At 38.6% G+C, this 144,179-nt stretch overlaps 1 protein-coding gene across 1 annotated transcript; it reads right to left on the reverse strand.

Annotated features, from left to right (window-relative positions):
• Positions 1–38,243: 38,243 nt before the first annotated feature.
• On the reverse strand, positions 38,244–108,788 carry SLC27A6 (solute carrier family 27 member 6). The gene is made up of 10 exons (XM_068980012.1): positions 108,163–108,788; positions 94,397–94,600; positions 80,603–80,761; positions 79,199–79,323; positions 57,500–57,694; positions 50,219–50,309; positions 46,581–46,779; positions 45,483–45,580; positions 44,179–44,309; positions 38,244–38,807 (listed from the first exon to the last, which is right to left on the reverse strand). Exons 1-10 carry the CDS (start codon positions 108,686–108,688, stop codon positions 38,631–38,633), a joined length of 1,905 nt encoding a protein of 634 aa, XP_068836113.1. The 5' UTR covers positions 108,689–108,788; the 3' UTR covers positions 38,244–38,630.
• Positions 108,789–144,179: the final 35,391 nt, after the last annotated feature.

Raw genomic sequence — 144,179 nt, forward strand, 5'->3', positions numbered from 1 at the left:
GTTTGGTTCAGTTTTCAATAAAGGGGTTCCTAGAGTGGAAATGAGAAAGCAAAATTATAAACTCTTTCCCAAACCCAGAACTCCTGTTGTGTCTAAAATTATCTTCAGTTCTTGAAATCATCAACCTAAGAGAGTTTAACAACCTCTCACTAGTCCCAATTAATTTTATCACAATTTACACTTAGGCTTTAATTTCCCTAAGCTCAGTTATGGCTGGTGTGAAGTCCTTCATCACATTTTTGCTTGTCACCACTGCTCTGCTGCAGATGGCCATGTCATGCGTGGCAAATGCAATTTTGTGATTCACCATTCTTTGACAAAACTTGGCACATTTGTCCCATGGTTTCCTTGGGGGATTAGTTCCCAGACACTACCCATCCCAGATACCAAAATCTGTGAATGCTCAGTTCAGTTCAGTTCAGTTCAGTTGCTCAGTCATGTCCGACTCTTTGCGACCCCATGGACTGCAGCACACCAGGCTTCCCTGTCCATCGCCAACTCCCCGAGTTTACTCAAACTCATGTCCATTGAGTCAGTGATGCCATCCAGCCATCTCATCCTCTGTTGTCCCCTTCTCCTTCTGCCTTCAATCTTTCCCAGCTTCAGGATCTTTTCAAATGAGTCAACTCTTCGCATCAGGTGGCCAAAGTATTGGAGTTTCAGCTTCAACATCAGTCCTTCCAGTGAATATTCGGGACTGATTTCCTTTAGAATGGACTGGTTGGATCTCCTTGAAGTCTAAGGGACTTTCAAGAGTCTTCTCCAACACTACAGTTCAAAAGCATCAGTTCTTCGGTGCTCAGCTTTCTTTATGGTCCAACTCTCACATCCATACATGACTACCAGAAAAACTACAGCCTTGACTAGACAAACCTTTGTTGGCAAAGTAACGTCTCTACTTTTTAATATGCTGTCTAGGTTGGTCACAACTATTCTTCCAAGGAGCAAGTGTCTTTTAATTTCATGGCTGCAGTGAATACACAAGTCCCTTATATAAGATGCCCTTGTATAGAGAACTTTTCGGGTCAGCACAGCATTTACCACCTACATCTTCCCTCCTCACAAGCTGAAGGAAGCATCCTTGCTCCTCTCAAGGGCTCCTCCAGCTCTTAGAGATTTCTGTTCCCAGTCATCTCCATGGCCGTCCTACATAAACACTTTCTCCCTCTCTACTGATCTCTCAGTGAGAGATTAGACACGAAGTGAGATAATGAATTAACTCTTTTCCTCTTCTCCTATAAATATGAACCCATTTCTCTGCTCTCCCCAGAAAAACTTCTTGGGAAAGGTGCCTCCAATTCTCTTTCCATTTATTCCTTAACTCACCCCGCTGTGGCTTTCTGCCTTCCTCAGTCCGCTGCTTTTGTCAAGGTCACCAGTGATCTTATTGGCGAATCCTGTGACCATGTCTATTGCCAAAGACCTGCCTATGCCCTGAACTTACCGGACTTTTCAAATATATTCGACACATCTCTGATCACTCTCTGCGTTTTGAAACCTTTTTAGGTTGTACCTGCCATTGCTTTATATTCCCCTGACTTTCCTTCTCACTGATTGTACTCACCAGCCTTTATTTTAAAAATGTTCTTTCATTATCCGACTTTTAAATGTCAGCACACAGCAGGCCTCAGTCCTGAATCCTATTTTCTCTGCACAGTTTTCTCAAATGATTATGATCTATTCCCATCAGTTTTATACCATCTAGATGTTACAACTTGTTAAACTTGATATAATCAAGTTTATATCTCCAGTGCTGACTCCTTCCTTGACCTTCATATTCATGTGAATATGTCTCCACCAATGTCTCCAGGACTTCTCAAACATACCATGGTCAAAGCAGAACTTTTCATTTTTCATCCTATGAATTGTTTTTTTCAGTCTTCCCCCATCCTAGAAAGTGGCACTATTTTAGAAAATGAGAGCGCCTCGATATGATCAAGCTAGAGACCTGTGAGTCCATCTTGACTTATCCCCCTTCAGTAACACGACATTCATTTTATGAGCAAAGTCCACTGCTCCTGCCAACCAATGACTCTCAGGTTGAAGTCCTCTTAGTTGAAGTATACCAGCTCTAATTGGATTACTGCCAAGTGGTTTCCCTGATTCGACTCTTGCCCCTAGACCATGCTCCAAACAGAGTGAACTGCTGAAAATGTAAATGAGAACATCCTGCTTCTCTGCTTGAAAACCCTCACTGAAAATGCAAAAAAGTAGATTCCAATTTAAAGTGAGATGAAATCCACTTTCCTACCTTAGTTTGCTAGGGCTCACAAAGCCTGCCTTAGGCACTAGCTCTCTGTGCTCACCTTACTTCTGTCTTTATATCACATTGCTTCAGCAACATGGAATCCTCTAGAAATGTTCCTGCCTCAAAGCTTTGCACTTACTCTGCTTGCAACACTGTTTTCCAAGATTTTCCCTGCTGGGCTCCTTCTTCATCCTTTAATTCTATCTAGAGATTCTATCATTGGAATTCCCATTTGCTCACCATATTACTGTCTTTGTTTTTTTCTTAGCACTTGCCATCCAGTATGTATGTTTTCCATAAACCTATTGATGACGTGAACACACCACACAAAGGCAGATACTTTGTTCACCTCTTTCATCAAAATATTCCCAGTAGCTCAGTACCTGTCAAAAACAACCCAGTAAATATTTGAACAAAAAAGTGAATAATTAAATCTAATAGGTTCATGTTTCTCCTTATCATTTTTTTAATTCTCTGGTTGAATAATTCAAAGTTATTTCCCATTCTCTTCCCAAAGATGTTGTAATACACTTATATCATTCTGTGCTCCAAGGTCCCTGAACCTAAATCATTGACAATCTGAATTTATTTATATGTATTGTATCTATTAGAAACACTTTTCTTGCAGGAAATCGAATTCCTGGCAAAGGATTTATATTTGCATATAACTACAAAATTAGAGATACCAGGGGAACATTTCATGCAAAGATGGGCACAATAAAGGACAGAAATGGTATGGACCTAACAGAAGCAGAAGATATTAAGAAGAGGTGGCAAGAATACACAGAAGAACTGTACAAAAAGGATATTCATGACCCAGATAATCACGATGGTGTGATCACTCATCTAGAGCCAGACATCCTGGAATGTGAAGTCAAGTGGGCCTTAGAAAACATTACTACGAACAAAGCTAGTGGAGGCGATGGAATTCCAGTGGAGCTGTTTCAAATCCTGAAAGATGATGCTGTGAAAGTGGTGCGCTCAATATGCCAGCAAGTTTGGAAAACTCAGCAGTGGCCACAGGACTGGACAAGGTCAGTTTACATTCCAATCCCAAAGAAAGGCAATGCCAAAGAATGCTCAAACTACCGCACACTTGCACTCATCTCACATGCTAGTAAAGTAATGCTCAAAATTCTCCAAGCCAGGCTTCAGCAGTACATGAACCATGAAATTACAGATGTTCAAGCCGGTTTTAGAAAAGGCAGAGGAACCAGAGATCAAATTGCCAACATCTGCTGGATCATGGGAAAAGCAAGAGAGTGTCAGAAAAATATCTATTTCTGCTTTATTGACTATGCCAAAACCTTTGACTGTGTGGATCACAATAAACTGTGGAAAATTCTGAAAGAGATGGGAATATCAGACCACCTGATTTGCCTCTTGAGAAACCTGTATGCAGGTCAGGAAGGAACAGTTAGAACAGGACGTGGAACAACAGACTGTTTCCAAATAGGAAAAGGAGTCCATAAAGGCTGTATATTGTCACCCTGCTTATTTAACTTCTATGCAGAGTACATCATGAGAAACGCTGGGCTGGAAGAAGCACAAGCTGGAATCAAGATTTCCGGGAGAAATATCAATCACCTCAGATATGCAGATGACACCACCCTTATGGCAGAAAGGGAAGAGGAACTAAAAAGCCTCTTGATGAAAGTGAAAGTGGAGAGTGAAAAAATTGGCCTAAAGTTCAACATTCAGAAAACTAAGATCATGGTATCTGGTCCCATCAGTTCATGGGAAATAGTTGGAGAAACAGTGGAAACAGTGTCGGACTTAATTTTGGGGGGCTCCAAAATTACTGCAGATGGTGATTGCAGCCATGAAATTAAAAGACACTTACTCCTTGGAAGAAAAGTTATGATCAACCTAGATCGAATATTCAAAAGCAGAGACATTACTTTGCCAACTAAGGTCCGTCTAGTCAAGGCTGTGGTTTTTCCTGTGGTCATGTATGGATGTGAGAGTTGGACTGTGAAGAAGGCAGAGTGGCAAAGAATTGATGCTTTTGAACTGTGGTGTTGGAGAAGAGTCTTGAGAGCCCCTTGGACTGCAAGGAGATCCAACCAGTCTATTCTAAAGGAGATCAGCCCTGGGTGTTCATTGGAAGGACTAATGCTGAAGCTGAAACTCTAATACTTTGGCTACCTCATGTGAAGAGTTGCGTCCTTGGAAAAGACCCTGATGCTGGATGGGATCGGGGGCAGAAGGAGAAGGGGACGACAGAGGATGAGATGGCTGGATGGCATCACCGACTCAATGGACATGAGTTTGAGTAAACTCCAGGAGTTGGTGATGGACAGGGAGACCTGGCGTGCTGTGATTCATGAGGTCACAAAGAGTCGGACACAACTGAGCAATTGAACTCATAACTACAAGTCCAGAGGAGGGTGATGGCTGCAGTGACGTCTGGTTTTAGGTTGGCATCTAATTCTCTCACCTTGCCTCTTCTGGTCCCATGATAGGCACTGTAGTTCCAAGCATCACACAATTATGTTCAGTGCCTGACAGCAAGGGCAGCACAAGGGAAAGAAAGTTTATCCACTTCCTTGGCCATTATTGAAAGGAAAAAATCCTTTCCAGAAATCCTGGACAAACTCCTGCTGGCATGTCATTGGCCAGAAGCGGCTCACACAGCCACCTGTAGAAATATTAGTAGAAGCAGGTATTTTAGTACTAAGGAAGAAGGAGGGAATGGCTTCTGAGGCACAAGGAAGAATAAGGGCTATAACTACCCCAAGGTTAGGCTAGTCCAGTCTTCCTTTTCTGGCTTTGCTTAGTGAAGGCAGCAGATGGCAATTGCCCCAGTTTCCATTCCATTACTCTACTAGCAAACTTGCCATGTTTTCAACACATGAGCATTGCAATGGAAGAAGCCGGGGAAGACTTGTACCTTCTCCACTCTCATAACACATATTGTCTCTGTGAAGTGAAATTCGCTCAGTCATATCCGACTCTTTATGAACCCATGGACTATACTGTCCATGGACTTCTCCAGGCCAGAACGCTGGAGTGGGTAGCCATTCCCTTCTCCAGGGGATCTCCCCAACCTAGGGATTGGACCCAGGTCTCCCTCATTGCAGGTGGCTTCTTTACCAGCTGAGCCACCAGCCATGCCCTAAATTTTTGATTCTGTCATTTCCATTAAGTTTGGGGCTGAAATTAAAATGTCATCAAGGCCATGCTCTCTCTGGAGAGACTCTAGGGGAGAATCTGCTTCTTGCTTCTTCCAGCTTCCGGTGGCTATTGGCTTTCCTTGGCTTGTGGTCATGTCATTCCCATCTCTACCTCCATCTTCCCATCACCTTTTCCTATGTCTCTCTGTAGTCACATCTTCCTCCCTCTAATATTTCCATGTGATGCATGCATATACATGTGGTCACTTCTAGGGCCATCTGGATAATCTCCACATCTCAAGATCCTTAACTTAATCACACCTACAAAGTCACTTTCTGCCATGTAAGAAGACATTTGCAGGTTCCAGAGATCAGGACCAGATATCTGTGGGAGCTAGGCTTCCTTGGTAGCGCAGATGGTAAAGAATCTGCCTGCACTGCAGCAGACCTGGGTTCTATCTCCTGGAAAAGGGAATGGCAACCCAATCCAGTGTTATTGCCTGGAGAATCCCATGGATAGAGGAACCTGGTGGATTACAGCCCATGGAGTCACAAAGTATCGGACACAACTGAGTGAATAACACACACATATCTGTGAAAGTCATGATTCAGACATGCACAGTACATTATACTTCATATAATTCACACAGCCATAATACAGTTATTTCCATTTACTGATGAGGAAATGGAGACAGGGAGAATGTGCAATTTTTCCAAGAAGAAATAGTCATTAAATGGTAGTATCTGGATTTGAACCCAAGTTCTATCATTCCTATAGAAGTACTTTCCCAGCTGAAGGTGCCAAGACAGAGATCAAATGAAAAGAGTTTTCTCCTTTGAAGTTTTCTCCTAGATTATGGAATTTCCCTCACTTTCTCTTATTTGGCAGGACTCCTTGTTCTAGTGTGTGCTTTATCCTTTCATACGTATGTAATCAATTTAAGTGCAGGGCTTTTAGAGTAATGTGAGAAAAGTATGCTGTACAAACTGTATTCTGTTGAGATATTTACTGAATGAATGGACATTCAACCAATCCATCAAAGGAACACCACTGTCAACAATAAGCAGTAAGTAAGCCAGGTACTCCTTATCATTTTTAACATTGAAGACAGACCCTTCTAGAAAAGCTTTCTAGATTCTGTACTCTCAATATTTCAGCCAGTTAAGCCTTCTTCAGCCATTCATAGATCCCAGGAGAAGGTTTTCTAGATTAAACATCCTATGGCATCAGCTTTGTCACACTTCTGGCAGACAATCCTGGAACCCTTGGGCTATGGAGACCAGAAGATTTTTGCCCCTTGAAATGTTTGACCCATCCATCTCTGCATCTTGCTCAGGGCAGGCTGTTTAAACTCATCTGTATGCATGTTCTAGGGGTCCTTCCAGAAAGCTATCTATACCCTTCTCAAAGTCTACATTCTTTATAGCACCTTTTTAGTGAAATCATTTTCTATTCCTCTCCCCCATAAACCTAAACAAATTTCATAGTTCTTCACATCACCACACTCTGAGGGTCAGGTCACTTGGCCCAAAGGCTACATCTTCCTTCCACAAAATCTCATTCTCCCTTGGCCAGACTAGCATGAGAGCTCACATGCACTTCAGTTTATAGCCTTAAGCTGTCCTACCAGTTCTTAGACACCACAGGTATTGCTATTCTACAAAATACTGGAAGGATGTATTCAAAGAATAATAATCATAGAATTAAAATATTTTTTAAAATATATGTGGGTAGGTGCAATATGACAGTTCTTCATATATTTCTGGTCAGCCTGTAAATTAATGTAACCCTTTAAGAAAGCAACTTGACATCATGTATCACAAATCTTAAAACATATTAATGATCTCTGATTTAAGAATTCTATTGCATAAGTTGCTGTAGGCTGAGGTGCTGTAACTGATTCCAAACATGTAAATGGTTTAAACACAAAAGTTAAGTTCTCACTTATGTAAGTACTCAGGAAGCCTGGTTAGGGTGACCTTCCTAGACAACCTGACTTAGAGATGACTTAGAAATGAGGAGACTTCTTTCTAAATGCATTTCTAAAGCATTTCTAATCCATTTCTAAAGCATTGTCATCCCTTATGCCACCATCATCTGCATCTGGCAAACAGAAGAGGAAAGAGAGCACAGGGAAGCTACATTCACTTAAAGCTTTAACCCAGAGGTGACAGAAATAACTCCCCCCACCTTCCACTGGTGAAAACTCATCATTCACCTAACTGAAAGAGAGCTTGGGAATGTAATCAAGCTATGTACTCAGATACAAAAGGATCTAATCTTTTGTTGATTAATGAACAGCCTCTGCCACATTAATTTTTCAAAAGAAATAAAACTGAATATATTAAAAAAAAAACAATGTAGTGGGGATATAGACCCAGAACTCAGACTACATAAGTGTCAAGGACAGATAGATAAAACCAGATTTGAATGTTAGCTTCTGGTCTTCATAGACTTCCCTGGTGGCTTAGACAGTAAAGCGTCTGTATACAATGTGAGAGACCTGGGTTCAATCCCTGAGTCAGGAAGATCCCCTCACGAAGGAAATAGCAACCCACTCCAGTACTCTTGCCTGGAAAATCCCATGGATGGAGGATCTTGTTAGGCTACAGCCCATGGGGTCGCAAAGAGTTGGACATGACTGAGCAACTTCACTTCACTCACTTTTTCTGGTCCTCATAAGTTGGAGCTCTTAGCCAAGTTACACATTGTCTAATTTTTAGTTGAGATAATCATCTCTCAAGGGGATTTGAAAATTAATTGGAATTTACTCTATTTAAAACACTTACTAAAGGAATTGTTACACAGTTATTGCTTGATGGGCTTCCCAGGCGACTCTAGTGGTAAAGAACCTGCCTGCCAATGCAGGAGATACAAGAGACACAGGTTTGATCCCTGGGTTGGGAAGATCCGCTGGAGGAGGTCATGGCAACCCACTCCAGTATTCTTGCCTGGAAAATCACATGGACAGAGGAGCCTGGCAGGCTATGGTCCATAGAGTGGCACAGAGTCAGACATGACAGAAGTGACTTAGCACACACGTATGCAATTGCACTGAATCTCTTGTTGTTCATCTTCCCTGCAGGTAAACACAACAGAATCTAAACATGTTGCCAATTGTCAAAGATTTTCGTACTTCTCATCCAGGCTTCAGTTCAGTTCAGTCGCTCAGTCATGTCTGACTCTTTGCGACCCCATGAATCGCAGCACGCCAGGCCTCCCTGTCCATCACCAACTCCCGGAGTTCACTCAGACTCACGTCCATCGAGTCAGTGATGCCATCCAGCCATCTCATCCTCTGTCATCCGCTTCTCCTCCTGCCCCCAATCCCTCCCAGCATCAGAGTCTTTTCCAATGTATCCAGGCTTAAATATCTGCTAATTTAGATAATGACTACAGTCCATCAGTTAATAGTATTTACAACAAAACCATGTGATCAGCACTTAGAAGGTCAGTCATTAGCTAATGTGAGTCATTTCCAGATGATAGAGAGATCATTTATATTGTCTGTATGAATTTCACTTGAATAATATGGCGTCTCCCAGGGTTGACCCTAACAGTAGATACTGGTGGCTTCTTATATGTCGACTTACTGAAAGACTCTGAAAAAGCCTACTCATTCTTCACAGCTGATGAGGTATGGACTGAAAGAACTGTAAGCTTGAGGGAGGCATGAGAGAGATGTAAGAAAGAGAAGAGTCAGAAAAGATTAGGAGAACAGAAATTGACCAAATTAAAGTCTACTTGAGTCAGAATAGGTGAGAGTTTATGCTGCAGTAACAGACAACCCCTAGTATAATACTTAACCCAACAAATAATTTTTCCTTATGTACATTACATATTCAGTATGAATTAGAGAAGGTTCTGACCAATGCAGTTATTTGGGAGGTGAAAGCTTCTGTGATCAGAGCCTTCTCCCTAAGTTGGTATACATCATTTCTGACCACACTTGGTTGTCCCCAGCAAATTTCATGGCCACCTATAATGGACAGACTTTCCATGATATGCCTGGAAAGAAATTGGAGATCTTTGGCAAAGAGCATAGTGACTACCTAAAACCGTCACTCTGTTTCTAAAAATGTTGGTTCAATGGTTCACTCTTTGCCCCACAAAGAGATTACATTTACCCCTACTCCAAGAAAGACAATCCAAAAATCCTACTCATGGGACTTCCCTGGAGGGCCAGTGGTTCAGACTCCAGGTTTCCAAAGCAGGGAGCATGAGTTTGATCCCAGGTTGGGGAACTAAATAAACTGAATATTGTGTGGTAGAACCAAAAAAAAAAAAAAAATCCCACTCAGTCATGGCATTAAGCTCAATATCTTGGATCTCTGCATTATAGTCATCAGTTTCTACTTCAAATTTGGATGTAGCTACTCTACAAGTTAACTTTAGTAGCTTTGGATGTAGCTACTCTACAAGTTAACTTTAAGTCAACAAGTTAAAGTCCAGCACACACATACACATATGCACACACATACCGTACATTAGGGTATGCATGGGCTAATGCCGGCCGCACTAGGAGGCTAGTTCAGGAAGTTAAGATCTGCTGGAAAATACTAGTTTAGTGGTAATTCTTCTGTGACTTTTACCAATGAGCATGATCAGTCAGGCATTTTATTCATGCTAAACTAAGGCAACACCTGGAAAAGATAGACACCAGGGCCTTCCAATACTCAATACCTTGCCAAATTAATCTGATGAAGTTAAAACTCCTATGTAGTCTGTGTAAAGATAATGGCACAGTTTACTTTTATCCCAGGCATGTTTATAGCTTTCTAGATCTGCAAAATTAAATTCCCTTGTGGGGCTGACTAAATTTAAACTCCAGACTCCTTTAGCAAATGTATTTCTCATCTATTTCCACCTCATCTTCTTCTCCCCTTGTCCTGCCTGTGTGGTCTATAAGCCCCTGAGCTCATTTGGACTGAATTCTAGTGTCTGTGCTTCTGGCATCTAGTTTGTTTGGTCCCAACTGATTTTTCCCCCACTGAAGATAGATCTATGAACAGAAAGGGAATATTTTTTTTACAAGGATGGGGAATTTTCACAGAGCAACTCTTTTCATTAACTGATGGCACCATTGGCTGAAAAATAAATAATAGATGAGAAAGTATGGGGATATTTTTTAATATGTGTATTAAACTTCAAGAGGAGGGACACTAGGAAATAATGAAATAACCCTGAAAGAAGTGCAGACTGCCAAACACCAAGGGGAATAAGCAATTGAAAAGAAAATCACATGGGGAGCCTTTAAACAGAAGTCAGTGAAGGAGACTCGCTCCTGCTGTCAAAGCATGATCTTTGCGCTAGCAGCATGGGGCTCATCTGGGAATTTGTTAGAGATGCAGAATCTTGAGTCTTGAAACTTACAAAATCAGAGTCTGCGTCTTAAATACATCACCTGGTGATTCATGTCTGTTGGTGCTGGCACTCATCTAAATGACAGTTATGAAAAGTTCTTAAAACGAAACAATATAATTGTTCACATATTCTTACAGTCAGAAAACATCGAACACAGTGCCTGACAACTAGTTGGTTTTCGTGACTATTTATCATGAAGATCAAACTCTCCCTTTGGGACTAGAAGTATTTCTTTTGCTGTGTAGAATAAAACTGCTGAGATACAGTTCATGTGGATGGCTAACAATGAACATGAAATATGAAAAAACAATTTTACGTAGAGGAGTGTCTTACCATTGTGTTCTTACATATTCCTGTAAATGTACCCATGCAAATATGTAAAATGTATTATAAATTAAAAAGTATAACCTTTGCCACATAAGCATCTTTATATAATAAACAGCACTTGGACACAGGGAAATTAAGTGTATCCAAGGTCACATATCATATAAGTGGCAGAATATGGAACAGAATCTAGTTCCTGTGATCATAATCTTACATTATATCTAATAACTTTGAGGCTTAAATATTTTAATTAAGATTAATTACAGTAGTAGTCCATGATGAATTTCAAACAACAATCAAATTACAATTTCAATGGTATGGTTTCAAGGTCATGTTCTTCTGGAATTTTAAACTAACACATGAAAATTTCATCTTCAGTTTAGAAATATTTTTCCATTATTTATAATCATATATTGTTAATGTTTGTTATGACTATGGGCTTACTCTTCTACTTTCTAAATAATTTGGTGTAATTTTAATTTAAACATTAAGGCTTTACCTCAGGGAAATTTTAATTTCACAAAATGTTATCAAAATTTTAAATCTGAAAGCTTTTCTTGTACTTAAGTTGCTTTAATTTATTCAATTTTTGTAATGGAAACCATAAAATATAAAATGGTAAAACTAATTTAGTATTTCCCAAGTGTTATCACTATGCCAAACTTTTTGTGTACCAGTAAATTTCCTTTTCTTTAAAATGTTAATATATATTAGCTTCAAATTTTATTAGGCATAATAGCTTATTATTTATATCCATTGCATCTATGTGAGTTATGATTGCAATATAAAAATATCCATGCTCATGCAAGGTAAAATTCAAAGATAAGTTTAATACAGGGTTAGCGAGTTTTGCTATTCCAGCCATATGCCTGCATGCTAACTCACTTCAGTTGTGTCTGACTCTATGAGACCCTATGGACTGCAACCTACTAGGCTCCTCTCTCCGTGGAATTCTCTAGGCAAGAATACTGGAGTGAGCTTCTGCGCTCTCGTCCAGGGGATCTTCCCGACCCAGGGATCAAGCTTGCTTCTGCCTGCATTGGCAGGTGGGCTTTTTACCACCCGCACCCCGTGGGAAGCCCTTTCTAGCCATATACTCAGTGTTAAATATTCTTTCTCAATAAAAAGTGAGTTTTCTGCACGTGTACATGTTCTCTCATAATCTGTGGCTTGAATTTTCATCTTCTTAACGATAAATTTAGAGAAACATATGGTCTCAATTTGAACTGAATTAGAGATATTAGCCATCTTCATCGTTAGTGTTTTGGTTCTGTTCAACTGTTTCACATCCTGAGTTCATAATCTCTCCTTATCTAAAAATTTTATTGTTTTTCATTCCACACCGAGATTTGCAATCAACTTATATTGATTTTTGGTTGTGGCATGATGCCAAAACAAGTTTCATTTTCTTCCCACATGGATAATCCAATTTTCTTAACATAATATTTTGAAATCAATATAATTTTCCCACCACTCTTTAGTGCTACTTTTCTCATAAATCAGAAATTTACATGCATACAGGTATGTTTATGACTTCCCTATTTTCTTTTTTATTTTATTTTTGTTTGTGATGCTATGATAATATCATATGTAATTTAACTGTATAATAAACCTTTAATTAAAAATTGAATTTACTTAATAGAAGGGTATTCAGATTTACCATTTTCTTTGGCATCAGCTTAAGTAAGTTGTATTTTTCTGAAGATGTGACATAGATTTAACTAACGTCCTAGAAAGGAAAAAGGAGAGAGAGAGAAAGAATGGGACAAAGGAATATTTAAAGAGAGAACAGCTAAGCATTTCCTAAAACTGATGAAGAGCTTCAATTGCTAGATTCAAGAAACTCAGATATTAATCAAGATAAATTTAAGCTAGTGGAGATAAATAGGAAGATGTTTAAAGAAGTAATAACAGTTGAGAAAGGAAAAGCAAAGAGGTACACTATGTAGAAAGTAGCAAGATGGTAAATTTTAATTCAAATACTATTGATAATGGTTATAATTTCAAATACTAATTACATTAAATGTAAATTACTAAGTGCTAGGGTTGGGATTTTTCAGAACATCTCAGATGTCTTAAAGATATTCTATAGTCTCTGCAGAAGCTCATTCATTCCGTTTACCCTAACTTCTAGAATGTAATTTTGGCGCCTTAATTTTTAGCATTGGGGGTATATAAGGTTCCCCATCATTGGTGGGCTCTGGAGGATAACATTTGCCCCATATCCTCCCAATTTCTTCCATAGTGTCGCTCAGCTTCCCTACCACAACTTCAGGGCTGATCAAAGACCCCTGGACCAAAATCCCAAAGAGATGCTGCATGTCTCTGCATTTGTGTCAAGACTTTGCTTGTATATTATGGACACCTTATCTTTGACAAAGGAGGCAAGAATATACAATGGAGTAAAGACAATCTCTTTAACAAGTGGTGCAGGGAAAACTGGTCAACCACTTGTAAAAGAATGAAACTAGATCACTTTCTAACACCGCACACAAAAATAAACTCAAAATGGATTAAAGATCTAAATGTAAGACCAGAAACTATAAAACTCCTAGAGGAGAACATAGGCAAAACACTCTCAGACAGAAATCACAACAGGATCCTCTATGATCCACCTCCCAGAATTCTGGAAATAAAAGCAAAAATAAACAAATGGGATCTAATTAAAATTAAAAGCTTCTGCACAACAAAGGAAAATATAAGCAAGGTGAAAAGACAGCCTTCTGAATGGGAGAAAATAATAGCAAATGAAGCAACTGACAAACAACTAATCTCAAAAATATACAAGCAACTTATGCAGCTCAATTCCAGAAAAATAAACGACCCAATCAAAAAATGGGCCAAAGAACTAAATAGACATTTCTCCAAAGAAGACATACGGATGGCTAACAAACACATGAAAAGATGCTCAACATCACTCATTATTAGAGAAATGCAAATCAAAACCACAATGAGGTACCACTTCACACCAGTCAGAATGGCTGCGATCCAAAAATCTGCAAGCAATAAATGCTGGAGAGGGTGTGGAGAAAAGGGAACCCTCCTACACTGTTGGTGGGAATGCAAACTAGTACAGCCACTATGGAGAACAGTGTGGAGATTCCTTAAAAAATTGCAAATAGAACTACCGTATGACCCAGCAATCCCACTGCTGGGCATACACACCGAGGAAACCAGAATTGAAAGAGACACATGTACCCCAATGTTCATCGCAGCACAGTTTATAATAGCCAGGACATGGAAACAACCTGGATGTCCATCAGCAGATGAATGGATAAGAAAGCTGTGGTACATATACACAATGGAGTATTACTCAGCCATTAAAAAGAATTCATTTGAATCAGTTCTGATGAGATGGATGAAACTGGAGCCGATTATACAGAGTGAAGTAAGCCAGAAAGAAAAACACCAATACAGTATACTAACACATATATATGGAATTTAGAAAGATGGCAATGACGACCCTGTATGCAAGACAGAAAAAAAGACACAGATGTGTATAACGGACAGAGGGAGAGGGTGGGATGATTTGGGAGAAAGGCATTCTAACATGTATACTATCATGTAAGAATTGAATCGCCAGTCTATGTCTGACGCAGGATACAGCATGCTTGGGGCTGGTGCATGGGGATGACCCACAGAGATGTTATGGGGAGGGAGGTGGGAGGGGGGTTCATGTTTGGGAACGCATGTAAGAATTAAAGATTTTAAAATTAAAAAAAAATAAATTAAAAAAAAAAAGACAATTCTCAGCATTTCTGTCTTCTCAGCCACTAATTGTTTTACTGTCTTGTTAGGATAGTGATCTTTTCAAATAAATGTTTTATAACAAATTTTATGCAAGTTTTCTAGCTGGTTTCAGTGAGAAGAGTGGTCTTAATTACCTAATTTGCTTTTACCAGCAAAGATAATTCCCCTCTTGCTTTTCACGTGCATAAGGGCTATCATTTCATCTCTTTGTAATCTAGTTTAAATGGCTTATTTATTTCTTAAACTTATTAAAACTAAGAGTTTTAATAGAATAGCATAAGATCTCATGGAAAGTCAGAATCTCTGAATTCAATCAATAATATTTTATTTAATATTTATAAGTCAAGCATTTAACAGGTTCATGGTATGAAATGCCTTATACCCAATTCTATCAATATTAAAACAGGCATAAGTTTTATGCAAACATGTTTAACATAAACTTCCTTTACCTTAGCTAGCACTAAGGAAAAACTTAGGGAGCACAAATAAAATATTGGGGATATGGGGAAAGTGGACTCCAAATATTTATAGCTTAGAAGAAACAAGATAGGAATACTATGAAGCTAAAAGGAAGGATAGAAATCAAGGTAGATATGTGTAGAAGACAGATTCCACTATCTCTCAGTATTCCTAGGATCTGCTATGGCTCTTTGCAGCTGTTCTAGAATAGCTGGCAGTTTTCCTAGTATGCAAATAATGTTGAACTGGGGGCTCATGTGAGTATTTCTCCTATCTCAGTTTCACAACTTTATGCTTAGCTATTCTTGATAATGAAAACAAAGCCAGATGGTATAGCCAGTTAACAGGCTGGATGAGACAGCTACCAGAACTTAAATAAATAGAAGTTAGTCTTAAATAACTCAAAGGCTTTCAGTTGCTTTTCTTAGTGTGAATGAGCAATGTGCAGTCAATTGGCAAGAGATGGACTCAGTTACTTTAATACTTCAAGTTTTGCTTAATTCAGTTTTGTTCAGAAACTGTTTATGAATTAAGGAAGATTTCCTGATAAAGAAAAAACTTTGACTATTGAATAATGAGAATGAATTAGCAATGTTGAGAAGGGCATAGGGGGTGGATAACTGATGCAAGGAGACATCTAAGAGATATATTTTAAGATATTTTTATGTGACCACCAAAGGAGCAATTTCTGACTAAAAAGACACAAGGTTCTGACTTGAGTAATTGTGTGGATGGATAATGGTGCCATTTACTGTTACCAGAAATGCAGTAGGTTGAAATCCTGTGATGCATCAATATTTAAGAACTAAGTTGAGAAAGAGGGGCAAAGCACTTTGAGATAACGCAGAAATGCCAGAGAAAGTAGTGTCTTAGAAGTGGAGAGATTTGAGAGTTTCAAGAAGAAATAAGCACTCAAAGATGTCAAATAAAGTCTGTATATTTAAACAGAAAATATTGCAAAGTCATTGGATTTAATAATATGTTGATCAGTAAGGACTTTTAGAGAGCAATTTTGGCATCAAAAATAAGATATCACTGAGTTAAGATGCAAAGGAAGGAAGTAACTGGAAATAAGGTCGGAGTAGACTTTCAAGACTTTCACTGTCTCAGTCACAGTGAGATGGGATGGCAGCTGTAAAGAAATGCAAGATTGAGGGAGGGTTTCTTTTTCTTCCTCCAGAAGAATAAACTTAGAGACTGAGGAAGGCTCAGGAGACTGATAGGATACATACAGAAGGAAATGTTCATAACTGCTGGAGAAAATACCAAGTGAGAAAGGGGGTCTTAACAGAAAGTAACAGAAAGTGGTTGGCCATAATGTAGAAGGACATGTTTAACAACTGAGGATAGGTGAAATTGCTTAAGGAAGATATAGCTGTGAATATGTTTATAGAAGATGAGTTGTGTAGATGATGCATGACCCAGACCCTGAGCAGAGCAAGATAACATTGATTAAGCTGCACTCTGAAAACTCAGTAGAAGTTGATTTTAATGTAAATGTTATAATTACGAGGAATGACAATCTATAATAGTCATCCACATAATAAAGTATCTAAATAAGATAAATTATACTGTGAACAAATCCAAGAATTAGATTTTAATAAAAATCTTGCACACAAGATTGAGGTTGAATGACAATTATGGCATATAAGGAAGTTGCTCATGTTCCACAAAGGTTATATTCTCATCAGTTAGGCTACCCTGAGACTTTAAGTACATACAGTCCCTCAGGATAGGGTGAGTATTTGAGACAGCAGAGGTCAAAGCAGAGGACATGACTAAAGATATGATACAACGTAAGAGCTCAGAAAAGGACTTTTGAAGCTTTCACTACAACTTGCTGCACCTAGGAATCTTCCATTCATATTAACTTTTGCAATTTAGTCAGAGATCACATATCCCTGTTTGCCTGGTCTACAAGTGTTATCCCAGCCTCCTTTTCTATTTAGCCTTTGTCATATGGTGAGCTTAGATTTAGGCACAGCTAGTTGAATGTGAAGGGCTTCCCAGGTGGCACCAGTGGTAAAGAACCTGCCTGTCGATGCAGGAGACATCAGAGATGCGGGTTAGATCCCTGGGTCGGGAAAATCTCCTGGAGGAGGGCATGGCAACCCACTCCAATATTTTTGCCTGGAGAATCCCATGGATAGAGGAGCCTGGCAGGCTACAGTCCATGGGGTTGCAAAGAGCTGGACAGGCCTGAAGCAACTTAGCAGCAGCAGTGGAATGTTAACACTAAGAAAGGTCACACTGGAGTTGAGTCAATATGTCAAGTTAGGATAGTCAAGAATTTTAAATCAGATGGTGATGTCTATTGAAATTTGTCCTAAGCTACTCCCAATGTAATTTGCTTTAATCTAATTTGACCGTGTTATTCTTGGTAATATAAGTTTAGTTGTTCAGACTATGGGAAATTAGCTAAGACTGAACTATTGACCTGATGATAAAAATCTATCCCAGGAAAAATGTCTAAGAGGCTTATAAGGCCCTGGAAGCTTTCTCACAGTCTGCTAGCTCCTAGGTTAAAACCCAGTGCCCTAGAAAGAAGCATTTATTTGCAGCCACAGGTGATTAGGAAAGGATTGTATTAACATTTTTTTAAGGAGAGAAAAGAGGCTTTCCAGGTGGCACCAGTGGTGGTAAAGAACCTGCCTGTTAATTCAGGAGACATAAGGAATGTGGGTTCAATTCCTGGGTGGGGAAGATCCCCTGCAGGCAGGCACGTCAACCCACTCCAGTATTCTTGCCTGGAGAATCCCATGGACAGAGGAGCCTAGTGGGCTATAGGGTTGCAAAGTCCACAGGGTTGCAAAGAGTCGGACACGACTGAAGCAACTTAGCACGCACACACACAAGGAGAGAAAAGCAGTGATAAAAAGGAAATCAAATTAATTTCTCCATCTTCTGTTAACTTATGTTTCCTTCCTTCTTTCCCTTCCCTATCTCTCTTCCCATCTTAAAAACCCAATAATTTGAATATTGTTTCTTGAATACAAAAATCAATGAAAAATATTCAACAGATAGGTTAGGGATATTATGCTTTAGCTCAATGATTCACCAACTTTCACCTTATGAACACCTGGAGGGTTGTTAAAACACACTGCTGGGCCTGCCTCCAGAGTTTGAGTCAGTAGGTTTGGAGAAGAACCAGGTAACTGCATTTTTAACAACTTCTCATGTGCTGCTGCCACAGCTCCAGAACCACTCCTGAAAACCAAGGCCCAGCTCAACCTAGCTGCTCAAAATTTCTTCTTCCTTGTGACTTACTTGAGAAACCCCCATTCATTCCCCAGCCACCCACCCAATGCCATAACCATTTAACTTCCTAGAGTCAGTGAAAATTCTGGTGTGCATTGAAATCCCAGATCACTTCTGATTAGTCATGTGCTTCAGGAGAGACTCTTTGTGACTCCCCCCCCCCGCCCAGGAAGCTCCAAGAATTAAACTAGAACATGTTGAGTTAAATGGCTACCAAGATGTCTGATCACAAATCCCAGAGTCCATTAGTTACCAACACTACGCTGATAGGAGGGTTTCCCTGGTGGCTCAGATGATAAAGCATTTGCCTGCGATGCAGGAGACCCAAGTTCAATCCCTGGGTCAAAAGATCCCCTGGAGAAGGAAATGGCAACCCACTCCGTACTCTTGCCTGGAAAATTCCATGGACAGAGGAGCCTAGTAGACTACAGTCCATGGGGTTGCAAAGAGTCGGACACTACTGAGCTTTCTCACTCACTATGCTGATAGGAGATCCAGAGCATCCGTGAGAGCATCCTTGTGTGGTGAGCATGCACAACTCAGACATCTCAGCAGGTCAGAAAGAACTCACGAGCAGTCACTGAAGCTTCAGTTATTTCACATCTTCATACAGATTCAGTTTTAATGATAACTGGAGATTTCAAGAAATTGTTAAAAACAATTTAAATTAAATTGTTCATTTATTAAATTGAACAACAAACCATGGTTCTAATGTAGTGCTTCTTTCTTAAAGTTTTTTAGGTTCTAGACTTACTTTGAGAAACTGAGAAAAGCTGTGGCCCCCTTTTCCAGGTCAGTGCAACCAACTTATTGTGGAAACAGCAATCAACTGAGGGATCTATGTTTTCCAAATGCAGAACCTTTTGTATTGAAGGTAGTATATTCACTGGTTCTGGAAATTAGGACATAGACACCTTAGGGTGTATGTAGGGGAGACGTTATTCTGTCCACCACAGCCTTAATTTTATTTACATCCTTCTAACATGGACAGGGAGACCTGGTGTGCTGTGATTCATGGGGTCTCAAAGAGTCGGACACGAGTGAGCAACTGAACTGAACTGAACTGAACATGTACTAGCTCTTGGTAGATTACCTTTACTTTCAAGATCAGTAAAATACAATGAGTAATAACTCTGAATGTCAGTTAATATTTAAACTCTTTTTTAACATTTGGTAGAAGTTAGAAGTTAACATTTTTCTTAAAATAAGTTAAATGTTAAGTTGTTTTTTTTTTAATGCTATGAGGAATGGAAAGTGTTGGGGCAAAAATCCACTCATTTTTATAACCTATCAAATATTATGGACTGGAGTTCTCTTTCTCTCTCTTTATCTCAAACTTATATTTTTATATTGTCACTAAGCGCCTTCCCTGGTGGCTCAGAGGCAAAGTACTCACCTGCCAATTCAGAAAACCTGGCTTTGATCGGGAAGATTCCCCTGGAGTAGGAAACAGCAACCCACTCCAGTATTCTTGCCTGGGAAATCCCAAGGACAGAGGAGCCTAGCAAGCTATAGTCCATGGGGTCGCAAAGAGTCAGATATAACTTAGCAACTAAACAACAAACAAACGGTTGTTAAAGTAATACTTGTGTTCTTGCTAGAGAATTGTATTTTTCAAAGCACAACGTAAGTTTCATTCTACATAGTAACAGGAAAAGGATCCAGGCACCAGTACATAAAAGCCTTATAGTCTCCTGGTATAAGCACACAATCTTCTTATCCCTATGATTAATGTAATGCTATGGTTCTGTAAAGCGAACAGTCTGAAGCTGGCAACTTGGGCATGGTTGTCTGGGCCACACAGGCCAACCCCAGCTATTCTGGGCACTCAGGAACTAGCGTGCCAGCTACTAACACCAGCGAGCAGCAAAGAAGTACACCAGTATCTTCACTCGTGTAGTTTACTTTCCCATTTGAAAGCATATTTAATCCATCTTTAAAGTACAATTTATATAAGGTAATATGTAGCAAAATGTGTTCTTATAAGTGATTTTTTCCCATAATAATGGCCACTTCTAATTTTACTCTCCTTTTTTTCCTTCTGCTTATGGTTTACTACTGCTGCTAATACTATCAGACTCTGTGCTTGACTTCCGCATGAACCTGACTTAGCTGCTTTCCTGGAAGTCCCTGATGTGATTCCTAGTAGACAGTGATCACTTCAGGATACTTTCAATGATAGGTAACAGGAACTCTGCTCAAACTAACAGGAATTTATTGCCTCCTATAACTAATAATCCAGAAGAACAAATTATAGAGTGGTCCAATTAGGGCTTTAGCTCCACTTATCTGCAGTTGTCAAACTCTGTTCTTCCATGTGAAAGTCCCTCAGTGACACTTTGTGACCCCATGGACTGTAGTCTGCCAGGCTCCTCTGTCCATGGAATTCTCCAGGCCAGATTACTGGAGTGGGTAGCCATTACCTTCTCCCAGGGATCTTTCCAACCCAGGGTTTGAACCAAGGTCTCTGGCACTGCAGGCAGATTCTTTACCATCTGAACCACCAGGAAACCCCAAGAACACCAAAGTCAGTAGCCTATCCCTTCTCCAGCAGATCTTCTCCACTCAGGAATCGAACCGGAGTCTTGTGCATTGCAGGTGGATTATTTACCAGCTGATCTACCAGGGAAGCCCTGTTCTTCCATAGGTATCCGGTTCTTTTGCTTGTTTGTTTTAGCTTGATTCCCCTCATCATTGTAACAGAATGTCATCAACAATGTTGTCATCAACAGTAATGGCATCCTGCATCTTCATTCATTCATGTCTGGCTGGAGAGTCTGGCTTTCCATTGTTCTTCCAAATAAGGAAGGACTTTCTCAGAAAACCCGCCCCGGTTTCTCATTAATTAGAATATGAAGCTCATTTCTGTTCTTAACAAGTCACTAGTAAAGACAACTGGAAGATCCCATGGACGGAGGAGCCTGGTGGGCTGCAGTCCATGGGGTCGCTGAGAGTCGGATATGACTGAGAGGCGTCTCTTTCACTTTTCACTTTCATGCACTGGAGAAGGAAATGGCAGCCCACTCCAGTGTTCTTGCCTGGAGAATCCCAGGGACGGGGGAGCCTGGTTGGCTGCTGTCTATGGGGTCGCACAGAGTCAGACACGACTGAAGCGACTTAGCAGCAGCAGCAGCAGCAGTAAAGACAACAGCAAGACCAACCACTTCTACCCCATGAGATTAATCACACAGATCTTATAACTAGAAGGAGAAAATCATTATCATCATCACTATCACCAGCATTTCAGACAGATTTAGGAAATTAAACAGATTGCTCGTTTATGAACTTCTTTTTTCTAGTAGAGACCCCCATTTCTGCCTCTTGCCAGTTATACCCTGGGGGCTTATTCCCTCAGCATGGAGCTTCAAGCAGGGTTTTTCTAAATTTCTTATATCTGATTCTTTCCTTCCCATGCCCCTCCTGCAAACCTCCCCAATCAAGCAATTTCTCTCTCTTTAGGGGTCTGTTAAATAAAAGTAAATAAATATACCATATATTATCCATTCATTTAATTGCTATTTAATTAAACTCCTTGTTTTTACTGACTGTGGTAGTTTTAAGGAGTACAAGACAGGTAGTTTGTAAAAAGTTCTTAATTTCTTTTTCATGATAAGACTAGGTTTATCTATAAGTTATTGTCTACATGTTGTCTCTTTTTTTTTTTAGTTCTGTGTCAGTAACTAATGTCTAAGGAAAGCATATAAGAAGTCTTTATTATTGCTTTGCTCTCCTTACATACAGAACTTTCCTACATAGCCTATGAAAATTTCATTCATTTTACTACAAAACTCAGTTTGAGCTAAATGTCTTTCATGCTTTCATATAGCACACAATTAGATCTTAAAAGAGTCAAATAATTTTTTTTTTATTTAAATAGGTTTTGAAGGCAACTAAATAGTAAAATCGGGTATTTTGATGAAGATTAAAAACAGTTGACCATTCATAGATTTCCCTTTTGAGCTTAATAGTTTGGCTTGCTTATCAATCACCAAAATATTTGACACAGAATTTATAGGCATAGGTTTGATCATTAGCTTTGATATAAACCAATTAGTTCATATCGCTCCCTTACTGACTTTCTTGGCAATGTCAAAAAAGAATTTCCTTTTTGTTTACTAAACTCAGTCTGATAGCAATTTTTCATTATGTTATTGCCTCTTTGGCATAAGCTTTCATGTATCATCTTCCATAATTTTAAGATGTCTGCGTGAGAATATAATATCTGGTCTCCATGCTGCAATTCTTAATATATGAAGAATTGCTTTAACTTTCCATTAAGTTATTGACAATTTATATATAAAACATGTATCTACAGAAAACGTCATTTTTTGGCTCAGATGTTCACTTACAGATAATCGTACATTCAAGAAGTAGCACAAAGAGCTATGATAATAAAGATAGCAAATGTCTTACCTATTTCCATTTCCACACTTGGCAGCTCGGTGTCAGCACAAGTCTTTCTTTGACACACCGTTACTGATAATGGCTTCCTTGTTCATTCATCATGCACAATGAGGCCATAGTAATCCCTTGGCTGTTCTTCCTATTCCAGACCTAATTCACAGACAAATGGAGAGAAGTAAAATAGCTGTCAATCCTAAGAGATCTGCTCCATGAATCATTCTAGAAGACCCCAAGAAGCACAGTCAGTAAACAGTCCTCTGAATGTCTTTCTATAGAGAGGCTTCTTTATAATTCTATGTCAAGAATTAAAAGTTAGGGAATTTAAATTTCAGTTCACACCAGAATTAGTTTCCATTTTAAAAGGCAAGATTGCAGCACTTAATTTCAGGCAATTTTGACTTTTCTTACATCTATAATTTCTCTTAACATTGGGTCTAAGTTTTTGACAGTGTGCTAAGGACACTTGGGGAGGAGGGGGACATTGGGCTACTTAAATAATCAATGATATTTGCATCAAAAACTACTATAAAAAATGAGAAAGCTCCTTGCATACTAATTTGCAAAGATCTCCCATATACATTATTAAATGGAAAACAGAATAGCATTTTATGTTTGAAATGGGCACAGAAATAAGGATATATATTTATATTTATTATATTGTCATAAAGACATACTGAAAGTTATCACAAGAAATAAATAAAAATAATTCCCTACCATGGGTGAGAGACAAATGAGGATGAAACCAAGACTTACCGTGTAATTTTTTCATCTTGCTTTATGTTTTGCTTTATTTAAAACAATATGGTCTATTTAAAAGAAAATACAAATATTTAAGTTCTCTCTTGATATCACATACTCTTCAAGTTCTTCATCTCTGTCCCCATTTAATGCAAAGTTCATAAAATTATCTCTACTTTCTCACCTACCATTCACTCTTCAACCTATTTGAATCTGTCTTATTGCATCCCCACCAGTTATAAACTACTCTTGTTGAAGTCATTCAGTTCAGTTCAGTTCAGTCGCTCAGTCGTGTCCGACTCTTTGCGACCCCATGAACCACAGCAAGCCAGGCCTCCCTGTCCATCACCAACTCCTGGAGTTCACTCAAACTCATGTCCATCAAGTTGGTGATGCCATCCAGCCATCTCATCCTCTGTCTCCCCTTCTCTTCCTGCCCCCAATCCCTCCCAGCATCAGAGTCTTTTCCAATGGGTCAACTCTTCACATGAGGTGGCCAAAGTACTGGAGTTTCAGCTTTAGCATCATTCCTTCCAAAAAACACCCAGGACTGATCTCCTTTAGGATGGACTGGTTAATTCTCCTTGTAGTCCAAGGGACTCTCAAGAGTCTTCTCCAACACCACAATTCAAAGCATCAATTCTTCGGCACTCAGCTTTCTTCACAGTCCAACTCTCACATCCAGGTCAGGAAGCAACAGTTAGAACTGGACATGGAACCACAGACTGGTTCCAAATAGGAAAAGGAGTACGTCAAGGCTTGTATACTGTCACCCTGCTTATTTAACTTATATGCAGAGTACATCTTGAGAAACGCTGGGCTGGAAGAAGCGCAAGCTGGAATCAAGGTTGCCGGGAGAAATATCAATAACCTCAGATATGCAGATGACACCAGCCTTATGGCAGAAAGTGAAGAGGAACTAAAAAGCCTCTTGATGAAAGTGAAAGAGGAGAGTGAAAAGTTGGCCTAAAGCTCAACATTCAGAAAACGAAGATCATGGCATCTGGTCCCATCACTTCATGGCAAATAGATGGGGAAACAGTGGAAAGAGTGGCAGACTTTACTTTCCTGGGCTCCAAAATCACTGCAGATGGTGATTAATGATACTTATTTTGCCAAACCCATGGAACAGTTTTCTTTCTAGCCTTGTCTTTCTAGGTCAATCAGAATCATTCTACCCTGTTGAACTTTGCCTTCCTAGGTCTGTGACAGTGTAGCACTCACTCGCCCCTTACTTCTTGGATCACTCCCATATTTCCACCTCCACCTGAGCTCTGTTGGTTCTCTTTATACTTTGGTCCTAGGCTTTCTGAGCTTGGCCTTGTATCACCTTTCAGCCTGCTACTTGAGCTCCTTGAGTGTCCTGAGCTCCTTAATTTTAAATATCTTATTTATGTGGCAATTCCAATATTTTTCTCTAACTCAGACCATCCACTGAGATCTAAACTGGTGGAGACGAGTACACTTGGATTGTTCCCAGTATTGTACTACTACAGACAATGCCCAAGTCAGTGACCTTGTAAATATTTTTCTGTATATGTCCAGGTGCAACTCTTAGAATAAATTCCCAGAAATGAAATCACTAGACCAAAGATACCTGCTTTGTCAAGTTATAGATATTGCTAAAGTGATTTCTATGGAATTAGATATTGCTAAAGTGATTTCTATGGAATTAGATATTACTAAAGTGATTTCTATTTGATTATATAATTTTAGACTTCCATTAGAAATATATGAAGGCCTGTTTTCTTATTCCCTTGCCAACTGTTGGGATATTTTTGAATTTTGACAACATAAGTGCAAAATAGAAGCAAAGTGTACTTTCAGTATGTATGTGTTTCTCTTATTATGAATAAGCAAGGACATTTTTAATACACTTGAGAAAATTATTTTCTCCAAACTATTTATGTTTATAACCTTCATCTATTTTTTGTTGTTGTTTGTGTTAACTGTACTACTTGCCTTTTCTTTTTTTAAAAAAATTTTATTTATTTTAATTGGAGGCTAATTACTTTACAATACTGTGGTGGTTTCTGCCATACATTGACATGAATCAGCCCCCGGGGTACACGTGACCCCCATCCGGAAGCCCGCTCCCACCTCCCTCCCCACCCCATCCCTCTGGGTTGTGCCAGTGCGCAGGCTGTGAGTGCCCTGTTTCATGCATCGGACTTGGACTGGCAGTCTGTTTCACATCTGGTGATGTACCTGTTTCAGTGCTGTTCTCTCAAATCTTCCCACCCTCGCCTTCTCCCACAGAGTCCGAAAGTCTGTTCTTTACACCTGTGTCTCTTTTGCTGCCTTGCATATAAGATCATCATTACCATCTTTCTAAATTCCGTATATATGTGTTAATATATCAGTGTTTTTCTTTCTGACTTACTTCACTCTGTATAATAGGCTCCAGTTTCATCCACCTCATTAGAACTGACTTAGATGTGTTCTTTTAATAGCTGAGTAATATTCCATTGTGTATATGTACCACACTACTTACCTTTTCTAAGCGATCTTTAAGAGATTATCCCTTATCTGTGATGTGACTTGCAGATATTCCCCTAGCTTTTCATTTGTCATTTGATTTTGTGGTATTTTTTTCCCCAAAACTGGAAGTTCTCTTTTCTTTCTTCCTCCTCCAACTTTTCTTCTTCTTTCTCTCTCATATTTCCTCCCCATCATCTCCCTCTGCTGTCTCCTCATTTTTCCTTCTTTCCTTTTATGTCATCAAATATTTTTATCTTTCCATTTTGGTTTGTGAATTTTGAGTTATATCTGAAAGGCCTTTGCCTCTCCGGTGTTATAGATATATTGGCCCATATTTTCTTTCAGTGTTTCACTTTTAAATATTTCATGTGTTTAGAGGTTATCCTCATATACAGTATGTGGAATGAATTTATCTTTTCCAGATGGTAATCTTTTTGTCTCAAGGCCATTTATTTAAAAATGTATCTTTGTTCTACTGTTGTCATTTGTTGTTCAGTCCTCAGTCACGTCCAGCTCTTTGTGACCCCATGAACTGCAGCAAGCCAGGCCTCCCAGTCCTTCACTATCTCCCTAAGTTTGCTCAAACTCATCTCAGTTGAGTCAATGATGCCATCCAATCATCTCATCCTCTGTCGTGCCCTTCTCCTTCTGTCTTCAACCTTTCACAGCATCAGGGTCTTTTCCAATCAGTCAACTCTTCGCATCAGGTGGTGAAAGTATTAGAGCTTAAGCTTCAGCATCAGTCCTTCTAATGAACATTCAGGATTGATTTCCTTTACGATTGACTGGTTTGATCACCTTGCTGTCCAAGGGACTCTCAAGAGTCTTCTCCAACACCACAGTTCAAAAGCATCAGTTCTTCAGCACTCAATGTTCTTTATGGTTTAACTCTTACACCCATGCATGACTACTTAAAAAAGCCATATTTTGACTATATGGATGTTTATTGGCAAAGTGATATTTCTGCTTTTTAATATGCTATTTAGGTTGGTCATAGCTTTTCTTCTAAGGAGCGAGCATCATGGCTGAAGTCACTGTCTGCAGTGATTCTGAAGCCCAAGAAAATGAAATCTGTTACTATTTCCACTTTTTCCTCATCTGTTTGTTGTGAAGTGATGGGACCGTATGCCATGATCTTCATTTTCTGAATGCTGAGTTTTACACCAGCTTTTGCATTTTCCTCTTTCACCTTCATCAAGAGGCTCTTTAGTTCCTCTTCACTTTCTGCCATTAAAATGGTATCATCTGCATGTCTGAGGTTGTTGATATTTCTCCCAGCAATCTTGATTCCAGCTTGTGCTTCATCCAGCCTAGCATTTTGCATGATGTCCTCTGCATATAAGTTAAATAAGCAGGGTGACAATATACAGCCTTGATGTACTCCTTTCCCAATTTGGAACCAGTCTGTGTTTACGTGTCCAGTTCTAACTGTTGCTTCTTTTCCTGCATACAGGTTTCTCAGGAGGGAGGTAAGGTGAATTGGTATTCCCATCTCTTTAATAATTTTCCATAGTTTGTTGTGATCCACACAGTTGAAGGCTTTAGTGTAGTCAATGAAGCAGAAGTAGATATTTTTCTGGAATTCCCTTGCTTTTTCTATGATCCAATGGATGTTAGCAATTTGATCTCAGATTCCTCTGCCTTTTCTAAATCCAGCTTGTACATCTCAACGTTCTCAGTTAACGTACTGCTAAAGTCTAGCTTTAATTTTAGCATATTTTTTTTTGAATATTGAGCACTTGAAGAATTTTGAGCATAATTTTTCTAGCATGTGAAATGATTGCAATTCTATGGTAATTTGCGAATATACAAATCACCATCTGGGAACAAAGTCATTTTCATAGTACTTGAAAAATGTAAGTCTACATTGCCTTTCTTTGGGATTGGAATGAACACTGATGTTCCAGTCTTATGGCCACTGCTGAGTGTTCCAAATTTGCTGGCATTTTGAGTGCAGCACTTTAACAGAATCATCTTTTAGGATTTGAAATAGCTCAGCTGGAATTCCATCACCTCCACTAGATTTGTTCATAAGGCCTTCTTCACTTCACACTCCGGGATTGCTGGCTGTAGGTGAGTGACCACACCATCATGGTTATCCACATCATTAAAATTCTTGTCTTTGTTTCAACCTTTTGATCATTTTCCATTAGCCAACTGTCTGTCCATGAACCAGGAACACACTGCTTTAACTCCTGAGTGTTTATGAAATGTTTTAATATGAGATATGACTCATTAGCCCTCATGGCTCATCCTTTCGCAAAATTATCTTAGATACTTTTGCCTGTTTATTTTTCCACACATACTTTAAAATCACCTAGTTCAAGTTTAGTTTAGTTCTAGAAACAGGAAGTCTTTTTAAATGTTGGAAATAACAAGTCATATTTATATTCTGAGGAAAATAACTGAATAGAGAGGAGAGATTAAATTCAGAGAGAAAGGAAGATAACCAGGAAGAATTCTTCAGTTGGGGGAGAGACGATGACTTCCAGAACATAGAAGGTAAGAGTTTTTGATAGTAAAAGGAACGTTCATTCCACAGCAAGAAAAATGAATGTAAGTGGCATGTGGACTTACAATTTTTTAAGTGCTATGAAAATGACGGTGTTCCCAGATGGTGATTTGTATATTCTCAATAAGCGTGAGGCAGGCTATCAAACTGAATGCAGTGGGGTGGATGTGGCCTGGAAGATTGGGAAAACATGGAGAAGTATGATTAGTAAAGAAAACATGAGCAACCAGTTGGTTTAATGAAGATTGGGACTGAATCTTAGAGGAGATATTTAAAATGCAAGTTCCCAGGACCTATATCCAACAGAGTTCCTGATTCAGTAGAGTTGGGGGAGCACCTGAGAATCTACATATTAAAAGATGCACAGATGATTGTTGCTCACTCTGACCCTGAGAATCATGGCCTCTTGGAGGCTGAGGACTGTGGCAATAAGGGCTTCCTGTAGTAATCAGATGAAGAGGAGAAATCATCTCTCTTCACAAGGTCAGGCTGCGCTGACTGGGAAATGCAATCACACTTTCACCCTTTTATCTCATTGTTGAAATATGACAGAGTACACAGATGGTAATCGTACAGCTATGCCCCTTTCTCCAGAAGGAAGTGAGTCAAATAGTTACATGGGTGAAATGTCCATTTAAATCAGGAAACCAAAATTCTGACTAAGCAAAAGACAATGAGAGCACTGCAAGAGGTCAATAAACTCCACAGGCATTTTTAATATTGCATATTAACTTTGACTTTTAATTTGGTGAAGATGTTACCCAGAGCTTTCCGGTCTGAAAACTTCAGCCCCAATGATAAATCCTTTCACCAGTAAAAAAAAACAGGTGTAACAAATCATGAAAGATCATCAAGAATGTGGTTCAAACTTGGTTCTGTTATATATTTTAAAATTTACTTGCAAAGTAACTGAAATGTAGGCAGAATTAATAGCCAGAGTGTGCTTCCTCAAGAAGATAACACTCGTGTATGAAATTTATAAAAAATATCAATTTTTAAAAATTCTTCTCTTGAACTGTCTTAATTCATCTTATTTAATGTCAAGAAGTGATATAATCTACAGGGAAATAAAATATATTGAAAGAGAAGATGACAACTTAAAAATTATTTGTACTGAGAAAGGTTGAGTATATTACATTTTCTCCTGTAATAACTAATTCAATTCTCTGCTATCTATCTTATGGTTTCCTTAGAGATGTCAAGATAGTTAACTTTTAAGCTGTCTTAAAAGTATACACAAGCAGAGTTTTTCAATTCAAATGACACAGAGTGTATAGAGTAAAAAGTAAAAACCCACCCATTGCCCATCCAATTCTATACTTCTTAATCAATTAAGACTATTTGAAAATGCCCTTGCAAATATCTGTATTTCTCAATGTATTTTTAACAAATGATACTCTCTGGAAACTCTGTACTTACTCATATAACTTAGAGATGATTCCATGTTAGCACATACTGACATTTTAGTCACATCTTTGCAATCATTGCAGAGCATCACAAAATATAGATTCTACCCATATTTATTTAGTTTTCTCTATTTTTAGGTTGTCTTCAATTAATAACATTGCCCTGAATTGAACGTAATCTAACATAAATGCTGGCTCACTATCAATAACTTTTTATTCCTAGGAGTAGAATAGCTGGGTCAAAGTTATATGCATTTTATATTCTGACAGGTACTATTCTCCAGAAAGTTGCACTCATTTATAGGCCTACCAATAATACCTATAAGAGTTCTATTTTTAGTATGTTGCCAGCTCTAGACACATCCAATCTTCATAATTGTTCAACTCTCATTGGTAAAAAGTATCTCATCCTTATTTTAAGTTGTAGTTTCCGAATGTGTAAAGAACTTTAAGATTTCCTTCCCCTGTTCAGTTCAGTTGCTGAGTTGTGTCTGACTCTTTGCGACCCCATGAATGCAGCACGCCAGGCCTCCCTGTCCATCACTAACTCCCAGAGTTCACTCAGACTCATGTCCATCGAGTCGGTGATGCCATCCAGCCATCTCATTCTCTGTCGTTCCCTTCTCCTCCTGACCCCAATCCCTCCCAGCATCAGAGTCTTTTCCAATGACTCAACTCTTTGCATGAGGTGGCCAAAGTACTGGAGTTTCAGCTTTAGCATCATTCCTTCCAAAGAAACCCCAGAGCTGATCTCCTTCAGAATGGACTGGTTGGATCTCCTTGCAGGCCAAGGGACCCTCAAGAGTCTTCTCCAATACCACATCCAGTGCTTCATAAATATCTGTAATTTTTCCATTGAATTTCACATTGTCTCTGCTATAATTATTATTTGCATTTTGCTTTTGTTTAGTCACTAAGTTGTGTCCAGCTGTTTCTGACCCATGGATTGCAGCAGCCCACCAGACTCCTCTGTCCACTTCCCAGGCAAGAATACTGGAGTGAGTTGCCTTTTCCTTCTCCATGGGATCTTCCCAATCCAAGAATCAAACCTGCATCTACTGTGTTTCCTGCGTTGGCAGGTGGATTCTTGACCACTGTGCCACTTGAGGAGTTGCTTTGATCCTTTGTATTTCCATGGTGTCCATTGCAATTTCTTTTTAGTTTCTAATTTTATTGATATGAGCTCTTTACCTCTTTTTCTTGATGAGTCTGGCTAAACATTTATCAATTTTTATTCATCTTTTCAAAGAGCCAGTCTTCAATTTCATTGTTATTTTGTTGTTTTCTTCATCTCTATTCAATCATTTCTGCTCTAATCTTTACAATTCCTTTCCTTCTACTACTGTTGGGTTTTGTTTGTTATTTTTCTCCAGTCACTTTAGGTGTAAGGTTAAGGTTATTGATTTGAGATTTTTATTTACTGAGATTTAAGTAAATAATTCAAGTAAATTATTAAGTAAATAATTTAAGATTGTGTTGCTATAAACTTCCTCTTAGAACAGGTTTTGCTTTTGTCCCACAGGTTTTATATCATGTGTTTTCATTTTCATCTGTCTCTAGGTATTTTTTTATTTCCTCTTTGGTTTCTTCAGTAATCCATTGGTTGTTTAGTTCAGCTCAGTTCAGTCGTTCAGTCATGTCTGACCCTTTGTGACCCCATGGACTGCAGCACACCAAGCTTCCCTGTCCATCACTAACTCCCAGAGCTTGCTCAAAGTCATGTCTAACTAGTTGGTGATGCCATCCAACCATCTGGTTGTCATCTGCTTCTCCTCCTGCCTTTAATCTTTCCTAGCATCAGGGTCTTTTCCAATGAGTTAGTTCTTTGCATCAGGTGGTCAACGTACTGGAGCTTCAGCATCAGTTCTTCCATACTATTTAGCTGCCACGTGTTTGTGTATTTTAGTTGTTGTTTTCTTCTTGTAGTTGATTTCTAATCTCATAGAGTTGTGGTAGGAAAGGATGTCTCATATGATTTCAATTTTCTTAATCTTACCAAGGCTCACTTTGTTGTGCAGCATGTGATCAGGCCTGGAGAATGTTTCATGTGCACTTGAGAAGAATGTGTATTCTGATGCTTTGGGATGGAATGCTCTTTAAATTTCAATTACTTCCATCTGGCCTAATATGTCATTTAAAGCCAGTGTGTCCTTATTGATTTTCTGTCCAGATGATCTGCCCACGGATGAAAGTGTTAAAGTCCCCCACACTTACTGTGTTACTGTTGATTTGTCCTTTTATGGCTGTTTATATCTGCCTTAAATATTGAAATACAATGTGCACATTTATTAATTGTTAAATCACCTTCTTGGGTTGATCCCTTGATCATTATTCAGTTTCTTTCTTTGTCTCTCGTAACAGTCTTTATTTCCAAATATATTTTGTTAGATGTGAGTATTACTAGTTCAGTTTTCTTTTGATTTTCGTATTCATGGAATACTTTTTTCCATCTCCTCACTTTCAGTCTGTAAGTCTTCCTAGATCTAAACTGGGTCTCTTGTCGGTAGCATACATACAGGTCTTATGTTTGTATCCATTAAGTCAGTCTCTCTCTCTTGGTTGGAGCGCTTAATCTCTTTAAGACAATTATTGGCATGCATTTTCTTATTGCCATTTTGTTCATTGTTTTGGATGCGTTTTTTATAGGTCTTTTTTCTTCCCTTCCTCCTTTGTTCTCTTCTCTTGTGATCTCATGACTAACTTTAGTGTTATGTTTGGATTCTTTGTTATTTCCTGTGTGTATCCATTGTAGATTTTCAGTTTGTTGTTACCATGGGATTTTGATAAAGCAGTCTATATATAGCCAAGATTGTTTTAAGGGGCTGGTCTTTCCATTTCAAATGCATTTCCAATATTCTGCATTTGTGCTCTCCTCACAGCTGCTGGTTTTGATATCATACTTGTGTATGAATTATTTCCTACCTTTACTATATGACTGTCTTCACCAGTGAGCTTTCCCATTCATTATTTTCTTGTTTCCAGTTGTGCATTTTCTTTTTCACCTGGAGAACTTCCTTTAGTATGGTTGCAAAACTGGTCTGGTGGTGCTGAATTCTCTTACCTTTTGCTTGTCTATAACCTTTTGATTTCTTTGTCAAGTCTGAATGAAAGCCTTGCTTGGTAGATTATTCTTGGTTTTTCTATCTTTTCATCACTTTAAATATATTGTGCCCTTCCCTTTCAGCCTACAAAGCTTCTGCTAAGAAATCAGCTGGTAACCTTATGGGAATTCTTTTATACATTATACATTGCTTTTAATGTTTTTCTTCATCTTTTATTTTTGACAACTTGATTACTATGTGTCTTGTATGCTCCTCCTTGAGTTTATCCTTCCTGGGACTCTCTGTGCTTTGTGGACGTGAGTGACTGTTTAATTTCCCATGTTGGGGAAGTAATTGGCTATTATCTCTTCAAACACCTTCTCAGTCCCTTTCTCTCTCTTTTCCTTCTCAGTTCAGTTTAGCACAGTTCAGTCGCTCAGTCCAGTCACTCAGTCGTGTCCGACTCTTTGCTACCCCATGAATCGCAGCCCACCAGGCCTCCCTGTCCATCACCAACTCCCGGAGTTCACTCAGACTCATGTCCATCGAGTTGGTGATGCCATCCAGCCATCTCATCCTCTGTCGTCCCATTCTCTTCCTGTCTCCAATCCCTCCCAGGTTCAGGGTCTTTTCCAGTGAGTCAACTCTTCGCATGAGGTGGCCAAAGTACTGGAGCTTCAGCTTCAGTTATCACTCCTTCCAAAGAAACCCCAGAGCTGATCTCCTTCAGAATAGACTGGTTGGATCTCCTTGCAGTCCAAGGGACTCTCAAGAGTCTTCTCCAACACCACAGTTCAAAAGCATCAATTCTTTGGCACTCAGCCTTCTTTACAGTGCAACTCTCACATCCTTACATGACTACTGGAAAAACCATAGCCTTGACTAGATGGACCTTTGTTGGCAAAGTAATGTCTCTGCTTTTGAATATGCTATCTAGGTTGGTCTACTTTCCTTCCAAGGAGTAAGCGTCTTTTAATTTCATGGCTGCAGTCACCATCTGCAGTGATTTTGGAGCCCCCCAAATTAAAGTCTGACACTGTTTCCACTGTTTCCCCATCTATTTTCCATGAAGTGATGGGACCAGATGCCATGATCTTCGTTTTCTGAATGTTGAGCTTTAAGCCAACTTTTTCACTCTCTTTCATTTTCATCAAGAGGCTTTTTAGTTCCTCTTCACTTTCTGCCATAAGGCTGGTGTCATCTGCATATCTGAGATTATTGATATTTCTCCCAGCAATCTTGATTCCAGCTTGTGTTTCTTCCAGTCCAGCGTTTCTCATGATGTACTCTGCATATAAGTTAAATAAGCAGGGTACTCCTTTTCCTATTTGGAACCAGTCTGTTGTTCCATGTCCAGTTCTAACTGTTGCTTCCTGACCTACATACAGGTTTCTCAAGAGGCAGGTCAGGTTGTCTGGTATTCCCATCTCTTTCAGAATTTTCCACAGTTTATTGTGATCCACACAGTCAAAAGCTTTGGCATAGTCAAGAAAGCAGAAATAGATGTTTTTCTGGAACTGTCTTGCTTTTCCCATGATCCAGCGGATGTTGGCAATTGGATCTCTGGTTCCTCTGCCTTTTCTAAAACCGGCTTGAACATCAGGGAGTTCACGGTTCATGTACTGCTGAAGCCTGGCTTGGAGAAATTTGAGCCTTACCTTACTAGCATGCAAGATGAGTGCAATTGTTCGGTAGTTTGAGCGTTCTTTGGCATTGCCTTTCTTGGGGATTGGAATGAAACTGACCTTGTCCCGTCCTGTGGCCGCTGCTGAGTTTTCCAAATTTGCTGGTATATTGAGTGCAGCACTTTCACAGCATCATCTTTCAGGATTTGAAACAGCTCAACTGGAATTCCATCACCTCCACTAGCTTTGTTCGTAGTGATGCTTTCTAAGGCCCACTTGACTTCACATTCCAGGATGTCTGGCTCTAGGTGAGTGATCACACCATCATGATTATCCGGGTCATGAAGCTCTTTTTTGTATAGTTCTTCTGTGTATTCTTGCCACCTTTTCTTAAGATCTTCTGCTTCTGTTAGGTCCATACCTTTTCTGTCCTTTATTGTGCCCATCTTCGCATGAAATGTTCCCTTGGTATCTCTCATTTTCTTGAAGAGATCTCTAGTCTTTCCCATTCTGTTGTTTTCCTCTATTTCTTTGCACTAATCACTGAGGAAGGCTTTCTTATCTCTCCTTGTTATTCCTTCTGGGACCCCTTTAATGCAAAGTTAGGTGCATTTAATGTTGTTCTAAAGGTCTCTTAGACTTTCTTTGCTTCTAATCATTCTTTTTGCTTTATTCTGTTCCACAGCAGCAAATTCCACCATTGTCTTACACAGCATCCTTCTCCGTTCTCCTGTCTCTGTTACTTTCCTATTGATTTGTTCTAGTGTATTTTTCATTGCAGTTATTGTATTCTTCTTCTCTGTTTGTTCTTTAGGTCTTTGTTAAATATTTCTTGTATCTTCTCAATCTGCTCCTCCATTCTTCTTCTGAAATTGTGGGTCATCGTCTTCATTATCATTATGCTGAATTCTTTTTCCAGTAGATTGCTTACCTCTGCCTCATTGAGTTGCTCTGGGATTTTACCTTGTTCCTTCATCTAGGACATCTTCCTCTGCTGCTCATTTTATGTGACATTCTATGACTGAGGCTTTTGTTCTGCAGGCTGCAGAGTTGTAGTTTTCCTTGCTTCAGGTGTCTGCCCTCTGCTGGATGAGGCTAAGAGGTCTGTGCAGGTTTCCTTGGTGGGAGGGACTGGTTACTGCCAAGTGGTGGGTGAAGTTGGGTCTTGTCCCACTTGTGGGCAGGGCTGTGTCGGGGAGCTCATTTATTGAGTAGCTGAGTGCTGATGAAGACTTTAACCAGCCTGTTTGCTGATGGGTAGGGCTGTGTTCTCTCCCTATTGGTTATTTAACCTGACAAGTCCCAGCACTGGAGTCTACAGACTGTCGTGTGGCATTACATCTGGATAAGAAAATGGTGACCTTCAAAAGGATTCACACCAATGAGTACTCTCCAGAATTATTGCTGCCACTGTCTTTGTCCCAGCAGTGAATGGCACCCTCCCCTCATGCCACCCTCCAACCTGCACCTTCTCAGAAGACCCTCCAATACTAGCAGATAGGTCTGGTCTAGTTTCTTACGAGGTAGCTGCTTTTCCCCTGGGCTTTGGTGTGCATGAGGCTTTGAGTGCATCTTCCAAGAGTGTTCTGTTTCCCCCAGTCCTGTGGAATTCCTGAGCTCCAACTCCATTGACCACCAGAGCCAGATCCTTTGGGGGTTCCTCCTCCCATTGACAGACTGCTCCCTGCCCCCCGCCACCCCCAGTATAGGAAGCCTGATGTGGGGATCAGAGCTTTTAATCTTGTGGGAAAACTTCTGTGTTATAATTATTTTCCAGTTTGTAGGTTGCTCACATGGCATGTATGGGATTTGATTTTATCATGATTGCACCCCTCCTACCATCTTGTTGTGGCTTATTCTTTGTCTTTGGATGAAGGGCATCTTTTTGGTAGATCCTACTGTTTTTTTGTTGATGGTTATTCAGCAGTTAGTTGTATTTTGGTGTTTCTACAAGAAGAGGTGAGCTCATGTTCTTCTACTCCACCATCTTGTCACTCAATCTAGTCTTCAAAGATTTTAAGGAGCTATGAATTAGTATATTAAAAAAAAGTTCATTCAAATTTATAGCATTTTAATCTAAATTTAAAAATATAAACATAAAAGCAAAACAGTTTTTTAATGGGAAAGGTAAATAACAGATAACCAATACAAAAATTAAATAAAAATTTCATTTACTTAATAAATTTTTAATAAAGACAATAATCCATTTTCATTTACATAGTAAGAGCATGGATACCCTTAGATTTATTTAACTTTTTCTATTCCTGTTGATTTAAATTTTTTCCCTTAAAATTATGGATTTTTTCAAAGTTGACATTATTTTCTCTTTCATTTTTTTCATTAGAAAGTGTGACCTTTTGTTTATATGCTACTTATGATTAATCTTTACATTTAAAAAATATTTTACCTTTATAATATACATTTTTCTAACAATGCCAAAAAGGAACTATCTGCAACTTCTCTTCCAGCCAAAATAAATGTTTTAGCATGGGGAAGCAACAGGACGCAAAGCCAACTTTCTGGTTGTACAGAGAATTAGGTTTATGGGCAAAGGAGTTGCCTGCTGGGCCTGCTTTTTGTCTTCTTCTTCTTTTTCAACTTCCAATTTTGTATTGGAGTTTAGCTGATTAACAATGTTGCGAGAGTTACAGGTGGACAGCAAAGGCACTCAGCCATACATATACGAGTATTAATTCTTCCCCTACAAGCTGCCACATAACACTGAGCAGAGTTCACTGTGCTATACAGTACTTTGAAGACCAGCTCCACCACCCACTCCTGAGGAAGTTAGCTTATTCTGATAAGAGAGTCTTTCACCTGCTTTTGGCTTCAGCCAAACACTGGAGCCTGGTGCTTCCAGATGGAGATAAGTACCACTGTGATTTTTACACAATTCTTGCGATACATTTCCTGGTTAACTATTCAGAAAACCTGTTCACATTCAAAGCCTTTATGCATCTGATCTTGGTTAACACATGGGTCCTATTCTAGCCTATCATTTCCCTGTATTGTTAGTGGTTTCTATAGCTCTGTTGAGGGTTTACCTCGTAGCTCAGCCAGTAAAGAATCTGCCTGCAATGCAGGGGTCTGCCTGCATTGCAGGAGACCTGGGTTTGATTCCTGGGTCCGGAAGTTCCCCTGGAGAAGGAAATGGCAACCCACTCCAGTATCCGTGCCTGGAAAATCCCATGGACTGAGGAGCCTGGTGGGCTCAGTTTATGGGGTCGCAAGAGCTGGACATGACCTAGCAACTAAAGCACCACCAGCATAGCTCTGTTGGGTTTTAGCATCAACTTGATCCCATTTATATATCTTCCCCAAATTCCTAAATGCTTGGGGCTTACCAGTTTCCTGCTTTATTGTTTCATATTTTTACATTTCTTCTAGCAGCTTCATGTGAATTTAGGAAAAGAGATACAGGAGTGCATGCATTTAGTCAGTTACCTTCCTGAATGAAAATTTACAATTAAAAACATCAAAACAAAACCTCAAAACTCATATTAATAAGGATAGTTTTATTGAGTTGTAAGACAGGGCACATAAAAATCAAATATTTGAGTAAAATTCAACCCTTCACTCAAAACTAGAAATTTTAAATATTAATATGTACATTTTTAGCATGTGTCTAAATTATTAACTACTTGTTTATTATTTAAAAACTTTAAGGCAGATATTTACTTATGCACTGGGTCTCCAAATAGATAAAAAGAATAATCAACTGAAGTTTGTTATCAATTGAGACAAATTTAAACTATTACTTAATTAAGGAAAAATTGTTTCATATTAAGTAAATACAGCACATGTGTAATTAATGTCAGTTCCCACTTCCCTTTTCATATTAAAGAATCACTCAGTTCTCATTCTTCCTAAGCAGTGTATGAAAATCACATATATAAAAACATCTTAAAGTTTAATCTTCTCTAATATTATCTGATCATAAATTTCTCTGGTCAAGGGAACATATGATTTTTTCAAGTTATCCATGAAGTAAAGTGGGTCAGAAATTTTCAATGGACTAAATCCTTCTTCCACCAACTGAAACTTCTGTAGTTTGAATGTTCCTGTGGCTTCCATCTTTTCCTATAAAGCAATGATCTGGATTAGTGGAATCATTTAACATTACCTATAATATACAAATAAATATTCAACAATACAGAGCATAATATTTAATTATAACATTTTTATGCCCAGTAAGCATCTCTATTTTTACTACTAATAATTTAACATTAAAAATTTTTAGATTTTTAAATTCTGAGTGCCCTTTAGAACACTTAAATCTTTACCTTGATTTTCCTGTAAACTTCATTCAATATATAAGAAATATGAATATAGTTAATAATTGATTACAACTGATTACAAACATGTCTAAAACATATAGATTTCTCTCTCCAGTCCAATATCAATACAATATCATGTAGAAAGAATGCTACTAGACTGTAAGGAGATAAAAATTACAAAAGACAGCAATCTATTCCACAAGGCAGAATCCTGCAAGGACCAGAGAGCATAAGGAATAATCTAAAACTTGGGTTCCCAAACTATATACCGAGGTGCTTCATGGTACCTCAGTGAGTTGCCAGGGTCTCCATGGGATATTTAAATTTTTCAAGGTAAATCCAGTGACATCTGATATCACATAAGAAAACTACTGGCTCAAGGTACTGAACAGTTCACAGTTTCAATATTAGTTTGTGATACATTTTTTCCCATGATGTCATGTCTCTGGGAAACAGGGTTTTCAGTGGTTGCTATCATAAAAAGCAAGCATAACCAAAAATCAATGTGGAGTATGGAATTAGTCTGGTCCTGTTCAATATATTGTAACTCCAAAATGTGAGGAGCTGTGTAATACCCAACATAACATCTCCTTAATACATCTGATTATTTAAATATGAAACAAAAGCATTTTCTTTCCACTTATATGCATTATCTTTACAAACAGCAACTAATTTATTAAACCTAAATATTTATTTTACTTTGTCCTAACTACTGAATAAATGAATGCTTAGATATTTGTTTTGACCCAAGTGAAATCACTCAGTCATGTCCAACTCTTTGCAACTGTAGCCCACTAGATTCCTCCATCCATGGGATTTTCCAGGCAAAAATACTGGAGTGGGTTGCCATTTCCTTCTCCAAGGGATCTTCCTGACCCAGGGATCGAACTTAGGTCTTCTGCATTGCAGACAGACGCCACAGGGAGACCGTAGGTTTTGACCCAAGAGTGCTATGAAATAATTACTAAGGCACTACAGGTGCTATGGATCTAGAAAGCTTATGAATCTTTGCTTTAAGGAACTTAAAGGAGACAAGGAATTTAAAGGATCTGTGTGGTAATTCCAGGCATAAAGAAGCAATCTTGTTTTAAGTCAGATGACACATAGGGTCCATATAACTCACAGGTTCTATGAGTAGTTTGGCCGTTTTTATACACCCTTATGAGCTAATTCAACTAAATCTACTTCTCTTTGAACTTTCTTCTCTAATCTCATCCCCTATCCTGCACTGTCATCACAGAATTAGATGTAATTGTGTAGAAGCATATATTATTTTTTCTCTTTTGGAAAACTAGAAGTTCACTATGTAAAATTTGATGTTCTGCCATTTTTAAAGAAATAACAAAAACATTATACTAGGTATTTTTCTCCAGACTAGGTAATTTTCATCAAAATATCACAATTTAATGGTTTCATAAGAGTTCCATAATTATAATATGCTAATTAACCTTACACTTATTCTTGAACTTACAGAGAACAGAAAAAAAATTTACTACTATAAAGAATAACATTTTATACATAGCATTTGTGCATCTTTAGTTATGTCCTAAGAGCAAATTTTTGGAACTGAAATTACAAAATCAAAATATATGCATATTCTAAGAGTGTGATCACACATTTACCAAATTGTTTTCTAGTGATGATAGCAATTTGTGCTTCCACAAGCAGACTGAAAGGACCAGTTTAACTGCATCTCGGCCATATTGAGTAATATCACATTTAAAAATTTTTTGTAAATTTATTGGCAAAAGGATCCTTTTAAAATATGTGCTAAACAAATTTTTAATAAGATGGTCATCCTATTCATTTTGCCAGAAGTAACTTATACTTTTGCCTTCTTAGATCAGATCATTAATTAATTAATTAATTAATTAATTAAATAATTGTGCTGCCAACTATCATGCACTATGCATGACATTATAGCAAATACTATAATAAACATACCACTCATGGATCATGAGTTTTAGGTGTTTAATGATTCTAAAATATCTTCTAAATTTGACAAGACTGATTTAATCTCTGGAGGAGTCTTGTGGCCAAAATATTTCTTCTGATTAATGATCATGAATTTTAAGTTGCCCTTGGAGGTACATGTTTAAAATATTATTTGTTCCATCAACTTTCTACTCCATTAAAATATATTCTTCTGGGGCAAGATGGGAGGGACAGAAGAGAGCTGGGTGGAGTTATAAAAGGGTAACAAGAGGGAGCACTGTGGCAGTGGAATTGTTCACATCTTGACTATGGTAATTGATACAAGCCATAAAGGTTATAAAAATGTATGGAATGAGACACACATACACACAAATGAGTACAAGTAAAAACTTGTACAAGAGGAAATTTTAATAAGATGAGTGGACTGTATCATTGTCAATATTCAATAATCATTGTGAAAAATGGTACCATTAGAGGAAGCTAAGTAAAAGGCACAGATGATTTTTCTATATTGATTTTTACACATGCATGTGAATCTACAATTATTTCAAAAATTTCAATTAAAAATGTGCTACTTCTTTTTCATAATTACTGGATAATTCCATGGACTGTAAAGTCCATGGGTCGCAAAGAGTCGGACATGACTGAGCAACTTGCACCTTGGACTGCATTTACCATTTCAGAGCATTGCTATAAAAATAATCTGAGATAATACATGTAAAAGGTCTTAAAATATGATGTCAATGGAGATGTATCTGTGAGAGTTTAGATGATATATCTCATTGGCCAAGCAGTGACTTGGCCACAGTAATTACTCAGCAAATATTTTAGTAAACAATATTAAGTCAGCTGTTGCTCTATTAGGGATCTAACAGTGATATGACCCAGAAAAATTCTACATGATTATGTTAAGATAAGAAATAGTTGAACTATTTCAAATCCTAAAAGATGATGCTGTGAAAGTACTATACTCAATATGCCAGCAAATCTGGAAAACTCAGCAGTGGCCACAGGACTCAAAAAGGTCAGTTTTCATTTCAATCCCAAAGAGCAATGCCCAACAATGCTCAAACTACTGCACAATTGCATTCATTTCACATGCTAGCAAAGTAATGCTCAAAATTCTCCAAGCCAGACTTCAATAGTACGTGAACCATGAACTTCCAGATGTTCAAGCTGGTTTTAGAAAAGGCAGAGGAACCAGAGATCAAATTGCCAACATCCGCTGGATCATCAAAAAAGCAAGAGTTCCAGAAAAACATCTACTTTTGCATTGCTAACTTCGCCAAAGCCTTTGATTGTGTGGATCACAACAAACTGTGGAAAATTCTTAAAGAGACGGAAATACAAGACCACCTGAACCTCCTCCTGAGAAATCTGTATGCAGGTCAAGAAGCAACAGTTAGAACTGGACATGAAACAACAGATTGATTCCAAATCAGGAAAGGAGTAGGTCAAGGCTGTATATTGTCACCCTGCTTATTTAACTTATATACAGAGTACATCATGTGAAATGCCAGGCTGGATGAAGCACAAGCTGGAATCAAGATTGCTGGGAGAACTATCAATAACCTCAGATACGCAGATGACACCACCCTTATGGCAGAAAGTGAAGAACTGAAGAGCCTCTTGATGAAAGTGAAAGAGGAGAGTGAAAAAGTTGGCTTAAAACTCAACATTCAGAAAACTAAGATCATGGCATCTGGTCCCATCACTTCATGGCAAATAGATGGGGAAATAATGGAAACAGTGACAGACTTTATTTTGGGGGGGGCTCCAAAATCACTGCAGATGGTGACTGCAGCCATGAAATTAAAAGATGCTTGCTTCTTGGAAGAAAAGCTCTGAGCAACCTAGACAGCTTATTGAAAAGCAGAGACAACAAAGGTCTGTCTAGTCAAAGCTATGGTTTTGCCAGTAGTCATGTATGGATGTGAGAGTTGGACTATAAAGAAAGCCAAGTGCAAAGAATTGATGCTTTTGAACTGTGGTGCTGGAGAAGACCCTTGAGAGTCTCTGCAAGGAGATCCAACTAGTCTATCCTGAAGGAGATCAGTCCTGGGTGTTCATGGGGAAGACTGTTGCTGAGGCTGAAGCTCCAATACTTTGGCCACCAGATGCGAAGAACCAACTCATTGGAAAAGACCCTGATACTGGGAAAGATTGAAGGCGGGAGGAGAGGGGGACGACAGAGGGTGAGATGGTTGGATGGTATCACTGACGCAATGGACATGAGTTTGAGTAGGCTCCAGGAGTTGGTGATGGACAGAGAAGCCTGGCATGCTGCAGTCCATGGGGTCGCACAAAGTCAGATACGACTGAGTGACTGAACTGATGTTTAGGGATGTTGAGGACTAATTTTGGGAAATTATTTTTGAGGCACAGTATTATATGAATAAATGGCTGAATAAATGAGCATGCAAAGTTACCTAGTAGCTGAGTAAATTTGCTTTCTTTTTACTGGACTTTTCTCCAGCAGCCTAACAAGAGAGGGCTCACCTCTATATCTTCTCTATATCTCGCAAAGGACTTCTCTATATCTCAGATGGTAAAGAATCTGCCTGCAATGCAGGAGACCCAGGTTTGATCCCTGGGTCAGGAAGATCCCCTGGAGAAGGAAATGGCAACCCACTCCAGTATTCTTGCCTGGAGAATCCCATGGACAGGGGAGCCTGGTAGGCTACAGTCCATGGGGTCACAAAGAGCTGGACACGAGTAAGCGGCTAACACACACACACACACACCTCTCAAAACAAGTGAGTTCAGAATTCCCCCAAGATATATAGTCACTGAGGGAGACTTGACAGAATGAGGATAAAAATTAAAAGCAAAATTGCTTAAATCCAATTGCCTTGAGGGTCTACACACATTCTGCAGATACTCTGAGGCGGCCTGGTGGAATCTAATTTTAGGTATATAGCATCAAATATCTTCACAAAGCACAAAGGCATGTGTAAGATGTGGGTTTGTCTTGCCACCATCACGGGGACCATCATTTATCCCGATTGAAGAGGAGGAGGGCAACAAATAGGACAAGGGCAAAGACTAGCATTTTATTGTGCTCTTGTCTATAATTAGGCTTCAAATATGGCATAAATTAGCATCCTAATGCTTTTCATTGTTCTTGAAATTTTCTAATAAAAACAAAATGAGCATATTGTCTAAGTGGTAAGTATTATGTTGTAATTAAACTATCTTGTAAATTCCTGGTCTTAAATTTTAGGGGTAGGTAAAATTACCTGCATTCTTAAAAATTGCGGACGGGCATAAGCTGGTAAAAATGTAACAACTTGTTCATAAACTTTTTCCAAGTCTAAAGACTTGTTTGGTTTTAAAGTAATAGAAGCCATTCCTGCTTTTCCTTCATAACCTGAAAAAAAAGTTTGTAAAAAAGTTAGTTTTACAAGCAGTAGGTGAATTAAAAAGAAATCCTGTTCATTATACACTGTTACAAATATAGACATTACATCTATTGCATTAATAACTGCAACAGTAGCATGAATGAGTGGGACTGTCCTTGAGCTTATGATTTACTCTCTAGAAATGATTTAGGAAAGAGAAAGCGCAGAATCTATGTTTAATTACCTACACTACAAAAATGAAATAGATGGAATAGAAAACACCATAAATTACCCATAATTTGTATGCCACTGCTATTAATATGAAATATTAACAGGAAACATTTTAAAGACAAATATTTTTTTTAATGTCATGTTAAGTATCAGTGAAAAAAATAAGAAACTAGAGACTGATATTTCCATGACTAAATCCACAGATCACTTACTGCTTAACATCCCATCTTTTTCCCCAGGGGTTTGGAATCTCTTGTAGCATTTCCCCAGGACCCAGAGACTATTAAACAGACTCTCTTTTTGCTGCCTTATCCAAACATCCCCACCATCAGTATCCCCTGCACATGCAAACATCAGTTGAAAAATCCTTCATTTGTTTAAAAAAAAAAACAACACAAAAACATGGTGAAAGGGAATAGCTATACTGTGATTTCAAGTTGGTTATTTCTCTTTGCCATTTTCACCAGCATGAGACAATACTAATATACATATTTATAAAGTTGAGGCCAAACAGATTTTAAAATAATTTCTGAAAAAGATTCAACTTAACTACAAGTCAGTGTTATTAAACATTTAAATTAGAACATGTTCCTGTTTAGTGGTATGTATAAACTCTAGTCATTTAGTCATTACACATTGTGGTATGTACAAATTCTGGTCATTTTTCTCATCATCAAGAGAAAAACAATAGGCCACTGAAAATCTGTAACTATTTCTAGCACTATAACTTGACCGTAGTTTTCGAAAGATGTGCTTAAAAATACATACATACACTAAAATGCAATTGGTACCATTCTCCAGGTGTGACTGTGAAGTTTGCTAGCTTGGGGTTATGACATCACTTTGCCAGCCCAAACTAAGACATCTTAATATGTGAAAAATGAAATGTTCAATTGGCAAGATTGTTGCAAATGAAAGAAAAGTTTCATTTCATTCTAAGAATCCCTTCCAAACCTGAAATCTATTCATACCTGGCACAACCACACCATAGACATTTGCTTCCTGTATGAAATCCAGCATTCCAATGATAGCACCAACCTCTGTGGTTGCTACATTTTCCCCTTTCCACCTACACAAAAAACAAGTTCCAGTTAGTACCCTTATATGTTAAGAATGAGGCACCCGGTTTTAAGTTTCAGTGCCCTGCATTTGTCTCTGTGCAGGCACCTAATTACCAAAAATAATGGCAGTTTTCAAAATGAAAGACATTTCTAAAGAAGAACTTTGTAAGTCAGCAAAATCAGTATCTGTTTTTCAGTTAAAATTACTTTATCTGTTGTCTTATTGGTACAAATTGCTTACTGTAAAATGTTTTTTTTAAATGTCATAAAAATAACTACAAATCTCTCTGCTTTGTAACATATTGATAATAACAGTTAAGTATAAAGCATTCTCTATCTATAATGATAGAAAACCTGAAAGGAAAGTGATAGTTGTCTTTCAGTTTATTGTGCCTCTTTATTTTCTAGGGATTAACCTCTTTGGCTCTTTTAATGCATACGAATGAATATTTTCTAAAAATGATTTTGCGTAAGGTGTCCTTCTAACATGACACAAAGAAGGTGAGGAAAAAGGATGTTTCTGGACTGTGTATAATCTGGTCCTCCACTGTTCTATAGTCATTGATTAGAAAGGAAAATAAATTCATAAGCCTAAGATAAAGAATTAAAAAAACATATAAGATAAATTTTGCTATTTCTTTATTTTTGCCATGAAGTCAAGGATTAGACAATATTTGACTAAATTGTTTTCTGTTTTAACCCTATAGTTTAGACTTCACATCTGCCTGCCTGTATGATATTTAAAAAAAAAAAAAAAGTCACTGATTTGGATCCAAGTGATCCAAGTGATTCACTAAGATAATTATAAAAATGACATAGAAATTTAACTTATGTTTCAATCTAGAAACAGATGGGCAGTGAATTTTTAAATGGGGAGCCATTACTGAGATAAAAGCACTCTGTGCCCTGAAGGTAGAGAGCAGGTGGTATATAATGTTTCCACAGAGCCTCCCTCAGAGCAGTGCTCACAATCGAAAAACAAGCTTTGCAACCAATGCTATTCCATACCTGAAAGTGTCTCCAATCCGGTCCCAAAAATAAAGGAAATTCTCCTGGTCTTGGACCATTAAATCTCCTGTGTTAAAGTAAACATCTCCCTTCTTAAAAACATCACAAAGTAATTTCTTTTCTGTCTGCTTCTTATTCCCAGCATAGCCAAAGAAGGGATTCTTTTCATTCACTTGAGAAATGAGAAGTCCGGGTTCCCCTGAGAGAGACAGGCATTTTCAATGATTTGATTAAAACTATTATTACACACACTATGTGTATACCTTGTTACATCTGACCAATACCTCCAGTGTAGCTTATCCTTCTTTCCTCTGAACTTATTTTTATTATATTTGACATCAATTACTCTGGATGCCTAAGTCTAGCATACCCTTTTACAGACTACCAAAGTATAAATAACTCTGCAAAAGCTAACAAAAAGGAAAGAGAATGTAAAAAAAAGTAATTTTAAATTTATTTTACATCCTGAGTGGATACACTAATGGCTCTGTTTTCGGATTACATAGATTCTAACACCAATAATAATGGCCATAACATAAATAACAACTAAAATGATAATTTTAAATAAGATTATGATGGTGGCAATATTTATTTATTGGGCACTGACTATGGAGTAAGCCCCATGAGAAATGCAACTGTCATTACTTTTTCAGAGAGATTCTTTGAAGTTGATCAATATAATCCCTATTACACAGTGAAGGTGCTAGGGCCCAAAAGAGTGAAGTATATTAGTAAAGTTCAACAGGCAGAAAGGAAGGGGCCTCGAACTCAAATTCAAGTCTCTATGATCTTTCTGTATAATATTAGATTTTATTTAATTGATATGTTATTAAAAGGTTAAGAAAATGTTTATTCCTCTGGAAATCCTCCATAGGAGATAAGCCATGAAATTTTTTGGTTTTACTTACATTTAGACACATTATCTAAAATAATTTTAATCAGGTATATTCAAATTAATCAAGATATTGCTCAGCAGTCAGCAAGGTAAAAAAACTACTTCTAATAGTAGAAGACAAAGGGGACCAGCAATCGCTTCCCCAGAAGATTTCAAGGCCAATAACTTATTTCGGCCACTGTGAAGACAGTTAACATCTGTGTGATGAGTCTGGTGAGGCTATATTCCAGCAAACTCTAAAGTAGTTTCTGTTATTTTAACACTCTTTCCAACTCTTACTGCTCCCACTCCTTCTGGACATTGAGGGTTCCCAGGGCACACAAGCCATTTGCCAAAATTCGCCTGCTCTCCTTCAGCAGAGACCCCTCACTGTCACTGTCATCACCAATACCATCATCATCACCATCACTGCCACTGTTACACTTTAGGAGCACTTTCTGGGTACCAGTCACTATTCTGAGCACTTTACGTATGTATTCCATCTCAGTCTCATCAGAAACCTATTGAGTCAGGCCCTGTTATTATCTTCATTTTACAGGTGAAGAAACTGAGGGGAAAAAATAGCTCAGTTGGTAAAGAATCCCCCTGCAATGCAGGAGACCCCGGTTCAATTTCTGGGTTGGGAAGATCTGCTGGAGAAGGGATAGGCTACCCACTCCAGTATTCTTGGGCTTCCCTTGTGGGTCAGCTGGTAAAAAATCCACCTGCAATGTGGGAGACCTGGGTTAGATCCCTGGGTTGGGAAGATCCCCTAGAGAAGGGAAAGGCTACCCACTCCAGTATTCTGGCCTGGAGAATTCCATGGACTGAATAGTTCATGGAGTCCCAAAGAGCTGGACATGACCGAGTGACTTTCACTTTCACATAGCTGCCAAATGTTGGAGGTTTTTTTTTTAACCACCTCCATCTGATTCCATGCCTGCCTCCTTCTGACTCCAGGGCATCCCTGACAGCTCAGTTGGTAAAGAATCCACCTGTAATGCAGGAGACCCCAGTTCGATTGCTGGGTTGCAAAGATCCGCTGGAGAAGGGATAGGCTACCCACTCCAGTATCCTTGGGCTTCCCTGGTGGCTCAGCTGGTAAAAAATCCACCTGCAATGCGGGAGACCTGAGTTCTATTCCTGGGTTGGGAAGATCCCCTTGAGAAGGGACAGGCTACCCACTCCAGTATTCTGGCCTGGAGAATTCCATGGACTGTAAAGTCCATGCAGTCGCAAAGAGTCAGATACGACTGAGCGACTTTTACTTTCACTTTCATCTGACTCCAAAGGTTCTCCTCCCTTGCTTATTCCATCAATCCACATTTACTATATACATCTCAGAAGTTTCTAAGCCTCTTATATTTTCCTTAAATTTTATATTTTTTCTTTTTCTTCTTCAGGACACAGGTGATAGTTCTTTACCTGACAAATTAATTATTGCAAATGCTTAAAAAGGTTAGAGTGTATTCTTATCTTTCCCTCTTAGGAATAATTTATGAAAGACACAATGATTTTGTTTTGAAGGGGCCACATGCGTGGCATGTGGGATCTTGGTTCCCTGACTAGGGAGTGATCAAACCGATGCCTCACTGCAGTGAAAGCACAGAGAAAGACACAACGCTTTAATGGGAAAAAAACTGAGCAATCCTTTTCAAGAATTGCAAAATTATAAAGTGGATATTTGGGGACAATCTGCTTCTGAAAAACCCTGAGATTTCATAAGCAGTTTGGGGATCCAAGTTCCAATATCATATATTATGATAAATATAATAAAAAAAACACACTAGAAAAGTGGGGATAAACAAAGTGTCTTTTTCCCTTAGACACTGTCTATGGAGTTGAATTAGAAAGAAACATTTGATAAACGCTCTTAGACTTGAAATTCAGAGGATTGGAGTATTTGCTTTTTAATAGATAAGGCTCATCTTTTTGTCCAATCTTTCAGGTAGTGTGGGGGCAGAGGGGAGGCAGGGAACAGATCTATGAACTTTATCTCCATATTTGAAGTCATCTTCTGAAATGCAGTTGAAACATTATGAGGCAATAAAAAGTAACTTTGGCCTGATTGTCTCAGACTGGATCTCAAACCAATTTTAAGGGCACATCTCTACATTTAATTTTCTACCTTGATTATATGTAGCTGCTAGTTAATTGGGGCACTTGATTTGATTAAAAATTTTCTAATCCAAAACTATAAGAAAGACTAGCTTGGAGAAGGAGGAGCTGGATGAGGAAGAGAAAGGGAGGGAGGTAACAAGCTACATGCCAGGCCTTCCACGGGGCTCTGCAAACATCTCATTTAGCTGTCAACAGCAACCTAATGAAAAAATATTGTCACTGCTACCCCACATAGAAAGAAAATGAGACTTTGATGGGTTAAGTGATTTGCCCAAAGTTGGACAGTTTCTAAGTGTGAGAGCCCAGATTTAAATCCAAGACTGTCTCACTTTCCTCTGTACATAGAATCATAAACTGCCATTCATTGTTATATCTTGATGACATAGGACATTAGACATATGCAACTGTAGGAGTGGTGGATTAAGAAAACTTTAAGCCCAACAGTAATCACTTGAAAATTTTTATAATTACCATCTGAGTGACCCACATGGGGCCTCTAACTTTTAACAATTAAACCATTCAACTTGCACTAAAAATCCAAATACATATCAGAAATAACCACTCTTTCTTTTCTAAATTCAGTAACTAAACAGAAATTCAGAAAATTTACCTGAAGAGGCATCTTCAAATACAACAATCTTACCTTTTTTCACATCACAGCACCAGCCCTGCTCATCTCTAATGGGTTCATCTTTCTGAAAATCATACTTTATCAAGTGAAAAGTGAAAAAAAGCTGCAAAAGCAAAATTAAACAAAAACAAAATTTAGTAATTTACTTGTGCAGTAACATCCACTGGTAGGAGATTATAAGTTCAGTCAGCTGAAATACTGTTTGTTTCAATTGACTGAACTTTAAACCCTGATGCTGGGAAAGATTGAAAGCAGAAGAAAGGGATGACAGAGGACGAGATGGTTCAGTGGCATCACCAACTCAATGGACATGAGTTTGAGCAAGCTCCAGGAGATAGTGAAAGACAGGGAAGCCTGGCGTGCTGCAGTCCATGGGGTGGCAAAGAGTCGGTCATTACTGAGCAACTGAACAACAACAAGAACAATTGAAATACAGGATTAGAATGTGGATTTACTAAAAACAAGTAAGCTTTCCTGGTAAAAAAATTAAATGAATACTTCAAAATCAAAATTGAAGTTGTTATTAACCAGCACTCCTGTACTGGCATTCACTTGCACTTCTTTTATGTTGCATATTACCTTAGGAAAGTTTTACTAGTTTTAATCTTGAATGAATACCAGGAAGCAATCTGTGCACTAAATCACATACTTTGCTAACTACAGTTACCAGGACCACTTTGTTGCCTTCTCTTTTTTGCAGTCTTTCAAAACATCCTTTGAAATGGAAATTTTAATAGAACTAAAATGTAAACTGGTAAGATCCTCTGGAGAAGGAAATGGCAACTCACTCTAGTATTCTTGCCTGGGAAAATCCCATGGACAGAGCAGCCTGGCAGGCTATAGTCCATAGGGTTGCAAAAAGAGTCGGACACAACTTAGTGACTAAACAACGACAAAATACATACTATGTGAATGCAAGGATTTTGCTGTGTATTTTAACTTATCATCCTCTGAGAAGGGATTGGATGCCTTAAAAGTACTGTTTTTGTCATTTACCTAGGCCTTTTCCCCAGTCTTTCACCTTAATGTCTTTAAACTAACCCTCAGCACTTCTGCACTCTATTGTATAAGATGGGAATTTTTTTGGAACACACCAGAGGGCTTCCCTGGTGGCTTAACTGGTAAAGAATCCGCCTGCAATGCAGGAGACCCTGGTTTGATCCCTGGGTTGGGAAGATCCCCTGGAGAAGAGAAAGGCTACCCACTCCAGTAGTCTTGCCTGGAGAATTCCATGGACTGTAGAGTCCATGGGGTCGCAAAGAGTCGGACACGACTGAGCGACTTTCACTCACTCACTGTCACACCAGAAAACAAGCTAGTTGGACATCTCTCCTTGACTCGCCATACTTCCTTCTCTTCTGCTCCTGTGACATTCATGTTACCATATCATGCAGATTCACAGAGCCTCAAAATCTGACCCTGGGAGAGAACTGCAGGTTGGTTCAATCCAACTCCCTCATGTCATACATAAGAAAATTGAGGTTTCCCAATCAATTAAAAAAGCAATCTTATTAAGCTGAACCAGCACATAGTAAACTAAAATGAAGGTAATAAAGTAAAAACAAAACCTAGGAAGGACAAATAAAAGAGAGCAAGAGAGAAGGAGGAGGAGCGTGAGGAAGAGGAAAGAAATGACAAACATAGAACAAAGGAGAAAAGATGGATAAGATCAATGAGCTAAGTGTAATAATACTATTTGCTATCAAAGACTAAACACCACTATCTGGATAATCAACATGTGACCACAATCACAATTCAAATGAGCTAACGAATTTCAATTAAATACAAATGAGAGCAACTAATAGTAACTGAGTACTTACTGTTTTCCGGTCACTGTGCATAGAGCTTTTAGTTTAATCATTAAACACAGTATGAGGTAGAAGTTAATATTATCCTGTTTTAAGATGGGGACCAATGAAAGAGGCAGCAAAGCAAAATATATTGTTACTCTAGACATAAAGATTCTTGTTACAATGCAAGCTTGCATCTTGGTGGTTTTGGTCTTAAATTGGCATAACCAGAGACTGGCCACTTCCTAATAACTGGTAAGAAGAAAGATTCCAGAAACTCCAGAACTGCATTTGTCATTTTGGGCAAACAAGAACAGAACTCTGTTTATGACCCATCTTTCTCCCTCCTGTTTTACCTGTTTTAACATGCTTTATATCTTGAAAAATTTGCCCAGCAACTGTTAATATCAGCTTTAACTTGATTTCTTTGAGATTAATTTAGCAACCACATTCATGAGTAAATTCATTCTGCATCAAATCACTGTCAGTGCACTCCTTATTGGATACAGAGGACTTGATGGTCAGAAATCAAGTAATTTTATAATACAAATGAAATTTAAACATATCATAGCATCTTCTAGAAGTAGCCAGGATCAGTGTATTAAGTCTCAGCTATAAGGATTTCTACTTTTTTTTTCTTTACCTTGAAGAGATCCCACAAGGTTACAAAAATGGTTGTGTTATAACAACACAAATAAAAAGTAGATGCCACATTTTAATATCTCCTGAATGTATACATACAGGTATAGGAAGAGGCATGCATGTCTAGAACACAGCTACAGGGGGTCTCATTTGTAACTGTCTAGGCAACTGGGTCACCAGAACTGTGTGGCACTCATCTGTGTGGCTGTGCACACTGGCCCTTAGAGTTCCCACACCTGTATGCTTCTGCATATTCAAATTTGTAAATTCAGAAGTTGGAAAGGGAACACAAAAATTATTTCCTCTATTAATACATGAGTATACTTTGAATCCAGAGAAAGTGACTTGTCAAAGTGAAAAAGCAGAGCTAGAATTAAGTCCCTAGGTACAGTGATTCTAATTTGGGATGTTTGGACTCAACATTATACCACATTGCCTAAACCTGTACATTACAAGCTCATTTATCCTACACACACAAATATAAACTTCCCATCTGTTATAAATATATATTTATATATAGTAACATGTAATATTATATAGAGTTGGGCCATTATGAATACATATTTCTAGGTGCAACAGCATAGTTCTGATTGGTTCACAGAGTTATATTTAAAAAAATAATCATTTGTGAGGGAGGGTCCCAAAACAGTGGAGGAATGGGGTGGGGAGTTCACTTTCTCCCCCACAAATTCATCAAAAGATCATCTGGATGCTGAGCAACTTCCACAAAACCACTTCTGAACGCTGGCGGAGGACGCCAGGCGCCCAGAAAGGCAGCCCATTCTCTTCAAAAGAGGAAGGACAAAATATAAAAGACGGAAAGAGAGACAAGAGTTAGGGATGGAGACCCGGCCCGGGGAGGGAGTCGTGAAGGAGAAGTTCCCAAACAGCAGGAAACCCTCTCACAGGCGGGTCTGTGGGGTTTTGGAATCTCAGAGGGCAACATAACCGAGAGGAAAGGGGGAAAAAAGCCCTCAGAATAGGCGCCTAACCGCAACTCCCAGCAGAGAAGCAGCCCAGACGCTCGCATCTGCCACCAGCGAGCAGGGGCTGGACAGGGAGGCGTGGATGTCATTATCAGTTCTTAGGGTAAGGACCAGGCCTGAATGCCCTGAGGACAATCTGAGGGAGCTAATGTGAGATAGCAGCCCAAACTGTGGGATTGCCAGAGAGAGAAAAGAGAGAGAGAGAGAACTTGACCTGAACAAGGCTCTAACTCACAGCCTGGCCCGCTAACTCACAAAGGATTGAGCGAACACCAAAGGAGAGCAAGCCGGCTGCGTGCAGGCCCCTCCGCCCTGCCGGAGGCCGAGAGGCAGGCGAGCGACAGCCAGAGCCTGAAGGCAAGAGGCTGCTCCAGTCTCAGCTCCAGAGACCCAGAGATCAGCATCCTCCACCAAGCTGTGAGCAGGCTCTCAGTTGCTAACCATGTCTTCCTTTACAGATTCTTTACTGTCTGAGCCACCAGGAAAGCTCAAAAGGTACTTACTTTAAGACAACAGAAATGTTTATACAATGTGAAGGAAAGAAGCCTTTTTACCAAATCTCATACTTTACTTTTTGTATCTATGGATTTACCACCATGAAAGATGAAGATAATTAGCACTTCTACCTTCTTCTTTCTTCTCACCCAATTCCCATTTTTGTTAATTATGAATATTTCTATGTTGTCAGGATTTACATTTCCATTCCATCTACAAACGTAATTCAGAGTTTTAAATCTTCTACATTTAAATGGATTCAATCAAACCTTTTAATAGAAGGTGGTTCCTTCATTTCTAAAGCCTGCTTTATCTTCATATTCACCAGAATTTTTCATTCAGTGAATATAAAGCAGTAGTATATTCCTGTAAGTACATAGGAATTACATTCTCTGATTTCTTAAAAGCTTGAGGATGCTACTTTGTTGCATTTGGACTTGCAGGAGAACTTCCTTAAACTAGCATTCTTAGCTGAAAACATTACTTTCCCTTTTGGGGGGAACTGGGTGTGATGTTTTCATTTTGAAAGATGCCTGAGCCATTTCCCATCTTCACCCTCTACTTTGTACATCTTTTGCTTTTTCTGCCTTAGCATCTGCTTATGGTTCTTCAATTTATATTCAGTAATTGCACCAGAAAATACTTTCTGATAATCATTCTGTACCATATATTCCACCCCTGAAATATGTGCTCTTTTTGCTAAACATTCAAATCTTTATTTTCAGGAAGTTTTCTTCTATTAGGTTTCAAGTAGCTTTTTTCACTTTGAGTTTTTTTTTTCTGTAGGAACACAAATTAAGCACATGTCAGATCATTGTCTATGTTTTCATTTTATCTTTTTCATTTATTTTATATTAGTATTTGCTTATTCTTTATATTGTTTGTGTGACTTCTTAATCCCATCCATCTTGCTCCCTAGTAGTGTTTACAGTTTTATTTATTTTTAAGTCTTTCAATGTGATGTTTAGCTCTGTAACATTTTCATTTTTTCTCTTATATTATTCTCCTTTGGGTTGAGCATGGGTACTTTTCAACTCCTTTTGTTGATTCATGCCTTTCTTGCACTTTCCTTTGGGCTCTTATTTTTAAACAGAATAATATTACAAGTTTTTGAACCATGGGAAATTATTTTTCTAAACATTTTCTGGCTATTTGGGGGGACTTATTTTGATATTCATCCATATTCTTTTAGCAGTTTTTTATTTAGATTCATTTTCTTCCTTCTTTTTTTTCAAGTTTTATTTCTTTCGATTTCATGTTTGTTCCTTCCTGGTTATAATTACTAGGCATAGAAAAGGAGAAGGGAGTCTACAACTTTTACGTGGATGTCTCTCAATTGAGCTGTCACCAAATTTTTTATATTATTTGCTTTGGAAGCATTTATGGGACACGCCTCCCTTCATGCATTTAAATAAATAAGACACAGCACACAAGAAGGACATTTGGGTCACAGGAACTTAGTGCTGTTGCTTCACCTTTTCTTTTGGTTATAACATCCCACCTCTGTTTAGACTCCTTTCTGAGAGGGTAACTGTAAGCCTCCAATAGGTTTACATTTTTGAAGAGACACACATCAAATTTCCTCATATAACTATGAAACAATTATTGGTCTAATTTTTTTCTGATTACCTGTTATATAATGAAACAATATGCAAAGGAAATGATGAAAGACTAGAATTCATATGACACTAGGTGCATTTTTTCCTTCCATTTCCAAACTGAAAAAAAAAAATCAGAAGTTTTTCCAAATAAACTGGAGACAATCATAACTTTCTGTATTATGGACATTATAACAGTCTGACAGGGACTTTAATATATTAGAAAATTACAATGAAGTCAAGCTTCATTGTATTCCTACTACATAATTACTTAGGAATGACTCAGCTTCACCAAAAATGTTTAATATTAATAGCAAATTTTTAATGGAACCAGTGCAATTCACTGAGAAAACTAACCGTAAAGAATGTAGTACTTGATAATATCAGCACTTATTATTCCACCAATTATTTTTGTTCACAATTCACATGGATTTCTAAAATGTCAATAAGATCTTCACAATCCCAAAGAGCATATTTATAAAAACAGTCTGTACCTTCTTTAAGTTTCAAATATCAGAGCAATTAATACCAGCTTTGAATCTATTTCTTTACTTTAAAAATTATACTTTTATCTCTTTTGATACTCACTAAATAATTCTTTTCTACTTCTTTAAATTATGCTCTTTCTTTATCATTTCCTTCCTTTTACATTGAGTTTGTTTTAGCTGTTTTTAAAAATTAACTTATAGAAATGGATATTTAGCTCACTAATTTTCAGTTACTCTTCAGTTATTATTCTTATTCTTCAGTGTAACATTTTCATTATCATTTGGCTTATTTTTATTTTTCTATTATAATTTTTCTTCAACTCATAGATATTTAGAGATGCTTCATTTTCAAATATTTAGGAAAAGATCTAGCTGTTATTTTAAACATTTCTATCTTAATTAAGCTGTTATCAGAGAACATAATCCATATATATTTGATCCTATGAAATTTGCTGGAATTCACTAAGTGGTCCTGTAATCTTTGTGAATGTTTTACAAATGCTTAAAAATAACAGATATTCAGCAGTTTTTAAATGCAGTGTCCTATATATGTTCATCAGTGCAAGTAGTTTCTTTACTGTATTACTTAATACATTATATCATTGAAAAAATTTTTGCATGTTCTATCAAAGAGATAAAATATTCTACTGTGATTCTGGATTTGCTTATTTCCCTTTGAGGATTTGCTTATTTCAAATTTTCATTTTTATTCTTTAAAAATATTATTATTGAATATAAATTCTATTTGATAATTATTTTCTCCAAGCAAGTTGAAGGTATCTGTCCACTATAGTTTGTCTTCCAAGGTTGCTATTGAGAAATCAGCTGTATTTTACTCCTAAGAAGGTAATTTCTTGGCTATTTTTAAAATGTTAGTAATATCTTGGCATAGTTTTTAAGGAAACTATATATTAGAAGCCTACATATAATTTTTGAGTAATATAAAAATGAATGACAGTAGAAATTGTGGATGGAAAACACAAAAAATGAAAAGAATCAAATTAATATATATCAGAACCTATGCTTGCTGTTTATACATTTTATCATTAAATTTGAAAGCTGAGCAAAAGAATTAACTATCATTATCCCCATATTACAAAGGGAAAGATGGGAGATAGGCAAGGTTTTCATAATCTATGGCACCACAGTTTACCTAGAGGCAACTATGTTATTTATAGGAGTTCTTAATTTTAAAAAAAAGTGATAATATTTCCTATAAGTTACAGTATAAAGTCTAGAAGAGAGATCAGCAGATCTTAATATATCTCTTTTTTAAATAAAATATTGTACTTACTTTGTGGAAGAAATTCGCTCTCCCGACTGATCCAATTTTCCCAGTGTGATTCATGAAGCTAATGTTTCCTTCAGTAGCTCCATAAAACTCACATATCTTAATATTTCCAAATCTGTCTAAGAATTCTCTCCATACATCACTGCGTGCTCCATTTCCAACTGCCAAACGCACCCGATGATCCTTTTCTCCTTCTCTCTGTTAGAAGAAAATATTTTCCTCTTAATTTATTAATTTCAAATCCCAATTCTTTCTGTTATTGCTTTACTTAAATGGCAACAATCCAGAAGCTGTATATGGCAAAGAGTAAAAAAATTCATGTAAGTCCCTGGCATAACTGGGTCCCCTAGCTAATGAACTAACACTGGCCCACAGTAATCCAGCTTTTATTTTCCTATATCTGGGGAAAATCTCTTCCAAAATTTGAGATGCTGAAGTCTTATTTTCCCTGATATATATTTTCTTCCTTACCAGAATGGAAGTTCCTCAAAAATTTAAAAACAGAACTACCATGTGATCCAATATAGTGCACCCCATGAAGATGGGAAGAAATGGAAACAGTGACAGACTTTATTTTCTTGGGCTTCAAAATCACTGCGGACAGTGACTGCAGCTGTGAAATTAAAAGATGCTTGCTTCTTGGAAGAAAAGCTATGACAAACCTGGACAGCATTTTAAAAAGCAGAGACAAAGACACTTTGCTGACAAAGGTCTATAAAGTCAAAGCTATGGTTTTTCCAGTAATCATGTATGGATGTGAGAGGTGGAACATAAAGAAGGGTGAGAGTTGAAGAATTGATGCTTTCTAACTGTGGTGCTGAAGAAGACTCTCGAGAGTCCCTTGGACAGCAAGGAGATCAAACCAGTCAATCCTAAAGGAAATCAACTCTGAATATTCATTGGAAAGACTGTTGCTGAAGCTGAAGCTCCAATACTTTGACCACCTGATAAGAAGAGACAGCTCATTGGAAAAGACACTGATGCTGGGAAAGGTTGAAGGCAAGAGGACAAGGAGGCAACAGAGGATGAGCTGGTTGGATGGCATCACTGACTCAGTGGACAAAACTCAAGGAGAGAGTGAAGGACAAGAAAGCCTGGCATGCTGCAGTCCACAGGGTCACAAAGAGTGAGACATGAATGAACTACTGAAGAGCAGTAACAAATACTCACTGTGGCATTATTTACAAAAGCCAAGACATGGAAGACCCTAACGCCCATCAACAGATGGATGAAGAAAATGTGATATCGATACACACGAATATTATTCCATCATAAAGAAGAGTGAAACCTTACCAACACAGATGGATTTTGAGGGCATTATGCTAAGTGAAATGAGTCAAAGAAGGATAAATACTGTATGATCTCATATATATGTGGCATCTGAGAAACAAGCAAACAGCACAAAAACAAAACCCCCAAACCCTTAACAGAAAACATATTGGTGGTTGCCAGGGGCAGGGTAAGGAGTGGGCAAAAACGGGTGAAGGGGGCCAAAATGTACAAATCTCTAGTCATAAGATAAGCAAGTCCTGGGGATGCACAACGCAGCGTGGTGACTATAATTAACAATACTGAATTACATATTTGAAAGTTGCTAGGAGAGTAGAAAGTGAAGTCGCTCAGTCGTGTCTGACTCTGCGATCCCATGGACTGCAGCCTACCAGGTTCCTCCATCCATGGGATTTTCCAAGCAAGAATACTGGAGTGGGTTGCCATTTCCTTCTCCAGGAGATCTTCCTGACCCAGGGATTGAACCTGGATCTCCCACATTGTAGGCAGATGCTTTACCATCTGAGGCACCAGAGTTGACTCTTAAACAACCAAGGATTAAGGACAAGGACCCGCCATGCAGTAGAAAATCCAAACATAACTTCTAGCTGGTCCTTAGTATCATCAGTTCCACATTCCCAGATGCAACTAGAGCAGATCATGTAATACTATAATATTTACTACTGAAAAAAATCTGCAAATAAGTGGACCTTTGCAGTTCAAATCCATGCTATTCAAGGGCCACTGTAAATCTTAAAGTTCTTATCACAAGGGAAAGAAAATTTGAAACTATGTACGGTCTTGAATGTTAATTAGACTTACATTGGTGATCAATTTGCAATACATACAATATACTGAATCATTATATTGCATACCTAAAACTAATATGTTTATGTTCATTATACCTCAATTAAAAAGTTACAGTAAGCATATAATATCAGCTTAGTCACGGTAAAACCATGATTCCCTCTGATGTACCATCATCCTTACAAAAGTAATATAAAATAACAAGAAATAATAATGTCAGCAATAATAACAAGATAGAGAACACATTGTCCCTGACACAATTAAAAATGGCCCAATGAACATTCTTTATCTCAGTTCCTTCTCAGTCTTAAGGAGATTTTGATCTATTAACTTTAAATAACACAGAGAATGGGAAAGGTAATTTCTCAACCTGAAAAGGGAAGAGATAAGAGGCATGTGACTAAGCAGAGGGGATAAGTTTGAACTCTAAGCCTGTATTTGGGAACACAATACACACTCCAGAGTGTGTCAACAAAGCATCAAAACAAAAAACAAAAAAAACATGAGGAAGGCAGAAATCTTGGTTGGAAATTAGTTTAGGAAGCAGTTGCACTCGGAGACAGCCTAATACAATGTATCTGGGGTTTGCCCTCTGCACATTGGTCAAATACTTGAGACTTACTCTCAAGAGAGAAGGCCAGCCAGATACCATTTCAGGGGTAGGAATCTATTGAAAACAGTAGATTCAGTGCAAGTCTGAATATTAAGTGGTGAGATCTCAGAGCCAAACTAATCTGCAGGGGTAGAAATCAGAATACTGTTTACATTTGGTAGAACAATGACTGATTTTTGATGATACCTAGGGGAATATTTTCAAGAAGAAAATGAATAAAATTGATTAAAAATACTTGAAGTGTTAAATCATGTTCAGAAATTTCAGCTATAACGGAAAGTTTTGAGATGAATTGGTAACAGGCATTTAGAAAACAAAATTTTAGAAGTCAATTAGTATCAGGCATAAAAAGCAAAAAATTATCATTGTATTTTAATTACATTGTGTGTATGCTATGAACAAACTATATATGACTTTTTAAAATGAAAACAACTAATCATCAACATATTTTAAAAGATATTTAAAACAAAATACTTGGACACATTAATACAATTAGATTGGTGCCACAGAGGGAGAAGAAACGTGTGTGTGCGTGAATGGCTATGTGAGTAGGAAGGGCAGCAGATGACAGCTAAAACTGAAAAATCAAGAAGTAGTCACATGCATGTTTTATTAAGAAATATAGAAGTAGGAGCGGCCCTGGCGGCTCAGTGGTAAAGAATCCTCCTGCCAATTCAGGGAACATGGGCTAGATCCCTGATCCAGGAAGATCCCACATGCCGCAGAGCAACTGAGCCCCGGTGCCCCAGTCACTGAGCCTGTGCTCTAGAGCCTGGGGGCCGCAGCTACCGAACCACACGCTGCAACTGCTGAAGCCCAGGCACCCTAGAGCCCACGTTCCACAGGAGAAGCCGCTCAATGAGAGGCCCACGCACCACACCTAGAGAGTAGCCCCTGCTCACCACAACCAGAGAAAAGCCTGGCAGCAGTGGAGGCCCAGCACAGCCAAAAATAAATAAATAAATACAATTACTTTTTTAAAAAAAAGAAATATGAAAGTAAATAATAACCAAAATATCTTAAAATAATTAAATATATTTACCTCTAGAGATCAAGTATTGACAGGATTGGGTACCATTTTCTCATGAGAGTGCTATCTGATTTTTTAAAAAATTGTAAAAGTACTAGTTTAGTAAAATAAAAATTAAATTAAAAAAATAAAATAAGAGCCAAGGGCTGTGGATACATCAGAATCTGACCTGCTGCTTTTGTTAGGCCTTTAAATTCTTAAGGTAAATATTCCACTGATAAACAAAACAAAATGAATAAACAAACACAAACGCACTCAATCACAGTAGCTTCTTCCAAGACAGAGGATTCTTCTCTACCACTAAATACAACCAGGAGCAATTCTGTCCTGGTTCCTCCTCCCATGGGCATGTCCAATACTGCCCACCTGGCATTAAGGATTTTTCACTGCCATCTTCGTATATAAAAATAGTAGTCCTGCAAATCTTAGGATTTATTCTGCTTTAACAGAGGACAATCTTTCGTACAGCATGACTCCTGGATGCTTTTCAGGTAAGAGATGAGTTTTAGCAAGTACCATTAATTATAAAATGAACTGGCACACTCTGGAAAACCAGTAAGAAGGTTGTTTGCAAACCCAATTACATAGATTTTAACCTGTGTGGCCTATAGATATATAAGCTTACTATCAATAAATAAGAATATTCATTTAGAGTCATTCAACGATATAGAAAATAAAATCTAGGATAAGGCTTTTGTCTAGAAATATTAAATTCACGTATTTAACTCTTCAGATATGTATTTATGTAAAGTGTTTAAATAATTATTCTACTTTTCTTTCCTTTAAAAGAAAACCCAGAAGATCATGCTTTGAGGGGTTTGAAGAAAGGTCAACAGATTCATTATTTAGTGTTGTGGGAAAAAAGAGAATGAATATTTCTTCTTTTGTTGGTATGCATATACGCCTAAAACACAAATGACATAATTAATATAAGGTATATAAATTACAGTTATTTTATAGTTTATTGAGATATAATCTAAAGTTTCAATGACATTATTCAGATTTTTATCTGATTAAAATCATGAACATGGAAATATATAAATGAAAATAATATATTTATTTATATAAATATTTTTCTATATATATATATTTATAATAATGATATAAAAATATATGAAGCTCTGGAGCAAGACCAAATTATATAATTATATTTGGCATATACCCACACAAAATCACATATATACACATATATGAAGAGGTGATGGGAGAAGAGAAACAGAAGTTTTTAAAAGACTGTTTACACAGGCGTGGAAACTTTACTTGAAAGATATATAATACCCAGGGAGATGCTATCATAAATGCCATCAAGATGTTATCAAGGGTTCAGTTCAGTTCAGTTCAGTCGCTCAGTCGTGTCCGACCTGGGGCTAAATCCAGCCTACTTCCTCTTTTAGTCAATAAAGTTTTATTAGGACAGAATCATACCCATTTATTTGAATTGTCTACCCTGCTTGTGCAATACAGATGCAGAACTAAGTAGTTGTGCCAGACAGCATAATCCACAAATCCTAAAATTATTACTAAACCGGTGCTTTATGGAAAAAGCTTATTGACCTCTGCCCTAAATTATACACAAAGTGAGAAAAGCAACAACTTATCTGACGCAGGATACAGCATGCTTGGGGCTGGTGCATGGGGATGACCCACAGAGATGTTATGGGGAGGGAGGTGGGAGGGGGGTTCATGTTTGGGAACACATGTAAGAATTAAAGATTTTAAAATTAAAAAAAAATAAAAATTAAAATTAAGAAAAAAAAATTAACACATAGCTAACACCACCTGGTAAACTGGACAACACACTGGTGCTACAAATTAGTTCATTAAGCCTTTTCATCCAGATTCACTCTATGTTTTCTTCCTAAAAGAAGGGCTTTATCTTATTGGAAATAAAGGGGAGTTCATTTTATTTGTAAAGCAGGTGAAGAGTTTCTTATGTATACAAGCACATTGGTTGGTGGACAAAAGGTTGTTCAGATGAGCCTTAAAAAAATCCTACCCACCTAGTGATGTTGGGAAGCTCTCTTGGTGACCCTGCAAGATGAATGGAAGCCAAGGAAAGGTACCAAGCAGAGCCTGAGGTAATAACAACAGTAAGCTGGCACCAATGGCATGATGGACTGAGAGTTTTGTAGCAGACAGCAATTGAAATGATCCAGATAAAAGATGATAAGAGGAGGAACCCACTATATGGTCAGAGAATTGGTAGAGGAGGGTCAGCAAAAAGACAAACGTGCGGAAGAAAAAATTATCAAGATTGGTAAACAGAGACTTCAAGCATACCCTGGCATATATGAAAATTGAGACTCTTGAGAGTCCCTTGGACTGCAAGGAGATCAAATCAGTCAATCCTAAAGGAAATCAGCCCTGAATATTCATTGGAAGGACTGATGCTGACGCTTAAGCTCCAATACTTTGGCCACCTGATGCTAAGAACTGACTTGTTGGAAAAGACCCTGATGCTGGGAAAGATTGAAGGCAGAAGGATAAGGGGATGACAGAGGATGAGATGTTTGGATGGCATCACCAACTCGATGGACATGAGTTTGAGCGAGCTCTGGGAGTTGGTGATGGACAGAGAAGTCTGGCGTGCTGCAGTCCACAGGGTTGCAAAGAGTCGGACACAACTGAGAGACTGAACTGAACTGATACGGAAATCGAGAGCAGGGTCTGAGGTTGTGAATCACACTTAATCTCATGTGTGTCCTTTTTGAAGGTGATTTGTGAAATCAGTGGTAAATCATCTAAAATGCAACCAAATCTTCCTAATGCATGTGTGCCAAGTCGCTTCAGTTGTGTCTGACTCTTTTTCGCAACCTGCCGGACTCCTCTGTCCATGGGATTCTCCAGGCAAGAATACAGGAATGGGTTGCCGTGACCTCCTCCAAGGGATCTTCCCGATGCAGAGATTGAACCCTTGTCTTTTACATCTCCTGCACTGGCAAGCAGGTTGTTTACCACTAGCGTCACCTGGGAGGTCTCAATCTTCCTAATGCCCATCTATAATTTAAAGAAGTTCCTCTCTGTCTGAAAGTCTCTTAAAGACTTCTTTTAGAAAAATTCCAATTCCTTTTTACTTCTTCCTGAGTTATGAGGTTACTGCCTAAATGTCACTGGATATCTAGGCTGTGTTGGGAACAGGATGAGGAGAGCGTGCATAAATATAAGCACAATTAGATGAACAAATGGACACATAGCACCTACATAGGCACATATACAAAAGCAAGACACAGAGTGGCAGAGACAAAGAGACAGATGGAAGAGGAAAGGCAGAGAGTAAAACATAGAGAGAGAAGATGAAAAAAAAAAGAGTGAAATAGAGCAACACAGAAACATGGACACAGTGACACTCAAGACAGCTGAAGACACACACACACTCACACACACACACACACGTGTGCGCAGGGATGTAAAGTGAGACACAGTCACACAGCACAGAGATCCACAACACAGAGTGAGAGATAGTGACAAAGACGCATGCGCACAGAGGGATGTCTTCTCTCTCACGCATACACGTGCATACAAAGCCGAAAAAAAACCCAAAAAGATATAAACTAGACGCGGACATCTTGGAAGACAGAGGGAAGCACATACACAGAGACGCACAGCTGCACGCAGAGGCATCAGTGTGGAGGCACACAGAACGAGACACGTGCAAATGGAGAGACTTACGATCAGAAACCAAGACAGAGAGCGTCCAAGAAAGAGGGCCAAGCAGAAATCTGGACCGTGTGGGACGGGAATGAAAGACAAGCCTGCAGTCATGTCAGAAGAAGCAAGGGAGTATGTCTGTACCCCATGACCAGGTTATTAGATTGTCTCATTTTAATCACCATGACAACTCTACCAAATAAGAAGCATTATCCTCATTTTGCACATTGGGATAATGAAGCTTAGGTCCAAAGTCAAACATCAAATAGAGATAGAATGTGAACTCATCGAAGCCTAAGTGCTCTGTGGGCAGGGAAGGAAGGAAGGAGGAACGGACAGAAGGAAAGAAAGAAGGGGAGCAGGGAGAAAACCAACTCCAAAGCCCTCAACAGCTCCTGCTCTATTTTCCCAAGCCTTTCCCCATGATTTTAGTAATAGAAAACAATTGAAACCTGGGTGTCTGGGCTTCCCTGGTGGCTTAGCGGTGAAGAATCTGCCTGCCAATGCAGGAGACGTTGGAGACACAGATCAGAGTTTGATCCCTGATCTGGGAGGATCCTACATGCCGTGGGGAAACTATGCCCGTGTGCCACAACTATTGAGACTGTGCTCTAGAGCCTGGGAGCCCAAACTGCTGAAGCCTGCAACAGCCTGTGCTCCGCAACAAGAGAGGCCACTGCAACGAGAAGCCCTCATACCACAACTAGAGACTAGGCCACGCTCTCCACAACTAGAGAACGGCCTTCGCAGCAACAAATACCAAGCACAGCAAAACTAAATAAACACATAAAACTATTTAGTAACAATAAAAAAAAGGAAACTCTAATTTAGCAGTAAGGGCTCAAGTGTTTACACACTGGTGCACACACAGAGTAAGCTACTTCATTGTACAGAGAACAGACACGTTTTATCCCATTTGGAATTTAAGAGAGAACTTGCTCAATGGATCAGAGCTTTCAATGCCGACATTCCAGGGTCACAGTTTTTCCCTCTGGCTTTCAGTGCCACGTATCACAACGATGTGCCCGTAGCAGTGGAGGAATCACAGTAATTTGTACCAAGGCTCTTGTTTCTTCAACATATCCTCTGGGAGCCATTTTCCAGGAGTGTCTGTGGGGCTTCTGTACTTGAGGGAGTGGCTGAACTGCAGTTACCTCCTACCCAGTCACAGATTTATTCCTGTGCTGAAATATACAGGTCTCTAACAATGCCTCTTAGAAACAAAGCCTCCTTCTTCCAGACCACGTGCTTAATCCTATTCAGTGACTCTACAACACACCCAGGCTGAATAGCCTCTTTATATACTTATGAAAAGTGAAACTCTGGAGGCTGTTTTAATATAGGTAATTTTGTGTATCAACCCTGATTTCTCAGGAAACAAAGACTGTTGATAGATGGAGAGACAAAAACAAAAACAAAACACAACTCACAGTGAAAACAAAGGGGCAAATCTTTTCTGCCTTTTAGTCCTGGATAAGCAGTGAGTTAAGGCACAAAACAAAAGTATGGTGTAATCTGTAAAGGATCATCAAAAACATACAACAACTTGTGTTAGGGATTACGATTCTTCCATCTTGATTCTATTTAACAGAAGACCTCTTTTCTCTAAAACCTACTGGAATCACATATATACAAGTATCACACCCACACATCCCTGTAATAAAAGAATGGCTATAACACTCCAACAGTTTGCTTCTTTCATGGACACTCTACTACTACACACTGGAAAAATACAGACAGCAAGCCCAGTGGGTGTCACAGAAGAGGGACAAAGAAACTTAAGTGCAAACAGGGTATGAGAGAATCCTATTGACAAGAAAACATGCACAAAAGAGCAGATTTTATACTGAAGCAGGAAAGCAGTGGTGGAGGGGAGAGGCCAGGGGACTCTTTCCAGAAAGGACCTAAGAGGATTTGAAAGCAGAGATTGCTAAGACAGTATAGGCTCAGCTGCCCCTAAAAGTCATGGTCAAGCTGCCTTTCCAGCCTGGGTATGGGCAAGCCACGATTCCAGAGATGACAGTCATCAGTTCAACAAACCAATCTAAGTCATAAATAACAGTAAGAAAAGACCTCTGGGACTGCAGGTGTTACCACAAAAAGCTGTAACACATTGTTGTTTGGTCCCTAAGTCCTACACTTTGCGACTCCATGGACTGCAGCGTGCCAGGCTTCCCTGTCCTTCACTATCTCCCGGAGTTTGCTTAAACTCATGTCCACTGTGGAGAAGGCAATGGCACCCCACTCCAGTACTCTTGCCTGGAAAATCCCATGGACGGAGGAGCCTGGTGGGCTGCAGTCCATGGGGTCGCAGAGTCTGGACATGACTGAGCGATTTCACTTTCACTTTTCACTTTCATGCATTGGAGAAGGAAATGGCAACCCACTCCAGTGTTCTTGCCAGGAGAATCCCAGGGACAGGGGAGCCTGGAGGGCTGCTGTCTCTGGGGTCGCACAGAGTTGGACACGACTGATGCGACTTAGCAGCAGCAGCAGCAGCAGCAGCATGTCCACTGAGTCAGTGATGCCATCCAACTATCTCATCCTCTGTCACCCCCTTCTCCTCCAGCCCTTGATCTTTCCCAGCATCAGAGTCCTTTCCAATAAACTGGTTTTTTGCATCAAGGGAGCTTCAGCGTTAGCATCAGTCCTTCTAATCACACCGTGACACCTAATGGGCTTATTTCCACTCATTTTCTAGAAAATAATAAGTAATCAAGATTATCATTTGTAGACCACTCTGCACAGGTGCCTTCTATCCTGGCAGCAGTGGGAAAACTGAAAATGGGAGGAAAGCAGTGCTTCAGACCAGCAGCGCTGCAAAGTGGCCTTGTAGAGAAAGACCAGCTCCAGGAGTTGACAAGACTCACCTCTAACCCAAATGACTGAGTTCACTCACCTAAAAGGGAGGATGATCTTCCCTGGAGACCCAGAAAACGTTTACCTGAGCCACAACTGCCATGAGTCACTAAAGAATGTTCTGAAAAATGCAGGATACTTTCTGCTGAGCACCACATTGGCCTCAGGCCCTTTAGGCAATAATGCCGACTGTGATTTTTCTGAACTCTCCTTGGACTCTGTCCTCCCCAGGAACTTTGACTTTCTCATTGCAATTGAGCTTCCCTTGCAGGTCTGAGCTTCCCTTGCCGATCAGGAACACTTGTGGGTCCCAGCAACTGGTCTTCTCATATTTGTTACTTTATTTTTAGAAATAATACAACAAATTTTTACTGCGCACTACGATGTCAGGCACCATTTTGAGTACTGAGGATATAACTATTGATAAAAAATGATAAACCTCCTGCTTTCCTAGAACTTATGTAATAGTTAGGGTGGGGAGATTAAAAGACAACAAATAAAAATTATCTATGAAATATATAATGAGGTGATAAGTTTTATGAGGAAAAAAAGGCACGAAAGAGAACCAGGAGACTGTAGTGAAGAGCCTGACTCCATTCTTTATGGTTGACTGCGTGGAGCTTTCAAACCACCCCCATGCCCCTTCCTCGTCTGCCCTAAATCTGCGCAAACTATTGAGAATGGCCAGGGCTCCTTCCTTTGGCAGCAACAGGAAGTTCAAAGCACCTGAGCAACGCTACGTGCACAAGGTCCCTCACCCTAGTGCCAGCCTCTTAGCACAATAAAAGCTGAACTGGTCTCTTTCCTCCGCTATCTCAAGCCAGTTTTTGACCTGCTTGGGCCCCTGCCCTCCTCTCCCCAGAAAGTCACATTGTGTGAGTAATAAATCCATTCACATTCTCTTAGTGCATGTGTGACATCATTAGTCTCAACACTACAACCCAATTTTGAGTGTGGGATCCACGTGACTTTGGAAGGTGACTTGTACCAGACATAAATAAGGGCTGTGGCCAGAGAAGCCCTCTCTGAGGAGGATGTGAATAGCCAGGGAGTGAGACATGCAGATATCTGGGGGAACATTCGAGGGGAGGAACGGAGAGTCCTGGTGCATGGAAGAAAAAGCTAGGAGGCCACTGAGGCTGGGGTGGATGAAACAAGCAGAGTGTGTCGGGGTGGGGGCGGGGGGATCCTAACAGGGCAAGCAGATCCCACAGAGCTGTATGGCCCCATGCTAAGGGGATCTGGATTTTCCTCCAGGAAAACTAACAGAGGGATTTGAATAGTGAAGTAACATAATCTGATTTACATTTTAACAGAATCATTCCAACTGCTACGTAAGATAAGAATCAAAGTTAGAAGGGCAAAATGGAATTCAGAAGAGGCCATTTCTGGGATTTCGGGGGAGAAGTTGTGCCAGTGCAGATGAGAGCAGCAGGGCAGTAAGAGGAGGTTTGAGTCTGGATATATTTAAACGTTGAAACTGCAGGATGTGCTCATGGAGGTGTGAGAAAAAAAGAGGCTGCAAGGAAGATGAATGACGGGGCTACAGATACACGTTTGAGAGTTGAGTTGTAGATGGTATTTACAGCTGGGAACATGTCCAGAGAGAGAGAAAAGGGAAAGGCTTGACTGAGAGTTCTGGACATGCTAACATTTAGAGGTCAGGAAGACTGAGGAAGATCTCAGCAATAGAGCCAATTTAAAGCTATAAACTGGCTGGTTCAGCTATTCCTGAACTTGGTTTATATGAGTCTAATATAGAGATAGGGGCTGATAGATGCAATTGCAAACCTGTCAAGCTGGAGACTAGAACAACGTTGGCACATTTGTTACAATAACAAAAACATCTCATAAGGCCTCTTTGGAGAAGGCTATCTCCTCTTCCAGGAGACCCATCATTATGGCCCATCTGTCTCCATTTGTACTTCAGTATCTAGCTCATTAATACTTATGCCAGCTTTGGATGTAATTGTTATTATACTACTCCTGTAGATGAAAAAACTGGTGTGGGGGCTGCTCAGAGAAGCTGAACAATTTGTCCATGATCACAGAGCTTGTAAGATGGGGAAGACAGGCTTGAATGTGAAGCTCCAAGTCCAAGGTGCAAAGAAATTAAATGATTTGCCTGATGCCACATGATGAATTAATGGAAAAGATGGACTTAGAACTCTCTTTTTTATTTAAATTCACTGTCTTTCTTTCATTGGGAATAAAATCATCTGCTGGAAAATTCAGGATGCTAATAATTTGCTAAAGAATCTTGTATTTTCTGGTAAGCCTTACTAGAAAGGCAGAGATCCACCATTTCTGACCTTGACTTCATATGTCCATAGCATGGACATTAGAAACAGATTATTAAATGAAGAGGTAATGTGGAAAATAGCAAATAAATAGTAAAATAAATTATCTTGAATATAAATGTTAAAGTGTTAAATCAATATGGAAGGTAGGAAAACCTAACTAATACACCATGTTTATAGTAACAGCAGGATATAACCCAAGAGGAAACAGGTATAATATTTTCAGTGTTTCCGATTTTGTATTTTTATTTCTAATGTTTTTGTGTGACAAGTGCAATATAAACCTGTTAACATTTTAACATTAGTAAAGCTTTATTTTAAAATAATCATGATCTAAATTGATTTTTGCAATCAATGTTGCATGGTTTTTATTATTCAAAGGCCAAATATTTTTTAACACTACAAAATTACTCTAATTTTATAATGACATTCATGGAAAACATTACCACATTCTGCTTAAAAATAATATCCTTCCATTTGTGTTTGGCTTATCACTTCATGTTTTTTCACATATATCTCATAACTGGATGATTAGAATCAATGGCCAAATTAGGAGAGGTAGGTACTGTTATCTATTTTATATTGGGTTAGCCAAAAAGTTCATTCAGGTTTTTCCATAAGATGTTACAGAAAAACATGAATTAACTTTTGACTACACTAAAGCCTTTGACTGTGTGGATCACAATAAACTGCGGGAAAGTCTTAAAGAGATGGGGATACCAGATGACCTTACTTGCCTCCTGCAAAACCTTAATGCAGGTCAAGAAGCAACAGTTAGAAACCGGACGTGGAATGACAGACTAATTGCAAATTGGGAAAGGAGTAAATCAAGGCTGTATATTGCCATCCTGCTTATTTAACTTATATACAGAGTACATCATGTAATGGCGGGTTGGATAAAGCACAAGCTGGAATCAAGATTGCTGGGAGAAATATCAATAACCTCAGATATGCAGATGACACCACCCTTATGGCAGAAAGCAAAGAGGAATTAAAGAAATCCTTGATGAAGGTGAAAGAGGAGACTAAAAAACTGGCTTAAAACTCAACATTCAAAAAATGAAAATCATGGCATCTGGTCCTATCACTCCATGGCAAATAGGTGGGGAAACAATGGAAAGAGTGACAGACTTTCCTTTCTTGAGCGCCAAAATCACTGCAGATGGTGACTGAAGCCATGGAATTAAAAGACACTTGTGCCCTGGAAAAAAAGCAATGACAAACCTAGACAGCATATTAAAATGCAGGGACATTACTTTGCCAACAAAGGTCTGTTGGCAAAAGTCAAAGCTTTGGATTTTCCCAAGTAGTCATGTATGGATGTGGACCATAAAGAAGGCTGAGCACTGAAAAATTGATGCCTTTGAACTGTGGTGCTGGAGAAGTCACTTAGGAGTCCCTTGGACAGCAAGGAGATCAAAATAGTCAGTCCCAAAGGATTTCAACCCTGAATATTCATTGGAAGTTCTGATGCTGAAGCTGAAGCTCCAATACTTTGGCCACCTGGTGTGAAGAGCTGACTCATTGGGAAAAACCCTGATGCTGGGAAAGACTGAAGGCAGGAAGAGAAGGGGACGAAAGCGGATGAGATGGTTGGATGGCATCACTGACTCAATGGACTTGAGTCTGAGAAAACTCAGGGAGATTGTGAAGGACAGGGAAGCCTGGTATGCTGCAGTCCATGGGGTCACAAAGAGTCAGACATTACTGAGCAACTGAACAACAACAAATATAAAGACAGGACCTGTGGCTCCAAGAGAAGAGACCAGTAGAGAGTCACATAATAAAAGCTTGAACTGAGCCTGTGTCTTTTGATTCCACAGCCAACACACTACCTGATGGCTTTCCATATAGAGCAAACTTGTGGGGAAATCTAGTAAAAAAGGATATATGTATTCTAGTGAAGGAACAGCAGGAAAGGTTTAAGCAGATAGACAGAAAAAGATATGTATGCTTTATATGTACCACTACCCAGGAACTATGAATCACTAAGTATTAAAAATGCATTTATAAAATGCCTTTAATATGTACACAGTTCTAAAACTTGCCAAAACATTAATTCCCTTCTAATTCTACCAACATTTAGGTTGCTAATAGCTATTTTTAAAATATTAGTCCCTCATATTTCTATGTTTATAGTTTCTCAGCAGAAAAGAAAGTTCTGGTTCCTTGCCAACTTTTCTAAAGCTTTCATATTTAGTATGAAGATAGCAAACACATCTCTGATTTATTAAAGAAAAACTGGGTTTTAAAAGAGAGCTGATTTTCTCAACCATGTAAAAATATGCTTCAAATATCTGAGGAAAAGAAAAAATTTAAAAAGTGCTAAATATTTTTAAACAACTAGGTCTTGGAGATAAAATCAATTATTCTGAGGGATGTCAAGAAGACAATGGCAATGAAACTAAATCAGAACATCTTGATAACAACTAAAATTCACATTAATTTTCAAGTGTCATTCTTTGGAAGTTACTACATGGGATGAGCAAAGTTTCCAAAGCTTAATGCTTTGAGAAACTACATCTTTCACAAGATGTGAAATGGGGAAAACCTAACGGTAAAACACTTGAAGTTATACAGAGACTCAGAAAATGAAAACACAATAAAAGAACAAATGCTTTAAAAATATTCATTTTTCAATTAGAAAAGAATAAACAGTAACGCCCTGAATCAGGGACAAGGTGATGCCAATGAAAGCCTGTAACTGTCTTCAGAACCATTAAAAACACAACTGATAAAACAAATATACAAGTTCAAGAGATTTAGGTTAAGTCAGCATCATTTTGTTACTGAGTGGTAAAGAATCTGCCCACTAATGCATGAGAAGGGTGTTTGAACCCTGGGTTGGGAAGATCCCCTGGAGAAGAAAATGGCAACCCACCTATGTATTCTTGCCTGGAGAACCCCTTGGGCAACAAAGCCTGGCGTGCTACAGTCCATAGGGTTGCAAAAGAGTAGGAAAGGACTTAGGGATTAAACCACAAAAATTGGAATTCTATTCTCTAGTACTAGTGAATTGTCTTTATCCTTACATCTTATCTAAATAGGACACAGTGAAAGTGTTAGTTGCTTGGTTGTGTTTGACTCTTTGTGACACTATGGATTGTAGCATGCCAGGCTTCTCTGTCCATGGAAGGAAACCTCTGAAAGCTTGAAAGAAATGATGGATTCTCTTTGAAGAAAGTAAAGCAGGTTCCCTTTCATAATGAAGTCTTAAAAAAATCTCACATCATCAATGTCAACATTTTCATTTTGCTACCTTCAAAAAAACACAGCAAACACTTAGGGGTTCACTTCAGGACTGTCTAAACATTACTAATGAAAGCTTAGTATAATCCATATGGAATTGAATGAAGAATATTTAATATTTAATGAAAAATATTCAATTAATATTTATCAAGTATGTTTAAAAATGTCTCTCTTCATGATGAGAGTTGAGCATAAACTATTTTGTCAAAGTTTTAATATTACCAAAGTTTAATACTCAACATTAATACTCACTATAATATTCAGAATCATAAGTATATTTTCTAGTTCCCAATAAATAATGTAAGGGAAATAGGATATAATTAATAGAAAACATATATAAAAATGTACATATACTAAAGAAAATAAGCTATGCTTTGAGAATGTCAAAATGTGGGTGTTCTACATTGAGAGCTATAGACAAACTACATAGTGTAAATGATAAGCTATAATGTTAACTTGCAAAAGAGGCATCATACATATGCATCATAACACAGGGCTTTGCTAATCAGGCCCCACTCCCTGCACTTTTGGGCTCCAGAGTCCTGCATTCAACTGCCTATTTTACTACTTAAAACCGGATGTCTAACACACCAAACTTAACACGTCCAAAAGATATTTAATTTTCACTTCTCGAATCTCAGTTTTCCTTATCTCGACAAATAGTTCACAATTCACCTAGACATCTGAACTGCAATCCTGGGACTGACTCTTCCTTTATTCTATCCATCTCTTCACTCTCCCTGTTCCTGAACTAACAGGAATCTTATTATCTTGTTATCTTTCCTTCAAAATGGATTCCCGAATTGGTATATTTTCCAGTTTACCTTCATCTTTTCGCAAATACTCTGAAGGGTACAAAATCCAAATGTCACCTCCAGGATCTACTGAGCCTCGTAAGATCTGGTCCATGGATGGCCCAGCCACACTCTGCATCTCATTAAACACTCGGTGGTGTGTCTTCTGTGGGCCGCGTTGTTTTCAGTTTATTCCATCGTGACTGCAGTCCCCTAGCTTTGCCTTGGTGCTATCCCACCCACACCATCATGATTCTTCGGCTCACAGGTCACCATGTCAGTGAAGTCTTCCCTGACTGCTCAATCTAATCAGCAATCCCTCACCACTCATTGGTCTCCATCACCTCAAAAGGTTTTGTTTCCTCGTAATATTTATCATTATCTGTAATCACTTTTATAATACTGGAGTGGGTTGCCATTTCCTCCTCCAAGGGATCTTCCTGACCCAGGGATTGAACCTGAGTGTCTCTCGTGTCTCTTGCATTGGCAGGCAGATTCTTTTTTTTTTTTTTTTTTTACTGTAGATTCTAAATTTATTCAGGAGTTAAGATACAGAGCTAACATGCTGAATACGATGGTGCATGCAAGTCTGTGCTTTTCTCCAACTTTCTAAACTTCTCAGAGGAATTGAGACTGCTTCTTTGGATAAAATGCTGTATGGAGAGAAACTCCTTAAGCTCTGAAATACCTTTTTTTTTTTTTTGTCCTTCTCATTTTTATTTTTTTATTTTTTTATTTTTTAATTTTAAAATCTTTAATTCTTACATGTGTTCCCAAACATGAAACCCCCTCCCACCTCCCTCCCCATAACATCTCTGTGGGTCATCCCCATGCACCAGCCCCAAACATGCTGTATCCTGCGTCAGACATAGACTGGCGATTCAATTCTTACATGATAGTATACATGATAGAATGCCATTCTCCCAAATCATCCCACCCTCTCCCTCTCTCTCTGAGTCCAAAAGTCCGTTATACACCGCTGTGTCTTTTTTCCTGTCTTGCATACAGGGTCGTCTTTGCCATCTTTCTAAATTCCATATATATGTGTTAGTATACTGTATTGGTGTTTTTCTTTCTGGCTTACTTCACTCTGTATAATCGGCTCCAGTTTCATCCATCTCATCAGAACTGATTCAAATGAATTCTTTTTAACGGCTGAGTAATACTCCATTGTGTACATGTACCACAGCTTTCTTATCCATTCATCTGCTGATGGACATCTAGGTTGTTTCCATGTCCTGGCTATTATAAACAGTGCTGCGATGAACATTGGGGTACATGTGTCTCTTTCAATTCTGGTTTCCTCGGTGTGTATACCCAGCAGTGGGATTGCTGGGTCATAAGGTAGTTCTATTTGCAATTTTTTAAGGAATCTCCACACTGTTCTCCATAGTGGCTGTACTAGTTTGCATTCCCACCAACAGTGTAGGAGGGTTCCCTTTTCTCCACACCCTCTCCAGCATTTATTGCTTGCAGATTTTTGGATCGCAGCCATTCTGACTGGTGTGAAGTGGTACCTCATTGTGGTTTTGATTTGCATTTCTCTGATAATGAGTGATGTTGAGCATCTTTTCATGTGTGGCAGATTCTTTACATTGTGCCACCTGAGAAGCCCCAATATTAAGAAAACATACAGCTAGATCTATGATATAATGTATGATGGCCTTCAGTAATGTAGAAAGTATGTAAGATTGGAAGATGGGGAAAGAGCTGCTTTTCTAGTCTCAGGGGAAGAGGATGATTCCCCTAACACTCTCTAACTAAGAGGAGTGAGTACCTCAGATAATTTTTTTAGATTTTCTTTAAGGACAGTGCTGCTGCCAGAAGTTTGAGGCACATCCAAATGTTTACGCCAAAGGAGATTTTGTAACTGAAGTTTTTTAAAAGAGAAAAATGATGGTGTTGAGTCAGGGGGTGGATAAGTGCTTCCAGCTAGGGACAGTCAACTCCAGGAGGTTTTTATGCAACTACATACAAACACTCAACTCAGACTGTGGCTTCTGCCTTCAGGTAAATGTCCAGAATATATGACTTAACCTGATGGACAACAGCTCTAGATATAGAGAATATGTGGTTTTGCTTTCTTTTAAATATGTCTATTAAATATTTTTTGGGCTTAAAAGCATGTCTCATGAGACATGAAATTTACTTTCTTTGAGGGTGTGTGGACTGTGTCACTTGTTAACTCTATGGCCCTACTTGAACCCACTGCTATGTTGGCTGCACAGCACACACTGCCACATCCTTTCAGGGGAAGTTCATTGAAAGGAATGAACATTGGACAGCAAGAGAACAAGATCCCCTTGAAAGGATAAGATGTCATAACAAAATGACTTTCTTCTTTTCCCAATCTTTAATGCCAAGAACTGTTTGTACTCTTTCTGTGAGAAATCAACAAAGAAGATTAGGTAATACAAAGTATCTCTGTTCAAAAAAATAAATCATTACATTTTCCTTTTGGCAAATATGTGTATTTCCCTCTCTCCTCATCAACTTGTCTTTAGGTAAGTGCTTAGAGATTATTTCACAAACACATGTCTTTCCTCAAAGAACTTTAAGAATTAAAATACTTAACTAAAAGCAACCAGGAGTTCTGCTCTCAGTTTAGTTCTCTCAAATTTTCTTCAGCTACAGTATTTCTCCCAAATCAGCACAGTACAAGTTTAGAGAAGAGAAAAGAATATTTCACCTCACTTAAAAACGTCAAAGGAAAACATCTTGAAAAAAGGCTTATAGCAAATATAACAAACTGTTAATTAATTTATTATATGAAACAGAAGCTCAAATGAATAAGATAAAACATGTGCCAAAGAGATAAATAAGTAAAAGAGGTATTTTGAAAGGGAATTACAATTTAAAAACTACCCCACCGTGCCAGTAATCTTAACAAAGAAATTAAAAATATGTTAGCTTCTGGTTTATAAAATTAGAAATAAAATTAGAACTCTTTTCCTCATTTTTTAAAAAAAGAAACAATATTCTTTGTTCAAACAATATTACTACAAAGCCCAAGCAAGTTGGGTTTCATCCACTATATCTGAAAGAGTGAGCCAGGGACACTGGTCTTTTCTCCCTGTTCTCCATCCTACAGGGACTTTTGAAGAAACTTACAAAGCATAACGTATTTTAAGCGCTACCCACATAAATAATATGTAAGCGTTACTAACAACAACAATGACAAAAACAACTAGTGTCTAGTTTTCTGTGAAGGACACTGGAAGACCGTTATTTTTAATACCACTCAGTATCAATAAGAGACTGTGCAGTGGGCATACTCCAAATTGTCAATGAGATTCTAAATCACATCTATCACTCTGAACAGCAATCTGGAAACATGACATAAAACTCACCAAAACGTCCATGTTCTTTGACTACTTTCACTTCTGAGGCCCTACATTGACTATATTCCATGAAGACACTAAATGTAGCATCATTTAAGATGGTAAAACTTATAGAAAAAAATTAATGAATGTATCCAACCATTTAATAATGACTTACAGAGCAAATGATCTTGCAAACGTTCATGTTGCTAATAAAGGATGAGAGGAAATAGGAATGGCTGGGGCCATGGTCTAGAAAGGCTATGAAGAAGTTTGTTAGACTACCTGCACTGAAAAAGCCTTCCATTTTACTAGAGGGCATTTAATTCCTCAAATAGTTCAGGTACCACATCATCAAAAAATACAATAAAATCTGTAAGCAGAAATAAATCAGTCTGTACCCCTATAATTATTCTACTGGGATCTTCAGGTAAGACCACAATTCTGATATTGGCAAACTCTCCTAGAGAAGAATAAAAGTCAAAAAGCTGAAACACTTTTATGAGACTCCTTGTCTAAGCTATGAATGTGGGGAATCCATAGGGATTTGGACCCCTATGGATTTGGTCACTTGCACTCTTGACCAAACAGAAGGGTAGGATGGCCTCCACCGCAGGAGGCAGGTCAGGAGTCAGATGGGAGATCTCATGATGGAGAACTCCAAGCTTAAAATGACAAGCATTTTGTAAATAAGATTCTCCAGTTTCAGATTCTTCTCTGTGTTATCTCTCCTGTGTAATTCCGTATCTTTAATACAGTCTTATTTAAATGCCCCCAGTCTAGCCTCAGCTGTGCTGTGGGTAAGGACGGATTACATGTCCATATTCTAGCTGCCAAAGAAGGCATTGCAGTGCACCATCCATGCCTTAAACCAGGGTGGAGATGGGAAAAGGTAATGAGTGAGAGATGTCTTAGAAAACGTGTTTCTCTCAAAGGTCAAGGGCAGGTCATCAGCCAGGCTCTGCTGCTCCACCTTGCATAGGGAGGCATCCTCTATTAGCACCCTTCAGGGGGCTGGTGTAGATTTGATTACAGACAGAGTCCCTTCTTTGTAGCCTCAAGTATGTTTAGACCATCAGATAGTTAAAAAATAAGCATCTTTAAATACAAATGAGACCAGGAAAAGGACGGTAACTCCTGAAGGCAAAAAAGCAAACCAACTAATATAAAGACAGCCTTCAGGCTTATGCAACTGTCCCTACCTATCTGTTTTCAGAAGGGGTGATTTATCAAAAGGTCATGAAAATGACCACCTTAGCTGGAAGATAAGTGCAAAGTGGAAAGCAACATTTCTTTTCAAGTCTACAGCAAAACCAAACAAAAAAATATATTCTAATGTAATCACTTGTTCAAAAGAAAAAAAAAATAGAAAAACAAGTATAATCAGTGTCATTAGTTTTTGTGTGTTTTTTTTAAAGACCAACATTTTAAAAGATGATCTAATTCAACCCTTGGAATAACTGCTCTCTGTAAACAGAAAGTAATTTCATAATCAGATGCATGCTATGTTTACAGAAATTTTTTTGTTGTTTACAGAAATTTTAATCTGTATAAGCATGAAGTAGACCGGATTGTGAGTCTCTCTTCCCTTGCCTCAATAAAAAGCACATTAGTACATTCCTAAATAGCTCTTCTTTTATTTTCTTTGATTGTTTCATATTTATTTTATTTTGGAGTTTTGCATATATCCTTGTAAGTCAGTTAAAGTATGTTCTGGAAAAAAAAAATGGAGTATAAGCAAACAAAAATTATTATCTCTCAATACCTTTTCTTTCTGAAATTACTTTTTCTCTCTGGCAAAGATTACTCTTACCTTAGGTTGTTTGCAAAGGTAGCGACAAAGTTCTCCAATGTACTGAAACACAGTCACATTATACTTTCTGCAGTCATTCCAAAACTGGCTTGCTGAGAATTTCTTCCTTAACACACAAGTGGCACCTATGAGAAAAGGCATAAAAAAGCACAAGGGAAAAAATTCAAGGGCAGAATTAACATAAAACACAAATGATGTTGCTCTGTCCAGAAGAGTTTTGCTCACTTTCAAGGCTTTTATAATCTATCAGCGGCCATTTATGTCAAGTTCATTTGAAAACATTAATTTTACAGTCCAATAAATCTTTTAAAAATATTCATGCTGTAATTCTATATTTGACTGTAGATACGCTTCTTACAGTACATGGGATGAAAGAAGCAGTCAAAATAAACAGGACAGTTATAAGTAGTAGAGAATGAATATAGATAAGGGTCATCCTTCGTCACAGAGACCAAGAATATTCACTTACTTTTGACCTCGTATATATACATAGTATTTATCTTTAAAAATTTTAAAGCAGCCTCATATATTTTGAGGTTGGGTTAGCAAGGCAGAATTAGTAAGAAAACACCAACAAAAAGGTTCATTGATGACTGCAGAGCCTAATTTTAACAACCTAATTTTAATAACAATTTTAAGTCGTATGAATATGTTCCGAGGAAAATGCTAATGTCTCGACCTTCATCTTTATTTACTGTGGACATTTATTGCATTCTAAACATACCCTTCTACAAAATTACTTTATAGTATTTTAGATAGATATATATATAAATCATGGTGAGTGATCTCTTAATATTATTTCTGAGTGAGCTAGTAACAGACACATAATCTCAGCATGATTATCAATGCAATCTACTGAGTTGTCATTTCCACCAAATGACTTCTTGGGTATCTGGAGTACAATGTTTGCAAAGATAGCCTCAATAACTCCTCCTCTGCACTTACCTTTACAATGTGAATTTGACACCCTTTCTTTCAAGAAGTGGGGTCTATTTCCCCATTCGTCAAATCTTGATTCTGAGCTGTCTTGTGACTTGCTTTGAACAGCAAAATGCAGATAAAATGATCCATGTGACTTCCAAAGCTAAGAGTTAAGAAATACTAGGCTTCTGATTGGGAAAGCTCCTACCTCCACTTAAGGAGGCAGGGCTTGGCCACTAAACAGTGAGTGATCACATGGAGAAGGAAATGCTGTCAACATCCAGTTCTAACCACAAGGCTAAACTCCCACAGCACTGCTCTTTCCAATGAGTGATGAAGCTGTGTCCTTTTAGTAAACGTTTTATAGTTGAATAACATGCACACAATTACTCTGAGTTCCACCAATAGCATTTCAAACTTTAATGAAGACAAGTTCTAATTAGACATTGTGAAAACTTATTCAAACACACAATAAAAGCATACCTAATTGAATACATCCACCAATCCCGAGAAGAGATGCTGCACTATGATACAGAGGAAGAGTCATATAAATGATGTCATCAGAAGTACAACCAAAAGCCCATAATCCAATAGAACTGTTTATAGCTGCCAGATGACAAATCATAGCTGCTTTTGGTAGACCTAGAAGAAAAGGAAAAAGAAAATGTAACAGAAAAGATACTGTGTTGGTATCAACTACAACAGCAACTGAGACAAAAAGACATCAAAATAGTCTATATGCTTGATAAAAGGGGCCATACAAATGCCAGCTATGACTTTAGCCATCAACCCAGAGGATTAAAACTATAAAATTATATAAGACTTTGAAATCTCAGCTCAGTTCAGTCGCTCAGTCGAGTCCACCTCATTGCGACCCCATGAATTGCAGCACGCGAGGCCTCCCTATCGACCACCAACTCCCGGAATTCACTCAAACTCACATCCATCGAGTCGGTGATGCCATCCAGCCATCTCATCTTCTGTCATCCACTTCTCCTCCTGTCTTCAATCCCTCCCAGCTGCAGGGTCTTTTCCAATGAGTCAACTCTTCTCATGAGGTGGCCAAAGTATTGGAGTTTCAGCTTTAGCATCAGTCCTTCCAATGAACATCCAGGACTGATCTCCTTTAGAATGGACTGGTTGGATCTCCTTGCAGTCCAAGGGACTCTCAAGAGTCTTCCCCAACACCACAGTTCAAAAGTACCAGTTCTTCGGCACTCAGCTTTCTTCACAGTCCAACTCTCACATCCATACATGACCACTGGAAAAACCATAGCCTTGACTAGATGGTCCTTGGTTGGCAAAGTAATGTCTCTGCTTTTCAATGTGCTATCTAGGTTGGTCATAACTTTTCTTCCAAGGAGTAAGCATCTTTTAATTTCATGGCTGCAATCACCATCTTCAGTGATTGTGGAGCCCAGGAAAATAAAGTCTGACACTGTTTCCACTGTTTCCCCATCTATTTCCCATGATGTGATGGGATCAGATGCCATGATCTTCGTTTTCTGAATGTTGAGTTTTAAGCCAACTTTTTCACTCTCCTCTTTCACTTTCATCAAGAGGCTTTTTAGTTTCTCTTCACTTTCTGTCATAAGGGTGGTATCATCTGCATATCTGAGGTTATTGATAGTTTTCCTGGCAATCTTGATTCCAGCTTGTGTTTCTTCCAGCCTAGCATTTCTCATGATGTATTCTGCAGAGAAGTTAAATAAGCAGGGTGACAATATACAGCCTTGACATACTCCTTTTCCTATTTGGAACCAGTCTGTTGTTCCATGTCCAGTTCTAACTGTTGCTTCCTGACCTGCATTCAGGTTTCTCAAGAGGCAAGTCAAGTGGTCTGGTATTCCCATCTCTTTCAGAACTTTCCAGTTGATTGTGATCCACACAGTCAAAGGCTTTGGCATAGTCAAGAAAGCAGAAATAGATGTTTTTCTGGAACTCTCTTGCTTTTTCCATGATCCAGCAGATGCTGGCAATTTGATCTCTGGTTCCTCTGCCTTTTCTAAAACCAGCTTGAACATCTGGAAGTTCACGGTTCATGTATTGCTGAAGCCTGGCTTAGAGAATTTTGAGCATTACTTTACCAGTGTGTGAGATGAGTGCAATTGTGCAGTAGTTTGAGCATTCTTTGGCATTGACTTTCTTTGGAATTGGAATGAAAACTGACCTTTTCCAGTCCTGTGGCCACTGCTGAGTTTTCCAAATTTGCTGGCATATTGAGTACAGCACTTTCACAGCATCATCTTTCAGGATTTGAAATGGCTCAACTGGAATTCCATCACCTCCACTAGCTTTGTTCATAGTGATGCTTTCTTAGCCCACTTGATTTCACATTCCAGGATGTCTGGCTCTAGGGGAGTGATCACACCATCATGGTTATCTGGGTTGTAAAGATCTTTTTTGTATAGTTCTTCTGTGTATTCTTGCCACCTCTTCTTAATATCTGCTTCTGTTAGGTCCAGACCATTTCTGTCCTTTATTGAGCCCATCTTTGCATGAAATGTTCCCTTGGTATCTCTAGTTTTCTTGAAGAGATCGCTAGTCTTTCCCATTCTGTTGTTTTCCTCTATTTCTTTGCATTGATCACTGAGGAAGGCTTTCTTATCTCTCCTTGCTATTCTTTGGAACTCTGCATTCAGATGCTTATATCTTTCCTTTTCTCCTCTGCTTTTCACTTCTTTTCTTTTCACAGCTATTTGTAAGGCCTCCCCAGACAGCCATTTTGCTTTTTTGCATTTCTTTTATCTAGGAACCTTCAAAGAGCCATATTTGCTAGAAAAATGCCCCAAATACACAGTTTTTTCTCTGGTTCGACCTATTTACTGAATAAAACTAAAGTTGTCATGGGATTTTTAGTGAGAGCAGCACATGTGACTGCAAACCCCAGTCTACAGTGACTTCCGGACACTCCTCCAGAGTGAGCTTCATGTCTGCCTTGTTTCTGCACCTGCTTCGACATTTTCTGACAGCCTTTGTGCTTCAGTTTCATCAACTGGAAGAGACTTGATCTCATACACAAAATTGGCATGGTCTTGCCCACAATCCTAACTAAAATTCATTTATTAAGTTTTTTTTTTTTTCAATGATTTATCTTTATTAAAATAAACTTCAAAAGAAATTTCTGTGGCTCTTTTTTTTTTAAAAAAAAGTGATAAATCAACATTCATTAAAATTTAAAATTCACTCTTCTGGAGACACAATTAAGAAAATGAAATGGCAAACCACAAACTGAGAGAAAATATTCACAACACATAAATCAGACAAAGATTAAAAAATGCTTACAATTCAATAATAAGAAGATAAACAATGAAAATTTTTTAAAATGGACAGAAGGATTTACTAGTTATTTCAAAAGAGAAAATATACAGATGGCCTATAGCATCATTAGTCTTTGTGTGTGTGTGTGTGTGTGTGTGTGTGTGTGTGTGGCTCTTTCTGATAGCTAGGCGTCTCACAGCCTGAAAGAGTTTCTTGTCTCCACATGGATAGAAGATCCCTCCAAAATTTCTTGTCAAAGCCATTATAAAGATTTTGAGTGAGACTAGCATCCTTGATTCTTGATACTGTAATTGCTTTTCTTGTCTTCATCCAGAGAATCTAATATTTATTCATTTTCTGCCTCTGAGAAGTTCCTACCTGCTGTTCTTCAGTTACCACATTCCCTACTTTCCATATTGTTCCTGATGTCATGGCAGCCCAGCTTTAAAAATAATTTTTCAGTTGGAAGTGTGTCAAAAAATAAGGATGCTTTATCTAGTTATTTTTCACCTGTGTGGTTATGTCACTCCTGTAATGCGCTTTAGTAGCAAACAAATTACTCATGTTTTGGTTCTTTATTTGGTTAGTTTTAAGCAAATAATGATCTCATTAACTTATTATAAAAGTTATTATAAATTATTTAAGGTACTCAGATGTTTTGATAAAGGAGACAACAGGAGCTTATCTAACAATGAAAATGATCAAAGGTTCATGCAGCTTAAAGTTTAAAAAAAAAAAACCCAGCAGAATAAATGAAGCTTGTTAAAACTGCAACTTAGAGTCTCTCTTGAAAGAGTTGGTTTATTAACATACTAAAGCCTTTGAGGGGCCCAACTGTGCAAAAATGTTACTTGTTTTTTTCAACAGTGTTTCTCAAACTCCTGTGGTCATAAAGCACCTCTTCAAGTTTAATTTTTTTTTCTTTGTAGACATGAAGGGATATGTGTGGCACAAGCTTGGAAAAATGCTACCTTAGATGGTCTCTGAAATCCTCTGCTTCTCTAACCTTCTGTGGATCCCTAGCATTAAAACTCTCCACATGTCCACAGATGTGGGGAGACCACTGTGATGAGGTCCAGGCATAAAGGTGGGAGTGAGGCTCTGTCCAGTGAATTGGTGATTACCAGGAAGAAGGAAAAAGAGATGCTATTAAGAGAAAACTAATTTATGGGTAGGGATGAAAAAATCTAGGGAATCTGGGGATGATTTTGGAAATGGGAAAGAATCCCTAAGATTAAGCAGGCAAGACAAAAGGAAATAAACTTAGTGGTGATTGCAACCGGTCCCAGTGCAGCCTGGAAGGCAGTTCCATCTTTTTTCTCCTTCCACTGCTTGCAGGAGTGGCTGACCAGAAGGCTGCTGTTTCCAGGGTTAAAAAGCCTTTCCTGGAGATCTTGAGGCACCTAACGAAACTCAACGAGCCAGCTCAGAAGTAGATACTGGCAGACTGAACACATACATAGGCCCTCAAGTCAAAATAAGAATGGAATTGGAGGTGACAGCAACACGATTTTAGAAAAGCAGGTGGACAGCTGAGACAGCAGACCCAAGAAGATGAGCCTTGAAGAAAGCTGATTTGCTCCCACAAAATCCCAGCAAGGCTCAGAAACTTGGAGACTAGGTACCTCCCGAAGTGGAGTATCAATATGGAACTATAAAGAGGGAGCTAAATGGGAGTTCTGTTTAAGAAGCAATTCCATTGGTCATAAATAAGGGGAGCCTCTCTTGCTCATCAAGATCTCACAGAATCTCCCAGGTCGAAGACGCATGAATGGTATAAAAATTGACCTCAGTCCTTTCCATACTCAGAGACATTCTAAGTTTATCCCTAGGTCGATGGATATAATATTTTGGTGAGCTTCACAGCAGTAAAATGATTAGGGAAGGTTTGATGTCATCCAAAGGGCTCCCATACAACCTGCTTGAAAGGGCCTGTGAGCGGACACTGCTTCCATCATCTTTAACTTTTCTAAGTCTCACTTCTTTACATCACTCCCTAACTTACATCAACACTTACTTCATTATCAACATTATAAGATTTTTTGTTTGAGAAAATCTGTTTGATTCTTATGATAGTAGGCAACACTAATATAAATTCTCATGATCATTACAACTACTATCACTTAATCCAGCTCTGGGTTTCGAGCTGCAAAACATCAGTTTAGAGGGAGAGAAATCAAGGAAGAGAGAGAGACGCTTTTAATAAAAAACATCAATTCAATCTTTAATGACGCTCAGTGTGAGACAGGCTGGGATCTGGGGCCTGTGATCCTTTACTTGGGCTCCCTGTACCTCAAGTGACAGAATAGAAGAAACTATAAGGGACTAAAAATAACTGCATGCATGTACAGTTCAGGCAATTATGAAAACATTCAAAAGGGGCACAAATCAACTGCCATTTCTGAGGTGCCAGGAGCAAAAGGAGGTTACTATACATGATGCCTGTAAATAGCACCTCCAAGGGGGTGGGCAGACCACTTAAGCCACCCCTGCAGTCCCACCCACCAATCCACCCCTACCCTGACCCCATTTTAGGAAGCAGCCTGCCCGCCCTAGTTAGGGAGCCAGCAAGAGCGCTTGTTACTTGTTTTCACTTCTCGGTGCTGTAGCATGAGTCCCAATCAAGCCTTGCCTGAATTCCTCATCTGATCCCTTTCCATTTTCTATTGATTAAAGAGTCCAAGGACCCTAGTCTGTAGCAAATGTGATTTTGCTACATTTTTTGACAGTTTTGTATTTATAAAGCATGATATCTACTGTATGCCCAATTCTATATGTTGCTTTGCTCTCTATAAGACCCCAAGTTGCTCAAAACTTTAAGCTAAAGAGAGATGATATTTGTGTAACTTTTCCTGTATAGGATTATCCACATTCCAAATGTGAAAGAATGTCAATAAATGCTTTTGACATTTTAAAATATAAAAAATAAAATGAAATTACAGCACCACATTGCTTCCCCCACACTGGTAAAGATCTGATATGTATTCTCTGGAAAAAGATGAGCCTCTGGAAACATCAGGAAGGAGAGAGACTGAACATATCGTGGGAATAAGAGAAAGTGGGCATCCTCCTCCAGCTCCTTTTTTACAGTTTACTAGTTTTCCCTTCAAGATTCTGGTCTGAGGAATCTAAAGTACCTAGAAGTAAAACTGATAGTCATGAGTCTGCCAACAAAATGTCCTGGACACTGAAACTAACCAGCTCTCAATCCCGCTCAGTCACACAGAGCTTCTACTTAGGATTTTGTTTGTTTTGGTATGTGTGTTTTAGTGGCTAAACTTTAAACATGAGCAGCCAAAGGTCAACCAATATTTGAAGAAATCCTCTAGAGTAAAGAACAGAGGCCACTGTAAAATAAAAGGTAAAAGGACATTAGAGAAAATAGGGACAAGGTAGAGAGGAAAAATTATTTTTTAAAAATATTGATATTCTGAGAGGTATGAGACAATGAAGTATCAATAATACAAAAATAACATGCTATAAAATGAGAAATATTCAGAGAACATAGAGCTAAAATATAAATCTCTCAAAAAATAAACCAAAAGGTAAGAGAAGGAAAATAGAAGAGATTAGAAAATTAATAACAGTTCAAGGAGGCCAACCTTTAAAAAGTTAGACATCCAGAGATAAAAGAATGAACAAACAAACAAAATAATAGAAGGAGAAAATGGGCAGAAAAAAAATGGAAATAAAGAAAAGAACATGCAGTCATCTTTAAAAAAATTTTCCAAGTATCTAGAATTGCAAGACATGAGTTTCTAGATTTAAAAGGGTGACAAATTTACCAGCAAAATGGATAAGTAAGACTAGTCCCAGTACAAATAATCTTGAAATCATATAATACTGAAGGCTCATGAAATTCTAAAAATTCCTCCCCATTGCCACCCACCACCCCTGCCCCCGCCAAAAGAAAGAAAAATAACACCAGGTTGACGTAAAGGATATGAAAGCAGAAAAAAGGACTTCTCAATATATATACTGGAAGACAGAAGATAAAAAAGCAATGCCTTCAAACCCCTGTACCAGTATCATTTCTTACCTAGAAATCTATACAAGTGTAAGGGTAGGAAAAAAAAAAAAGACATTCAGGCATGTGAGAACTTCAGCTTACCTACTAATAAGCAGCTGCTAAAAAAAAAAAAGTGCAGTGATCAAATGAAAAGTATACAAAGGAAATAAATTTAGAATCTAAGAATCAGGGGATTGGAAAGAAGGTCTGAAGGGAATTCTCAGGGTGATGGTAAGAAATGAACCCAGGACACGTCAAGATTGAAATCATAGGGAGGAAAGCTTTGGGAAAGATGTGATCAAGAAATGATGTATATACACTAATATGTATGAAATAGACAACTAATGAGAACCTGTTGTATAGCCCAGAGAACTCTACTGAATGCTCTGTGGTGACCTAATGGGAAGGAAATCCAAAAATGAGGGCATATATGTATACATCTAACTGATTCATTTCACTGTGTAACAGAAACTAACACAACAACGTAAAGCAACTATGTTGTTTTTGTTGTTCAGTTGCTCAGTTGTGTCGGACTCTGCAGCCCCATGGACTGCAGCATGCCAGGCCGCCCTGTCCTTCACCATCTCCCAGAGTTTGCCCAAGTTCATGCACATTGCATGGGTGATGCCATCCAGTCATCTTATCCTCTGATCCTTCTTCTCCTTCTGCCCTCAGTCTTTCCCAACATCGGGGATTTTTCCAATGAGTTGGCTGTTTGCATCAGAAGACGGAAATACTGGAGCTTCAGCTTCAGCATCTGTCCTTCCAATGAATATTCAGGGTTGATTTCCTCTAAGATTGATGGGTTTGATCTTCTTGCTGTCCAAGGGACTCTCAGGAGTCTTCTCTAGCACCACAGTTCTAAGGCATCAATTCTCTGGCATTCTGCCTCCTTTACGGTCCAGCTCACACAACCATACGTGACCAATGGGAAGACCACAGCCTTGACGACATGAACCTTTGTCAGCAAGGTAATGTGTGCTTCAACACATTGTCTAGGTTTGTCACCACTTTCCTGCCAAGGAGCAAGTTTCTTTTAATTTCATGGCTGCAGTCACCATCCTCAGTGATTTTAGAGTCCAAGAAGAGGAAATCTGTCACTACCTCCACCTTTTCCCCTTCCATTTGCCATGAAGTAAAGGGACCGAAGATGCTTACTCCTGGAAGGAAAGTTATGACCAACGTAGATGGCATATTAAAAAGCAGAGACATTACTTTGCCAACAAAAGTCCGTCTAGTCAAGGCTATGGTTTTTCCAGTGGTCATGTATGGATGTGAGAGTTGGACTGTGAAGAAAGCTGAGTGCTGAAGAATTGATGCTTTCAAACTGTGATGTTGGAGAAGACTCTTGGGAGTCCCTTGGACTGCAAGGAGATTCAACCAGTCCATCCTAAAGGAGACCAGTCCTGAGTGTTCATTGGAAGGACTGAGGTTGAAGCTGAAACTCCAATACTTTGGCCACCTCATGGGAAGAGTTGACTCATTGGAAAAGACTCTGATGCTGGGAGGGATTGGGGGCAGGAGGAGAAGGGGATGACAGAGAATGAGATGGCTGGATGGCATCACTGACTTGATGCACATGAGTTTGGGTGAACTCCGGGAGATGGTGATGGACAGGGAGGCCTGGCGGGCTGTGATTCGCAAAGAGTCAGATACGACTGAGTGAGTGAACTGAACTGAACTGAAAGGGGCTGGATGCCAAGATTTTAGAATTTTAATATTTAGTTTTAATCCAGCTTTTTCACTCTCCTCCCTCACCCTCATCAATAGACTTTTTAGTTCCTCTTCACTAAAGAGGAACTAAAGCAACTCTACCCCAATCAAAACAAAATAGAACAACAGCAACAAAAAGAATATAGGCTTGACAAAATACAGACAAGCTTTTCAATGTCTAAAGGTGAGTTACTTTTTGATAGCAGGATACAAACTGGTCATAGATATAGAGAAAACTAAGCAAGCAAATGAAAAAACAAATGATCAATTCCAGATTGGGGAGAGTTTTACATGAAAGAAAATAAATATAATTTTATTGTACTATAGAGGACAGCTAGAAATAGTTATGATACTGATAACTACCAAACTATCAATACTAAGTTATGATATTGATAACTAATCAAACCAATATTTATGATGAAACAATATATAGAGTGATGTCAGAGAGAGAAAGTATCTATATTAGAGGAAAAAATCTGAGTTGGAGGGAGAGAGTGGTAAAGAAAGAAGATAAAATTTTCATCTTCCATTGTGGACAAGCAGTATCTATTTTTGAGGGGGGCACCTATTAAGTACCCAATAAAATTCTCAAGCTATTTAGATATTTAGAGATGATTACAGAAAGATCTGTGCTGGTGAAAACTCTTCAGAGTCCCTTGGACAGCAAGGAGATCATATCTGTCAATCCTAAAGGAAATCAACCCCAAATATTCATTGCAAGGACTGATGCTGAAGCTCCAATACTTTGGTTACCTGATGCAAAGAACCGACTCACGGGAAAAGACTCTGATACTGGGAAAGACTGAAGGCAGGATGAGAAGGGGTGACAGAGGATGGGATGGTTGGATGGCATCACTGATTCAACGGACATGAGTTTGAGCAAACTGTGAAAGATGGTAAAGGACAGGGAAGTCTGGCATGCTGCAGTCCATGGGGTTGCAGAGCCGGACATGACTTAGTGACTGAACGACAACAACAAGAAAAATACCGAACGCAATTGGTTTCAGAATAGGTAAGCAGGGTTCAGTGCAGTTCAGTCTCTCAGTCGTGTCCGACTCTGCGACCCCATGAATTGCAGCACGCCAGGCCTCCCTGTTCATCACCAACTCCTGGAGTTAACTCAGACTCACGTCCATCGAGTCCGTGATGCCATCCAGCCATCTCATCCTCTGTCGTCCCCTTCTCCTCCTGCCCCCAATCCCTCCCAGCATCAGAGTCTTTTCCAGTGAGTAAACTCTTCTCATGAGGTGGACAAAGTACTGGAACTTCAGCTTTAGCATCAATCCTTCCAAAGAAATCCCAGGGTTGATCTCCTCTAGCATGGACTGGTTGGATCTCCTTGCAGTCCAAGGGACTCCCAAGAGTCTTCTCCAACACCACAGTTCAAAAGCATCAGTTCTTTGGTGCTCAGCCTTCTTCACAGTCCAACTCTCACATCCATACATGACCACAGGAAAAACCATAGCCTTGACTAGACGGACCTTTGTTGGCGAAGTAATGTCTCTGCTTTTGAATGTGCTATCTAGGTTGGTCATAACTTTTCTTCCAAGGAGTAAGCGTCTTTTAATTTCATGGCTGCAATCACCATCTGCAGTGATTTTGGAGCCCCAAAAAATAAAGTCTGACACTGTTTCCACTGTTTCCCCATCTATTTCCCATGAAGTGATGGGACCGGACACCATGATCTTCGTTTTCTGAATGTTGACCTTTAAGCCAACTTTTCGCTCTCCTCTTTCACTATCATCAAGAGGCTTTTTAGTTCCTCTTCACTTTCTGTCATAAGGGTGTTGTCATCTGCATATCTGAAGTTATTGATATTTCTCCTGGCAATCTTGATTCCAGCTTGTGTTTCTTCCAGTCCAGCGTTTCTCATGATGTACTCTGCATAGAAGTTAAATAAGCAAGGGTGACAATATACAGCCTTGACGTACTTCTTTTCCTATTTGGAACCAGTCTGTTGTTCCATGTCCAGTTCTAACTGTTGCTTCCTGACCTGCATACAGATTTCTCAAGAGGCAGATTAGGTGGTCTGGTATGCCCATCTCTTTCAGAATTTTCCACAGTTTCTTGTGATCCACACAGGCAAAAGCTTTGGCATAGTCAATAAAGCAGAAATAGATGTTTTTCTGGAACTCAATATTTCTAAAACTATTAGCATTTTCATCTTTGTACTGTATAACTTTAATATGAACAAATATCAAATAAAAAAATTAATAGTGCTTTTGCTTTCAGCCTGCTGTGCAAATGTATCAAACACTGGTTTTAATCTTCAAGAACAGGAGCTGTTAATAGTCTGCTCCACACTATTCTCTTTGGGGTAAGGAGGGTTGTGGGGAGAGGAGAGTGGTAAAGACTGTTTTGAAGACCAGAGTCACTTTTTATAAGAAAACAGCATAAAGACAAATTGTCAAGTACCTTCTGTTGGAAGTTTTCAAAGATATAATTTCCAAAATTTTATCGTCTCTTTCAAAGTTAAGTCAGGTCATCTTTATGTTGACAACTTGATACACATTAGCATTTCCCAGTTCATTTATCAGAGCTGTTTTTTAAACAGAGTAACAACAACAGCGTGAACCATGAACTTCCAGATATTCAAGCTGGTTTTAGAAAAGGCAGAGGAACCAGAGATCAAATGGCCAACATCCGCTGGATCATGGAGAAAGCAAGAGAGTTCCAGAAAAACATTTCTGCTTTATTGACTATGCCAAAGCCTTTGACTGTGTGGATCACAATAAACTTTGGAAAGTTCTAAAAGAGATGGGCATACCAGACCACCTGACTTGCCTCTTGAGAAACCTGTATGCAGGTCAGGCAGCAACAGTTAGAACTGGACATGGAACAACATACTGGTTCCAAATAGGAAAAGGAGTACGTCAAGGCTGTATATTGTCACCCTGCTTATTTAACTTATATGCAGAGTACATCATGAGAAACGCTGGGCTGGAAGAAGCACAAGCTGGAATCAAGATTGCTGGGAGAAATATCAATAACCGCAGATACGCAGATGACACCACCCTTATGGCAGAAAGTGAAGAACTAAAGAGCCTCTTGATGAAAGTGAAAGAGGAGAGTGAAAAACTTGGCTTAAAGCTCAACATTCAGAAAATGAAGATCATGGCATCCGGTCCCATCAGTTCATGGGAAATAGATGGGGAAACAGTGGAAACAGTGTCAGACTTTATTTTCCTGGGCTCCACAATCACTGCAGATGGTGATTGCAGCCATGAAATTAAAAGATGCTTACTCCTTGCAAGAAAAGTTATGACCAATCTAGACAGCATATTGAAAAGCAGAGACATTACTTTGTCAACAAAGGTCCATCTAGTCAAGGCTGTGGTTTTTCCAGTGGTCATGTATGGATGTGAGAGTTGGACTGTGAAGAAGGCTGAGCGCCAAAGAATTGATGCTTTTGAATTGTGGTGTTGGAGATGACTCTTGAGAGCCCCTTAGACTCCAAGGAGATCCAAAGAGATCATCCTAAAGGAGATCAGTCCTGGGTGTTCATTGGAAGGACTGATGTTGAAGCTGAAACTCCAGTATTTTGGCCACCTGATGTGAAGAGTTGATGCTGGGAAAGATTGAGGGCAGGAGAAGGGGATGACAGAGGATGAGATGGTTGGATGGTATCACCAACTCAATGGACATGGGTTTGGGTAAACTCCGGGAGTTGGTGATGGACAGGGAGGCCTGGCGTGCTGCGGTTCATGGGGTTGCGAGGAATCGGACACCACCGAGCGACTGAACTAAACTGAACTGAAAAACAGCAACAACAGAAAAGCACAACACATCTCCAGGATAAGAGAGATTATTGTTAGCCTCCAAATAGAAAAAAAGAAAGAACAAAGGAAACTTTACTATGCAACAGTAGTTTTGCTTACCATACTACCTGTGTATAAGAAATAAGTATCAATACTTTTGAAGTGAAGTGAAAGTCGCCCAGTCAAGCCTGACTCTGCAACCCCATGGACTGTACCCTGCTTTTAACACATCTCAATTCAAACTCCCGGTCATCTTCAAATTAATTACAAAAGTTTATTCAAACTACCATGAAAACCATTCAATTTTTCTCAGAATGAATTAAGTTTAACATTTCTTTTGAATTCCCAGGTAGTTTCATTATTCTTTGCGTCACAAAGTGTGTGTGTGTTGTTTACCTGATAAAAGGAAAGTTAGTTTCTTAAATTCTTATTTGTAACCTCCCCCCACACGTGCAAACACCTCAAGATTTCCTGTTTCTCACATGTTCCAGTCAACCCAAGGAAAACCAGGAGAGCTTACTACAGGTCTTTAAATGCCAGCTCTATACTTGGATTGTGTTTAGGAATTAACATTTTATACTAGAATAGAGAAACCTGTTTTAAAGTAGACTAATGGATTTTTTTAATTCAGAAGGATGATTACAAACATTTAAACATCTTTTCATTTATATATCAGGCATCTAAGGGAAGCTAGCAAAGATCCTGCCAAAGAAGCAGTCCAAATTTCACACTCTGAGTAACTGGGCTGGATCAAGTCTTCAGATATTCCAGTGCCATTTGTACTACCAAACTTGAAAATCTTTCCACTTGCAACAATGGCCAAGTGAACATGGTGACTTGCCAAGCTAAAGGTAAAGCAATTACATTTTCCATCCAAGTTTGAGAGTTCAAAGACCTAAAGAAACCCAGGTCTTCTTGGATACATGCTTTCTCGGATTTTTGGTAGCTATGAAACCAAGCCCCACTAAAACCTAAAATTCTTTTACCAACTCTTTGTCCAAACCTTTGTTCCCTTTCTTGTCCCCTCCGACCTCACACCCCCCCCCTCCCCCGGGAACTGAACAGTAATCAACCAGTGTCAGATGACTAAAATTGCTGTTGCTGATGACATAATTAAAGCACTAAGGTGATTATCATAGCTATTGTTAACAGATTGTTTCTCCAGGGCAAGATGAGCTCACAGACCCTCAAGCCATAGACCACCTTGCCAGAGATTTGTAAACCAGAGTCATCCTGACTCCCAAAATTGTCACAGAACTGTCACAAGATGATGACTAACCCTAGCTTCTTTATTCTTTTCCTTTAAGAAACCCCCAACTCAAAGGTCAAGTTGAAGTGGATCTGAGGCTTGGTGGGCTGCAATAAATCCTTATTTTTTGGCAATCTCCTGCTATCAGAGTTTGGCTTTCTATACCTTGGGTACTCAAGTCCTTTGCTCAGTTACAGCTACACATGGCAAAGATTTGTCCAAACTGGTTGCTTTTCAAATATAACACATTGTGTTCTTTTTAAGTTTCAAGAACAAATGGCTCATACCTGTTGTTCCAGAAGTAAAAATATAAAGATAAGGAGACTTGGTGTTTGAGATAGCATGATGGCTGCGTGGCACCCGACAATCAGTTGCTGTGCTCAGTTTTTCTTTGAGTGAAGTTATGCCTTGTGGGACAGAGTCTTTCATTGCCCAAACGCTGATACCTTCCGGGAGGCTTGGAAGAATGTCTTCTATAGTTTCTAGAAAATCTAAAAACCAAAGGATTAGGAAAAAGTAAATAAGACATAAATCTCAAACCACTCACCTTGTGCGTTCTTTTGCCTGTTGGAACAGGGATGAAATGCAAATACAATGCCAACTTCCTTTTCACATTGGATAAGTAACATCCTAGCCATTTTATGATTCTGTTTCAACATGACCAACTTAGAGGAAAATCTAGTTATTACCTAATTTCATCAATGCAAAAAACCCAATTCAAACTGAAATTTGGAGATCCCATTATCCAGGGATCTGGATGTGTTTTTTTCCCCCCAATTTTTAAATAAAACTCTGTTTCTGTAATTTGCCTTAAATTTAAATTCTGGACACTGCCCTGAACATTCTTTCTGAAATACAACTCAGTATCTCATTATTCTAAAAAACCATCTGTCTGTCACTGCTCAGCTCCACTGTAATGCAACAATCCAAGAGAAACATCTGACTTCTCCGGAAGCACAAGATTCCAGATTATGGATTCACAAGAGTCTGCCTTAGATGCCATTTCAGAGTGAAAAGTTAAAGGAGGAGATTTAGAGATGCTCTTTCCTCTGGATCAGAATTATTAAAGGTAAAAGGTCTTTGAAAGCAAAAGAAGGAAAAGAATGCTTTTCAGAAAAGGTGGCAGGATTCACAGTGCACAGTAGCAGTGGGATCCAAGGCCTCATTAGAACCAGCATCAAGCAAAAAAGAAGTCAAAAGAGTAGAAATCTGCAAACGCGGGTGTCCTCAGGCCTGAAGAGCTTAGGCATTTTCACAATATCAAGGGTCTGGGTTGAAATCCAGGCTTGAGAAAGGCAAAGGGATACTCATCTCAGGAATCATCTATTGTACAGATAACCAAAGAGTGATTGTGTAGGGGAGACTGTGTTGAGGTACTCTGGGAGATTGACTAGACCTTTTTAATCTGCTCTTCAATGTAGGAGAAACTGTCATCTCTCTAGGAGGACAATACTGGTAGAAAAGGAGGGAGCTAGAAGGTGGGTGCAAATCCTTGAAGAGGAAATATTTAGTGTGTGGGTACCTGGCACTCTATGGGACACAAAAGAAGCAGAGCATCATCATTCCTGGATGATGTATAAGCAAGTGAGGCATCTTTTTTTTTCTCACTAGATTAGACAGACAAACAGTTCTTGATATTCTTTAAATTCTTTTAAAATGTAATGCTCCCTTCCTTTAACATGGATCTTTAACCATGTTCACTTTCATGTTCTACATGGGTGCTGCAGTTTTATTTTCACAGTCCTACAACACATCATACTTTTTGAGATAAAAGGGATTTCTGAGTGCTACATTATTCATTTTAAAATCTATGTTAACATCCACAGGGACATTAAGCAGTGGCCTTTTGGAGTAGGAAATGGCAACCCAGTCCCGTACTTTTGCCTGGAAAATCCCATGGATGGAGGAGCCTGGTAGGCTACAGTCTATGGGGTCGCAAAGAGTTGGACACGACTGAGTGACTTCACTTTCACTTTTGGAGTTAATGTGAGGAATGCTTAAGATCACCAGCAACCACCAGAAGTTATGAAGAGGATAGAGAAGATTTTTTTTCTTAGACCCTTCAGAGGGGACATGGGCCTACAGACACTTTGATTGTGTACTTTTAGTCCCCATATCTGAAAGGGAATGAGTTTTTGTATTTTAAGCTTACCCAGTTTATATTATTCTATTACAGCAGCCCTGGGAAGCTAACTCAACCAAGGTCACAAGTTAGTGAATAGAACTGCTAGTCTAACCTAAGTCTAACTAACTCTAAAATCTATATATTACCTCATAAATGAAGCTAGTGATAAAAAAGTACAACTAAATGTAAAATATACCCTGGTCAGAATGGTAAAGTCCACACAATTATAGACCTGTCCATTTAAGTACTTTTTAAAAATAATTTTTAAACAAGAATTAAAAAATAATCACTTGATATATTTTATTTTAAAGTTAAATTCAGGGTGTTGCATTAAACATACTTCTAGAAATGTAAAGCAGTGTCTGGTTCTTTCAAACAGCCATCTGTCAGCCCTGACTCAGTTCTACTATAAATACAAAACATTTGAAAAAAATACTCATGATTTACTTCCTCAAAATCTATAATCAAGATTTATTACAAAGGAGCAGCAAGAGAAATATATCAAACAGGACTGGGAAACTCATAAGAAAACTAAGGAAACCCAGAAAAATGGTAAGGAGTTGATATGTTAGGATTGGGGAGGCAAACTGGCGATTGAAATTTTTTGAATTAATTTTTATTTTTTTAACAAATCCAAATAAAATAAGATGTCAGATTCCAGAGAAAAATCTTTTTCTACTGAGCATACACAGCATATTGCTGTATACAGATTGCTTAGATAAGAAGGAGAAGTGAAAAAAATCATAAGGAATACTGGGGGAAGGATGAGTCATAAATAAATGAAAAAACAAGACAAGCAAATGATCTGGACTTTGTATTTTTTCTTAATTTTTGGCACTAGATTTTGCTTAAATGATTCTCTCTGGCATTTTGAATATATAAGTACAAGTCTAAACTGACCCATTTCATTCCCTTAACTTCAAATCTGTCACGTGGAACTGTAAATTAACAAGATAAATTTTATATGTTCTTAATAATATGTGTGTCTAAATTGGCAAAATAGGTGCCAAGAAAGTTACAATATGATTAACTGTGGATCAAAATCTTTGTTGGAACTGTAGACTCTAGAAAAGTCATAGTATTTACTAACAGTGATGACCTTTATAAGAAAAAGGAAGTGAGTGAATTTCTAGGAATCAGAGGAGATACAATTTAGTCTCCTTCATACATTATAATGAAATTGATTTAGCTGAGACATTTAGAAATAACAAACAGAATTTTATCTAAACAAGTTATTTCTTTAATAGTGGTAGGAAGTATGGATGAGGAGAGTGAAAATTGAGATAGAAATTTGAAAAATCTTGTAGGGGATAAAGGATCATTATTTACTTGTCACTGTCAGGCTTTCTTGATAAAATGGCAAGTTTTAGTGTCACTGTGAAAGTAAATTTTACATATTTATTCCTGCCCCCCAAAATAGCTTTTGTTTAAATACTTCATGAAACTTGGCTGTGTTTCGTGAAGATTTACTCTTAGTGAAGTGTCCTACCACTGAAAGCCACAGAACTGTAAGCACCTCAAAAGAATAATGGCTGTCCTACTCTACCCTTTCACCAGCTGTGCCTGGCATACAACCATAGGCGCTGGGTATGGAATGCAACTCATGGGCTCCACTGTAGGTACAGGTAGTAACAGTAAATTACCATAAGAAATTGAGACAGATGAAAATTCTATGAGATTTAACAAAGTCTACAACACAGGAAAAGACTGAATCTCTCTTTTCAAAGCAATAGATTCTTCCAAGAAATACACACTGTTTCTCGCATGCACTGGTTTAGGTGGGTTTGCAAGCATAAAAAGAGGTAAATTATGATCTCTGCTTATAAACATTTACCACTGTTTGTACAAATTAATTTTTTGTTTCTATACCATTGCTATGTTTCATTCACATTTCTAAGACTATGAAATCAGTGAGTAAAAATGTAATATATCCCTTGAATATACCATTAGTGTGAATTATGCTATTCATTCTGCATTAAAAACTTTTTTTTAAATTGAGGTATAGTTGATTTACATTGCTGTGTTAGTTTTTGATGTACAGTAAATGATTCAGTCATATATACATATATATTCTTTTTCATTATAGCTTATTATAAGGTATTGAATGCAGTTTCCTATGCTATACAGCAGGACTTTGCTGATTAACTGCTTTATATATAGTACTGTCCTAATATATCCCTTCCCTCCTTTCCCCTTTGGTAACTGTAAGTTTGTTTTCTATGTCTCTGAGTTTGTTTCTGTTTTGTAAATAAGTCCATTTGAATCTATTTGAAGCACTTTTTAGATTCCACATATAAGTGATACCATATGATATTTGTGTTTCTCTGCCTGACTTACAGACATTATTTTAAAATTATCTTGTGCTGTGCTCAGTCGCTCAGTCATGTCCGATTCTGCAACACTGTGGACTGTAGCCCGCCAGGATTTCCCAGGGAAGAATACTAGAGTGGGTTGCCGTTTCTGACTCCATAAATTATTTTATTCTACATAAAACAAACTGATTTTCAAAGGTAATTGCTCATAGCTCTTAAAACACTGGCGAACATTTAACTTTAAACTTTTAGCCCAGGACCAGATGGCTTCACAGCTGAATTCTACCAAAAATTTCGAGAAGAGCTAACACCTATCCTACTCAAACTCTTCCAGAAAACTGCAGAGGAAGGTAAACTTCCAAAGTCATTCTATGAGGACACCATCACCCTAATACTAAAACCTGACAAAGATGCCACAAAAAAAGAAAACTAGAGGCCAATATCACTGATGAACATAGATGCAAAAATCCTTAACAAAATTCTAGCAAACAGAATCCAACAACACATTAAAAAGATCATACATCATGACCAAGTGGGCTTTCTCCCAGGGATGCAAGGATTCTTCAATATCCATAAATCAATCAATGTAATACACCACCCTAACAAACTGAAAAATAAAAACCATATGATTATCTTAATAGATGCAGAGAAAGACTTTGACAAAATTAAACATCCATTTATGATAAAAACCCTCCAGAAAGCAGGACTAGAAGGAACATACCTCAACATAATAAAAGCTATATATGACAAACCTACAGCAAACATTATCCTCAATAGTGAAAAATTGAAAGCATTTCCCCTAAAGTCAGGAACAAGACAGGGTGCCCATTCTCACCACTACTGTACAACATAGTTTTGGAAGTATTGGCCACAACAATCAGAGCATAAAAAGAAATAAAAGGAATCCAAATTGGAAAAGAAGAAGTAAAACTCTCACTGTTAGCAGATGACATGATCCTCTACATAGAAAACCTTAAAGACTCCACCAGAAAATTACTAGAGCTAATCAATGAATATAGTAAAGTCACAGGATATAAAATCAACATACAGAAATCCCTGCATTCCTATACACTAATAATGAGAAAATAGAAAGAGAAATTAAGGAAACAATTCCATTCACCATTGCAACCAAAAGAATAAAATACTTAGGAATATATCTATCTAAAGAAACAAAGACATATATGTAGAAAACTATAAAACACTGGTGAAAGAAATCAAAGGGGACACTAATAGATGGAGAAATATTCCATGTTCATGGATCAGAAGAATAAATATAGTGAAAATGAGTATACTACCCAAAGCAATCTATAGATTCAATGCAATCCCTATTAAGCTACCAACGGTATTTTTCACAGAGCTAGAACAAATAATTTCACAATTTGTATGGAAATACAAAAAAACCTCAAATAGCCAAAGCAATCTTGAGAAAGAAGAATGGAACTGGAGGAATCAACCTGCCTGGCTTCAGGCTCTAGTACAAAGCCACAGTCTTCAAGACAGTATAGTACTGGCACAAAGACAGAAATATAGATCAATGGAACAAAATAGAAAGCCCAGAGATAAACCCACACACCTATGGACACCTTGACAAAGGAGGCAAGAATATACAATAGAGAAAAGACAATTTCCTTAACAAGTGGTGCTGGGAAAACTGGTCAACCACTTGTAAAAGAATGAAACTAGAACACTTTCTAACACCATACACAAAAATAAACTCAAAATGGATTAAAGATCTAAATGTAAGAGCAGAAACTATAAAACCCCTAGAGGAGAACATAGGCAAAACACTCTCTGACATAAATCACAGAAGGATCCTCTATGACCCATGTCCCAGAATACTGGAAATAAAAGCAAAAACAAACAAATGGGACCTAATTAAAATTAAAAGCTTCTGCACAGCAAAAGAAGCTATAAGCAAGGTGAAAAGACAGCCTTCAGAATGGGAGAAAATAATAGCAAATGAAGCAACTGACAAACAACTAATCTCAAAAATACAAAAGCAACTCCTGCAGCTCAATTCTAGAAAAATAAGTGACCCAATCAAAAAATGGGCCAAAGACCTAAACAGACATTTCTCCGAAGAAGACATACAGATGGCTAACAAACACATGAAAACATGCTCAACATCACTCATTATCAGAAAAATTCAAATCAAAACCACAATGAGGTATCATTTCACGCCAGTCAGAATGGCTGCGCCCTAAAGTCTACAAGCAATAAATGCTGGAGAGGGTGTGGAGAAGAGGGAACCCTCTTACACTGTTGGTGGGAATGCAAACTAGTACAGCCACTATGGAGAACAGTGTGGAGACTCCTTAAAAAACTGGAAATATAACTGCCATACGACCCAGCAATCGCACTGCTGGGCATATACACCAAGGAAATCAGAACTGGAAGACACACGTGTACCCCAATGTTCATCGCAGCACTGTTTATAATAGCCAGGACATGGAAGCAACCTAGATGTCCATCAGCAGATGAATGGATAAGAAAGCTGTGGTACATATACACAATGGAGTATTGCTGCTGCTGTTGCTGCTAAGTCGCATCAGTCATGTTCGACTCTGTGTGACCCCAGAGACGGCAGCCCACCAGGCTCCCCCATCCCTGGGAGCCTCCAGGCAAGAACACTGGAGTGGGTTGCCATTTCCTTCTCTAATGCATGAAAGTGAAAAGTGAAAGTGAAGTCACTCAGTCGTGTCCAACTCTTCGCAACTCCATGGACTGCAGCCTACCAGGCTTCTCTGTCCATGGGATTTTCCAGGCAAGAGTACTGGAGTGGGTTGCCAGTGCCTTCTACTCAGCCATTAAAAAGAATACATTTGAATCAGTTCTAATGAGGTGGATGAAACTGGACTCTATTATACAGAGTGAAGAAAGCCAGAAAGAAAAACACCAATACAGTATACTAATGCATATATATGGAATTTAGAAAGATGGTAATGATAACCCTGTACGCAAGACAGCAAAAGAGACACAGATGTATAGAACAGTCTTTTGGACTCTGGGGGAGAGGGAGAGGGTGGGATGATTTGGGAGAATGGCATTGAAACATGTATACTATCATATGTGAAATGAATCGCCAGTCCAGATTCGATGCATGATACAGGATGCTCGGGGCTGGGGCACTCTGATGACCCAGAGGAATGGGATGGAGAGGGAGCTGGGAGGGGGCTTCATGATGGGGAACACATGTGCACCCGTGGTGGATTCATGTCAATGTATGGCAAAACAAATACAATATTGTAAAGTAATTAGCCTCCAATTAAAATAAATAAATTTATATTAAAAAATAAACTTCTATGCATTACTAAAACTAATATGAAATTCAACTATACAGGGTTAACGTGAGGTTTCCATACTGCAAAGCAATATTTACACAGAAACCAAATTGAAATTGTAGATCTCATCGCATGCTCTTAACTACCAATTTGGTGCTTAACAACAGCTTAATGGGTTTCTCACAAAACACCTGGGCAGGTTATGGTGCCTAAGGAAACTGATGCTTAAGTAAGCAATCCTAAAGCAATATATATCATGATGTAGATAACAATAGTTCTTATCAGGCCAGACACTAATCTCATCATCAACAATGTGTCAGTTATTTTTACAAATAATAGTTTACTGATAATAATAGCCTTAGGAAGTACATAATTATTTCATTCATGATAACATATTCCTCCCTGAAGCAATTTTATTAACTGCTCTGAATGGGTACACACAAGTTTGTAAATGGGTTTCTGGGTTTCATTTTCAGCTGTCCCCACATCTTTTAGGGCATAGACAGTATATTTATTATAGGCAAAATTGTTCAAGAAAGTAAAATGTAGAATACTTCATTTGTTGTTATTTCAACACACTCTATTTCCAATAAATAATTATTACTCAGATGTGTGTTTTTCCAGTTTGGCCTTGCGACTTCTCTGAGGAGGCACAGTCCCTCTTTAAATTGTTTTTGCTCCTGTCAGTATTCAAGTTTCATTCCCTTATAGCAAACATGTGTTCAACATAAACTGTATATAAGAACTCCAGGGTCGGTATCCTCATGATCAGTGAAGAAAATCATCATCCTTAGAATACTACCTTTTCCAACTAGTAAATCATGAACAATCAAAATTAGTCATATATATATATATATATATATATTTTTTTTTTTTTTTTGGAATGGAGGTATTCCTTGACCTAGCTGAGTCTAAAATGGGAGAAAAAAAAAAAAAAGGCAAAACGGCCATTCATTCTACTCTACATAAAAGTATAAAAATGCCTTGAAAATGAAAATAGATATGTCAAAACTAGCATAGTACATGGATAAAATAATACAGGTTCACATGAGCCACATACCTATCTGAATACATCTTCCTTTCTATAGAACTTAAAGGGTTTTTATTTTTTCCTCTAGCTATTCCCCTTGGTCTTTAAAAAGCAGATGTCTTTACGGCTGAAAGTCATTTGGAGAATTACAATGGTTTGATTGTTAACTGGAACATTTGCCCCTGCAGAGGGTGAATGCGACAGATCATGAAAACAGACAGGACAACACTGCACGCATTATTGTAAGTTTAGAGAACCGACATAAGAGCGAATTTCTTGTGAAAAGAAACAAAACCCTTCCCAGAAGGCTGAGACACAACATACTATTGAATCTAAAGTAAAAAGGGCCAGGGTAATATTAATATATACTTTTCAGTTATTTACTTATGATTATAATGATTTAATATGTGATACACTGAGAAAGGAGAGAGTGCAAAGTACACGCATGCATGAATGCATGCATGCTCAGTCGCTTCAGCCGTGTCCGACTCTTTGCAACCCCATGAACCGTAGCCCACCAGGCTCCTCTGTCCATGGGATTTTCCTGGCAAGAATACCAGAGTGGGTTCTCCAGGGAATCTTCCCAACCCAGGGATCGAATGCATATCTCCTACGTCTGCTACACTGCAGGCAGATTCTTTACTGCTGAGCCCAGAAAATACAAAAATGCAAGTAAATCTGAAATTTTGGGGATACTAAGTCTAGAAACTAAAGACTACAAAGCTTAAAATGCTTTTGACTTTCAGGGAGTCATGATTCTAACATTTAGCAACACTGATATAAAATAACATAACCAGTAACTCACTGATATATCTACTGCCAAAATCAACTATCAGAAGAACAGCACAGGGACAATTCCTGGGCAAAAACAGGCAAGTAAGTAAAGAGTTACTGAATGCCCCTTGTGTACCTTACAGTTTTTCCTTAGGTCAATCACCTATTCATTCATCCAGGCAGTAATTACTTATTGAGCATCTCTTTTACACTAAGTTCCAAGAATTTAACAGCAAACAGAACAAACTTCCTCAGCTCAAAGAGCTTACATCTGAGCTCTTGGCCATGTCCTCCAAGTTGCACAAGTACCTCTACGTGATCTGGCAAACACATCTTTGCCATTCCACTAAGTCACTGAGAGAGCCATGGCACACAGTGCCGGAGGCAAGAGGATTGGTGGGGAAAATACTGAAACCAAGTAGGTGACCAGATGGAAGCTGACAGAGAGAACTGCGGGAAAGCAGCAGGGCAGACGGAGGGGCCTGGAGGGAAGGGAAGAGAAAGGGAAAAGATGGAGATGAGGAAATGGGCAAGAGCAGAAATGAGGACAAAGACAAAGGTGTGCTCAACATCAGAAAATCCAGGCTCCCGTTCCCACACTGCCTCTCCTAAATGCACGAGCTTGAGCAAAGTACTTGCCCACTCCAATCCATGCTTCCCTCCTCTTAAGAACCAGACTATGGCTGTGGTGAAGATGACAAAAGGCAATGTGTCTAAAAACACCTTATTACTTACATAGTGCTTTAAAAAGGAAGACATTTATTATTGCTAAATATGTCAAAGGATATAGTTATATAAACTTTTAAATACTACATACAAATACCTCAACATTTCATGTTTGTTCTGAGTAAAGAGGAAAGCCTATATAGGTAGATGATAATATTGGCTGCAGGTATTGTTGGCAAAATCAGAGTTGAAATATTGGCGGGGAAGGACTAGGTTTGATCTAAGATGATTTAATATTCAATAAGTGCTGAAATTTTCCAAAGAAAGTTGGGATGCCACTGGGTACATCCTCTAAATCAAACTACACAAATACAGTAATACTTCTTTGCAACTATTTTTGAGTCTTCAGAATGAGAAAAAGGACTAATAGTTTTATAAGCATTTACATTTTTTCTAGTGATAGGAGCATGAAAAACCTGATGTCTTAACACTGGCAGCTTTGAATTTTACTATATTTATATAACTGGAATGCAATTTTTTCATGGTTATAGCAAAAGGGGATTAACAGCCCCAGAAACCACTGGGCTATAATGTATCATACAGCAGAGTCATAGATCAGAGATCAGGTTTTGAGTCTGTTCTGCACCTACTAAGCTGTGTCACCCTAGACCCTAGGTGAACTTCTTTCCCTCTCAGTTTCTAAACTATAGCTGTGCACTTGCCTTTCAAAAGGTACTGGGTGCACCTTTTACATAGTCAGCCTTGAGTAAATGGAAACATCGACATCTTTGTTAGCAACCACTAGAGCAAGAATACGGTTTATTCTTATTCTGGAGACAGAACTATCAGGCAACTGTCATGATTGTAATGTCATCTATCACCACGGACCACCATGGACATTATCTGGCCTGCCTATAAAACTTGTTTGACACTGGTTTTACATAACTTATGAATTTTGCTAAAACATAGCAAAGTGTTAAACGTCCTGGACCAAACAGACGAGTTACTAGTCTTTTTTGTAGCTAATACCAAATTAGAAAGTGGCATCAAAATTCAAGTGAAATTCCTTAGTAAAAGCCTCCAATGACTTTACAATGATAATAGCAATTATTTTGATTCACCAAGGATTTACTTTGTATGCACTACTGACTCAGCTAGTCATTTCACCAAAACTTTGCCATTTAATCCTCTGAATTACATTGTGAAGGAGATGGTATTATCACCAATTCACAGCAAAGCGAAGTATCACTCAAAGCAGCTGAGGACCTTGTTTTTCAATCACACAATTAAGAAGTGGCAGATCAGAAATGAGACCTGGGGCTGTCCAGCTTATCTAAACCACTGTCTGCTCTTTCCACTTTAATACACTCTTGCTGGAGATATAAGGATTTAATAGTACATCTCCATTAGAAACATCCAGTGAGAATTTAAGAACTCTGAAATGTAAAGTTCTAAAAATTGTATGTATATATTGCTCATGGATTAGACTCAGGATGCCAAGAATACAGTTTTCAGGGTAAGAGCTTCAAATACAGAAAAGTGACTGTGATGGAAACCATGCTGTCTTATAAAACAAAACAAAACTAGCAGTTAATTAAAAGGGAACTGTCCCATCTTTGAAAGAAACATATGCTATTTACATATTTTGGAGGTGCACTATAAAGAACTGTTACTAGGACTTAAGGTTGAATTCTCCAGGTACCTACTTACTGAGCAAAGTAATTAAACATGTTTGGCTTAAAATTCCAGCATGCCAAGGTGGCTTTCATATACAAAACTTGTCTGGTAATGGTAAAAACAAAAACAAGGAAACAATGCTATTAGTTATTGGCAAAGCAAAAGCTGGCACAAGTAAAACTGCAAAATTAATTGGTCCTAATTGGGCAACAGCTCAGTCAACACCAAAGTCTGAAAACTCTGAGAGTTAAACAGCCCTACACACTTCAGGAGGAGTCCCTCAGGAGACAGGATATGGGATGTTTCTCAGGTTGACTTCAACATCATAGCCACAGAAATCTTTTCAGAGATATTGTGACCCTTCTAGTTTGCTCTTCTAAAGAGAATTTATGGCTTTATTAATCTCTTTGCACAATTTAAGGTTTAGATTGGCTCCAGAAACTGCAATCTAAATTAGAATAAGCAACTAAAATGTCAGAATATATCCAAAGATGAACTGTGATAGTTTTCCCTGCTGTATTCATATTGTCACTGCCCATGGCACGAGAGGTAAACACTGCTTCACCATGTTACGGAACCTAGTGTGACTCCTTTATTCTGCTTATTGCTACAGTTCAAAGAAATTTTCCAAGGTGAAGAGCTGAATTTCAATCTCGGAGGATATGACTGTCGAATTAAAAAAGAAAAAACAGAGGATTTCTGGTTTCTCCACTCCAGCAATTTAAGGTAAAATCAGTCCTTAAGAGTAATAAGACACATTTGGGAGTCTGGATTGACATGTACACACTGCTATATTTAAAATAAAATGCCTTTAAAAAGAACAAACATTTTGCTTCTTCATCTAGTCACAAATTGAGCTGGAAGGACAAATGAAACAAGCAAAAGTGAAAGCCTTGAATAAATAACCTTTTTTTTTTTTTTTACTATATATTGGCTAACTCATTTTCATGTGCTATACAATTATTATATAAGAAAGGGTACACACAAAGTATTATACTTTATAAATCACTGGTATATAAATGTAGATCCCCCCTCCCCATATTTCTCTGTGAATCTAAAGATTCTATATGACTATAGCCCACCAGGCTCTTCTGTCCATGGGGTTCTCTAGGCAAGAATACTGCAGTGAGTTGCCATGCCCTCCTGCAGGGGATCTTTCTGATCTAGGGACCGAAACCACATCTCTTATGTCTCCTGCACTTGCAGGCCGGTTCTTTATCACTAGTGTCATCTGAGAAGTCCATATGAGGTGTCAGAATGTATCTATTAACCTAAAATACTTAAATATTTTCACTAAGGTCTTTGCCATGATCCTCTACCTTCCTACCCTCATGAAAGAAACATATGCATAGACCACTTAGATTATACCAAATAAGTTATCAATTTTCATACTTCGCTTCCCCTGTTATGCAACTTATCATCCTAGGTTCTTCATTAGTCAGGCACTCAACCAAAACCTTTTCTTTATAGTTCACTGTCAGTACACATATCCAAAGCCTAAATCCAAGGGGAGGGGAAGAAGGCCAGCACTTACTGAAAGAAAAATGAATGATGCACCGGTGGGGTAAGGAGATGGGGGAGAAAGAGACTGAGAGTCTGCCAAGAGCTTGCCACTGGCTGGGAGGTGGGAGTCCAACTTTGCCAGGCAAATCCTAGCTTGCAGGCAGTGCAGAATAAGAGCAGACGTAAAGACAAGAATTCATGCACTTCTAATTAAACATGTTTCTTCTGCAAAGGCAGTCAACCTCCATAGTGCTACTATTAGAGGCAGAAGGTATTCAACAATGAAATAGGATTGTCTTCCTTCACATCAGATAATTTTGTCAGATCCGAAAAAATTTAGAATTTACCAAGCTCTCTCTGTGTTCTTGTACTCACTGAAAGTAGCAAGAACAGTAAAATGTGCCCCTTAGACTCATCCTGTCCCTTTGCTAAAATAATAAGATTTCAGAAAAGTCTGAGATTTCAGTAAAGCTCTTCAGAAGCTGTCCTGATAATTAGTCATCTACAACAGTGATTGAAGTGAGAGAAGGGGAAATTAAACCACTTGTACCCTTAACATCCATACTTCATGACATACCCAGGATACTAGTTGCTAATTGGTTCTAACAAAAAAATGAGGCGGGTGGGGGTGGGACAGGAGGCAGGGCTGCCATTCTGCTCAAGCAGCTCATTTCCCACACTTTACCTGCACCCACCACGAGGACCCTGGGCTCACAGCTGCGGATGCAATGCAGGAGGGAGACCGATCGAATGTTGGAGTTGAGGAAGGCCACCACGCAGCCCAGCTTGGCCAGGCCAAACCACACGTGAATAAAATCCGGTTCGTTGCTCATCAGCAAAGCCACAGTATCACCCCTTTTCAGCAGGGAATGGTTCAGGAAGACATGGGCCACTTTATTACTTCTCCTGTCCACATCCTCATAGGTGTAGATGTCTCCGTCGTAGATGATGAAAGGTTTCTGCGGCCGCTTCTTGGCCTGGATCAGGAATTTATCCAGGACAGTGACTAGCTCCCCTTTCTGTCTGTGCTTCCCTGTCCAAAGTCCACAGCGAACCACCTTCAGCAGGTACCAGAGGTCACTCCAGAAGTAAGGGTACAGGAGTTTCTGCAAGAAGCTCAGGAAGACCATTCCAGCTACTAGTCCTGTTAGCCACGGCAGGAACGTGGGGGCTGCAAGACCAGAAGGCAGCCCAGATCCCGGTTCTGCCATTGTTCTCTCCCGGGGGCACCTCTCTGCCGAGACCACCAGTCAGCAGTGTGCAAGGCTAGCACCTGCAGTTCGCCCCAACCTTTATGGGAGGGAGAAGACTTCTTGTGAAACTGAGTTAAAAGTCTTCTGCACAGAAGGTGCTCCAAAGAATGCTGGGGATAAGGCCTAGGACACCTGGCGGGTGAGCAGTTCGAGTGTGAGATAAGCTCAGAGGCCTCCGGGGTGCATCGAGGAATGCAGCACAGCACACATTGACTTCTGAGCCCCGACGGCGGCCCGCGCCCTGCGGAGTTTTGAGGTACCTACCAGTTCTCTCCGGGCTGGTTGGATCAGTCCCCGGTGCCTCTCAAGCAACTGAGAATACCCCACCACCCTCGGGGGCAGATACTCTCCGGTGCCTGCAACTTGGAGGCTGAATTCGAGTCGAGAGAAGCTGGGGTGGCGAAGACTGAGATACACAGCGGCTTCCCGCCTCGATCTTGCAGAACCGCGCAGGGTGTCGGGGCCACGCCTCCGTCCAGGGTGTCCCCAGGTCTTGTGGGATCTCCGGGCCCGCAGCGCCGCCTCGGCTGTGCCCCGCGTACCAGCCCAGCCGCCCCCCGGGCTCCCCTTGGGCGAGATGGGTCTCCGCGCTACTCCCAGGTGACGGCCGCGCCCGCTGGGAAAAGCTGCCTTCTACGCGGATCGCAGCTCCCCTGCTAGGTTCTTGAGCTGGGGTATCTCTCCTCCGAGCCCCAACGAAGGGGCTCGCCTCCCGTCTGCCACCAGGCGCCGGGCCAACCCTGCTTGGACCGCGGTCGATGCAGCAGCTTCCTCCGCCCGTCCTCCGCTGGCTGGTGTGCAGCGACCCGAGTCCCAGGAGATAAAGCCGCACAGCATGGGGCAGAGGGCAGCCAGGCTCCTGGAACCCGGTCGGGGAGTTCATTCATTCCATAAATGGTCAATAAAGGAAATTAAACTAGAGGCTACAGAGGCGAGGGGAAGAATTAAAGACAAGAAAAACTAAAGCTGCCAGCAGAGGGGGCGAGAGGGGGCGGCGGGGGCGGGAGGATAGGCAGGGAACAGGGAAACAGGCGACGAAAAAGATTTATGAATTGGACAGATGCAGGAATATTTGAACTCTTTGTTCATAAAACACCACAAAGTGAGTTTGCGGTTATACAAAAAGTAGTTTTGAAAACTTATATTAGTAGGTTGGTATTGACATTTATACTAAAGTTCAATCCTTAGAGTGCCGTGAGGGTGCTTTTACAAAATTTTCCAAAGTACTGTTTGAAGTGAGAGCTCAAGTCACAACCACATTAAAAAAAAAAAGGATAAAATGATTTTTTTTTCCAGTGAGATCATTTAAAAAACGATCAGAACATCAAACTAAAGATTCTAAAAGGGGGGAGGGCAAAGTGGAGAGGCAACAGGTAATTAAAAATAACAATAAATTTTATACAACGGTGAAATTTTACTGAAGATAAACTGAAGGGTACTTAATTACGTATTTTTTTCCTTGCAGATACCACCATTCCAGCGCTCTGCCTTTAAGAAGTGTGTATAAACGGTTAATTGCACATATTGAAATAACTAAGCACTGCCTCACTTTGTCAGCTTTTCCTTCTTCAATCATGTTCTCCAGCTGGGTTCTAGATAACCTCAGAATTCCTAATAAATGAAAAACTATAACTCCAAGGCAGACTTTGGTTTATTAATCTGAAAATGATTACTTTGAAGTCATAGTGAAGAGCTTAAAAGAATGAGAGGATCTTAAAACTCTTTCGTGTAGATCAAGAAAATCCTTTCTAAATTTATTCAGAAACACTACTCTTTTCAATTCAGAAACACCTTTCCATTTGAAGAAAAGTATTAGTATCCGGTAGTTTACAACTGAGAAGTTAGTTTACAACTTGAAAAGCATCTCTGACATGCTATGCTTTTCTTTCCTAGCGCTAGTTTGAATCAGACACCTCCTAGAAAACAATAATGGAAGCAGAGACTAGAATATGTAGAATATGTAGGTCTCAGACTTTTGAATTCCAATACAAGTAAAATCTGTCTTTGTCTAGTGGAAAATGAGTAAAGAAACATAGGTGTGCCATATTTTTAATATGTAAAATTAAAAACATGAAGCTCACATTAAAACAATTATCATCTACTGTGACCATTGTTTCATAAACAGAAGAATTTACTTCAGTATTAAAAAGAAGAAAAGGAATACCATTATAATAAAAGACAGTCTTTGAGAATAAATCAAATTAACTTCATGAAAAACTCATGTGTTACACTGATTTTTCATATTATGGATCTCCTAACATGATCACAGGGCATGGAACAAAATTTTTAGTAACTACTGATGTGAGTTGAGAAAATATTTGGCACCATAAATGTAAGACAGTTTGATTAGGAAAACTTAAAATATATCTTGCCAAAATTTATATTGGCCAGAGCCAATTCCATGCCTGAAATCTCACCACAAAAGATATCAGTGATCATCTTGGGACAGCTAGAAGTGTTGTGTGTATTTCTACATCAGCCTGTGAATCTGTTTTCATTTTTCCAGGGATGTTGATTCACTTTCAAATAGTGTCAAAGACAGCTAAGTAAAAATAGATATAATCATTAATTATAAATGTTAATTATTACATTAATAATGGGAGAAAGGCAGTAACAGTAATTACAAGTAAGCTTGTCATTTAATTAAAATAAAGAGAAATAAACACATACACATAGTCTAGACATTTCTGTTAACATTTAAGAACAATGCACTATTTCTCAGGTTCCCCTTCAGGGAATATAAAAACAAAAGTATTTTTTAATGTAATTTGAAAATAATTATTGTGACTAAATACAAATCTATGTAGAAGAAAAATTATGCTTATTTTCAGTCTAAATATGCTCCACTCTACCCCTCTCTCATTTCTGATTTGCTTTCCTCTCTAATCCACTCCTACTCACCTCTGTAGCCTTAGTATGTTGAGGATGAATTGTTTAGTGAGTAGATCAAAGTAAAACTGAACAAAGCTTCATATGATGAGCCATGACTCATCTTGACGCCCATAGGGTTTTACCCACGTAAGCTAAAAATTTTGACTTTGTGCAGATCAATTACTTGTGTTCATGTTTTCTGATGAAACTGTACAGCAGTCACATTTTAAAATATGGGAAGTATGGGGGAAAAGGCAGAAGCTTAGAAAGGCACCAGATGATGCTACGTTGGCACCAAAATACCACAGCAGGTATTTGCACCATGCCAAGAAGCAATGAGTTCCTACACTGCAGCTGGCACATGGGGAAAGGGTGGGGATGGAATAGAATGTGTGAGGAAGAAAGATGCTGAAAGGAGGGTGAGAAATGCTGAGTGTAAGATTTATTCCCTTTAAAATTCTGTTAAAGAACAGACTTTTGCTCAAGTTTTAATTAGTGTTTTACTCTCTGATCAGAGTTTATTATTTTTTTTAATGGGAAGCTTGCAATCTCTTTGTTTGTATTAATGAACAATTATTGCCCACAATTATTCCTCACAAGGATACATGAAGTGAACTCAACATTAAAGGTGATGAGGCTTGTTGTTAGAGAGTTGGGAGGCATTAACTTTATCATATGTCTTAGATACACTAAACACTTCCTGAAGTATAAAATTTTTATAGTAGGAAACAAGTGATTCTATAATAACAGTCTGGGGAACAATTCCCAAATAAACTAAATATTTAATTATCATTTCTGCTACAAACTACAAACTATGCCAAGAAACTCTTACCAGTCAGAATTCTGCCAGGAAGACACTTTACACTCATATTTTATTCATGATTTTTAAAAAGAGTTTGCATATGCCCAAATACTTCTGTTTATGATAACTTCCTCAGTGTTGGTGAAATACACTATTTGGAAAAGATAAAACACTTGTATAGTGTTTTATCACTGATTCTAAGTCCTCAGTGTAGCCTCATTTCTATTTTAATATAAACCACCTTTATTGACTGGTTCCAAATAGGAAAAGGAGTACATCAGGGCTGTATATTGTCACCCTGCTTATTTAACTTATATGCAGAGTACATCATGAGAAACGCTGGGCTGGAGGAAGCACAAGCTGGAATCAAGATTTCCGGGAGAAATATCAGTAACCTCAGATATGCAGATGATACCTCCCTTATGGCAGAAAGTGAAGAAGAACTAAAGAGTCTCTTGATGAAAGTGAAAGAGGAGAGTGAAAAAGTTGGCTTAAAGCTCAACATTCAGAAAATTAAGATCATGGCTTCTAGTCCCATCACTTCATGGCAAATAGATGGGGAAACAGTGGAAACAGTGTCACACTTTATTTTCCTGGGCTCCAAAATCATTGCAGATGGTGATTGCAGCCATGAAATTAAAAGATGCTTACTCCTTGGAAGAAAAGTTATGACCAACCTAGACAGCATATTAAAAAGTAGAGACATTACTTTGCCAACAAAGGTCTGTCTAGTCAAAGCTATGGTTTTTCCAGTGGTCATGTATGGATGTGAGAGTTGGACTGTGAAGAAAGCTGAGCACTGAAGAATTGATGCTTTTGAGCTGTGGTGTTGGAGAAGACTCTTGAGAGTCCCTTGGACTGCAAGGAGATCCAACCAGTCCATCCTAAAAGAGATCAGTCCTGGGTATTCATTGGAAGGACTGATGTTGAAGCTGAAACTCCAATACTTCGGCCACCTAATGTGAAGAGTTGACTCATTGGAAAAGACTCTGATGCTGGGAGAGATTGAGGGCAAGAGGAGAAGGGGACAACAGAGGATGAGATGGTTGGATGGCATCAATGGACATGGTTTGGGTGGACTTGGGAGTTGGGGATGGACAGGGAGGCCTGGTGTGCTGTGGTTCATGGGGTTGCAAAGTCGGACACGACTGAGCAACTGAACTGAACTGAACCTTTATTGAGGCAGGTTATTTGATCATTAGTGAGATAAATCAAAGTAACTCTTGGGAAACTTTTATTAGGAACTAACAATGTTCTGAATATTGCAGTGAGTTATTCAAGGACCCCAATTTTTGCATGTCTGATAAAGCCTGAGGTTTAGTCTGGTAGGTGAGGGAGGGGTGCATAGGACTTCTGAGGTTCAGAGCATAGATCTAATTTCTTGACACATCTGCAAATTTATAACATCTAAAATTTTTAAGGAGTTCCCCAATGGCTTAATTATAGTAATGATTTCTCCCTGGGTAGCTGTGTTATCCAGAGCTGACATGACTCCACAGAATTCAGGGAGTGCCTTCCATGAAAAAAGCAAGGCAGTCACTTCAGCTCTTGCCCATACCCAGACACCAAGAGGAGGAGAGAGGGGACCAGGGAAGTCACCTAGTGGGTGTTTCTTTGTTTAAGTTTCACTCTTTAGCCTTTTATTATACATCGAGATAGAAAAAGAGAAATAATGCTTAAAAAAAAAAATTGTTTCCAAACCAAACTTGGTTTGGCTCGCCCAACACGTAGCAAAGCCAATCTAAGGACACCTGGTTGTGGTGAAAAAAAATTTCAGTATGTATTGCAGGGAGCCAAGCAAGAACAAGCTCAAAAGCCCCAAACTCCTTGATGACTTTAAGGGAAGGGTTTTTAATGTCAAACTTAGGGGGGAAGGTTGTAGGGTATCTGATCAGCTCATGGGTTTTCCTCTGATTGTTGGCAGTGAGGTAACAGGGTAATATTTTGGGAATTTCAATTAACCTTGTTCCAGTCAGTCTGGCGTCTACTGCTTGTGGTCAGTATGGTAGTTCCCATCCTCTATTTGGGGGGGCAAGGCATCAGTTTTGGCAGAAATTCAAATATATGTACCAGATTGTTATACATATCCCTTCAGGAGGAAATAGAGGACTCTTATTGCTGAACTATTTTTTAAGCTATCATATTTTTCTTGCTTAAGTGTTTTTCTTTGTTTCTGCATTCCCTCAACTTTCTAATTTGTAATTACTTGAGTCTACTCCTCAGAACTTGGGGAAGGCCTAGGAGACCAAAGCCTTTTTCTACAAACAAGAAATGAAGGATATGGAGGGGCTTTTGTACCCAGGAAGGCCCTGCAGAGTCCTGCTTTTCAGTCCCCTTTTCTTTGCTACTCCTCAATCCTGAGAGGAACAGGGGGGAGAGCAAGAAAGAGAATAACGTCTTTGATTGAGACATTAATCACAAACTCATTAGGGGAGCTCAGTTTAGGGGGACTTGATTTCACAAGGCCACCTGCCTGCCCTCTGCCCCCATACTTATCACCTGGCTTTCATAACTGTTAACATTCTGCTGATTTTGTTTCAACCATTTTTTTTCTTCTCCTGAAATATTTAAATTACAGATGACATAGACTATTTCTACCATAAATACCTCTGGGCACCTGCATATCTGATAAAAGGATGTTTGCCTACCTAATTACCGTACCATAATCACATGAGATAAAATTAACAATTCCTTCAGTTCAGTTCAGTTCAGTCGCTCAGTCGTGTCCAACTCTTTGTGACCCCATGAACCGCAGCACGCCAGGCCTCCCTGACCATCACCAAAAAACTCATGTCCATCAAGTCGGTGATGCCATCTAGCCATCTCATCCTCTGTCGTCCCCTTCTCCTCCTGCCCCCAATTCCTCCCAGCATCAGAGTCTTTTCCAATGAGTCAACTCTTCGCATGAAGTGGCCAAAGTACTGGAGTTTCAGCTTTAGCATCAATCCTTCCAATGAACACCCAGGACTGATCTTTAGAAAGGATTGGTTGGATCTCCTTGCAGTCTAAGGGACTCTCAAGAGTCTTCCCCAACAGCACAGTTCAAAAGCATCAATTCTCCGGCACTCAGCTTTCTTCACAGTCCAACTCTCACATCCATACATGACAATTCTTTAGTGCCATCTAATACTTAGTCCATATTTAATTCCTTCCAAAGTGTCTTTTAGAGTTAGTTGGTCTAAACTAGAACCAACTCAAGCTCCAAGTTCTCTTTTAATCTGAATAGATCTCATCATAAACCTCTGCATCTTTGCCCAGGACATTTCCTGGTTAAAGACAACAGGCCAGTGGTCTCGCAGAGTGTCCTAACTTCTGCACTGGTATGATGCTTCCTCATATCTCCTTTAACATGTTCTTTGTCCCCTGTATTTAAAATAAGCTGACAACTAGATTTAAGGACCTGATGGGATTCAGGTTAAATATTTTTGGCTGAGACTGCCTATACAGCATCACCTATAACATAACATAATGTGTTATAACATAACAATGTTCAGTTCAGTTCAGTTCAGTCACTCAGTCATGTCCAACTCATTGCGACTCCAAGAATTGCAGCACGCCAGCCCTCCCTGTCCATCACAACTCCCGGAGTTTACTCAGACTCACGTCCATCAAGTCTGTGATGCCATCCAGCCATCTCATCCTCTGTCGTCCCCTTCTCCTCCTGCCCCGAATCCCTCCCAGCCTCAGAGTCTTTTCCAATGAGTCAACTCTTCACATGAGGTGGCCAAAGTACTGGAGTTTCAGCTTCAGCATCATTCCTTCCAAAGAAATCCCAGGGTTGATCTCCTTTAGGATGGACTGGTTGGATCTCCTTGTAGTCCAAGGGACTCTCAAGAGTCTTCTCCAACACCACAGTTCAAAAGCATCAATTCTTCAGTGCTCAGCCTTCTTCACAGTCCAACTCTCACATCCATACATGACCACAGGAAAAACCATAGCCTTGACTAGACGGACCTTTGTTGGCAAAGGAATGTCTCTGCTTTTGAATATACTATCTAGGTTGGTCATAACTTTTCTTCCAAGGAGTAAGCGTCTTTTAATTTCATGGCTGCAGTCACCATCTGCAGTGATTTTGGAGCCCCCCAAAATAAAGTCTGACACTGTTTCCACTGTTTCCCCATCTGTTTCCCATGAAGTGATGGGACAATGTTAGGTGATGCTGTATACTTTATGTTGTAGTTCATCAAGATAAACATACCTAGTTGCCCTGAAATAGCACATCACTACTGATGATTAAAGGTATCTGTATACACTGTATACACTTATCTCCACCTTGCTTCCTTCACCTAATAATCCCTGTGGTTATAAGCTATCATTATTTAGAAATCCTTATTCTTTTGTGTGCTTGCATGTACTCCACTGTGTGCTATTATCATAACCTGCTCAACTCACTCTTTACTGATAGACTTGTTTTTTAATCTTTTGCCATTACAAATATTGTTACAGTTAATGAGTCTGTGTACATAGTATATACTTTTGCCAGTGTAACTTTGGGATAGCTTCCTAGAAATGAGATTGCTGAGTGAAAGTGTAAACGTTTCTGTGATTTTTCCAGAGATTGCCAATTTCCATGGCATGCTCACCATCAAGGTATGAAAGTATTTAGGAAGTGCAAAAGCAGTTACTAATGACTTTCATTGAACTGGAAATATCAGAGACAATGTATAACATTTTTATATTATACAAGTTAGTTCACATATGTACAAGTTAGTTCATGTTATATATTGAAAAGCTTTTGGTTCTGTTTTATAACACTATTAACAAAGTGTTTCATGCCTATCAAATATAAATTTTTCTTTTATTTTACATAAAACTATTTTGTTGGGGTCCTTTAATGGACCAGAACCTGGTGGTCTGGAGTCGACGATAAGAAAGTGAAAGAGAGAGACGGAGGAAGGGAGAGAGAGATAAAGAAAGAAAGAAAAAGACACGGGGACCCAAGCTCTGATGGAGCAAAAGTATTTTATTAGCAGACATGCAGGCTTATATATCTTTAGTAAGATGATTACTCAGCTATTACACAGGATGAAATTTTATCAATAGCCACAATACGGATAGTCTAATACATACAAGGTTGCTGACACTGAAAAGATTCACTGAAGGGAGTTACTGAAAGGAATCCATGCAGATACCATTTCTCATGATCTCAGTCCCGAGAGCTGTGTGCAGCTCTACTTGTTCTTGGAATAGGAACTGATCAGGAACAGAGAGTTTATGAGAAACAGCATGTAGGAATCCTCCTGTTAAACATTCCCTGACAATTTCCCCTTATTTATTTATAATATTTGTAAAAAGGGTTTGACCATTTGAGTTTGTTTAGATTTAACAATTTTTGAAGGCAACGGTAAATGACAAATATAATTGTCAAGACAATCACCAAAATTTCAGTTCTAGACCCAATGCTGTGAGTAATTCTTTGAAACCATCTGCGTGGGTCTAGCCCAGATAATTGATAAGCTAGTTGTTCAGCTAAAGTTTTCAAATTAGTGGAAGAGGGCAGATTTTTAGAAAAGGTTTCAAAGATTTCTTTTTGTAATAATTATACATTCAGAGAGGCATTATCATGTATGTTTAGTAAATGAAATTTGATTTGTTCCCAGTTGTAGGCACTATTACTGAATTGAACAGGAGTAACACAAAATTGAGTAGAATTTTAATCACATTCTAGTATCATCTGATTTTGTACATCTATTAATTGATCTCCAATCCATTTGATGGCTGTTTTTAGTTCCTGTATTTCATCTTGAATATCCTCATCTATCTGAGCCTGAGTGGCCCACATAGTATGAGCCTCTTAAGTACAATTTTGGATAAAATTATCTGTTTGAATTGAGGTTTGTAAAGCAGTGCCAGTGACGGCAGCAGTGGTGCAAATAGTCATTAATCCAAAAATGCCAAAAGTCAGCCATCCAATGAATCGTTTAGATCACCGGAGCAATTTAGTAACTAACGGGGAAGCAAGCCTAGCCATGAGACCTTCTTCCCAGGGCCGCTGGAGATTTACTGGTAACCATGGATTATGTCGAGATCAAAGAATCAAAAAGGGAATAATTTCTTAAGGAAACAGAAGAGTTAAGACAAGTATATAATTTGCAATTTATACAAGTTCAGTTCAGACTCTCAAGAGTCTTCTCCAACACCAGAGTTCAAAACCATCATTTCTTCGGCGCTCAGCTTTCTTCACAGTCCAACTCTCACATCCATACATGACCACTGCCATAGCCTTGACTAGACGGACCTTTGTTGCCAAAGTAATGTCTCTGCTTTTCAATATGCTACCTAGGTTGGTCATAACTTCTTCCAAGGAGTAAGTGCCTTTTAATTTCATGGCTGCAGTCACCATCTGCAGTGATTTTGGAGCCCCAAAATAAAATCTGACACTGTTTCCACTGTTTCCCCATCTATTTCCCATGAAGTGATGGGACCAGATGCCATGATATTACGTTTCTGAATGTTGAGCTTTAAGCCAACATTTTCACTCTCCACTTTCACTTTCATCAGGAGGCTTTATAGTTCCTCTTCACTTTCTGCCATAAACGTGGTGTCATCTGCATATCTGAGGTGACTGATATTTCTCCTGGCAATCTTGATTCCAGCTTGTGCTTCTTCCACTCCAGCATTTCTCATGATGTACTCTGCATATAAGTTAAATAAGCAGGGTGACAATATAAAGCCTTGACGTACTCCTTTTCCTATTTGGAGCCAGTCTGTTGTTCCATGTCCAGTTCTAACTGTCTTATACAAGTTACAGAATGTCAAATCTTATTGAATTGTAAACTTCCTATAGCTAGGACAAAAGGAAGGGAAACACAAGCTTGTATGAAATATGATTGATTATAATGAAAGAAATAGTTTCTATGTCTACAGTTGGTCCCTGTGAGATATCCAGTCCAAGTCCCAAGTTCTTAGGTGCTTGCAGCAAGTTCCAGATGTCCCATTGTTCAGGCCCAATTTGTTTATTGAGGATGATTCAAGGACGAGGGGGGAGGCATTCCACCGTCAAGCCCCCCAAGAAGTCCTTTGTCAGGGTAATGCTCCACTGTAGTGTTAGTAAACTTCTATGCTGCTTGAGTAGCATAGTCACACATAGTGTTGTTAATATCATCTGAGCAGTTAGATACCCACATACCATAGGGTCCCCAATCAATAATGATGTTCATTGGCCACAAACATTAATTTTCCTGATTTAGCTGGACATCTATCTCAATAAATAGGAGTATATTTAAAGTCTTTATAAGTAAACGCCTTACATTCTAACTTTTGTCCTTTTCCTAGCGTTCTGGAAGTATTGACATGGTTTTTATAAAACGACAGGGCAGTGAACAGTCCAAGCAACGTGTGGAAGTTCCTTTATGGAGGCGGGACGAAAGCCCATGTTTGTCAACTAACATTACAATATAATTTTGTTGGGCCCATGCATAAAGGAAGGATTTCATAGCCTAGAGAAATGTTAATTAGTCTTCCTTCTTCCTCAGGATGAGAGGGCCCCTCCAGGCTCCAAAGAGGGGGCATATGTGTTGAGTCGTTAGTGGATACAATTGGTCCTATATATGTCCATTCATCAGTTCAGTTCAGTTCAGTCGCTCAGTCGTGTCTGACTCTTTGCGACCCCATGAATCTCAGCATGTCAGGCCTCCCTGTCCATCAAAACTCCCAGAGTTCACTCAAACTCATGTCCATCGAGTCGGTGATGGCATCCAGCGATCTCATCCTCTGTCGTCCCCTTCTCCTCCTGCCCCCAATCCCTCCCAGCATCAGAGTCTTTTCCAATGAGTCAACACTTCGCATGAGGTGGCCAAAGTATTGGAGTTTCAGCTTCAACATCAGTCCTTTCAATGAACATCCTGGACTGATCTCTTTAAGGATGAACTGGTTGGATCTCCTTGTAGTCCAAGGGACTCTCAAGAGTCTTCTCCAACACCACAGTTCTAAAGCATCAATTCTTCGGCGCTCAGCTTTCTTCGCAGTCCAGCTCTCACATCCATACATGACCAGTGGAAAAACCATAGCTTTGACTAGACGGACTTTTGTTGGCAAAGTAATCTCTCTGCTTTTCAATATGCTGTCTAGGTTGGTCATAACTTTCCTTCCAAGGAGTTAGCGTCTTTTAGTTTCATGGCTGCAATCACCATCTGCAGTAATTTTGTAGCCCCCAAAAATAAAGTCTGACACTGCTTCCACTGTTTCCCCATCTATTTGCCATGAAGTGATGGGACCAGATGCCATGATCTTCGTTTTCTCAATGTTCAGCTTTAAGCCAACTTTTCCACTCTCCTCTTTCACTTTTATCAAGAAGCTTTTTAGTTCCTCTTCACTTTCTGCCATAAGTGTGGTGTAATCTGCATATCTGAAGTTATTGATATTTCTCCTGGCAATCTTGATTCCAGCTTGTGTCTCTTCCAGCCCAGAGTTTCTCATGATATACTCTGCATATAAGTTAAATAAGCAGGGTGACAATATACAGCCTTGATGTACTCCTTTTCCTATTTGGAACCAGTCTGTTCCATGTCCAGTTCTAACTGTTGCTTCCTGACCTGCATACAGGTTTCTCAAGAGGCAGGTCAGGTGGTCTGATATTCCCATCTCTTTCAGAATTTTCCACAGTTGATTGTGATCCACACAGTTAAAGGCTTTGGCATAGTCAAGAAAGCAGAAATAGATGTTTTTCTGGAACTCTCTTGCTTTCTCCATGATCCAGCGGATGTTGGCAATTTGATCTCTGGTTCCTTTGCCTTTTCTACAACCAGCTTGAACATCGGGAAGTTCACGGTTCACATATTTCTGAAGCCTGGCTTGGAGAATTTTGAGCATTACTTTACTAGCGTGTGAGATGAGTGCAATTGTGCGGTACTTTGAGCATTCTTTGGCATTGCCTTTCTTTGGGATTGAATGAAAACTGACCTTTTCCAGTCCTGTGACCACTGCTGAGTTTTCCAAATTTGCTGGCCTATTGAGTGCAGCACTTTCACAGCATCATCGTTCAGGATTTGAAATAGCTCAACTAGAATTCCATCAACTCCACTAGCTTTGTTCATAATGATGCTTTCTAAGGCCCACTTGACTTCACATTCCAGGATTTCTAGCTCTAGGTGAGTGATCACACCATTGTGATTATCTGGGTCTTGAAGCTCTTTTTTGTACAGTTCTGTGTATTCTTGCCACCTCTTCTTAATATTGTCTGCTTCTGCTAGGTCCATGTCATTTTTGTCCTTTATTGTGCCCATCTTTGCATGAAATGTTCCCTTGGTATCTCTAATTTTCTTGAAGAGATATCTAGTCTTTCCCATTCTGTTGTTTACCTACAATAAAAAGGGGGGTTAGGTATGTAAGCCGAAAAAGTGTGATGAATCAAGTCAGCCTGAGCGGGAGAAGCAAAAGCAAGCAAAGCAAGCATACCGACAAAAATATTTTCAGGATTCCGAGGCATTCCCTGTTGAGGAATCAGATTTTCAGCTTGGTTCGTAAGGGTTTTTATCTCTCTCCAAGTAGGGAGATCATAAGGTCTATGACGTCTAGTGCGGCATTTTTTGGAAATCTTTAAAGCCACCATGGCTTGTACTGGAATTTCTTCCTCCCGGGTTTTTTGTTGTTTCATCTCTAGTTTGAATGTTGGGGGCCCCCTTAGGTCAAATCTTCCAAAGAGGAAGCCATGTGAGTTCATTGGATCCATCTGGAGAAATAGAAGCATACCCCTTTCACTGTAAGATTAGTTTCCTAGATTTCCATTGATTAGTTAACCCGTCTTGATACCAAATGGGCAGAGGAAGGGAGGTGTCCTTCAATGTCTCAAAATGTTTTTCTGCTTTTGTCAAAATATCTCCTTGTGGTAGGTTTAAAAAATTTAAAACAAATAAAGCTATATTAACAATAGTTATAGGCTTAAAGAATATATTGCATTGGAATCTAGTAAAGTCTGCTCTGGATAAGGAGAGATAATTAAAAATTATTTAATTTTTTATTTGTAATTTCAAGGTGTAATGTGTTTGTTTAATTATGTCTTGTGTTTGTGGATTATAAGCAATGTCTGTATTTGTTTAATAGAGAATGAATGTAAAAATTGTTTGAACTGCTTAGAAATATAGGCAGGGCCATTGTCTGTTTTTATAGAATTAGGTGTTCTCATTATTGCAAAGTAAGCTAACAGGTGGGTTATAACATGTCCTGTAGTTTCACCTCAGAGAGGTGTGGCCCATATAAAAGAAGAATTTGTATCGATCAAGACATGTAAGAAGGAACAGGAAGAAAGTTCAGGGCAATGAGTTACGTCCATGTGCCATAAAATTCTCTTTCATTTGTCTTAAACCTTTTTTATATTTTTGTATTCATCATTTTATTTGCCATTTCTTATTTTTTTTTATTAAAATCATATATCTTACTTTTCTTTAGCAACTATGAAGTGTCTTGTATGTTAGCATTTTATAGATTGGTGAATATATTTATTATATTATATAATATATAATATATATTTATATATTTATTAATAGTCTAAAAGCTCTTTAGTTTTTCTGTAAGAAAAACTTTTTGTAAGAGGAAGTTAGTGTTCAGTAATTAATGTTTTAAAATCTTACTTTATTTGAAAATGACCTAGCTATTTAATAAACTTTTATCATTTAGTTTATCATTTCTAAAATATAATTATTTTTAATAGAGTTTATCTAAAAGTTTTCATCTTATTTATATATTTATATAAAGAGTTATCTTTTTCTTGACAAATTTAGTTTTACCTTAAATCTAGGCATAATAAAAGTATTATACAATGTTGATGACTTAAGACATGTCTTAATTAGATTAGCAAACAATTATATTTAAATTATATTTATATGTGAAAAACATTATATTTAATATTGAATATTTTTTAGTTCATATAAACTTGAATTTAAATAGAGTTCATTAACTTCATATTATCCAAAAAGAAAGACATACATTGAGACATAGATAATTTTAGATAGACAGACAGACATAGTTTTCTGCTTAAAATTTAAAATATCTTTTTGATATATATATATATATATTTTTTTTTTTTTCTGAGTTGCACCAATTTGTTTATGGCTGGAGTCCCAGATAGAGTGGGCTGTGTATCCCAAGGACATGATAAGAGTTAACTTTAGGTTTTTTTCTTAGGCCTGTTTTTGTTTCCCAGGCAGAATTGGAGCTCCAAAAATGTATTTCAACAAGTTAAACTTTTCCTAACTGCACGTGTAAGAAGAACTGGTATTGCAATTTCAAAAAAGATTTTATTTTAATCAGTTTTCTCTGGAGTCTAAAGAATATCATGGCCATTCAGTGTCAAAAATATTATTTCTCTTTTTTGTAGTTACAGTAGATTATTAATGATATATGCATGAGGGAATTGCTGTCATATTGGATGTAAAGCCTTGGCTACAAAATTTTGACAAATAGTGGGACTGTTAAGCATACCTTGAGGTAACATCAGTTCAATTCAGTTCAGTCACTCAGTCGTGTCCAACTCTTTGCAACCCCATGAATCACAGCATGCCAGGTCTCCCTGTCCATCACCAACTCCTAGAGGTCACCCAAACTCATGTGCATCGAGTCGGTGATGCCATCCAGCCATCTGTCGTCCCCTTTTCCTCCTGCCCCCAGTCCCTCCCAGCATCAGAGTCTTTTCCAGTGAGTCAACTCTTCGCATGAGGTGGCCAAAGTACTGGAGTTTCAGCTTTAGCATCAGTCCTTCCAATGAACATCCAGGACTGATCTCTTTTAGGATGGGCTGGTTGGATCTCCTTGCAGTCCAAGGGACTCGCAAGAGTCTTCCCCAACAGCATAGTTCAAAAGCATCAATTCTTCGGTGCTCAGCTTTCTTCACAGTCCAACTCTCACATCCATACATGACTACTGGAAAAACCATAGCCTTGACTAGACAGACCTTAGTTGGCAAAGTAATGTCTCTGCTTTTTAATATGCTATCTAGGTTGGTCATAGCTTTTCTTCCAAGGAGTAAGCATCTTTTAATTTCATGGCTGCAGTTACCATCTGCAGTGATTTTGGAGATCAAGAAAAGAAAGTGTCTCACTGTTTTCATTGTTTCCCATCTATTTGCCATGAAGTAATGAAACCAGATGCTGTGACCTTATTTTCTGAAAGTTGACTTCTAAGTCAACTTTGTCACTCTCCTCTGTCACTTTCATCAAGGGGCTCTTGAGTTCCTTTTCACTTTCTGCAATAAGGGTGGTGTCATATGCATCTCTGAGGTTATTGATGTTTCTCCCAGCAATCTTGATTCCAGCTTGTGCTTCATCCAGCCCGGCATTTCGCATGATGTCCTCTGCATATAAGTTAAATAAGCAGGGTGACAACATACAGCCTTGACGTACTCCTTTTCCTGTTTCGAACCAGGCTGTTGTTCTATGTCCAGTTCTAACTGTTGCTTCTTGACCTGCATACAGATTTCTCAAGAGGCAGGTATTCCCATCTCTTTAAGAATTTTCCACAGTTTGTTGTGATCCACACAGTCAAAGGCTTTGGCATAATAAATAAAGCAGAAGTAAATGTTTTTCTGGAACTCTCTTGCTTTTTTGATGATCCAACAGATGTTGGCAGTTTGATCTCTGGTTCCTCTGCCTTTTCTAGCAACTGTTCCAGGGCACAAGATTAACAAGTAGGAATCAATATTACTTCTTTGTACCAACAATGAAAAATCAGATATTGAAAAAGTTTATAAATACTATATATAGCTATATCAAGATTATGAATTACTTATATAAATCTGACAAAAGCCTGGCCATACCTGTGCAACAAAACTTCCAACATAATGTTCAGTTCAGTTCAGTCACTCAGTCATGTCCGACTCTTTGTGACCCCATGAATCACAGCACGCCAGGCCTCCCTGTCCATTACCAACTCCTGGAGTTCACTCAGACTCACGTCCATCGAGTCAGTGATGCCATCCAGCCATATCATCCTCTGTCATCCCCTTCTCCTCCTGCCCCCAATCCCTCCCAGCATCAGAGTCTTTTCCAATGAGTCAACACTTTGCATGAGGTGGCCAAAGTACTGGAGCTTCAGCTTCAGCATCATTTCTTCCAAAGAAATCCCAGGGCTGATCTCCTTCAGAATGGACTGGTGGATCTCCTTGCAGTCCAAGAGACTCTCAAGAGTCTTCTCTAACACCACAGTTCAAAAGCATCAATTCTTCGGTGCTCTGCCTTCTTCACAGTCCAACTCTCACATCCATACATAACCACTGGAAAAACCATAGCCTTGACTAGACGGACCTTAGTCGGCAAAGTAATGTCTCTACTTTTGAATATACTATCTAGGTTGGTCATAACTTTTCTTCCAAGGAGTAAGCATCTTTTAGTTTCATGGCTGCAATCACCATCTGCTGATTTTGGAGCCCCCCAAAATAAAGTCTGACACTGTTTCCACTGTTTCCCCATCTATTTCCCATGAAGTGATGGGACTGGATGCCAAGATCTTCGTTTTCTGAATGTTGAGCTTTAAGCCAACTCTTTCACTCTCCTCTTTCACTTTCATCAAGAGGCTTTATAGTTCCTCTTCACTTTCTGCCATAAGGCTGGTGTCATCTGCATATCTGAGGTGATTGATATTTCTCCTGACAATCTTGATTCCAGCTTGTGTTTCTTCCAGCCTAGCATTTCTCATGATGTACTCTGCATATAAGTTAAATAAGCAGGGTGACAATATACAGCCCTGACATACTCCTTTTCTTATTTGGAACCAGTCTGTTGTTCCATGTCCAGTTCTAACTGTTGCTGCCTGACCTGCATACAGATTTCTCAAGAGGCAGGTTAGGTCGGCTGGTATTCCCATCTCTTTCAGAATTTTCTACAGTTTATTGTGATCCACACAGTCAGAGCCTTTGGCATAGTCAAGAAAGCAGAAATAGATGTTTTTCTGGAACTCTCTTGCTTTTTCCATGATCCAGCGGATGTTGGCAATTTGATCTCTGGTTCCTCTGCCTTTTCTAAAACCAGCTTGAACATCAGGAAGTTCACAGTTCACATATTTTTGAAGCCTGGCTTGGAGAATTTTGAGCATTACTTTACTAGCATGTGAGATAAGTGCAATTGTGTGGTAGTTTGAACATTCTTTGGCATTGCCTTTCTTTGGAATTGGAATGAAAACTGACCTTTTCCAGTCCTATGGCTGTTGACAGATATTAAAAGGAGACTGAAAAAATGGAGAGATATATTGTGTTACTAGTGTGGAAGATCAATGATGTTAAGATGGATATCAAGTTTCTCTAAATTGATCTAAAAACCCAATGCTTTCTGAATAAATATTCCACAGAATTTATTCGTAGAAATTGAAAAACTGATTCTAAAATTCAAATGGAAATGCAAAAAGATATAGAAAAGCCAAAATGACTTTGAAGTAGAAAATTAATATTTGAGGACAAATGATATCATATTTTAAGATTACAGCTAGAATAATGATAATATTGAAAAAAGTCTGTACAGATACATACAGAACAGTAGAGAGATTATAAAAATAAAACCATTCATTCATAGACAACTGGTTTCCAACAAGTTTGCAGAAGACATTTAGTGCAGAAAGAAGTCTTTTTAACAAATGTTGCTGAAATATATATCAGAAAATGAAGTTAATCCATACTCCATACTCTATAAATTAACTCAGAATTGATCATAAATGAAAACATAAAACCTAAAATTCATATTCATCAAGTAGAAATTATTATGGAACCTTAGGCCAAAGAACTTTAAATAGGATATAAAAAGCATGAATCATAAAAGAAAAAATAAGTAAGCCTTCATCAGAATAAAGAATTTCTATTCTTTGAAAGACACTCATGAAAACTGGGATGAGAGTGGGAGTAAACAAACTGAGGAACTAGGAGAAAATGTTTACAAATCACAGACTGATACAGACCCTTTACCCAGAATATTTATGGAAAGAACTCTCAAGGAAATAACTACAACAAAAAACACAATACGAAGTAGACAGATGATTTGGATAGACACTTCACCAAGGAAGTTGTAGGATGTCAAATTAGCATTTGATAAGTAGAGCATTATTACTCACTAGGGATATAAACTTAAAATCACAAGGAGGTATCACTGCATGGATATTAGAATGTCTAAAATGAAAATGTTTTCGCTTGCTAAGTGTTTTTTAGGCTGTGGAGCAACTGAAATTCTCATTCACTGTCAATGAGAATAAAAGTTTTCCAAGCCCTGTGAAAAACATTTTGGGAGTTTCTTCTAAAGTTAGATAGATACTCATCCTATGACTCAGCCATTCTACCCCCAGCTATTTATTTATGAAAACAGAAAGAATATGTCTAGACAAATATTTATACAGTAATGTTCACAGCAGCTTTACTTGTAATGACCAAAAACTGGGGAAAAAACTCAAATTTTCTTTAAAAGGTAGATGGATAAACAAGTTGTGACATGTTCATTCAAGGCAATACTATTTATCAATATAAAGAAATAAGTCATTTCCACTTAGAGCAAAATAGCTTAATACAAAATAAATTATCCTGAATAAAAGACGCCAGACCAAACCAAAAGTGCACCTTATATGATTCCTTTTATAGAATTCTAGAAAATGCAAACTAACGTATAATGAGAGAAAGCATTGTCAGGAGGTCCTTGGGGACAGGAGTGGGGCAGGGGTGGTGGGGAGTGGCAGGAAGGAGGGATTTCAAAGGAAGACACTTTGCAGGTTCATAGATATTTTCATTATCTTGACTGGTGATGATGTCACAGGCATAAACATATATCAAGACTTATTAAGTTGTACATTTTGAATTTTTACCTTTTCTATATTAGCATATTTTACACTTCAATAAAGTTGTTTAAACAAACAAGATGTTCTTAAGAAATTCACTGAGTCACCTAAAAACATTTAAATTTGACTAATAATAATAAGATTTCTTATTATTGGATATTATAGTGAAATAATATACATATGTACATACATATACATGTATACATACATATATTACTTTGCATATAGACACATAAACTAATTCTGAATTATTTGCCTTGCTGAGATGTTAAAACAAACAAAAGAACCCACATATTACTGTGACTGCCTTAGCAGTAGATACTTCTGCATATGCATTTTTATTGTTGATGAATCTCTACTTTTAATCTATTGAACAAGCATTTGGAAAAGGTCAGTTTTCATTCCAATCCCAAAGAAGAGCAATACCAAAAAATGTTCAAACTACCACACAATTGCATTCATCTCACACGCTAGCAAGTAAAACAGTAAAGCCACTCAGTCGTGTCTGACTCTTTGTGACCCCGTGGGCTGCAGCCCACCAGGCTCCTCAGTCCATGGGATTCTCCAGGCAAGAATACTGGCGTGGATTGCCATTTTCTTCTCCAGGGGATTTTCCTGACCCAGGGATCGAACCCCGGTCTCCTGCATTGCAGGCAGACGCTTTAACCTCTGAGCCACCAGGGAAGCCACATGCTAGCAAAGTAATGCTCACAATTCTCCAAGCCAGCCTTCAACAGTACGTGAACCATGAACTTCAAGATGTTCAAGATGGATTTAGAAAAGGCAGAGGAACCAGAGATCAAACTGCCAACATCCGTTGGATCATCAAAAAAGCAAGAGAGTTCCAGAAAAACATCTACTTCTGCTTTATTTGTTACGCCAAAGCCTTTGACTGTGTAGATCACAACAAACTGGAAAATTCTTAAAGAGATAGGAAGACCAGACCACCTGACCTGCCTCTTGAGAAATGTGTATGCAGGTCAAGAAGCAACAGTTAGAATTGGACATAGAACAACAGCCTGGTTTGAAATTGGGAAAGGAGTACGTCAAGGCTGTATGTTGTCACCCTGCTTATTTAACTTATATGCAGAGGACATCATGCGAAATGCCGGGCTGGATGAAGCACAAGCTGGAATCAAGATTGCTGGGAGAAACATCAATAACCTCAGAGACGCAGATGACACCACCCTTATTGCAGAAAGTGAAAAGGAACTAAAGAGCATCTTGATGAAAGTGAAAGAGGAGAGTGAAAAAGTTGACTTAAAACTCAACGTTCAGAAAACTAAGATCATGGCATCTAGTCCCATCACTTTATGCAAATAGATGGGGAAACATGGGAACCATGACGGACTTTATTTTTTTAGGCTCCAAAATCACTGCAGATGGTGACTGCAGCCATGAAATTAAAAGATGCTTGCTCCTTGGAAGAAAAGCTATGACCAACCTAGACAGCATATTAAAAAGCAGAGATATTACTTTGCCAACAAAGTTCTGTCTAGTCAAAGCTATGGTTTATTCCAGTAGTCATGTATGGATGTGAGAGTTGGACTTTGAAGAAAGCTGAGCGCAGAAGAATTGATGCTTTTGAACTGTGGTGTTGGAGAAGACTCTTGAGAGTCCCTTGGACTGCAAGGAGATCCAACCAGCCCATCCTAAAGGAGATCAGTCCTGGGTGTTCATTTTAAGGACTGATGTTGAAGCTGAAACTCCAATCCTTTGGCCACCTGATGCAAAGAACTGATTTATTGGAAAAGACCCTGGTCCTGGGAAAGATTGAAGGCAGGAGGAGAAGGGGATAACAGAGGATGAGATGGCTGGGTGGCATCATTGACTTGATGGACATGAATTTGAGCAAGCTCCGGGAGTTGGTGATGGACAGGGAAGCCTGGCGTGCTGCACCCTGGGGTCACAAAGAGTTGTACATGGCTGAGTGACTGACTGAACTGATAAAAAAAAAAAAACAAACACTTCATTCATATTTGTTAATCCCTTCCTCAGTCTAACTCCATTGTTGATGTTCTGTCATGTACGATTCTTTGTGATCCCATGGACTGTGGCATGCCAGGCTTCCCGGTCCTTCACTATCTCCCAGAGTTTAATCTCCAGTAATCTGTACATTTACTCCACCCTTCTCCCAATCCACTGCAAGGAAATAAAGCAAGCACTGTGCCTGGAAAGAAAAGTCTTAGACTATTTGGAAAGTTTCCATCTTGCTACTAGTGTCTCTGCTTCCTACACATTCTTCTGCTCCACCATCTACATTTGACCCTGTGTTAACCCTCCTCTTTCATATTGAAGGTATATTAAGCCTTAAATTCTGTTTGCAGCTTAATGCCACCCAGCTCCTGCAATAGGGTCTGCCCCTTCCCTGCCTCAAGTAGCAAATAGGGCTGGAATAAATTGTTTTACACACATTCTAGTATTTGTCTGATGGCCTCTGGAAGGTACAAGGGCAAGCCTGAGATATTGGTAGTAATAGACAGAGATGCAAAAAGCAAAACAGAAACCTTGAAACATTAAAGAAATTCTCAATAGTTCAGCAAATTATCTTTTAGTAAATTAGGTATTGGTGGATGTATTAATAGGTTATAGAATATTGAGTTCCCTGTGCTATATAGCAGATCATTGTTGACTACCTGGTTTATATAGTAGTGTGTATATATTAATCCCAAAGTTATAATTTAACCTTTCCCCAGCCTTTCCTTTTTGGTAATCATAAGTTTTTCTTCTTAGTCTGTGATTCTATTTCTGTTTTTTAAATAAGTTCAATTGTATCATGTTTTTAGATTCCACATGGTAAGATCATATGATATTTATCTTTGTCCATCTGACTGACTTTACTCAGTATGACAGTCTCTAAGTTTATCCATATTGCTGCCAATGGTATCATTTCATTCTTTTATACGGATGAGTGATACTCCATTGTATATATGTACCGCGTCTTCATCTGTTCTTCTGTTGATGGACATTTAGTTCGTTTCCATGGTTTGGTTATTGTGAACAGTGCTGCTACGAAGACTGTAGTGCCTGAATCTTTGTGTGTTATGGTTTTTTCTGGATATATATGCCCAGCAGTGGGATTGCTGGATCATACAGTAGCTCAATTTTTAGTTTCCTGAGAAATCTCCGTACTGTTTTCCATACCAGCTGTACCAGTTTACATTCCCACTGAGAGTATAATAGTCTTATTTTATTTAAACTGATGGTCAGAGTCACACACGACTGAAGTGACTTAGCATGCACTTGGCACGATTATCAGCCTATTAGCTTTTATTTCCATAGAAATATGTTAAATATTCCATTCACTTATTTAATAGATATACATTTAGTACCTACTGTATAGTATATTTTTATATATTCTGGGGATACAACATGAAACATCACAGCCCCCTATCTGAGGAAGGAGATCTTCCCAACCCAGTCAGGGATCAAACCTGGGTCTCCTGCATTGCAGGTAGATTCTTTTTCATCTGAGCCACCAGGGAAGCCCAATAAAGTATAATAAATATAAAGTATAAAGTATATTAATACGGTATATTGATGGGGCAAAAGGAAACATTTCTTGAACTGCTTGGGAGAGCCAGAGAAATCTTTTTAAAGGAAGTAATACTTGAAATGAGCTTTTCTGAGGTTTCTCATATCAGAGTAGGGGTACTCTAGTCACAGGCAGACCACCTGGGTGTCACCTGGGTCTTCCTGTTACACAGCCAGGCTACTTAGTCTCTTTGTGTTTTACATTAGCCACTTACCATCATGACTACTATTGACAATAAATGAGATAAAGAACAGCATTGTTTTGCACATAGTAAGTTTCTAGTAGATATGACCCATTCTTGCTCTCTTTGCATTACTAGATGATTATTTAATCTTATCAGGTATTAGTACACACCATCTAGCTCAGGATTCACAGCAGAGGAAAAGTAAACCCAGAGAAGCTGTTTAGCCACAGACACACAGGTAATTAATCCCCATAAATAACTTCCAAAGTTAATTTAAACTCTTCTAGAAACAGAATTTATTTTCATTTTTATTGACTCTAAATAGGTTTAGATCCTGAACTTCTCATTGCTAATGAAGGCAACACTCAAAAACATTATTTTTAAATAGTCATATAGTTTTGATAAACCCTTAATTATTTTTTATTGGTTGGATCAAAGACTAAAACTATAAAACTATTTGTTCTTACTTAAAATGTATTAGGTACTTTCCTTCTCATTTTGATTATGTAACTATTTGTGAAGATACATTTATTTGTCAGTTTCTGGAAGCTACCTTTAGCAAGAATTATTTTTCCAACACATTAATACTTTATTGGATAAACTAGATGATGCCCCTAAAAATCTCTTTCTTCACATCTCAGAACTGCATCAAGTGTACGCAGCACAGCTTTAATTATACTCAAGTCTGAAATGACAGGTAATACCCTGTGATCATTTATTCATCCTGTTCAAAAATCTCTACTGCACAAAAGTCTATATGAACAAAATATCTGCCTTATATCTATAACTCACAATGCAGGTGAAGAAAAGTCCTCAGAAAAGAAAAATTTCTAAGAAAATAAATAAAATACGCCTAAGTCTATATTTTTAATGAAAATTCGTGAGATCAATGCCAGTAAAATTAGCTTTCCAAATGTTTAATATTAAAATTGATATTTAGACATTAAAAGAATATTTATATTACTTATACCTATATGTTCACTACCAAAGATAAATTAGCCTAAGTTTAAATAAAATTGTTTTTTACATCATCCTTTTTCGTTGTTGTTTTTGTGAATCTATTGGTATTTCAAGTTTGTTTCCCTAGATATTTCATAAGCACTTACTTGCTCACAAAACTGTATTTGCACTCACTCATCTTAGGAGGAGGCATAAAGAGTCATCACATTTACACATCTGTCAATCCAGTGCAGATTTGGTAGTCTGGTGATATCTGGGGTGTGAATTAAAGTTTTCAACACATCTGTACTAGAGTTGTACGCAAAACATTTAGTCTGAAATCTCTTGTGCGGTAAGCATGGCCAAAGTGCGACAACATAATGTTTCAAATAAGAGCAGCACTGGAAGTTAATGAGTGTTTGCCCCAACCAACCTGCATCTTTGTAATACGTGGGTACTCCTTGTTTCAGTCCTATTGACTAGAAACTGTACAGAAATTGAGCACCATCTGGATGAACCAACCAGAGAATTTATACTGTTAATCTGGCTCTTGATCGGGAAGCACTAAACTGGATATCACAGCCTGTCAATAAAATAAAATAATTTTAATTATTTTAGTATTTATATTATTTAATAAGAATCATTATTATTTATACTCAGATGAATGCTCATGGGTAGTAGATATGTATTTTAGCTTCTTTGCCTGGAGAATCCCAGGGACGGGGGAGCCTGGTGGGCTGCCGTCTATGGGGTCGCACAGAGTTGGACATGTTTCTAAAGCGACTTAGCAGCAGCAGCAGCATAATTCTCTACTCTTACATACCCAGGACTGGCCTCTTGCATGTGAAAGTCTATCTCTGGAAGTCACCACGATGGCTTGCTTTTATTCCCCAATGCTGCAACTAGGGTTCCTTTCTTTTCTTTGCCTATGACTTTGAATCTTGATCTTTCAGTAGCCCCATAGTTTTTGTCAATAAGAAGGAAAATAATGAGCAAGCTAACTGGAAGGGAAAGGTGGAAAACTCCAAGATGCATTTTTCCTCAACATAATGCCTCATCAGCAAGCCACATTCTCAATCTCCCAGTTAAACCTTCATCTCAGAATTCCCCAACCTTATCTCTCCTGGACTTGTAATGCACATTTTGCTGAGAATCGCCAAGACAGAATTTTTTTTTTTGCATAAAGTAGAGCTAAAATCCCCAATGTAATTAAACCTTAGGGAAATTATTGCAACTGATTGCAAACAAGAGAAATCAACTTACACTATGCCGATTTAAACAGGAGAAGAATTGTCAGTACAGCAGAGAATAAGACATAAGCAAGGCAAAAACTGAAGGAGCCTGGGCATGACTGCGGCTAAAACACACCACCAAACACCCTGTGGATCAGACACTGCTGTTCTTCCCGACAGATACTGGAGGCAGCATCTCGTGTACAGATCTACCCGGCACTGGATAATGTACACTGTCGTACCATGGTGTCTGTGGCCAAGAATAATTCAGGCTGCCCGATGATCTCATGCTCCAGACCAAGGAGGAAGGTTGTACTTATCCCTCATTTCTAGCGGGCAGAGAAAGAGGGTGTTTGGGTAGGGGAAAGGGATTATTTTGCAGTAGGAGAAAGCCCTGCCTCCTCAGGTATCAAGAGGTGGAGAATTTTCCAAAAGTAGGAATGAGCTTCAACACCTAGAGAGTCAAACCAGCAGAGTCACATTTTAGAGATTTTGTGAATTTTCCCTTGTTAGTTTAAACTTTTTAAAAAATTATTATTAAAATATATTTTTATTTACTTTTATTTTACTTTACAATACTGTATTGGTTTTGCCATACATCAACATGAATCCACCACTAACCTTAAAATGAGTTCTTCAAACAAGGGGATGTAACCTATAAGTCAGTCATGAAATCAGTTAGTGAGCTGTGACTAACATTTTTTTTTATATATGTTTATTTATTTTAATTGGAGGCTAAATATTTTACAATACTGTATTGGTTTTGCCATACATCAACATGAATCCACCACAGGTGTACATGTGTTCCCCATCCTGAACCCCCCTCCCACCACCCTCCCCATACCATCCCTGTGGGTCATTCCAGTGCACCAGCCCCAAGCATCCTGTATCATGCATCGAACCTGGACTGGCGATTCGTTTCACAAACATGTTTTTAATACACTAGAATGGAACAGAAATTCTCATTGAGCGTATCACATAGTATGTTGAGTTTTGTCCATAGAACTTTTTTTTCAGTTATGTAGATATGTAGTGAGAGTGAAAGTCACTCACTCGTGTCTGACTCTTTGCTACCCCATGGACTATACAGCCCATGGAATTCTCCAGCCAGATTACTGGAGCACGTAGCCTTTCCCTTCTCCAGGGATCTTCCCAACCCAGGGATTGAACCCCAGTCTCCCACACTGAAGGTGGATTCTTTACCAGCTGAGCCACAAGAATATATCTATTTAATTATGATGTAAAATGCTTCTATTACTGTGGGTCTTAATTTTTTTTAAAAAATGAAAACCTCTGCTCCAAAGAACAATGTACACAGATGTGGAGACTAGAGAATAACTTCGGTTTTGCAGGGCAGTGGCCTGGGGGAGGAGACAAACTATGGGAAGGAGGGACAGGTCAGTGTAGTAGAACGGAGAATCAGTGGGCCATTCTCAGAAATGTCCTTAGAGGGCCTTATGAGAAATGTGCTTAGAAGCTGATGTAGAAGGAAGGACCTCAGAGGACTATCCTCACTCTCCACTGTCCTTCACCCAAGCCTCAGATGTCTGGAACTCTTTGCTGTGCTGTGCTTAGTCGCTCAGTGGTGTCTGACTCTTTGCGACCCTATGGACTGTAGCCTGCCAGGCTCCTCTGTCCATGGAGATTCTCCAGGCAAGAATACCGCAGTGGGTTGCCTCCAGGGGATCTTCCCAACCCAGGGATAGAACCCAGGTCTCCTGCATTACAGGCAGATTCTTTACCATCTGAGCCACAAGGGAAGCCCCTGAACTCTTTATCCGGTTCCTAATAATCATTCTGTGATTGAACAAAAGTTCAAAAAGTTACAGCAGTGGGATCTGGTTCCTGTCATCCATCACAAGTTAGAATTCATTTTGCATATCCCCTGAGAGGGCTTGGAGTACAGTGCTGGAGTCAACAGTGTTATTACTGCTATATTTGAGCAAAGTGTGAATCAGATAGGCTGCTGCTGCTGCTAAGTCACTTCAGTCGTGTCCGACTCTGTGCGACCCCATAGACGGCAGCCCACCAGGCTCCCCCGTCCCTGGGATTCTCCAGGCAAGAACACTGGAGTGGGTTGCCATTTCCTTCTCCAATGCATGAAAGTGAAAAGTCAAAGTGAAGTCACTCAGTCATGTCCGACCGTCAGTGACCCCATGGACTGCAGCCTACCAGGCTCCTCCATCCATGGGATTTTCCAGGCAAGAGTACTGGAGTGCCATTGCCTTCTCCATCAGGTAGGCTATAAGCATAATATTATTTTTCTAGGAAATAAGTTTGATTTCTAAAGAACTGACTCAATTTTCTGATCATATGATAAGCTCCTCTAATAGTTCTAAGCAGCAGTGGGGGCTGGTAAAAAAACCATGTGGATAGTGCAGGAAGTATCTCAGTTTAAACACAGGAACAGGCAGTAGAAACCATGTAGAAATTGCTTTGTTTTTTTTTTTCACAGTGTAAAAATTCTTCATCAAAAGGTCTATAAAGTATAAGCTTATAATTTGTCATTTTTGCAAATTACAGTAATGCTAGACAGGTTTAATGTTGCCATATTCTGTCATTATTTGTTTTCTGGTCTCCCTAAAACTGGGAGTTATCATTAGCTTGAACATAAGAGCCAGACTACTGTTTTCTTCTTATGGGGGGGCTAGTATCTCATGATACCATCGTGTTGATCTCCCTGTATACTACACCAAAGCGTCTATTCTTGGCAATGAAGGATGCACCGAACTGCATAATCTATCTGCTGATTAAACACTGTTCTGTAATTTACCTGTGCTGTGATCCACAGGAACTACAAAGAGAATTCATCCATGAGAATATGAAACACCAGACTGTGAACTGCTAGAGAGTAAGTAATATAAGAGCTAAAGATAGTGCATTTTAAAAAACTGAGATATAATTATGTACAACATTGTGCTAATTTTAGTTATACTATATAAATGATTTGATACATATATTTGTATAATAATTAGCAAAATGATCACCACAGTGTGTCTAGTTACCATCCATTGCCACACACGGGAATACTTTTTTCTCTGGTGATAATAAGGACTTTTAAGATTTACTCTCTTAGCAACTTTCACCTATGCAATTCAGTAATATTACCTACAGTCACCCTGCTGTACAGTGTATCTCAAAACTTATTTATAACTGAAAGTTTGTACTTTTTGACCACCTTTGCTTATTTTACACCATTCCCACCCCCACCTCTGGTAATCACCAAACTGTTCTTTGCATTTTTAATTATGTGGTCTTTTTTTTTTCTTTTTTTGATTCACATTTAAGTGAAATTATACAATATTTCTCTTCTCGGACTTACTTCAGTAGTATAATGCCTTTGGGATTCATTTATACTGTTACAAATGGCAAGCTTTCATTCTTTTTATGGCTGAATAATATTCCATTGTGTGTATATATACATTTTCATCCATCAACAGACACTTAGGTTATTTGCATGCCTTGGTTATTGTAAGTACTGTTGCAATTAACATGGGGCTGCAGATATTTGAGTTCTTGTTTTTGTTTCCTTCAAATAGAAACCTAGAAGGAGAATTGCTGGATCTTAGGCAATTGCTGGATCTAGATTTAATTTTTTGAGGAACAACCATTCTGTTTTCCAGTGGCTGCACCAATTTACATTCTCACCAACAGGGCACTAGGATTCCCAGCCAATAGTTATAGTTTCTTGTCTTCTGATAATATCCATTCTAACAAGAGTTAGAAACCAAAGTGAAAGTGAAATATCACTTTAATTTACATTTTATAGATGATTAGTAATGTTGGTCACCTTTTCACGTACTTGTAGGCTATGTGTTAGTCTTCTTTGGAAAAATGTCTAACTAGACCCTCTGCCCATTTTTAAACTGGATTGCTTGCTTTTTGCTATTGAGTTACATGAGCTCTTTACAGATTTTTTGGGGATGTTAATTCATTATCAGATTAATGTTTTGGATATATTTTCTTCCATTCCATAGGCTGCTTTGGCATTGTGTTGATAGTTTTCTTTGCTGTATAGAAAGAAGCTTTTTACTTTGAGATAGTTCTACTTGCTTAGTTTTGCTTTTGTTGCTTTCGCTTTTTATGAATCCAAAAAAATCATTGCCTTGACCAATGTCGAAAAGCTTACCACTTTTCTTCTAAGAATTTCATGGATTCAGGTTTTATGGTCAAGTCTTTAATCTATTTTGAGTAGCCCAGGTGAAGTCCAGTTTCATTGTGCATGTGACTGTCCAGTATTCCAACTCCCACATCCATACATGACTACTGGAAAAACCACAGCCTTGACTAGACGGACCTTTGTCGGCAAAGTAATGTCTCTGCTTTTTAATAAGCTGTCTAGGTTGGTCATAACTTTTCTTCTAAGGAGCAAGTGTCTTTTAATTTCATGGCTGCAGTTACCATCTGCAGCGATTCTGGAACCCAAAAAATTAGTCTCTCACTGTTTCCATTGTTTCCCAATCTATTTGCCATGAAATGATGAGACCAGATGCCATGATCTTAGTTTTCTGAATGCTGAGTTTTAAGCCAGCTTTTTCACTCTTCTCTTTCACTTTCTTCAAGAGGCTCTTTAGTTCTTCTTGGCTTTCTGCCATAAGGGTGGTGTCATCTGCATATCTGGGGTTATTAGTATTTCTCCCAGAAATCTTGATTTCAGTTTGTGCTTCATCCATCCCAGCATTTCTCATGATGTACTCTGCATATAAGTTAAATAAGCAGGGTGACAATTTATAGCCTTAATGTACTCTTCCGATTTGGAAGCAGTCTGTTGTTCCATGTCCAGTTCTAACTGCTGCTTCCTAACCTGCATACAGATTTCTCAAGAGGCAGGTCAGGTGGTCTGGTATTTCCATCTCTTTCAGAATTTTCCACAGTTTATTGTGATCCACACAGTCAAAGACTTTGGCATAGTCAATAAAACAGAAGTAGATGTTTGTCTGGAACTCTCTTGCTTTTCAAAGAATTGATGCTTTTGAACTGTGGTGTTGGAGAAGTCTCTTAAGAGTCCCTTGGACTGCAAGGAGATCCAACCAGTCAGTCCTAAAGGAGATCAGTCCTGAGTGTTCATTGGAAGGACTGATGCTGAAGCTGAAACTCCAACACTTTGGCTACCTGATGGGAAGAACTGACTCATTTGAAAAGACCCTGATGCTGGGAAAGATTGAAGGCGGGAGGAGAAGAGGATGACAGAGGATAAGATGGTTGGATGGGATCACTGACTCAATGAACATGAGTCTGAGTCAACTGTGGGAGCTGGTGATGGACAGGGAGGCCTGGCAAGCTGCAGTCCATGAGGTTGCAAAGAGTCGGACATGACTGAGCGACTGAACTGAACTGTCCAGTATTCCTGACACCATTTATTGAAAAGACTGACCTTTCCCCGTTGTATATTCTTGGCTCCCTTGTCATAAATTAATTGACCATGTATGCATGGGTTTATATTTGGGCTCTCTGTTTTGTTCCATTGTTCTAGGTGTCTATTTTTACGCCAATGCCATATTGCAGTGCAGGGAAGATGGAACCAAGTAAAGAATGTATGTAGAACTTGTCAATTACTTTGATGTAGAAGCAAAGGCAAGACCCAAAAAGGTGTATCCTAGGCCTGGAGGTCTAGGAATACAACATTAACACATCATTTTGTTAAAGTTAACAAGATGGTAAATGTACTAAAATATCCTTCTTCAAAATAAGCACAGTTTATCTTACTAGAAGGAAATAGAGTTCCTAAATAGTATCTTTCATTTAATAATGAAAGAATCTAAAAAGAATTGGATATATGCATAATTGATTCACTTTGCTGTATACCTGAAACTAACACAATATTGTAGATCAGCTATAAAAAATTTAAAAAAAATACCAATCATAGACTTACTTATATATAGACCATATTGTAAACAAGGGATTAATATAAAATCCCCGAAATGCTGTAAGTTCTAAATTCAGCAAGAGATTTTGGTTCAGTTCTTTATAAATTATAATTCATTTATTTTTCTCTCTTGCCTTGAATGCTAAGTTATTCTGCTTTATTAATAACAAAGTTATTAGCTTTGTTAACATGCTTACAATTTTTGTCTCTTGAAACAGAAACTATATTACCAGGTCCTTATTTAGCCTACATTTTTTCTCTTCATTTAGCAATTCATTTCCAATAGCTTAGGTAGCCAAATGGTGGTTTGTTTATGTTATATACCTTTTGAGAAAATCTGTAAAGTTTCACTCCTTTATATTAAATGGATGTATATGTCTTAATCTCAAAGAGAGGAGAAAACAAAACTCTAGTGGAATTATTGAACATTTCCTGTAGAGATCTCTATAATACTTCCAGGAATTGAGGAAGACATTTAGAGTGGTGGTGGTGGTGGTGGTGGTGGTGGTGGTGGTGGTGGTTTAGTTGCTAAGTTGACTCTTGTGAACCCAGGACTATATAGCTCACCAGGCTCCTCTGTACATGGGATTCTCCAGGCAAGAATACTGGAGTGGGTTGCCATTTCCTTCTCCAGGGGATCTCCCCAACCCAGGGATCAAACCCAGGTTTGCGTTGCAGGCAGATTCTTTACCAACTGAGCTACAAGGAAAGCCCTTTCGAGTGTGGAGAGAGAAGCAAATACTCTATGAAGGCCTGACCCTGTCATTTCTCCAGAAGAAAGGGCACGTTAATCATAATTTTCACCTTACTCTCCAAATATCTTTCAGGAATTGCTAGATAATTTGGTAACTCTTTGGTAACATTTTAAGGAAATGCCAGACTGTTCTCCAAAATATTTTTCAAATTTCATATTCTCACCATCAGTGTGCGAAGGTTTAAATTTCTTCACCTCCTCACTAATGTTTGTTATTATTCTCTTTGATTACTTACCATCCTAATAGTTGTGAAGTGGTATCTCCTTGTGCTTTTGATTTGCATTCCCATGATAAGTAATTATGCTTAACATGTGCTATTGGTATTTATACATCTTTTTGGAAGAAATACCTATTTAGATCTTTCATCCATCTATTTTTGTATATATATAGAAGTATTGTGGCTTTAGTTATTTGTTTTTCCAGTCTCATTGGGGTACAATTGACAAATGAAATTGTATGTTTTTACTGGACAATAAGATGATTTGATAAATGTATACACTGTGAAAAGACTACCATAATCAAGTTAATTTTATAGATCTTTTTAAAACAAGGCTTTTACTGGCTTGACTTTATGTTTCCTAGGATCATGTTTTATTTTTTCTTTCTCCTTCTACTTTGAGCATTTGAGTAATCTTCCTGTATTTTATATAGGCTAACTCAAGTTATCTGGAGTCAAAGTTGAGTATAAAGAAAGAAATAACTGAGCCAAGGACTGTACTGACCTAGTTTACAAGTTGCTTGGATAGAACAGAGAATATTTTGACCTTCCTCATGGTCACATCACAAATATTTCTCACTTCCCCACTTTTAAATCATTTACAGTTTCATGAACATGAAGTAATTGAAAATCTAATCGAAAATGTCACTTTTAGGCTGTGAATATTTCTTTTTAAGTCTACAAAAGTAATGGTAAGTCTAAGGATTTTAGAAAATATTATTAAAGATAAGTGTGTTAATTTCATTGGAGATAGATCCCCATGAGTTCTTTTTAATAAACTAACTTAATAAACACAGATGAGTTTTTTTTTCAATTTACATTTTAATAGTCAAGCAGTAGACAGAATTAGCCACAATATAGACCCAAGAGTTAGAGGATGGTCAGAATCCACACTTTAAAACAAACAACTGTCTATACTAGAGACATTTCATGTAGATAGATGCAGGAAACATCCGTGTATGCTTTGACTAAAAGGGGAAGTATTAGTTGCTCAGTCATGTCCAATTCTTTGTGGCCCCAAGGACTGTAGCAAGCCAGGCTCCCCTGTCTATGGAATTCTCCAGGCAAGAGTAGCCATCTCCCTTCTCAAGGAGATCTGCCCAACCCAGTGATCAAACTGGGGTCTCCTGCAGTACAGGCAGATTCTTTACCATCTGAACCACCAGGCGAGCCCTGCGCTTGACTGATGATGACACAAAAGCTAAACGTGCACAGCCAGAGCTGTAGATGTTCGGCTGGTTGAGTCAGATGAGAGCATTGGATGATTTCAGCAATAGCTTCTTATTTGAAATTATTATTTTTTAAAAAACAATTTATCTCTGTTTCAACCCATTTTTCACTCAGCAGCTGTATTAGTATCTTTAAAATACCAATTCTAGGTCATTCTTTTCCTCAAAACCCCTCAGCTATCTTGAAAGACAGAACTCAAATCTCCCATCCTGCTTATAACATGCTTTCTAACTACTCTTTTCCCCTCAACTATTCACCTATGTCTTCTATGAATACTTAATACTGCTCTGTGCCTCAAAACTGTGCTCTTCCAACTTTGTCTTATCTTATGCTTTTCATGCCGCTTGCCCCTTAAACTCTCAGCTCTTTAGCTCAAGCCCAATTTGTTTTTAAAATATCTCAATATCTTTGGCACTCATGTATATGAATTCCTGTAGCACTTAATTTTTCATCTGCTTATTTTAGCACCTAATTATATACTTCTCCATCTCGTTGATTATTATTTTAAACTTTAATCAGGTTTCTCTAATTAGGTATTTAAATAATAATTACTCCTGTATATGAGACTTTACTGTTTTCCAGCTAACAATTATGTTTTGCTCCTAACGGACCATTTTTGTCTGTTGAATGAATGAGTATTGAGAGAGTTCAAGTAGAATGATCTAGCAAAACTGAAAGTAATATGAGGTCTCTTGGTTACATAAGTCCCCAAAATATATAATATCTTATATGTGACCACATCGGGAAATGACTTGGATATGTGGTCAAGAAACATCTTCAGGACCTCAATAAAGATTTTGAGTATTTTTTTCCTAGTTTGTATTGTTTTTAGTATGTCTTACTCTGACATTGTGGAATATGTAGTTAAGCCTGCTACTGTCTCACTTTTACTCTTTGGAAAAAATAAGATTGTTTCAAGATGTGCCTGAAAGACTGTTCCTAATTGTTCAAAAAATCAAAAATACACATTACACTTCCAAGTAAGGTTAGATGGTCTGTTTATCACTGGATTATTTAGTCATCATCATTGAAATATATTTTAAAAATTTATAATCAGAGCCAGTTTACAAGTTATATGAGACAAGATAAATCTTACATTATCACCACAACTTGTTTTGGATTCCAGGTGACATGCACTGTATTCACTAAATTTGGCTCCAAATTGAGTTGCCTTTAAAACAAATCTACCTTCAAAGGATGATTTGACATTATTGATAAGATTTGTAAAACCTGGTTCAGACATTGAAGGCAATTACAAAGGAAATGTTCCTCCCCACAAAGGCAAATTGTATGTTTTTGACTCCCAAGATGTAATAGGGAAGAACCTTTACATTCTATTAGTAGTTAATCAACCCACTCCAGTATTCTTGCCTGGGAAATCCCATGGACAGTGGAGCCTGGCAGGCTGCAGTGCATGGGGTCACAAGAGTCAGACACAACTTAGCAACTAAACCACCACCACCACCACAAGTTAATGACCAAAGGGACACTGCTTATAAGCTTAATTTATGCATAATAACCCATCTCTGGAAATCTTGCTTTCTGGGTAATGACCATTAAGCTAAAATACCTTTGTTTAGGTCATAGGAAACATTCTGACCAGACCCACTTTGAATGACTACAGGGAGGAAGAAATTAACACATCCCCACCAGAGGCTGACCAGAAGGAATTTTGGTTTAACTTCCTTCCCTTTGCATAAAAGAAGCCTGAATTCTAACTTAGGCAAGGTAGTTCTGGGCAAAGCTAGTCCATCATCTTTTCAGTCTGCTGGCTTTCTGAATAAAGTTACTATTTCTTGCCCTAACAGCTTCTCTCTTGATTTATTGGCCTGTCATGTGGCATGAAGTATGAGCTTGGACTCAGTAACAAAGTGAAACTTCTTTGAAGATAAATAAAAAAGAAATATTCCATTATACTTATAAATTCTGGTGTGTTTGTTAATATACTGTTTTGTTCTAGCTATATACTATGAATGTTTTTATATGGTCCCTTTCAGTTAAAATGTTTACTGAATATCTTTCGTCATCCAGCCACCTTTCTGGAGATAGAAATAAAAATGAAACAAAATAAAATATCTCA

This window comes from Capricornis sumatraensis, chromosome 9 (genome assembly GCF_032405125.1).
Source record: "Capricornis sumatraensis isolate serow.1 chromosome 9, serow.2, whole genome shotgun sequence".
Taxonomy (NCBI): Eukaryota; Metazoa; Chordata; class Mammalia; order Artiodactyla; family Bovidae; genus Capricornis; species Capricornis sumatraensis.

Bases quoted from the DNA above. Each gene is read 5' to 3' on its own strand.
- SLC27A6 (XM_068980012.1), bottom strand. From the start codon at position 108,688: ATGGCAGAACCGGGATCTGGGCTGCCTTCTGGTCTTGCAGCCCCCACG. The intron at 79,324-80,602 runs GTATGCTTTTAT...CTTTTCTCATAG, and splicing joins TGGTGGATGTATTCAATTAG to GTGCCACTTGTGTGTTAAGG. The intron at 50,310-57,499 runs GTAAGTACAATA...TTGCTTTTGCAG, and splicing joins GAGCGAATTTCTTCCACAAA to CTTTTTTTCACTTTTCACTT.